The 144,179-nt window shown below is 37.3% G+C and overlaps 2 protein-coding genes and 2 long non-coding RNA genes across 11 annotated transcripts; 3 read left to right on the plus strand and 1 right to left on the minus strand.

Moving 5' to 3' along the window:
* Window positions 1–42,327: 42,327 nt before the first annotated feature.
* Window positions 42,328–73,425, plus strand: LOC143644626 (uncharacterized). Its single transcript, XR_013156792.1, has 3 exons — window positions 42,328–42,477; window positions 60,723–60,880; window positions 73,171–73,425. It is a non-coding gene; the product is annotated as an uncharacterized LOC143644626 (long non-coding RNA).
* On the minus strand, window positions 50,540–81,652 carry ZNF214 (zinc finger protein 214). Of its 7 annotated transcripts, XM_077113849.1 has the most exons (8): window positions 81,521–81,652; window positions 80,937–80,978; window positions 80,269–80,353; window positions 78,417–78,472; window positions 73,991–74,234; window positions 62,042–62,093; window positions 56,960–57,121; window positions 50,540–54,457 (listed from the first exon to the last, which is right to left on the minus strand). In XM_077113849.1, the coding sequence occupies exons 7-8, from the start codon at window positions 57,096–57,098 to the stop codon at window positions 52,785–52,787; spliced, it is 1,812 nt and encodes a 603-aa protein (XP_076969964.1). In that variant the 5' UTR covers window positions 57,099–57,121; window positions 62,042–62,093; window positions 73,991–74,234; window positions 78,417–78,472; window positions 80,269–80,353; window positions 80,937–80,978; window positions 81,521–81,652; the 3' UTR covers window positions 50,540–52,784. The 7 variants fall into 7 exon arrangements, with proteins under 7 accessions (XP_076969964.1, XP_076969968.1, XP_076969963.1 ...); XM_077113853.1 differs by lacking the exon at window positions 80,937–80,978; XM_077113848.1 differs by lacking the exon at window positions 78,417–78,472 and having other exon boundaries at window positions 74,035–74,234.
* Window positions 81,653–81,706: 54 nt separating this feature from the next.
* On the plus strand, window positions 81,707–109,045 carry LOC143644625 (uncharacterized). 2 transcript variants are annotated; one of them, XR_013156790.1, is made up of 4 exons: window positions 81,707–81,887; window positions 85,627–85,774; window positions 95,868–95,939; window positions 108,665–109,045. It is a non-coding gene; the product is annotated as an uncharacterized LOC143644625 (long non-coding RNA). The 2 variants fall into 2 exon arrangements; XR_013156791.1 differs by lacking the exon at window positions 108,665–109,045 and adding an exon at window positions 96,462–96,936.
* A 17,410-nt stretch (window positions 109,046–126,455) lies between these two features.
* RBMXL2 (RBMX like 2) lies at window positions 126,456–128,009 on the plus strand. The gene has a single exon (XM_077113855.1). It carries the CDS (start codon window positions 126,586–126,588, stop codon window positions 127,762–127,764), a length of 1,179 nt encoding a protein of 392 aa, XP_076969970.1. The 5' UTR covers window positions 126,456–126,585; the 3' UTR covers window positions 127,765–128,009.
* Window positions 128,010–144,179: the final 16,170 nt, after the last annotated feature.

Here is a 144,179-nt window from a genome sequence, read left to right on the forward strand (position 1 = left end):
TGTTCTGGCATCACAATCACTAAGACTCTTGCTTGTGACAGAATAAAATTTAGAAGAAAGGGGATGTGTTAGCATATGCAGTAGTACTAGCCCTTGAACTGTATGATAACAATCATGCTCATAAAGATGGTGGAATTGGCTAAATTTTAGTTAACTGCTTTAGAAATCAAAAGCCTTATAGAAAGAGAATGAGAGGCCTTTATCAGCCATCTATGAACCAATAAAATGCTGTAAAAGTCAGAAGGCCTCCATAGCAGTATTTGGAGAGATGCTCATATGTACAGCCCAGGATTTAGTTACAAGAGTGGCAGAACCACAAAAGAGACTAAGTGTGAGGCCACAACAGGTTTACTATGCTATTCAGGGCCATGATGGAAAAAGGGATCCTTAGACCTGAGTGGGGACATCTTGCATGGACAAGCCAAAGAATCTTTAATCTCAGTATTTCTCTGAATCCTTTAGATTGGTATGAGTCGCCACCTCAGGAGGAAAGCAGCCTCCTCATGCCTAGAGACCATGCAAATACCTCACCTGATACAATGCCTCAGAAGAGACTTGTCTTCCTCAAGAGGCCTTCCTGCTCCCATTCTTACCTTCAGACCAATTAACTATGGTCCTCAGCATAAGCTGAGTGGGAAAATATAGCCCATGATCTACGAGGAAAAAGATTACTCACCAAAATATGTTCAAGATCTAGCCATTATACACTGACAGAAATCAGGGGAAGATGTGTAGGAGTGGATTGTGAATATGTTGAATTGACAGGGATGACGAGAAAGGGGAGAACTTTCTAGTATGTAGGCATTCTGCTTTGTCTGGGGATTTAAAATCCTAGCAGGATGCCATTAATGCTGCTGGGACGGTTCCTTGATGATCACACATGATGTTGGGTATTAGTAAATCAGGCAATGATGCAACAGCTGCCTTGATTAAATATTGAATTAAGGGGTCAGAAAGCTCTGAGGTAGTGAGGGAAGAGGGAAGGTCATAATAGATTTATTATGTAAGACCAGACAACCTACCATCTTAATATATTCCCCGGGAGGGCCCAAAGGACATTATCTTCAATAAAGCAAAAAGGAATGCACTAGTAATTGGGTTGCTGCATCTTTGAGAAGCTCAGTGGTAGCTGTCCTCTGTAGGCCAGGGTTTATAGTTGGAGATGCTTCCTTACAACCCTACAGGGCTTCCTACTGTCATTGGTAATGACAGGATTCTAGAATAACAGAAGCCAAATAGCAGCACTTAACCATCAGAAGCTAAATGGACATTACTACCACAATGGGTGATGGACTTGAGGACAGCCAGAGTACCATGGCCTATAGGAGATCTATGCTTCTAGGGAAGAGATGGTAGGATGATGACTATAGTACTCTTTGACTTTTAAAACCAGAAAAAAAAAAAACTTGTGAGCAAAAGGCTGATGCCAGCCATTGCAATGAAAAATTGGGATCCCTTACCCAAGATCAAAGCCAGTTCTTAGATAAAGAGTCCATCTATTGACGGTCCATTTGCCCTAAGAAAGGACTTGCAGGTATATACAATAAATACTCACCCATTCCTTTCCCAAAGGGACCTTCAGCCATTTATCAAAGTAACTGTATACTGGGGAAAGGAATTACTCAGATCATTTGAGAGCTGTTGACACAGGGTCTGAGCTGACACTGATACAAGACCCAAAATATCATTACAGCCTCTGATAAAAGTGGTTGACTTTGCAACGAATTTCTGGCCCAAATACATCTCACAGAGGGTCATCACCCCATGATTACTTTCACAGTGTCATGGTCAGGTTCATGTGTCAACTTGGCCAAGTGTTGGTACGTGTTTATCTGGTTGGGCAAGTGCTGGCCTGTCTGTTGCAATGAGGACATTTCATAGAATTAAATCATGATCATGTCAGCTGCATCCCCATAGCTGATTCCATTTGTAATCGGCCAAAGGGAAGTGTCTTCTGCAATGAGTGATGCTTAATCTAATCACTGGAAGTTGTTTAAGGAGGATTCAGAAGAGACAGGCTCTCTTCCGGCTTTCGCTGGCGAGCCTCTCCTGTGGGGTTCATCCAGACCCTCCATCGGAATTGTCGGCTTCACAGCCTGCCCTGCGGATTTTGGACTCTGCGTTCCCACAGTCACATGAGACACTTTAATGAATTTTTTATTTGCGAGTGTTCCCTGTTGATTCTGTTTCTCTAGAGAATCCTAACTAATACACACAATCATTGAGTATATAATTGAGATGGATATACTTAATATCAGAGAGAACACTCACATTATCTTTCTTACCAGAGCAGTAAGATTCCTTGTGGTAAGAATGTCGAGTGCAAGTATCTGAAACTGCTCCCCACCCCCCCGCACCTCAGGAAACATGGAAAATCAGAAGCGTTACTGTACAGTGCACTTGCCTCAAAGGTAGATAATTCAGAGTTGGTGGGCCCCATTCACAACCCATTCAATTTTCTTGTAAAATGCAAGTGGATTGAGACAAATGATGATGGACTGTTGTAAACTTAACCAAGTGCTATCCCCAAATACAGCTGCTGTGCTGGAAGTGGTATTTTTACTGGAGCAGTTGACATTCTGGCACTTGGTATGTGGCTATTGATTTTACTAATGTGTTCATTTCAATCAGTAAATGGGAAAGACAGAAATTTTTCTCTGAACTATGTAAACTCCGCTGTCTTCTTTTGCAATATAATCAGAATATTTGACCATTTTGACAATCCACAGAACATCACACTAATCCATGATAACAAGATAACATCATGTTCACCAGACCAGATGAACATAAAGAACACTAGGATTCTGGGTCCCTTGTAATACACAGGGAGAAATACCAGAGAAAGAGATTAATCCTACAGATATTCTGGGCCCTACAATATCAGTGAAGTTTTCAGGGATCCAATTGTTCAAGGCATTCTGAGAAATCCCCACTAAGTAACTTGGATTAAACGGATATTTTTTTAAATGTACAACTTTCCAAATCTGACACAAGAAGAACAGGGAATCTTAATATAAATATAATATTTTTCATGTTTTTTTCTTAAAAAATTAAGTCTGTGATTAGAAATTTTCCTTATAAAGAAGTTCCATTATTAAATGCATACATATTTAACATTGTTTTGTTTCATGATGAGTGACACTTCCCTCATTCTGAAATATCCCTCTTTATTTCTGAAAACATTGCTTTATATTGAAGACTTTGTCTGATATCAGTACAGCCATTCCAACTTTCTTATGACTAGTGTTTCCATGAAATATCTTTTTCTATACTTTTACTTTTACCCAATGTGTTTCTATATTTAAAATATCTCTACCTTAAAGTATATAGCACTGGACCTCTTTATTAATAGTAGGGGATGCAAGATACAGCAGCTTGTGAAATTTCTCAGCATTCAATTATTAATATCCTCTTTTTATTTTTTAATTCTTTATAATATATGTTGAATCATTTCTCAACTATATAGTGAAGTCCCTTTTTTATTTCTGACATTGATCACTTGTTTTTTCAAGCAATATAAACTAGAAGAAATAGAGAGAATAAAGGTTAATATCATACATGGCTGAAGGAGATTCTGAATTCTCTCTCCAGGACTAACTGTCTTTTCCTTGTATCAATAAAAATGGTGACTATTTATATCCCAGTTCTCTTAGTACTTATCTTCAGGATATTTGCATTTAATAGTTCCAAATCTGTGATAAAGGTTATGGAAACACCACAGCTAATGTTATATTTAATAGTAAAATTTGAACACATTCCCTCTCCCTCTCAGATCATGAACAAAGCAGGATATTCACTATCACCACCTCTATACACCTCTATGTACTGTCTTGGAAAGTCTAGCCAGTACAATAAGATGGAGAAGAGAAATTAAAGGAATAAAGGTTTCAGACACGGAAGTAAAAGTGTCTTTATTTCCAAAATTACCTGACATGGGTACATGGACGAGCCAAAGGTTACTGGACACAAGGTCGGTACGCATAAGTCAGTTCCATTTTTCTATATTAGCAAAAATAATTAGTAAATAAAAAATGTATAAAGCTTACTATATAAAACAACTAAGACACTAAAAAATTAGAAATAGTTAATGAAAAATGTGTTCACTAAAAAACTCTAAAATATTGCTGGGAGAATTAAAGAAACTTAAATAAATGGAAATGAGTACCAGGTTCACAGGTTAAAAGAATCACTATTGACAAGATGCCACATCAATCCAAATCGATCTATAGATCCAATGCAATTTCAAAATAAAAATCATATAGAAAAGCAAATGATTGGGATGGCCAAGGAAATCTTGAGGAAGAGCAAATCCATTCAACATAAACTACCAGGTGTTCAGACTTCCCAAATATGTGCTGGAATTAATATTGTTGGCAGGATAGATAAAAAGACCATTTGAACCAACCAGAGACCATAGAAACAGAGCTACATATATACATGTCATTGGATTCAGTGGGGGGAAAGAATGATTTTGCTCAATAAATGGCTTTGGCGCAATTGGATAGCCATATGGGGAAAAATAACCCTTACTCATAAACCTTATCATTCACAAAAATCATTTCTAGATATGTATTTATCTAAATGAGAAAAGGTGGAATAGTAAAGCTTCCAGAAGAAAATATAGCAGCATATTTTCATGATCTTGGAATAGGCAAAGATTATACTACATTACAAAATCATTACAAAATAAAAGATTGGTAAGTTGGGCTTCATTAAAATATATATTTTTAAATTTATGAGAGCATAAAATTAAGTCACACTACTGAGCAGCTGCAAAAAAGAATGAAGTTGTGAGGCATGCAACTAGGTGAATGAACATTGAGGACAGTATGTTGAATGAAATGTCAGAAACAAAAAGATATTATCAGGGCAGGCGACAGTGGCTCAATGGTAGCATTCTTGCCTGCCATGCCAGGGACCTGGGTTCATTTCCTGGTGCCTGCCCATGTATTAAAAAAAAAAAAAGATGACGATATTATCAAGCCTCACTCATATGGACTAACTATTATATACAAACTCGGAGAACTGAAGTTGAGAGCGTGTGTTATCTGGTTGGGACCTATTTTAAAGGTTCCTAGATTGTAAACTCTTACAGCACTTACATCTATTTCAGAATAGTAATTGTTATTTCTAAAGTCTGATTTACTGAACTACTTGTGTATAACCTGGTCGTTCCCTGAAACTTTGGGTAATTATGTGACACCTGAGACTCAAGAGTTAGAGCTCTGAAGCTGAGAAAGTCAGCATTAACCCATACAACAACTATTTAAAAAGTTGAGAAAGGGATCAGACTTCAACTAGAGATATGAATGAAGCTGATCTGGATAGGACTAAGGTATATTAGAATATAGGGTAAAGGATGATATGGTCCATATTTTAAAACTTCAACTTCTGTGTGAAACCAAAGGGAGAGATTTATTTGGTACAAGATTTATATTTTGGGTAGCACATTATCTAATTTTAACTTGTATGATCAGTTTAGTTGAACACTATAAGTACATGGAATCTTGAATATGGCATGAGATCTTGTTGGTTTGTACAGGTTAGTGTGACGCCCTAATATATTCCAGAGTAATTTGAGAAGAGAATTTTAAAAATGGGGGACTGGGGGAAAAGGAGGAAATATTCAACTTCCCCATCTGGGGAATTCCTGATATTCTCACAAGCAGTAAGGTAACCAAATCAGTAGGCTGATCCCTCAGTCCTGGGGCTCACCCCTATGAAACTTATTCCTGCAGGGGAGAAGCTAAGCCTACTTATAATTATGCCAAGAGTCACCCCCAGAGAACCTCTTTTGTTACTCAGATGTTTTCTCTCTAAGCCAACTCAGCAGGTGAACTTACTGTCCTCCCCCCTACACAGGACATGACTCCCAGGGGTGTGAATTTCCCTGGCAACGTGGGACAGGACTCCTGGGATGAGCTAGGACCTGTCTCATGGAATTGAGAAAGTCTTGGGAGAGACAAATGAGAGAAAATAAACTTTCAGTGGCTGAGAGATTTCAAACAGAGTCGAGAAGTCATCCTAGACGTTATTCTTATATATATATAAATCCTTTTTTAGTTTATGGTATATTGAAGTACCTGAAACTGTTGAACTGTATTTCAGTAGCCTTGATTCTTGAAGAAGATTGTATATCTCTATAGCTTTTACAGTGTGACTGTGTGATTGTGAAAACCTTGTGTCTGATGCTACTTTTATGCAGGGTATGGAAAGATGAGCAAAAAAAATAAGGAAAATTAAAGATAAATAATAGGTGGGATAAGGGGTAAACAAAAATTGCGTAGCTTAAAACACTAGTGATCAATGAAAAGGAGAGGTAAGCAGTATAGGATGTATGAATTTTTTCTTTCTTTTCATTTCTGTTTCTGGAGTGATACAGATGTTCTAAAAATTATCATTGTGGGGGGGGTGGTGGTGCAAGGGTAGTTCAGTGGTAGAATTTTTGTCTGCCATGCAGGAGATTGGGGTTTGATTCCAAGTCCATGCACTACCCCCCACCCCCATCCCCCAAAAAACCAAGCAAAATAAACAAAAATTCAACAAACGGTGTTGCAATAATAGGATATTGTATTAGTTAGGGTTCTCTAGAGAAACAGAACCAACAGGGAACACTCACAAATATAAAATTTATAAAAGTCTCATGTGACCATGAAAACAGAGTGCAAAATCTGCAGGGCAGGCTGTGAAGCTGACGATTCCAAGGGAAGGTCTGGACGAACTCCACAGGAAAGGCTTGCCAGCCAAAGCAGGAAGACAACCTCTCTCTTCTGAATCCTCCTTAAAAGGCTTCCAGTGATTAGATTAAGCATCGCTCATTGCAGAGGACACTTTCCTTGGCTGATTACAAATGGAATCAGCTGTGGATGCAGCTGATGTGATCATAATCTAATTCTATGAAATGTCCTCATAGCAACAGAAAGGCCAGCACTTGCCCAACCAGACAAACAGGTACCAACACTTGGACAAGTTGACATATGAACCTGTTATCTACATGACAGTACACCCCTTGTCAACTTGGCAGCTATATATATCACCATAAACCATACCTAATTTCTAAATAAAAAACATTAAAACACACTTTTTTTTTCACCTAACAATACTCAACTGTCTTGCATATAACTGGAAACACATTAACTCTCTCCAGAATAGGGTGCAAGTCCTTGGGTAATATTCATTCCTAAACTTGATATCTTACAACTTAAATAGTATAACAGGGACAAATCAGCACCACAGTCCTTGTTTCTGTAACTGATCACATGGTCGTAGTTCATATTTATCACTACCTTCTTCCACTACCCATTCCATGTTCCCTTTATCCTCAGCAAGCACTTCAGCTGGTTGTGTTCCTTTGCCTGGTGAGGTGATCCAAACCTTCATTCCTGAAGTTTCAGACCCATTGGTAGTCCTGCCTGGATTGAGTTGTTGCAGTTTTCCATTGATTTTAATCACAGGGCATGGTAGTACTAAAAGATGCTTTAGGGGATTTCCTATACTCCAAGAAAGCTCTTCTTTACCTCCACTGTGTAGTTGCAGTCCTATTTCCCCCGGATAGTCAGGGTCAATCACCCCAGACAATAATGCAATCCTCTTCTTGGCTTGTTGATCCAGGGGCATGAGTAGCCCAAAGTGACCAGGTGGTAGTCTTAGATTCCAGTTCAGTGGAATCATTGTTGTTTCTCCTGGTGGAAGCACTTCCCCTTTTGGAACTAAAACCTGTAGACCAGCAGAGCTCAGGGTCACAAGGATAGGAAGCAAACATTTTCTTAGTGGATCACTAGGGGTAATAGTGAGTGGTGCCACTCCCATTTCCACCCCTTGGTTCCTGGACCCATGGATCCTGGCTATGGGAGAAACAGCACCATAGAGCAGATGCTGGTTCAGAGCATATACAGTTTCCTGGAAACATTACCCCAGGCTTTCAAGGTATTGCTACTTAGTTGGCACCATAATTGAGTTTTCAAAAGGCCATTCTACCATTCTAATAATACAGCAGCTTCTGGATGATGGGGAACATGGTAAGACCAGAGAATTCAATGAGCATGTGACCATTCCTGCAATTCATTTGCTGTGAAGTGTGTTCCTGGATCAGAAACAATTGTATGTGGAATACCATGACAATGGATAAGGTATTCTGTAAGTCCATGGATGGTAGTTTTGGCAGAAGCATTGCATGCAGGGAAAGCAAACCCATATCCAGAGTATGTATCTATTCCAGTTAGAACAAATTGCTGCCCCTTCCATGAAGGGAGTGGTCCAGTGTAATAACCTGCTACCATGTAGCTGGCTGGTCACCTCAAGGAATGGTGCCACATCGGGGGCTGAGTATGGGTCTCTGCTGCTGACAGATTGGGCACTCAGCAGTGTCTGTAACCAAGTCAGTCTTGGTGATTGGAAGTCCATGTTGCAGAGCCCATGCATAACCTCCATCCCTACCACCATGACCACTTTGTTCATGAGCCCATTGGCAATGACAGGAGTTTCTGGAGAAAGAGGCTGCTAGTATCCACAGAATGGGTCATCTTATCCACTTGACTATTAAAACCTTCCTCTGCTGAAGGTAGGAGGAAGAGAATGTTTGTTTACCCCAAATGGTTATTTTAAGTACAAAGGAAGAATACTGAAAGATAAGAACTTTATTCCCTCAGGAAATGCATGCATGCCTATTGTCATCCTGTGGTATATAACCAGGATCTGGTTAAGAATAAAATTGTCTGAAGTCTGTCTGAAGTAAACTCAAGCTTCAGACCCCCTGAGCCCATCTGTGTCTTTCTTTCTCTCCTTCTTCCTTTCTTTCTTTCTTTCTTTCTCATCATTCCTTAATATCCTTCAAGCTCCGTTCATACAGGAAGCAACATCTGGCGCCCAACGTGGGGCTCGAAGAAGAAGACTCCAAATCAATATTAAGGAACCAAGGAAAAGTTTCATTAGAGGCATGTATGTCCAGCTGATAGAAGAGGACTCGAGTCATATTGGTAAAGTAAGCATTTTCCTTGGATCATCAGGGTAACAGATAATCATAATAGGCGGTTGGAGGAGTATGTATGTATGTATGTTTGTATGTTTGTGTGTTGAAAACATCATTAGGGTGTCATTACTAAAATAAGGTTCTAATAAAGTTTGAGTTATTTGTATTTTAAAGGAAAAAAGACTTTGTGGATAAAGCAGAGAAGAGTCTAAAGCAGACTCCCCATAGTGAGATGGGAGACATTGAGGGAAAAGGAGTGAAGAAAGTTCTGAATTGAAAACAGTTTTCCATGACAATACAGTGAGGGCACATGGGGCAATAACAGAAGGGAGTTTAGAAAAAATAAAGAAACTGTGTTCTTGTTGTTAGGAAGAAAATAGTAAAGGGAAATAGTTAATAGCATAAAGATGACACAGCCAGGAAATAATAGCCAGGGACAAGGTAACTCTAGTTGGGAAAAAGAGGTTAAAAAAGCTTCTTCAAGAAAGAAGCTATTTCTTAAAAAAAAAAAAAATCTTCAAAATAGAAACACAGAAGTGTAAACCTGAGGCAAGGGAAAAGGAAAGCAAATAAATAACTTAAGATGGGATGCATAATTATAAAAATTTTACATCAATCTGAGCTGCCTTTATATAAAAATTCATATACACCTGAGCCAGAAAATATTCAATAGGAACAATGCCATGCTGAACAAAAGTCAGTACTAATTAATTGTTCCTGTAGAATTATAATAAATCGGTCCCCTAAGGGGTATGCAATTCAGGATTGTAGTTCTGACTCAAAGTGTTCTGTTAAGTTACCTTGGTTTAATCTAAATAATTATTCTACTGAAATTATACCTATGCTACAAATAAAACCTTGTGACCAAGAATGGGAATAGTAACCTCATCTCCTTTTACAAACAGCAATTTGGAAACTGGCCATGAGTTTAGCTCCTACTCATATTTTAAAAAGAAATATATTTTAAGAACTTTAAAATGAAAAATTCTTGTTAAAAACTATATATTGATAGTTAATGCATATTTGAAACATTAATTAAAGTATTTTAAGTATTTAACATTATTCTAACAAATTTAATTTTGATGGTAATTATATGTGGTAAAATATTTGTTCAAAGTAATGATTTAAGTATGAAAAATATGAAAGATGTATTTTTATCAATAGGAAAACAGAATAGTTTTATCCTAAAATGAATAACTGTTACTAAATGAGAAAAATATAGGACAAAGTCTAAACTAATATAATAAGTGCTGAGGGTTTGTAAAAATAGAAATTATGGTTAAAATCAAGAAAGATTTAATGAGTCTAAAATGACAATGTTTTCTTGGACTCTTAGCCTGTTCTAATGAAAAGATATAAAAAAATTTTTTTCTAAATACTTAGTTAAAAAGCAAAGAGTCTGCGTTTTATCAAAATAACTTATGTTAACTTTTATCATGTTGTTATCTGTATAAAAAATACTGATTTTCTCCTGGGTATCATTATACTGGCAAAAAGTGCTTCTTTTCTTGCCCTAAATCAGGTGGCTTAATCTATTAATCTAAATACTATTACTATAAATGAATCTATTACTGGATAAATCATATTCAAATCATATAAATACCTAAATTCCTTTAAGCCAAAATATCTTAAGGCTTTGTCCAATCTTCATATAAACTACATATGTATAAACTAAATTTATCCTAAAATAACCATGGCTTATTTTGGGAGCAGATCAGATTTGAGGGCTGAATGCACGGAAAAAATATACTTGTGGAGTCTTTTTGTTCATCTGATGTTGCCATTACATGCAACTGATGTTGCTATCACATGACCTTGGTAAGAAATAATTAAAATGTACACTCTAGCTGGGAGGACTGGCTATCCCCCCAGAAGGAGGTATACTTTAATAAAGATATCTAGGTCTCAGGAAGCTCCTCTTGGTCCCTAGCCAGTTCCCAGAGGACCCAACTGGGCCTGGTCATGTAAGCAAATCGAAATTTGGCCACTATTGTGAGAAAATACCATAAAAACTGCATGCAATAAATTTAAAATTAGCAAAAATGCACAACCAATTATAAAGAATCCACATTCCTGCATTCCTTTTAAATCAATCCAATGAATTCAATTTTAAAAATCTGGTCATTTACTCTGTTATGGAGTGCCCCCAATCTATTAAATGGACAATGGTCCTGCTTATACAGGAAAACAGTTTCATAAATTTTGTACTACTTCTAATATTACTCATATCACAGGAATTCCACATAATCCCTCAAGGCAAGGAATTATTACGTGACCAAACCAGACACTAAAGTCTATGCTCTTGAAACAAAAAGGGGGAGATGATGATCAGGGTGATGTTATGAAAATATGTACACCAAAAGATCAATTAACGAAACCACTGTTTACTTTAAATTTTTTAAACATTTATGATAATTTATCACAGACTCCTGCAGAACAATATTTTAGTAATTTGGGAAAGAAAAATGATACAACCCAAACAGAACTGCAGCTGTAGCCAATCTATTGGAAAGATGTTAAAGATGATTTATGGAAACCAGGAATGGTAAAGGTGAGGGGTAGGGGTTTTGCTCTTGTCATTGCAGTCGACGGAACCTCGGTTTGGATTCCCTCGAAGAGAATAAAACCCAGATATGTCAACCAGGACAAAAATAACTAAATAGGTAATGTATATCATAGGACATATAATTTTAATTGATGAAGGACAGGGACATATTTATACTTATTGGGTTTATCTGTGAGTCCTAACATGGGCCAATCCAACTTTACCAAAATAATCTGAATACAAGTTTAGGATTCCCAGATCCAGTAAGAAGAAAACTGGTGTCAAATTTAATTCTTCCATTTTTAGAAAGACCTGTATGTACAACTCTATGGATACAAAGGATACTTGCCTGATAGATGGGAAAGAAAGTTGGAATGGATGGCAGTCATGTCATATGGATCGAGCAGTTATCATAATTAATGATTCCTATGGAATTGTAAGATTCCCCTGTGGGGTTGAAGATAACTGAGACTATACGGATAGGCAAGTTAAACCAGAGTTATTACATAGAGGATGATTTGTGCCAAAATTTGGGATGATAAATACATTAGTCAGAGAAATTTATGGGAAATTTTTCTTAGGACTGGGACCAATCTTTACAGCATATTCTAGTAACTATAACGTCTCTCTAAATAGCCACCATAAACACTATACACATACAGGAAGTCAAACTTTTAATTATAAGAATTATTCTCTATTCACTTGTCTCCAAGCATTTTTTTTTTAAATTTTTTTATTAATCAAAAAAAAGAAAAGAAATTAACACAACATTTAGAAATCATTCCATTCTACACATGCACTCAGTAATTCTTAGTATCATCACATAGATGTATGATCATCATTTCTTAGTACATTTGCATCGATTTAGGAAAAGAACTAGCAAAACAGCAGAAAAAGATATAGAATGTTAATATAGAGAAGAGAATTAAAATAATAATACTAATAATATATATATATATAAAGGAAAAAGAAAAAAACAAAAACAAAAGATACAAACACACAAACAAACAAACAAAAAACCATATTTCAGGTGCAGCTTCATTCAGTGTTCCAACCTAGTTACATTACACTTAGGTATTATTGTGCTGTCCATTTTTGAGTTTTTGTATCTAGTCCTGTTGCACAGTCTGTATCCCTTCAGCTCCAATTACCCATTATCTTACCCTGTTTCTAACTCCTGCTGGTCTCTGTTACCAATGATATAGTCCAAGCTGATTCTCGAATGTCGGTTCACATCAGTGGGACCATACAGTATTTGTCCTTTAGTTTTTGGCTAGACTCACTCAGCATAATGTTCTCTAGGTCCATCTATGTTATTACATGCTTCATAAGTTTAGTCTGTCTTAAAGCTGCATAATATTCCATCGTAGGTATACGCCACAGTTTGTTTAGCCACTCGTCTGTTGATGGGCATTTTGGCTATTTCCATCTCTTTGAAGTTGTAGATAATGCTGCTATAAACACTGGTGTGCAAATGTCCGTCTGTGTCTTTGCCCTTAAGTCCTTTGAGTAGATACCTAGCAGTGGTATTGCTGGGTCGTAATCCATTCTGCCATTCTATGTCTTTTGATTGGGAAATTCAGTCCATTAACTTTTAGTGTTATTACTGTTTGGATAATATTTTCCTCTACCATTTTGGCTTTTGTATTATATATATCATATCTGATTTTCCTTCTTTCTACACTTTACTCCATACCTCTCTCTTCTGTCTTTTCGTATCTGACTCTAGTGCTCCCTTTAGTATCTCTTGCAGAGCTGGTCTCTTGGTCACAAATTCTCTCAGTGACTTTTTGTCTATAAATGTTTTAATTTCTCCTTCATTTTTGAAGGACAATTTTGCTGGATATAGGAGTCTTGGTTGGCAGTTTTTCTCTTTTAGTGATTTAAATATATCATCCCACTGTCTTCTAGCTTCCATGGTTTCTGCTGAGAAATCTACACATAGTCTTATTGGGTTTCCCTTGTATGTGACAGATTGTTTTTCTCTTGCTGCTTTCAAGATCCTCTCTTTCTCTTTGACCTCTGACATTCTAACTAGTAAATGTCTTGGAGAACGCCTATTTGGGTCTATTCTCTTTGGGGTGCGCTGCACTTCTTGGATCTGTATATTTAGGTCTTTCATAAGAGTTGGGAAATTTTCAGTGATAATTTCTTCCATTAGTTTTTCTCCTCCTTTTCCCTTCTCTTCTCCTTCTGGGACACCCACAACACGTATATTTGTGCGCTTCATATTGTCATTCAGTTCCCTGATTCCCTGCTCAAGTTTTTCCATTCTTTTCCCTATAGTTTCTGTTTCTTTTTGGAATTCAGTTGTTCCATCCTCCAGTTCACTAATTGTAGCTTCTGTCTCTTTAGATCTACCATTGTAGGTATCCATTGTTTTTTCCATTTTTTCTTCTTTGTCCTTCACTCCCACAAGTTCTGTGATTTGTTTTTTCAGATTTTCTATTTCTTCTTTTTGTTCAGCCCATATCTTCTTCATGTCCTCCCTCAATTTATTGATTTGGTTTTTGAAGAGTTTTTCCATTTCTGTTCGTATATTCAGCATTAGTTGTCTCAGCTCCTGTATCTCATTTGAACTATTGGTTTGTTCCTTTGATTGGGCCATATCTTCAATTTTCCGAGCGTCATCCATTATTTTCTGCTGGTGTCTGGGCATTTGATCAGATCTCCCTGGGTGTGGGACCCAGCTGGTTGAAAGGTTTTTCTGTGGAATCTCTGGGCTCTGTTTTTCTTTTCCTGCCCAGTAGGTGGCGCTCGTGGCGGTCGTTTGTCTGCGGGGCAGTCGGCCCGGGAAACCGCGCGTGGAGGCGGGGGTTGCTGGCCGTGGCTTGGGGGAGTGCCGGTCCAAATTGCCCAGCTGGCCCGAGACGCCAAGCGTGATGGGAGGGCCCCGCTATCCAATGTTCCCAGTCAGACCGGGGAGCCACGTGCATGGAGGGGACCCCAGACGCCAGCCACCCCAGCCGGGAAAACGTGCACCCCTCGGGTATCTCACAGCAGTGGATTCTCCCTACCCGTTCAGCCGTTCCAGAATGGGGTACGCTGTCTTTTTTGGTCTCTGTCGTGACTCCGGGAGCTGTTTCGTATTGTTTCTGTTTCTTTAGTTGCTTTTCTGGAGGAGGATCTAAGACCCGCGCGTCTTACTAAGCCGCCATCTTCTCCGGAAGTCCACAACTAAGTTTTTAAAATCCTATTCACTGTCGGTAGGAAAATGAGAGATGCATCCCCTTGGAGGGCAGTGTGGTGGTTCCACAGGAGGCTAGGGGTGGGGCTGCCATATGATCCTGAAACCCCATTGCTCAGTATATACCTGGAGGAACTGAATGTGGACACAAATGGACGTTGGCACACTGGTCGTCTCCAAGCATTTACATTGCAGAAAAATGAGATGATTTTAGCAGCAAGGAGAAGAAGAGGTATTTGGTTGCCAGTGCAGATGTCAAGATCTTTGCAATCCTCTCCAGAAACACATATACTGATCCATTTGGCAAAAGAATATCTAAAAAGAACTAAGAGACTAATTGGACTCATTATTGCAGCTGTCATTGGAATCATTGGAAGCATCACAGTGGCTGCAGTCGCTGGAACTGCATTGCAACAAACTATACAGATGCAGCATTGTTAGAAAAACACCAGTGAACTGTGACATAGACAATCTCATTGATGAGCAAATTAATAATAGACTAAATGATATAGAAATGATATTGGTTCATATTGGAGACCAAATGTATAATTTAATTTTTTTACAAAGTTTAAAGTGTAAAAGGAATGAGAGCAGTTTTTCTATTATCCTCTTTTAACATATGGCCTGTCTGAAATTGAATGGGAAAAGGGAAAAGGCATCTTTTAAGGCTTTCAGATCTAAGTCCTGATATCTTAGAATTACAAAAAAGGGGTATTAGAATTATCTCAGAATAATTTACATGTAGCCTAGGGAGGTGATATTACACAATCACTTACCCAAGAGCTTAGGTTTGGGGCTGTTTATACTTCGCTTCCTCAGCTGTGTTTAACAACAGATAATCAAAGTCAGAGAGCTTGACTGGCAGCCAATGACGGGTAAGACCCTTCAGAGCCTAAGGGCAACCTAAGACAGGCATGGTCACCTCTGCTTATAACCACCCTAACAATGTGATTCTTGTGAAAACTCTTGGCTCCCTCCTGAATCAAAGTCAGAGAGCTTGACTGGCAGCCAATGATGGGTAAGACCCTTCAGAGCCTAAGGGCAACCTAAGACAGGTGCGGTCACCTCGATTTATAAAATAATGGGGAAATGTAGGAGATAGGCTTAAGATAAGACCTGCGGAACTACTTGGGAGTAGATGGCATTAGGGTGGTGGTGGCAGTAAGCTGCTTTATGTTATCTGATTTATGTAAGACAGTTTAGGAGGAAGAGAATGTTTGTTTACTCCAAATGGTTATTTTAAGTACGAAGGAAGAACACTGAAAGATAAGACCTTTATTCCCTCAGGAAATGCATGCATGCCTATTGTCATCCTGTGGTATATAACCAGGATCTGGTTAAGAATAAAATTGTCTGAAGTCTGTCTGAAGTAAACTCAAGCTTCAGACCCCCTGAGCCCGTCTGTGTCTTTCTTTCTTTCTCTCCTTCCTTTCTTTCTTTCTTTCTTTCTTTCTCATCATTCCTTAATATCCTTCGAGCTCATTTCTACAGGAAGCAACACACCCTCTGGTAAGCATTCACATGGAACATAAATATATCCACGTTTTTAGCCCACTCAGAAAGGTCTATCCACATACCTCTTCCCCAGACCTCTTTGTCTCCAATTTTCCAATTATGGTCTTTCCAAGTCCCTGACCATCCAGCCAAACCATGAGCAAGAGCCCATGAGTCAGTATACAAACACACCTCTGCCAGTTTTCCTTCCAAGCAAAATGAACAACCAGGTGCATATTCGAAGTTCTGCCCCCCACTGGGAGGATTTCCCCTCACCACTGTCCTTCAAGAACACCCCAAAAAGGGGTTGTAGTGCTGCAGCTGTCCACTTTGAGGTGGTACCTGCATATCGTGCTGAACCATCTGTAATTTTCTCTTCCTCAGTCAATTCACTGTAAGGAACTCCACAAGATGCCATAGCCCTGATTAGGGAAAGAGAAGGTAATGTGGCAGGAGTGGACACAATGTGTTTGGGCCACTTCCTCATGTAATTTACTTGTGCCTTCAGGACCTGTTCTGGCCCTATCTCGTATATACCATTTCCACATTACAATAGAGTGCTCCTGCACACGTCCAACTTTATGGCTTGGTGGGTCAGACAACACCCAGCTCATGATAGGCCACTTAGGTCTCATGGTAACTTGGTGGCCCATGGTTAAGCGTTCAGTCTCTCCTAATGCCCAGTAGCAGGCCAAAAGTGGTTTCTTTCTCAAAAGGAGAATAGCTATCTGCAGCAGATGGTAAGGCTTTGCTCACAAATCCTAAGGGTCTGCATTGTGATTCTCCTATAGGAGCCTGCCAAAGGCTCCAGACAGCATCTCTATTTGCCACTGACACTTCCAGCACCATTAGATCTGCTGGATCATACAGCCCAAGTGGCAGAGCCGCTTGTACAGCAGCCTGGACCTGTCGCAGAGCCTCCTCTTGTTCAGGTCCCCACTCAAAATTAGCAGCTTTCCTGGCCACTCAATAAATGGGCTGGAGTAGCACACCCAAATGAGGAATATGTTGTCGCCCAAATCCAAAGAGACCAACTAGGCATTCTGCCTCTTATTCGGTTGTAGGAAGGGCCAAATGCAGTAACTTATCCTTCACCTTAGAAGGAATATCTCAACATGCCTCACACCACTGGACACCTAGAAATTTCACTGAGGTGGAAGGCCCCTGTATTTTTGTTGGATTTATCTCCCATCCTCTGAGACACAAATGCCCTACTAGTAAGTATAGAGTAGTTGCTACTTTTTGCTCACTAGGTCCAATCAACATGATATCATCAATATAATGGACTAGTGTGATGTCTTGTGGGTGGGAGAAATGATCAAGGTCCTTGCGGACAAGATTACGACATAGGGTTGGAGAGTTGATATACCCCTGAGGTAGGACAGTGAAAGTATATTGCTGACCTTGCCAGCTGAAAGCAAACCCTTTCTGGTGGTCCTTACTAATAGCTATTGAGAAAAAAGCATTTGCCAGATCAATAGCTGCATACCAAGTACCAGAGGATGTATTGATTTGCTGAAGCAATGATACCAGATCTGGAACAGCAGCTGCAATTGGAGTCACCACCTGCTTAAGCTTACGATAATCCACTGTCATCCTCCAAGACCCATCTGTTTTCTGCACAGGCCAAATAGGAAAGTTGAATGGGGGCGTGGTGGGAATCACCACCCCTACATCCTTCAAGTCCTTAAGAGTGGCAGTAATCTCTGCAATCCCTCCAGGAATCTGGTATTGCTTCTGATTTACCATTTTGCTAGGTAGGGGCAGTTCTAGTGGCTACCATTTGGCCTTTCCCACCATAATAGCCCTCACTGCACAAGTTAGAGAGCCATTGCGGGGATTCTGCAAGTTGTTCAGTATGTCTATACCAATTATACATTCTGGAACTGCGGAAATAACCACAGAATGGGTCCAGGGGCCCACTGGACCCACTGTGAGATGGACCTGAGCTAAACTCCACTGATCACCTGGCCTCCATAAGCCCCAACTCTGACTGGTGGACCACAGTGGCGTTTTGGGTCCCCTGGAATTAATGTCACTTCTGAACCAGGGTCTAATAATCCCCGATATATCTGCGTATTTCCTTTTTCCCAATGCACAGTTACCCTGGTAAAAGGCCGTCGGTCTCCTTGGGGAAGGCTTGGAGAAAGATTAACAGCATAAATTTGTGGCAGTGTAACAGGGTTCTCCCCCAAAGAGACCTGGCCTCTCCTTCATTCAAGGGGCTCTGGGTCTGTAAACTGTCTCAAGTCTGGAAATTGATTAAGGGGACGTGACTCTGTGTTTTTGTAATTCAGGTTAGACTTCTGTTCACTTGACCTAGAACTCTTTTTTTCACACAGCTCGAAAAAAAAGAATTTAGTAGACTACCCTTGTATTGTATTTCTAGGGGCTCCATGATTTCCTAGCCAATGCCACAAATCTCCGCGAGTCATATAGTTTTGACTGATGCTTTGAGTTTGCTGTCTATTATAATAGCCATGTCTACCCTGTCTCTGGCGATTAAGTGCTGCCACCTGGCTTTAGCCAACTCGGGATCCCATCATCCCCATAGTATTTAATGATTCCAGTTCAGTGACAGCAGTTCCCACAGTAATATCTGACCTATAGAGAAATGCAACTACAGAGCTCTTCAGGGATGATGGTGCTAGTCCCCTAAATTTATTTCTCTCTCATTGTTCTGGTAAAAGGTGCATCTTCTGGACATTCCTGGGGTGTAAGAGCAGGCTTTACATGATAAATCCACCATAATGTTCCAATCTTTCTAAGCTTCTGGATCCCTCATCTACATTATACCAGGGAAGTTCTGGCATTTCTCTCAGGTAATGTTGGCCACCTTTTGATCCATGTTTCAATCAACCATCCAAACAAACTGTTAATACTTTTTCTAACCCTCAAGCTATAATATTGAATGCAGAATCTCTGCTTAGTGGGCCCATATCAACAAATTCAGCCTGATCCAGCCTTGTATTCCTGCCACCATCATGCCACACCCTTAAAATCTGTTGCCACACATATTCCTCTGATTTCTGTCTATATAAATTGGAAAACTCAAACAGTTCTTTTGGAGTATAACGTACTTCCTCATGTGTGATACTTTGTACCTCACCTTTAGGGGCCTGTTGGGACTTTATTCTAGTTATAGTTCTGGAAGAAATGAGGGGTGGTGAGGGTGGGTCATGAAAAGAATTAGAAATATCTTCCAAGCCATTTACTTCAGGGCATTCATTTGCAGTTTCATCTGGTCAAACAGGATTAATCACTCTAGGGCTAATCCCTTCAAGTGGATATTGGGTGGCCAACTCCTCAAGGCAGGCTATAGGTGGGGTGGCTATGTCCTCAGGGCAGACTACTACAGGGTTATCTAGAGAAGACTCAGCATAACCTAGGGTTTCAACCTCATGCCCAACATCATTATCAATCCATATGTCACCATCCCATTTTTCAGGGTCCCACTCTTTCCAATCAGTGCCCTCATTTTAATGGTAGACACCATGCAAGATTGAGATTTCTGTTTACATTGTAAAGTTGCTACTCTAACAATAAGATTCTGAGTCTTATTTTCAGAGATCTCAAGACTACAGCTACAGGAAATAAGATTTTCCTTCAGGATACTCATAGAAACTTCTACATCTGTCAGACAGTGCTTAAGCTTCTCGTTTGAAGACTTAAGCCCATCCCTTTCACTCCTTAATGTAGCCAGTGTATATAACAACAACCAGCCAACATCTCTATTCATCTTATTTCCACAAAACTCTGTAAAGGTGTCAAAAACATTATTCCCAGAGCCTGGCTTCATACAAGCGAAACATTAGGAGAATCGAATAGTGATATTTTGACTATCTCTTTTGCCAACTCAATCCATGGATTGGGTTTGTCATTCTGATTATGGTAATCAGAGTCCTTAGTGCCTTTGAGTCCAATCAGAGTACAAAACCATTCATAAAAACACATTTTAAAGATTCTTTTCTTAAGAACCACTCCCGGTACCAAGATGTATTAGTTAGGGTTCTCTAGAGAAACAGAATCAAGAGAGAAACTCGCAAATATAAAATTTATAAAAGTGCCTCATATGAGCACGGGAATGCAGAGTCCAAAATCCACAGGGCAGGCTGTGAAGTCGACGATTCTGATGGAGAGTCTGGATGAACTCCACAGGAGAGGCTTGCCAGCCGAAGCAGGAAGAGAGCCTGTCTCTTCTGAATCCTCCTTAAAAGGCTTCCAGTGATTAGGTTGAGCATCACTCATTGCAGAAGACACTCCCCTTGGCTGATTATAAATGGAATCAACTGTGGATGCAGCTGATGTGATCATGATTTAATTCTATGAAATGTCCTCATTGCAACAGACAGGCCAGCACTTGCCCAACCAGACAAGCAGGTACCACCACTTGGCCAAGTTGACACATGAACCTAACCATGACAGATTTCACATGGAAAAATGATGAAATATGACCCCACCATACAGCATAGGAAAAAAATTATTATGGTGATGAACACACAATTATGTGATGATAATCGTGAGCCATTAATTGTATACTGTGGATGGTCTGTATGTGCGTCAAGATTTCTCAATAAAAACATTTAAAAAGAAAAAAAAAGTTAAGTCACAGCCTGGGAGAAGATACTTGCATAGTTACAAAGGATTCATATTTAGAGTACAGAAAGAACTCCTAGACATCAATAAGAAAAAGAGAAATAAACTAATTAAAAACACTAGGTAAAAAATCTTGAACTGGTACTTTACAACACATGTGAAAAGACACTCAAATATCAATACTCAATATCATATGAGTAATAATACTTTACTCATAATAGGAAATTGCCAACTAAAACTAAAATGAGATTCTGATCCACACACACTAGGTTGGTTAAAATGACAACGAATGGCAATATCAAGTGTTGGAGAGCTATAATACCTGAAATTTTCATTTTGTTGGAGAGAGTGCAAATTTATACAACCACTGTAGAAACTGTTTATCTGTATCTACTAAACCTATGATCAGCAATTCCATTTGCCTATATATTCAAGAGAAGTGAATCCTTTTGCCTACTTAATGTACAAGAATATTCTTAGCAGTAATTTTCATAATATCCCAAACCTGGAAATAACCTGTATGTCCACACTAATTAAATGCATAAATATACTGTGGTAAATTATATAAGGAAACACTACACAGTCATGTGAATGACATTGAAGTTTACTATATATAAAAGCCTTGGACTGGAGAGAAAGGGGGTTTGTTGAGTAGCCTTATAGTGATGAATGAAGCAGTTTGCTTGGACAGGTGCTCCAAGGGGCAAGTTGTAAGTTAAGCCAGCTTGTCAAAGGAAAATAGAACTTGGAGAAGTGTCAGATTCAGTAAACAAAGTGAATTATTGTATTAACTAATAAAATAGAGGACATCAGGGAGTGACTTTCTAAGGACAAAGCAGGGCTTTTAGAATTTGATTAGAATGGGAGAGGGAGATTAGAGGAGGAGAGGGAACATCCCATAATGACTATTTGGCTATACACATGATGTGAAAAGTAGTCACAAGGGAGTGGTCTCAGTCTCATCAGAGGAGCTGGCAAGAATTCGAGTGTGGTGTATTTGGGAATACTAACAGACATTAAGAAACAGGAGGTTTATGCTGAAGTTGTGGTGGGGAAGTTTATGAAGAGACTGTGCACTGCCCGAAGAAACAGTCTGTTGGGAAACTAATGTGTAAGAAGTTTCACAACCTAGCAGACTCATGTCTTTTTGGAGCCTACTCCAAAAAGCAGTAGCTGCTTGTGAAAAAAATATAACAGGACATAGGGATGCCTATGTACACAAGCAGTGTGGCTAATGTACAAAAGCTGGAATACCTGGAGGCATCCCCTGGTTTGGGAAGCAGTTACATGTCTCCTGGAAGAAGATTTTCCTGGGGCATTTGCAGGAGATGCATCACTGTTCTTACTTGGGATGACTTATTAGAGTTATTTTGCATTTAAGAACTGCACGATTACCAGGAAGTGCAGAGAACTCTTGGTGGTAACCAAACTTCACCCTAGGTTTTACCTACATGCAGAGCCTCCATTCTCTTCATCCTGGAAGAGGAGGACACAGTTGGAAACAACATGTCTTATCTCCCCTCCTAACCTCGCCATCAAAATAGGAACTATACTTGTTTCTAAAAGACCGAAGTGAAGAGAGATCACTGAGTTTGAAGTGGGTTTTGAGTTTTTAGCAAGGAAGAAGGGCGTGCAAGTTTGAAACTATTATGTACCTCTGAAAAGCCACCTTATAATCCTGTTCCAATCATGTGGGGCCGGACCTATTGTTTAGGGTGGATACATTTGATTTGGAGATGTGACACACCCAATTGAGGTTGTGACCTTTTGATTAGATGGAGATGTGATTCCACCCATTTAAGGTAGTATTGATTAGTTTACTGGAGTCCTTCAAAAAGGGAAACATTTTGGAGGAAGCTTAGATGCTTGAAGTGCCAAAAGAGAGCAGATGCACATGAATTCACACAAGACCCAGATGTTTAGAGATGCAGAAAGAAAATGCCCTCAGGGAAATTGTTTGAAACCAGATGCCAGCCACATGCCTTCCCAGCTGACAAAGGTGTTCTGGACCTACCAGCCTTTCTTGAGTCAAGTTTTCTTTACCTGGATGCCTTAGTTTGGATATTTTTATAGCCTTAGAACTGTAAACTTGTAACTTAACTAAATTCCCTTCTTAAAAGCCATTCCATTTCTGGTATATTGCATTCCAACAGCTAGAACAAACAAATACAAGGGCTTAAGTATTAGGGTCCTAAAATTCAAGAGAAGATGACTGGAAAAGACTTTCAGCAGATAAAAGCATAAGAGGTAGAGAAGACAATTTAGCTGGAATTAAAAGGCCTGACCACTTAGAGAAGTTGCTGTATTTAGATTATGGAGTGAATTGATTTATAAATCAAGGAAATGGGCTCAATTCCTACAGGAAATAGGGAAGCACTGAAAGATTTTTAGCAGAAAAGTAAAATATTCTCAGTGATACTTTAATGGGTAACAGCTGGGCCACTATATAAGCTCCATAAGTCAAAGAACATGTTTATCTTATTCATTATTGTATCTTTGGGGCCATCCAGGGCCAGGCATACATTGGTATTGTTGGGGCAAACATAGAAGTTTTTGAGTGCATGAATACAGAGAGAGAGAGAAAGCAGACAAATTATTTGTGAAGCCACTGCAGTGGTTTAGAAAAGATGAGAAGTTAAAAGGAGAGAATGGATACATGAGTTGACTTGCAGAATGAATTGAATGTTTTGCTGCTTGTGTGTTGATCTCATTCTTTCCTAGTAGAAAGCTTTCTGAAGGTAACTGGTGAATTATGAACATTAAGATCACAAGAAGTTTCATCTTACACTGTTCTAACTTATGACACTCTTCCAAGAATCCCCATCATTTTTTGAAACTTCTCATTGGCCCTACTTGGTCCACAAAAATAACACAAAAATTATGTAGTGTTCAGTATGTTCCTGACACCATTCTAAGCACTTCACATATAGTTACTAATTTATTCCTCCCCATTTTACAGATAAAAGAAATAGTAGTACCTATCTCATAGGTTTTTATCTATTGTCTCCATTTTATGAAGGAGAATAATGCTGGGACCTACTGCAGGTTCCTGAACCACAATAGCCAGATGGATAAAGTATTCTGATTGGTCAGGCCTGGGTCTTGTGCATGCCTGTGTGTGTGTGTGTGTGTGTGTGTGTGTGTGTTTCTGTGTTTTGTGTGTAGTCCTGACCCTTTGAACCATTTGGAATGAGTTCCTCACAGGAAATTGGGTTCTGTTAGGAGTTGAAGAAATAAGGGATGCTGAGCAGAAAAGAAATATCAACACAGATGGCCACATACTGGCTGTGTATTATTGGGAAACACTGTCTTTGGAGACTGGAGACTGATGCTCTGGTACTAGGCTGGTACTAGGCTTGTTGCTGGTTAACCAGAAACCCAAGAACATAGTATGAGGCAGCTGATTGCACATATAGCGTGAACATCATCAAGTAAAATTCTAGAAATTGTAGTTACACAGCCTCTTCAGCTAAGGCCAGCCATGACAGTCTGCCATCTGGCTGGGTTCCTGCCTTGTGGGTCTGCAGGGCAAGTTGCCTAGAGTGATGGGGACTTTCAGTTGGCCCCAGGAGGAAGCGCAGTCATCAGGAAGGCATCAGGGCAGAGCCAGGGAGGCCTGGGGCAGCGTAGCAAGCACTGGGGAGGTGAACCCCTCCACGGGACCAATCTCGCCCACACTTCCAGCCATCTGAGGGGGTCTCAGGATCATACCGGCTTTAAGTTGGAGCTGAGGATATAGCTTATCTCAGAGTTCACTGGGCTCTGCCCTGGTGTGATTCGTGCTGAAACCCAGAAAGGTTGTTAAAACCTAAGAACATTCAGCACCTTGTTAGAAGAACAATGTGCCTACTTTCTGGTGGCAGCTGTTATTCTCAAAAACATTAAAAACAGCAAAATGAGGCTCTGGTAAGTGAAGCCCAGGGTCACACAGCTTTTTCAATTCCATATCTTCAATCTCTACATGACAACAAACCTCTGATAAAAAAAATCTTTGGGTTTTCTGTTTGTGAGGACCCATTCACCAAAGTCCTTATGAACTTGATTACTTACATAACCCTTGTGCCACAGAGAGAAATGTTAAAATTCTTTCATTGAGTGACTAAGTGACTAAGACAAAAAGAAGTTCTGCAGAGGGTGTTATAGCATGTGGACACGAAGTTGCCTCCTTACCTGAAGATCTGAGCACAGCTGCCTGCAGCTATCCCAGGGGTGAGCAGGCTCCTACAGCTAGGCCAGCATAGCCTTTATCTCTCCAGGGTTCAGCCCCCTCTTTATGGGAATGGAGGGAGTTCACCTTATAATAATATATGCAGATTTCTGGCCTAGATGTTGCAGTCTTTCAGCAACCCCCGCGAAATAAGAAACACAAATGCAGACACTTCCTGCGGAATGAGTCACAGACACACAGAAGACAGACAAGATGAATGCAGCCCCAAAGAGCTTCAGCTGCTTTATTTTATATCTTTTCTCACAGCTCTTTTGCTGACCAAGCCTGCTTTTCAGTATATTACTCCCTGGCTCTCTTGTTACTTTCGATCTAGCCTCCCAGATATCTGGGTAGTAAAAAGAGAACATTCCATACTTCGTGTACGAAAGCAGAACAAAACAAGTCTGTTTGCAGAACATGTTCTTCCCCTTCATCCCCAGATAAGGCTCATGGCTGGGAGCTCGCTGTTTGCAGCAGACCTCCTCAAGGCCACTTTGAAGCCAGTCACTCCCAATAAATTCTGCAGGTTTTCTATTAACCCTTAGCTCCTACACTAGAGAGTTTCAGAGGTCAGAGGCAAAAATGAACTTCTTCATGGCTTCTTTCATCTTCCCTCTGCCTTTATATTTTCTTATAAAATATACTTAAGCAACAGGAAATCTCATTGTTGGTGGAATGCAAAATAGTACAGCCACTCTGGATGATAGTTTGGCAGTTTCCTATAAAGTTAAACATAACTTACATATACTTACTTCCTACATGGTCCAGCAATCCCACTTCTAGATATTTACCCAAAGGAGTAAAAAACGTATCCATACAAAAACCTGTATGAGAATGTTCACAGCAGTTTATTCATAATTGTCAAAAATTGGAAGCAATTGACATGCCCTTCAAGAGATGCATGAATAAACTGTGGTACATCCATGTAATGGAATATTATTCAGAGATAAAAAGAAATGCACTGGGGCGGGCCGCGGTGGCTCAGCGGGCAAAGTGCTTGCCTGCTATGCCGGAGGACCTCGGTTCGATTCCCGGCCCCAGCCCATGTAACAAAAACGGAGAAACAGAATACAATAAAACAAGAAAATGTTTAAAGATGTTTCCCTTTCTTCCTTCCTTCCTTCCTTCTCTCTGTCTTTCCTTTAAAAAAAAAAAAAAAAAAAAAAAAAAAAAAAAAAAAAAGAAATGCACTATCAAACCATGAAAAGACACAGATGAACCTCAAATGCTTACTGCTAAATGAAAGAAGCCAGTCTGAAAAGTCTACATATTATATGATTCCAACTACATGACATTTTGGAAAAGGTACAACTTTAGAGACAATAAAAAAATCAATGGTTGGCATGGGTTTAGGGGGAGAGGTGAGGGACATTTGATGGCAATGAAATTACTCTGTATGATACTCTAATGGTGGACACATGACTTATGCATTTCTCAGAACATATAGAACTGTACAACACAAAGAACAAAATTCTTATGGAAACTATAGACTTGGTTATTAATAATGTATCAATACTGGTTCATCAATTGTAACAAATATACCACAGTAATGCATGATGTTGATAGGAGGAAAAAATGCAGGTAGAGGGATATATGGGAATTCTTTGTACTTTCTGTACAGTATTTTATAAACCTTAACTTCTCTAACTTACAAATTAAAAGCATTTTAAAGGTATTTACTCTTAATAATTTTCAATAAAACAAGGTTAGCAATTAAATCATAGGATTTTCACAATTAGAAAATTTTATTTTAATAAAACAAGTTTAATCATTAAAATCAAAGGATATTCATAATTAGAGCTATGCCTGAAGTTTTTCCCACATTACTTACATTTATAAGGCTCCTCTCCTATATGAATTATCTTATGATAAGCTAAACCGAGAGGTTTCCCCCCCATTCAGTACATGTATGTGGTTTCTCACCAAAATGAATTCTCCACTGGCTAATAAGAGATGAGCCAGGGCTAAAGGCATTCCCATATTTGTTACATTACATTTATAGCACTCTTTCCCTTTGTAGTCCCTTAGAAGTATAATTACACCTGAATTCTGCATCAGAGTCTCATACTTAATGCATTTCTAGGTTTTCTTTATATCAAGGTTACTCTGTTTTGTTTTAAACATTGACTTTACACAAACTATCTTTTCAAATGCAATATATTCATAACCTCTCATTGCTGAGAGGATTTTTCACCCTTAGGGACTATGTTACTTGCTTTAAAGTACTTTCCTCTGTGTTCTGCATTTGTAACATTCCTTTACGTCTCCTATATTTTTCCATCTTTAGGTCCCAAGGACTATCCCCTATGAATCACTCCTTATGTGATTCTTCTTTCTGAATAACCTTCTTTATAGTTGTCTTCTTGGTTTCTGAAAGAACCTCCTGCTCTCATATATGAAAGCAAAATGTTAACTGCGGTGGAAGAAAACATAAGAAAAGAGAGGGTTGGCTTGAGAGAAGTGAAGGCTTAATTTTTCTCCTGAGACAGAAAGAAACTGTAAGTCTAGTTTTGTGAACAGTGAGGTAGGCTTTATCTTTCTCAAGGGGATTTTATGTGCCCTAGTGCCACTATTTCAAAGGTATTCTTTACTGACCAGCTGTACAGCTACTTACGTTCACTCCTATCTGTCTGGTGTTACAGTTTCTCACTTGAACAGTTCTGCCTTGTTGATTTTCTCTCCCTTCCACATGGCTCTTCATCTAGACCTAACAGAGATATCAATTTTGGTTTGGTAATGAAAAGTCCTGTATATATGGAAAGAAATATAAGTAATGTAAGAAATGTAAGTTGGACATTCCAAAACTTAAATCCTCCTCTCTGATATTTAAAGAAGACAAAGTCAGCAGGGAAGGTTCAGGGGGTAGTAGAAGGGACACTTTGCTGGCACTAATACTATTCTTAGCAAGTAGGGTATGATGGTCAAGAAGCTAAAATAAGCATATCATGCTTCAACTTTCTGGTAAAAGAATAAGAGTGATGCATCCTGACCTCGAGGAATATAGAATAGGAAAAGATGAAAGAAGTGCCCATTTTCACATTTACAATGTAGGGGTAGACAGGGATCAGAAATCCCTTAATCTAAGTCTCAAAAACTATTCAACTAAAAACATACCATGCAATTATATAGAGAAAGCTTGATGCTCCCAAATTCTACAAAGTGTGAATTACAGGAAACCCATCTTACTGAGTTAAACCAAGTTCTTACAGTTATCTCATCTCACATCCACATATAAGGTTTTTGTGTGGGACCCAGTGTTTCTACCTCTTTGGGTGAGGGTCACAGCTACATCCTTGAATTCACTGAGTCCTGTTAAAAAAATGTTACTCGGACTTCCGGAGAAGATGGCGGCATAGTAAGACGTGCGGGTCTTAGTTCCTCCTCCAGAACAGCTACTAAAGAAACAGAAACGGTACAGAACAGCTCCCAGAGCCATGACAGAGACCAAAAAGACAGTGTACCCCATTCTGGAATGGCAGAACCGGCTGGGAGAATCCGCTGCAGTGAGATCCCTGAGGGGCGCGTGCTTCCCAGGGCTGTGGCGGCTGGCGGCTGGAGCCCTTCCCTCCCTCCTTCCCAGGCCAGCTGGGAGATTTGGACAGGCGGTCCCCTCAAGCCACGGCGGCCGGTGCCCCCCCCCACGCGCGGATTCCAGGGCCGGCTGGGAGATTTGGAGCAGCACTCCCCCAAGCTGCTTCGGCTGGCAACCCTACCCCACAGCGAGAGTCTTCCAAAGTTAAAGGAGCCACAGCATCTTTTACTGGTGGGATCTGCAGACAGACGAGTGCCACATACTGGGCAGGATAAGAAAAACAGAGCCTAGAGATTTCACAGGAAAGTCTTTCAACCGGCTGGGTCCCACACTCAGGGAAATCTGATTAAATGCACAGACGCCAGCAAAAAATAATGGATCACGCCAGGAAAATTGAAGATATGGCTCAGTCAAAGGAACAAACCAATAGTTCAAATGAGATACAGGAGCTGAGACAACTAATTCTGAATATACGAACAGAAATGGAAAACCACTTCAAAAACCAAATCAATAAATTGAGGGAGGACATGAAGAAGACATGGGCTGAATAAAAAGAAGAAATAGAAAGTCTGAAAAAACAAATCACAGGACTTATGGGATTGAAGGACAAAGTAGAAAAGATGGAAAAAACAATGGATACCTACCATGGTAGATTTAAAGAGACAGAAGATAGAATTAGTGAACTGGAGGATGGAACATCTGAATTCCAAAAAGAAACAGAAACTATAGGGAAAAGAATGGAAAAATTTGAACAGGGGATCAGGGAACTGAATGATAATACGAAGCGCACAAATATACGTGTTGTGGGTGTCCCAGAAGGAGAAGAGAAGGGAAAAGGAGGAGAAAAACTAATGGAAGAAATTATCACTGAAAATTTCCCAACTCTTATGAAAGACCTAAAATTACAGATCCAAAAAGTTCAGCACACCCCAAAGAGAAGAGACCCAAATAGGCGTTCTCCAAGACACTTACTAGTTAGAATGTCAGAGGTCAAAGAGAAAGAGAGGATCTTGAAAGCAGCAAGAGAAAAACAATCTGTCACATACAAGGGAAACCCAATAAGACTATGTGTAGATTTCTCAGCAGAAACCATGGAAGCTAGAAGACAGTGGGATGATATATTTAAATTACTAAAAGAGAAAAACTGCCAACCAAGACTTCTATATCCACCAAAATTGTCCTTCAAAAATGAGGGAGAAATTAAAACATTTATAGACAAAAAGTCACTGAGAGAATTTGTGACCAAGAGACCAGCTCTGCAAGAAATACTAAAGGGAGCACTAGAGTCAGATACGAAAAGACAGAAGAGAGAGGTATGGAGAAGAGTGTAGAAAGAAGGAAAGTCAGATATGATATATATAATACAAAAGGCAAAATGGTAGAGGAAAATATTATCCAAACAGTAATAACACTAAATGTCAATGGACTGAATTCCCCAATCAAAAGACATAGACTGGCAGAATGGATTTAAAAACAGGATCCTTCTATACTCTGTCTACAGGAAACACATCTTAGACCCAAAGATAAACATAGGTTGAAAGTGAAAGGTTGGGAAAAGATATTTCATGCAAATAACAACCAGAAAAGAGCAGGAGTAGCTATACTAATATCCAACAAATTAGACTTCAAATGTAAAACAGTTAAAAGAGACAAAGAAGGACACTATCTACTAATAAAAGGAACAATTAAACAAGGAAGGAACAATTAAACAAGAAGACATAATCATAAATATTTACGCATCGAGCCAGAATGCCCCAAAATACGTGAGGAATACACTGCAATCACGGAAAAGGGAAATAGACACATCTACCATAATAGTTGGAGAATTCAATTCACCACTCTCATCAATGGACAGAATATCTAGACAGAGGATCAATAAAGAAATAGAGAATTTGAATATTAATATAAATGAGCTAGACTTAACAGACATTTATAGGACATTACATCCCAAAACAGCAGGATACACCTTTTTCTCAAGTGCTCATGGATCATTCTCAAAGATAGACCATATGCTGGGTCACAAAGCAAGTCTTAACAAATTCAAAAAGATTGAAATCATACACAACACTTTCTCGGATCATAAAGGAATGAAGTTGGAAATCAATAATAGGCGGAGTGCCAGAAAATTCACAAATACGTGGCGGCTCAACAACACACTCTTAAACAACAAGTGGGTCAAGGAAGAAATTGCAAGAGAAATTAGTAAATATCTTGAGGCGAATGAAAACGAAAACACAACATATCAAAACCTATGGGATGCAGCACAGGCAGTGCTAAGAGGGAAATTTATTGCCCTAAATGCCTATATCAGAAAAGAAGAAAAGGCAAAAATTCAGGAATTAACTGTCCACTTGGAAGAACTGGAGAAAGAACAGCAAACTAACCCCAAAGCAAGCGAAAGGAAAGAAATAACAAAGATTAGAGCAGAAATAAATGAAATTGAAAACATGAAAACAATAGAGAAAATCAATAAGACCAGAAGTTGGTTCTATGAGAAAATCAATAAGATTGATGGGCCCTTAGCAAGATTGACAAAAAGAAGAAGAGAAAGGACACAAATAAATAAGATCAGAAATGGAAGAGGAGACATAACTACTGACCTCACAGAAATAAAGGAGGTAATAACAGGATACTATGAACAACTTTACGCTAATAAATACAACAATTTAGATGAAATGGATGGGTTCCTGGAAGGGCATGAACAACCAACTTTGACTCAAGAAGAAATAGATGACCTCAACAAACCAATCACAAGTAAAGAAATTGAATCAGTCATTCAAAAGCTTCCCAAAAAGAAAAGTTCAGGACCAGACGGCTTCACCTGTGAATTCTACCAAACATTCCAGAAAGAATTAGTACCAACTCTCCTCAAACTCTTCAAAAAAATCGAAGTGTGGGAAAGCTACCTAATTCATTCTATGAAGCCAACATCACCCTCATACCAAAACCAGGCAAAGATATTACAAAAAAAGAAAACTACAGACCAATCTCTCTAATGAATATAGATGCAAAAATCCTCAACAAAATTCTAGCAAATCGAATCCAACAACACATTAAAAGAATTATACATCATGACCAAGTAGGATTCATCCCAGATATGCAAGGATGGTTCAACATAAGAAAATCAATTAATGTAATACACCATATCAACAAATCAAAGCAGAAAAATCACATGATCATCTCAATTGATGCAGAGAAGGCATTTGACAAGATTCAACATCCTTTCCTGTTGAAAACACTTCAAAAGATAGGAATACAAGGGAACTTCCTTAAAATGATAGAGGGAATATATGAAAAACCCACAGCTAATATCATCCTCAATGGGGAAAAATTGAAAACTTTCCTCCTAAGATCAGGAACAAGACAAGGATGTCCATTATCACCACTATTATTCAACATCGTGTTGGAGGTTCTAGCCAGAGCAATTAGACAAGAAAAAGAAATACAAGGCATCAAAATTGGAAAGGAAGAAGTGAAACTATCACTGTTTGCAGACGATATGATACTATACGTCAAAAACCCGGAAAAATCCACAACAAAACTACTAGAGCTAATAAATGAGTACAGCAAAGTAGCAGGTTACAAGATCAACATTCAAAAATCTGTAGCATTTCTATACACTAGCAATAAACAAGCTGAAGGGGAAATCAAGAAATGAATTCCATTTACAATTGCAACTAAAAGAATAAAATACCTAGGAATAAATTTAACTAAAGAGACAAAAAACCTATACAAAGAAAACTACAAAAAACTGTTAAAAGAAATCACAGAAGACCTAAATAGATGGAAGGGCATACCGTGTTCATGGATTGGAAGACTAAATATAGTTAAGATGTCAATCCTACCTAAATTGATTTACAGTTTCAATGCAATACCAATCAAAATCCCAACAACTTATTTTTCGGAATTAGAAAAACCAATAAGCAAATTTATCTGGAACGGCAGGGTGCCCCGAATTGCTAAAAGTATCTTGAGGAAAAAAAACCAAGCTGGAGGTCTCATGCTGCCAGACTTTAAGGCATATTATGAAGCCACAGTGGTCAAAACAGCATGGCATTGGCATAAAGATAGATATATCGACCAATGGAATCAAATAGAGTGCTCAGATATAGACCCTCTCATCTATGGACATTTGATCTTTGATAAGGCAGTCAAGCCAACTCACCTGGGTCAGAACAGTCTCTTCAATAAATGGTGCCTAGAGAACTGGATATCCATATGCAAAAGAATGAAAAAGCACCCGTATCTCACACCCTATACAAAAGTTAACTCAAAATGGATCAAAGGTCTAAACATTAGGTCTAAGACCATAAAACAGTTAGAGGAAAATGTAGGGAGATATCTTATGAATCTTACAATTGGCGGCGGTTTTATGGACCTTAAACCTAAAGCAAGAGCACTGAAGAAAGAAAGAAATAAATGGGAGCTCCTCAAAATTAAACACTTTTGTGCATCAAAGAACTTCATCAAGAAAGTAGAAAGACAGCCTACACAATGGGAGACAATATTTGGAAACGACATATCAGATAAAGGTCTAGTATCCAGAATTTATAAAGAGATTGTTCAACTCAACAACAAAAAGACAGCCAACCCAATTACAAAATGGGAAAAAGACTTGAACAGACACCTCTCAGAAGAGGAAATACAAATGGCCAAAAGGCACATGAAGAGATGCTCAATGTCCCTGGCCATTAGAGAAATGCAAATCAAAACCACAATGAGATATCATCTCACACCCACCAGAATGGCCATTATCAACAAAACAGAAAATGACAAGTGCTGGAGAAGATGCGGAGAAAGAGGCACACTTATCCACTGTTGGTGGGAATGTCAAATGGTGCAACCACTGTGGAAGGCAGTTTGGCGGTTCCTCAAAAAACTGAATATAGAATTGCCATATGACCCAGCAATACCATTGCTAGGTATCTACTCAGAGGACTTAAGGGCAAAGACACAAACGGACATTTGCACACCAATGTTTATAGCAGTGTTATTTACAATTGCAAAGAGATGGAAACAGCCAAAATGTCCATCAACAGACGAGTGGCTAAACAAACTGTGGTATATACATATGATGGAATATTATGCAGCTTTAAGACAGGATAAACTTATGAAGCATGTAATAACATGGATGGACCTAGAGAACATTATGCTGAGTGAGTCTAGCCAAAAACTAAAAGACAAATACTGATGTGAACCGACATTCGAGAATAAACTTGGAACATGTCATTGGTAACAGAGACCATCAGGAGTTAGAAACAGGGTAAGATAATGGGTAATTGGAGCTGAAGGGATACAGACTGTGCAACAGGACTAGATACAAAAACTCAAAAATGGACAGCACAATACTACCTAATTGTAATGTAATTATGTTAAAACACTGAATGAAGCTGCATCTGAGCTATAGTTTTTGTTTATTTGTTTGTTTTCTTTTTCCTTTTTTCTTTTTTATATATTTTTTCTATTTTTTATTTTTATTATTATTTTTATTTTTTCTCTATATTATCATTCTATATCTTTTTCTGTTGTTTTGCTAGTTCTTTTCCTAAATCGATGCAAATGTACTAAGAAATGATAATCATACATCTATGTGATGATATTAAGAATTATATTGATTGCATATGTAGAATGGAATGATTTCTAAATGTTGCGTTAATTTTTTTTAATTAATAAAAAAAAATGTTACTCATGGAGTTATCCAAACACATGATGCAGGAATAAAGAATTAAGTAGCACTGGGTTATGTAGGTAAGTTGATTAGGAATGCTACTCAAGGTGGATCAGTGCTAGTCTGCAACTTGTTTGTTACCAATTCAGAATGAGATGAGGACTTGTGCCAGAATGTATATCAGTTCTGACTTATGCCAGAATGTATATCAGCTGTGCCACTAAGCATGCTGTTTACTTCAACTGACTTTTTCTTTTCTTCGCTTAATTTTTTCTACAAGGAAGGACTGAATTGTATAGTGAAACTTCTGCTCTCACTTAAGGCTGGAAACAGCATGCAGAGAATCTATTTTGAGAAGCACTGGTTTAAAGAGTGCATAGGGATATTTTATAAAAATATAGAAATCAATGCAACAAAGATCTCATAGAAATATACTATGTGCAAAGAACTCTGGGGTACATCAAAAGAATATACTATATTACCACCCTGAAGCTTCACATTTAACTATTAAATTGAGTTATTCCTGGTATCTGGACCCCACATGTGCTTATTTCTGGTATCTAGAATGTTTTTGCTCATCTTTCCCCTTCTTTTTTAGTTTGCTACCTGCTGGAATACGATATACCAGAAATGGAATGGCTTTTTAAGAGGTGAATTTATTAAGTTGCAAGCTTACAGTTCTAAAGCTGTGAAAATGTTCAAATTAAAACAAGTCTATAGAAATGTCCAATCTAAGGCATCAACAAGAGGTTACCTTCATTCAAGAAAGGCTGATGAAATTCAGGGTTCTCTCTCAACTGGAAAGGCACATGGCAAACATGGCGGCATCTGCTAGCTTTCTGTCCAGGCTTCTTGTTTCATGAAGCTCCCCTGAGGATGTTTTCCTTCTTCCTCTCCAAAGGTCTCTGGCTGCATGGGGTCTCGTGGTTCCTGTGGCTCTCCTGTCATTCTGAAGCTTTCTCCAAAATGCTTCCTCTTTTAAAGGATTCCAGTAAACTAACGAAGACCTACCTGCAATGGGTAGAGTAACATGTTCCTCTAATCAAAGGTTAATACCCACAATTGGGTGAGTCACATTTCTGTGGAGATAATTTGATCAAGTTTCCAACTATAGTGCTGAATAGGGATTAAAAGAAATGGCTGCCTCCATGAGATGGATCTGGATTGAAACATGGCTTTTCTAGGGTACATAATCCTTTCAAACCAGCACACCTTTACATGGGAACTACTATTCATTCTTCAACATTTGCCTTTCCTGATGCTCCCAGGATGATTTTAGTGCTCCAAACCTCTGAGCTTCCAGATCACTTACTTACTGATAAAGAGAGGAAAACCATGTTGAACTGTAACTTCTTTCAGGTTCATCAACTAGATTGGGGATGGAGGTGGGTTCCCTACATTCTGAGCCTAAGCTAGGAGGCATTTACTGTTGAATTTGTGAATGAATAAAACATTCATTCCCATATTGTTCTGTGAAGTTTTCCTCTGTACTTACCTTCCTCTGTTCCTTTCCCCAAAATCCTTCTACTGTGCTCAGTGAGCCTTCCATATCACAGGAAATGCTCTACATATCTTCAATCACTTCATCTCTGCATCATAACTGAAACCTGGACTTTCCCTGAGAACACCATTCCTCTTGTATTCTTTGTCTTTCTTCCACACTCTACCTACCTCAGGGTCCAGGGGTATGGTCAGCATCCTCCCTTTCCAGTGCTGCTCACAAACTTACTTACTCTAACCTCTTAAAAAAGACTCATCTCCCTTGATGCTTACACCATGAAACTATACCACTTTCTCTCCAGGCTTTTTACTGAAACTCACAGACCTCCCTATCACCCTCCTTAATTCATCAAATAGTTTTATAAGTTGCTCAAAGTTTTCCTCGCCACCCTGCGTCCCAACATCTTCCTGGGTTATTTTAGTATCTATGATGATAATCTATCCATCAACCTAATTTCTAAGTTTCTCTATGTTCTTAACTCCAATAACCATTTTTTTCACTCTAGTTTAGCCTCCTGCCATCTCTTGAACTCCTATCTCTAACGGGTTGTTCTGTCTCCAAAATTTCAACATAAAATAAATCCATTTTCTGAAAAATGCCCATTTTTTTCTTTTTTCCTTTTTTTTTTCTTTTTTTTTGCATGGGCAGGCTCTGGGAATTGAACCCAGGTCTCCAGCATGGCAGGAGAGAATTCTTGCCACTGAGCCACTGTGTGCACTGCCCCTTAAAATGCCCATTTATACCCAGGATGCTGAGAACTGCAGGGCAAAAGCAGAGAACCATTACGTCAATGCCACCATAAATTCAAGGTCTCCAATATTTTCTGGGCATCAATGCTGGCAGCAATTCTTCTGTTTACCTAAACAGCAATCTCTGCCATTTCCCATAGTGCTATTTCATACCCTTTCTACTTTCCTCACATTTCTTAAATAACCACCCGAGCTCCGCAGATCAGTTTGCTCTTATCAGAAAAGGTAAGCACCCTCAGACAGAAACTATCTGACATTCTACTACTTCAACCTTCAGAATGCTATTTTTCTTGCCTAAAGTAACCATTGAAGGAATGCTCTTTCATCCCAATTCTCCGAATCCTATTCCTTTTGAACTTCTTTGGGACATCACTCCATTAGTTATCTCCTCTTTTAATCTTAAATTTTACTTTCTGTACCTGGTCTCTTGCTTTAAGATGCCTGTGTCCTCTGCCTTAAAAAGCAAACTAACGAGCAGAACAAAAACAAATAAAAACTTCTCAACTCCATTATAGATAGCAACTATACTTCTCTTTCATCTCCTTTCCGGCCAAACTTCTTGAAGCACCTATACTGGCTCACTGCCTACTCAATCCTCAACTCCTTACAATCTGACCATAGTTTCTCACTCCTCCATGAAATAACTCAAGACAAGGTCACCAACTGCCTCTTTGTTGGTAAACCTGATACTTTTCAGCCTTTATTTTCCATCATCTTATCTCCTGTGGTGTTTGATATTATTCACTGTCCCTCTTGTGGCAATTTCCTCTCTTGGCTTTTATGACACTAAAATATTCTGATTTTCCTCTTCCAACTTGGGCAACTCCTACTTAGTATCTGACCATCTGTCCATCCTTTATTTGATATTGTTCTTCAGGGTTCTTGTTTTCTCTTACTATCTCTTCACTGATGATCTCCAGCTCATATATCTTTCTTAAGTTCCAGCCCTATGAGGCATCTCCATTTGAATGGCTTATAGAGTCTTCCAATTAGTACAGTGAAGAGCACTATAATCCGCCAAACTGTCCAAACTAGAAAACCTGCCTTCTCTCCTCTGTACTCTATATTCCATCAGTTACTAAGGTATCCTGCTTATAGTTACCCAATATGCATTCACCCCATCTTCACTTATAGAATTGTAGCTGGGCATATGGCCACCTAACTTGAGATTATATTTCTCTTTGTTACTAAGTACTGGCCAATGGGATGGGAGTAGAAATAATGTACACCAAATCCTTTAGACTCTTCCCTCCTACCTTTCTCCACATATGTCCGTCCTTACAAGAACTCATATTTCTGATTATCATTGTCTCCCTTGGATTACTTCAACTAGTGTCTCTGCCTTGAACATATCTTTTAAAATTTAACCAGAGGGTCTTTCTGAAGTACCAATTTTGATTATTACATGCAAATGCTTATATTCTTCAGACTCCCCACAGGCTTTCAGGTAAAATCTAAACTCTGAAACATGACTTATGCTGCCTTTCATGTTCTAACCCCTGCTTTGTGTTCTTTTGCCACTGCCCCCCTGTGTCAGCCTTGCAAAAACTTCTAGCTCCCCAACCATCAACTATGCTTAGTCTTAGTTTTCCTATGCTATTCCTATTTATAATACATTCTTCCCAGTACTTTCTTCATCTAGGTAATTTTACTTCTTTAAATTCAGCCAAACCTGTTTCTTACTCTAGTAAGTCTCCTCTCACAAACGAAGAGTGGGTTAGAAGATCCTTTTATATATTAAGTTCCACACACCTTTTATTCCACTTATAATAATTATGTTATAATTATTTATTTGACGGTATCCCTTCAACATTTAGCATGTTTTTGAGGGTAAATACTGTGTATTATTTACTAACAATCTCTGACAACTGCAAAGTATCTGATATACAACAGGCACACGATAAATAGTATTGAATATATGGTTATAGTGTACATTATTAAATTTTAGTTTAATCATCCTTTTATATTGAAATTCCAGAGTCTCAAAGGGAAAATTTGTCAAAAGTTACATAATTTAGGATGGTGCAACTGTGGCTTAGTGGTAGAATTCTTTTTTTTTTTTAAGTTTTATTAATAAAACCAGTCAACATATAATATGAACATTTTTTACCACATAGTTGTGTATTCATCATCATGATAATTTCTTAGAACATTTGCATCAATTCAGAAAAAGAAATAAAAAAACAGAAAAAAAAATCATACATACCATACCCCTAACCCCGCCCTTTCATTGATCACTAGCATTTCAATCTACTAAATTTATTTTAACATTTGTTCCCCCTATTATTTATTTATTTTTAATCCATATGTTTTACTCATCTGTCCATAAGATAGTTAAAAGAAGCATCAGACACAAGGTTTTCACAATCATACAGTCACACTGCGAAAGCTGTATCATTATACAATCATCTTCAAGAAATATGGCTACTGGAACACAGCTCTACAGTTTCAGGCAGGTCCCTCCAGCCTCTCTGTTACACCTTATAATATGGGAGTAACACACTGGGAGTAAATAATGGGAGTCTAGACTATTTTAGTTGAAGCAGAGAATCTGGGAGAGTGATACATTCAGAGTGATGTTTTGGGAAGTCTGGGGGTGAGACCTGTTTGGGTCTCAGGCAGGAGATTAGATAAGAGGTAACAAAAGCCTGAGTCTGGGAAGAGAATCATCAAGTATAGATAATATGATAGGTTGAAAAAGAATATGGGACTACATATTCTTAACTAAACAGGTACATATCTATTTAATGAGTAAGAATAACCTCCAGGATAAACTCTCGACTCTGGAATCTCTCAGCCACTGACACTTTATTTTATCTTATTTCTCTCTTCCCCCTTTCAGTCGAGAAGGTTTTCTCAATCCCTTGGTGCTGAGTCCCAGTTCATTCTAGCATTTCTGTCCCACGTTGCCAGGAAGGTCCACACCCCTGGGAGTCATGTCAATGGCAGAATTCTTGTCTGCCATGCCAGAGACCTGGGTTTGATTCCCAGAGCCTGCCCATGCCAAAAAAGAGTCACATAATTTAATAGTTCATTTTCTCATTAAATGTTTGCTGAATTCCTTTGACGCACCAAAAAGCTAGAGAAAAAAATTCCCTGTTCTCAAAAAGCTCAGTAATGAAGGAAGACATAGATTTTGACTCTCAGGCTTGAATTTCTTTTTCCTTCGTTTGTTACTCCTTAAGAGAAAGATTTTTTATGGATTTAAGTAAGTACCATGATGGGGAAACTGGCAAGCACAGTGCTCAATCGTGAAGTAGAGGGAGGGGTGGGAGAGTAGGGATGAAATTGGGAGACCTGCCTGCTGTGGCTCCCAGTGTGGAGATGCAGCTTCTGATTTCCCCTTCATTCTCCTCAGTTTAGCTGTCAGCATTACATTAGAGGATCATCAGTGCTTCCTAACATGTCATATTCACATAATTTCAACTAAATCCTTACTATGAATTCCCTATTGTTTTGCTTTCTCTTCCTTGGATTCCCCTACCTCCTTCCCCAGTTGTCTGGTACCTGCCAACTTCTTTTCCATATTCAAGTAACTAAGTAACAGGTATTGCAGAGTGCACAGGGTTGGCTACAATGATTAAAAAAAAAAAGATTGCCCACTGTGTAGTTCCAAAAGATATGTTTCTGATGGTTGTAGAGTCTAAGAATTTCGAAGCCAGTCAAGAGAAAGATAAACCACTAGATCCACTAGATGGCAGTAACACACAAGTTCTTTATTGGGACAACACTGACAGGTTATAGGGGAGGGGAAATCTTCACAGCATGAGACATTTCAAAGGCTACAGCATAAAGCAGTCATCAGCGGGGACGAAGACAAGAAAATTCAAGTAAGCAAAGACAGGGGTCTCTGGATCAAAGAGCTCTGACGGACAGTAGATGTTGGTTCCTGTTTCACAGGGCATGCAAAACAGGTCCATTTAAACTGGCTAAAAATTGCTTATATGGGCTATTTTTAAAGCAATTTGATATGTAAGAATTTGAGTTTGGCACTGGCAGGCTTTTGGGGATAATGGGCCCTGGCTGCTGTGAAGAGGTAAATAATACAGTGGCCATCTTTGGCTCATTTATATAACAGTCTCCATAAGATCAAGTGGTCCATAAAGGCTTACTGATAAAGGAAAAATCTGACCTTTTTAGAAAAACAGTAAGGCATTCAACCCAAGGCAGGATGGAAAGGACATATAATCAAACAAGTAGAGTGAGAAAAACACATAAAATTTGGTGATGGGGTGGAAAATAATGGGAGTCTAGACTATTTTAGTTGAAGCAGAGAATCTGGGAGAGTGATATATTCAGAGTGATGTTTTGGGAAGTGTGGGGGTGAGACCTGTTTGGGTCTCAGGCAGGAGATTTGATAAGAGGTAATGAAAGCCTGAGTCTAAGAAGAGAATCATCAAGTATAGATAATATGATAGGTTGAAAAAGAATATGGGCCTACAACATATGAAATCTTGACAGATCTGCATTTATCACTTGGCTGCAATACATAGCCAATCACTTACTTTATTTTGTCCCTAGTTTCTCTACATGTAAAATAGGAAGTAGGTCAGGGCTGGAAACAATATGGGAATCAATCAAAATAAAATCACTAAATGAAATTACCATGGGATAAAGGCAAGAGTTTCCTAGTGTTGTATTAGTTTCCAAATGCTGCAGAAAATGGCTTTAAATAACAAAAATTTATTCTTACAGTTCTGGAAGTCAGAAGTGTGAAATGGATCTCATTGGGCTAAAATGAAGGTATCAGCAAGGCTGAATTCCTTTTGGAGATTCTAGAGGAGAATCTGTTTTATTGCCTTTTCCAGTTTCTAGAGGCTGTCTTCATTCCTTGGTTTGATGGCCCCCTTTCATTTTCAAAGCCAGAAAGGACTGGCGCAGTCTTTCTCATATCAGAACCTTCTGACAGAGTCTTTTATCTCCCTCTTTCACTTATAAGGACTCCTGGGATTACATTGGGCCCACCAGATAGTCCAGGATAAAATCTCCTCATCTCAGTTCCAGCTGATCAGCAATCTTAATTCCATCTGCAACCTTAATTCATGCTAATTTTAATATTCATCCCTTAAACTTCCTCAAATGTCAAAATCACCCTAGAAGCTGGAGACATTCCAGGAACTCATGATACATAAACATTCTGGGCATTTCTTTAACTGTACTAGCTAAAAACTCATTAGAGCGGTCTGATCACAGAGTCCAATAATATCCACAAGACATTTAGCCAGTTTAACAAAAAGGTGATGAACTATATGACAGACAGATCTGCATGTTATGGATCTGAAATACAATACTGGTTGGAGAAAATTGAAAAGTGGCCTATTGTTTTCCAGGATTTCAGAAAAGGAAATTTTTGTTATTTTGTTTTCTTACCAATCATAAAGTCAAAGGGACTCAGATTATCCTTTCTAAAGAATAACAGGGATTTGAAATTATGAGCATAATTCCATCTAAAGATAATCATATATATTTAGCTAAGAAGAAATTAAAGGCAAAAGCAGAAAATCTCAAAATAATTTAGATGGACTTTAATTACACGTGATACATAAACTGCCTTAGTAGGAGAAAGGCCTAAATCACATAAGTAAATGTAACTCATAACACAAAAATAAATTAAATTAATGAAATAACTGCTGATGACTCATTCACTAATGTGGTAGGCTGAATAATAGTCCCCAAATATGTCCAAATCTTCATCTTTGGAATCTGTAAATGCTATCTTCAAGGCAAAAAGGGATTAAGTTAAGGATCTTCAGATGGAGAGATTATCTGGAATATCTGGGTGGCCCCTAAATGTAATCACAAGTGCCCTTATAAGAGGGAGGCAGAAGATTTGACCACAGAAGAGGCATAATTATGATGTAAGCAGAGATTGGAGTGATGTGGGCATAGACCAAGGAATGCTGGCAGCCACCAGAAGTTGGAAGAGGCAAGGAACAGATTCTCTCCTCAGATCCTCTGAAAGGAACCAGCCCTGCAGACACGTTGACTTGAGCCTGGTGAAGCTGATTTCTGACTTCTGACCTCTCAACTGTAAGAGAATAAATTTGTGCTGTTTAAAGCTACTAAATTTGTTTACATCAGCAAAAGGAGGTTGACACTAAATAACCATGTTAATCAAAATTTAGAGGGACAGTATGAAACCAAATAAGAAGGGATGGATATAAGGTGTTTTTCTGGGTAGAAATGAGGTGGGCCCAGGAATAACTATAAAGATGTAAGGTTTATAGGCTTTGAATGGAGGAGAAATAAACGTCAACACTGTGAACAGATAAAGACTGCCAACTCCCAGTTTCACAGATGAGTATGAGTAAATTGGAAGACTGAGCATTATGTAACAAAATGGCATTAACAAAGACACACAAAGATCCCCTTTAAAATGGGATCTTTGTAAAGGTTTATGAGATGGAGACAATATCAGAGGAGATAAGCACCTCCATTTAGAGATTTTGAGGGTGTTTTGCAAATACACCAGCTGATTATAAAGACTAATTTTAGCTACCTAGGCAGGGGCCCTTTCCCCCTCACCATTTGTGCTGGTTTGAAACAGTCATGTACCCCAGAAAAGCCATGCTCTTTTAGTCCAATCTTGTGGGTGCAGACCTATTGTGGATCGGATCTTTTGATTTGATTATTTCTGTGGAGATATGACTCACCCATTCAAGGTATATCTTAAACAGTTTACTACAGTCCTTAAAAGAGGTCATGGAGAGACAGTGAGAGCTCAGAGAGCAGAGAGATGACAGATGCTTGGAGACAGAAAATGCCCTGAGGGATCCTAAGCTAAGAGATGAAATTCAGTGTCTGTCCCAGAGAAGTTGAGAGAAGACCCACATGCTCAGAGAAAGAAAATGCCCCAGGAGAAACCCAAAGGACCCACAGGAGCTGAGAGAGCCATTTTGAGACCAACCCAGGAGAGAAAGGTCAGCAGATGTTGTCATGTGCCTTCCCATGTGACAGAGAAAACTGGATGGAATCAAGACTCAAGTCAAGTTATTCTCTTGTTGATGCCTTAATTTGGACATTTTCATGGCTTAAGAACTATAAATTTGTAACCTAATAAATCCCCTTTGTTAAAGCCAATCCATTTCTGGTGTATTACATTACAGCAGCATTAGCAAACTGAAACACCATTCCACCTATCATAGAAAATGACTTTCTCAAGTAGAAAATCATTCTTCTATGGAAGATATCAGTAAGAAACATTCTCTTAAGAGAAAAAAGGAGAGCTTGTGATGCTGTTTTGTATGCAATCAAGAAGTTGAAACATGAACCGCATAATCTAAAGAATAGTAAAATCTCAAAACTACTTTTATACCCTTGAACAAATTTCTCCAAATTGAGTAGGTGTTTTTCTGTTTGACCACATATAAAACTATGAGATGCATGTGGTTCCTAACCTAACCAGATGAGCCAGGACTAACAGGTATTAGAGCTAGATCACTTTTTTTTTATGGCCTGGGACCAGGAATCGAATCTGGGTCTCTGGCATGGCAGCTGAGCCACCATGGCCCACCCAGAGCTAGATCACTTTTATATTCTCAAATTACCACCTAAATGCCCTTTGATCTTTGTCTTTTCTCCCTCTTTCCCTTCCTTCCTCTCTTACTTCTTTTCTAATAATGAAACTTTTTAAGGTCCTAAACGTGACCCAAGTACAACTTTGGGGTCAGTCGCCTCACCTCCAGCTTTGATATGCAATGTTTTTTTCAACATTTTCTGAACAATGTTATTGCATTTTTATTTCTTCCTTTGCTTAATATGTAATGATGATAAACAATGTGTACATAAATATGCATTTTCCTGAGGGATCATGCAGCTAGAACAAAAATTTTTTTTGGTCAAACTCTAATAATTATTCTTCTTAATTATATTTCTTGTGTTTAGAAACTGTGACATGCAGTTTTAACTTTGGGGTTTGAGATTTTCTCAGTGCTATATGATCAGATTCTTGAAATGTTCCATCAGCTCTTTAAACTAATATTTATCATCCATGCCGCAAGAATTTTGATTTATAGCTATAGTAGTTAGGCTCAGATGTCAACTTGGCCAGGTGATGGTGCCCATTGTTCTGTTGTGGTCAGATGCCTTAAAACATCAGCATTTGAAATTCATCTATGGCTGATTACATCTGCAGTTGGCTAAGGGGAATGTCTTCTGCAATGAGCGGTGTTTAATCTTATTAGCTGGGGGCTTAAAAAACAGAGGTCAGAAGAGAGCTCAGCAGCTCAGACTGAGATGTTTGGAAATGCACAAAGGACCTGCCCTGGGGAAAGCCCCTTGAACCCAGAAGTCAGGAGGGAAGGCCAGTGTCACCAGGTGCCTTCCCATGTGACAGAGGAACTCAGATGAAAGCTACCTGCCTTTCCTCCAAAGAACTGTAAATCTGTAACAAAATAAATCCCCTTTATAAAAGCAAGTCCATTTCTGGTGTACTGCATTCTGGCAACATTAGCTAACTAAAACAATACTTGACCATTTAAAATACTAATTCAAAGATGAATTGTTCAAAAAATCTATATCAGGGATTAGTAAACGGTGGTCTTGCAGGACCAATATGGCCTGCCACCAATTATTGTACAGGGTGTTTACATTTTTATGTGGTTGAAAAAAATCAAAAGCATAATATTTTATGAAAATTACATGAAATTCAAATTTCAGTATCTGTAAGTAAAGCTTTATTGGAAAAAACAATACTAATTATTCATTTACATATTTTCTACTGTTGTTGTCCTGCTACGACAGCAGAGTTGAGTAATTACAACACAGACCATAAGGACCATGAAAATGAAAAATATTATTTTACCCTTTCTAGAAAAATTGTTGACTCCTGGTCTAACTTTTCTATGACTTGATCTTTCCCAATCTCAACATGTATTTCCATTAATTATCTTTAATCTTATCATTCCTAACAGTTTTTATTAATGTATTTTGATATTACATTATTTAATAGTCAAGGTTTTATGTTTAACTTAGAACCTTAAATTTGCCCTTTCATTTGATACAAAATAACCTTTTTTGGCTTCTTTTAAATGAATTTTCCCTTAATTTTTGTGGCAATATTGTCACTATTTTTTGACAAGTTGGCCAGATTTTTCTTTACTATTTGTTTTTAAACTTTGTCTCTCATTTTAATTTTAGAGTGTCTCTGATAAGTAGTGTATCTTTGTATTTATTTATTTATTTCCATTATGGGCAGGCTCTAGGATTCGAACCCAGGTCTCTGGCATGGCAAGTGAGAATTCTGCCACTGAGCCACCGTTGCACTGCCATCTTTCTATTTTAATATATTAAATTTTAAAGAAATAGGGTATAAACTAATACATTCAACACAATATTAACTATGTAAAACATGTAAAGCAGAGACAGTAAGGAATTAGATCAAAGACAGGAAGGAATTAGATCTAAATGTTACAGATACATATCTCTGAGTCATGAGATTGAAATTGTTATTTTCTTAAATTTCTTTCCAAATTTACTCTGAATACACTAATAAAGGCAAAATTAATAGAAGAAACTGCCTTCTACTATCAAAACTCACTGACATTACATAACTGTCTCCTGAATAGTCCTGTGACATCCATTATTTATCATTATCTTCTTGCTTCACAACATTTCCATTCTCCAAACTACTGTTAAAGCATCATTTCAAAGGGAAAGCATCACTACTTCATTTAAGATTCTTTACTGGTCTCTATGACCAACAGAATTTCTTCTTTTTTTTTCAATTTGGCACAGCAGTTTCTTCATGATCTGGACACTCTGTAACCTCTCCTTTCACTTAACACTCTATACTGCAAAAATGCAAGACTATTTGTGGTCGACCGTATACATCATGTAATCCCATTATTCCACTTCTTTGCACAAATTATACCTTCTGCATTTTATTTTTTAACGCAATAATTCCAATGCAGAAAATTATTATAAAATTTACCTAAAATAATGGAAAGCTCCCTACATATTGACTTTCACAATAAAAAAATAAAGCCTAAATCCCTGATATTAGGGATAAGTAAATATTATGGTGCAACCACACAATGGAACATCATGCAACCACTGAGATTTTTTAAAAATTTGCATATAAAAATGATTTTTATTTTTTATGAAAGTAATACACTCCAATAAAAATGTAAAAAATATACAGAAAACTATTAAGAAAACAAACACAATCCATCTTATCAAAGAGACCCCACCAATAATATTTTTTTAAATATCTAATATTTTCCCCATGGAAATATACATTAAATAAATTAATATATATAATAGAATCTTACCCCATAAATAGTTCTGTATCTTGTACTTTTCACTTAACATCATAAGTATAGTCTTATCTTTATAATATTCTTGGGAAATATGTTTTAGTGACTGCATAATGTTCCATCATGTAGAGTATCGTAACTTTTTTATGAGTACTTTTTTGAGACTAGCTTAAGTAATACTGCAATAAATGTCTTGATGACTTAATTTATGTGTAGGTCTGAATGTAGTTCAGAATGCTTGGTTCAAACTCACAATTTCCTGGGAAAATCTAATTGAACTTCAAAGCTCAATATCTGCTGTACATATTATCACCAGAATGGATATATGGTACAAAACTAGCCAATCAAAAACCTTACCAGTAGCCTTTGGTTTAGCCTGGTCAGTGATAAAATTATAAGTGATTATAAGCTATGCCAAGCAGCTTGTCCCTATCAGAAATTTTAAGAGACCAGAGGTGGGTAACAAGTTAGTGGTAGGCAATGGATCTGAAAAAACAGATTCAGGGCTTTGGTGGCAATTAGAAGCCATACAGAGATTGAGTAAACCAGAGGACAACCTTTAGAGAGAAAAGAGGATACTCAGAGAGAAACAGAAATCATAAGTTATTGAAAGAGTAGCTTCATTGTCTAATGACCTTCTAGTGCAAGATCCCGTGTCGAAGTTTCCGTGAGATTTTTTGTGAGGCTTTACTCTGTAATGTTTTATATTATATTCTTTACATGAGATAACCTGAGAATTCTGTTCTTTGCAATTAAAAGTGCCCAATACTGTATAAATATGATTTCCATAGGATATATTCCTAAATATGGAATTATTATGGAAAAGAGTATCAAAAATTTTAAGGTTTATGAATGACAGCTGTAATGGTTAGGTTCATGTGCCAACTTGGCCAGGTAATGCTGCCCAGTTGTCTGATCAAGCAAGCGCTGGCCTATTGGTTGCTGAGAGGACATTTCATGGACTTATATCATCAGTCAATACATAGATTGCACCTACGGTGATAACATCTGCAGTCGGCTGAAGAGAGTTCTTCCACAATGAGAGATGTTTAATCTAATCAGCTGAAGGCTTTTAAGGGGGAAGTGATAGCTTCAGCAGTCAGGAGAGAGAACTTCTATCTCTTCTTCCCGAAATTCACAGATCTTCACTGGAGTGCCAGCTTGCAGCCTCTCCTATGGAATTTGGGCTCATGCATCCCCACAGTTGTGTGAGACAGTTTTATAAAACCTCATGCTATTTACAGATATCTCCTGTTGGTTCTGTTTCCTTAGAGAATCCTAATATAAGAACCAAAAAGTCTGTATCAATTTAACCTCAATATTAAGTATTGTAAGTACACATTACTCTGTACTCTCACTAGAAATTGCTTCTATCATTTTTGTTCATAATAAAATTGGTATTGCATTGCTTTAATCTGTTGGTGCCCCTTAGCCAATTTTTCTAATAGATGTCCATCTTACTGATTTATAAGTTTCATAACTGTCATAATTATAGCAAATGTTTTTCCTATGATTGTCTGACTTCCATATTTTGGACCTAGTTTTAAAATTTTTATGCAGATTTCTAGGTATTTTTCTGAGTTTCCATTTCATCTAATACTCAAAAACACGTGTGTAGGTTTTCAAACTTAAGAACCCACTCTAGTGAATTTTAAACACTTTATGTTTAAAGTGGTGGACACTTCTCTTTTGAAAATAATCTTATTCTTGAATATGAAATTTATAGAAGGGCTGTTTGTGGTTTTTCAAAGTACCAGCTTTCATGAGACCCTATGGAGGTTCACATCACACAACTTGAAAACTTGTGCTTTAGTCAATACATATTTTATTCTAATATGGTTCATAAGGATGAATGCCTAATTTCATTTTTCACCAAAAAGTCAGGTTAACTATGTCAGTACCATTTACTGTATAATCTTTCCCTTGTTCACAGATCTGGGATGCTAACTTTATTATATGTGAAGTATAAAAACATAATACTAAATGTTATATATACATATATAATCCATATACTCGTTTATTTCTAAGCTATTTGGTGACTTTGAGCATTCTGAAAAATTCTGCAAATACGCATTCACATTCCATATTATTATAGTTACTTGTACCATTTATTAGGTCAATCTCATTAATCTTTTTATAATTAAAAAAAGTCCATTTTTCTTGAAAAACTTTAAAATCTATTTATTTTTTGAGTTTCAAATATCATTGAGACTTTGATGAGATTTGAAATGAGTCTATAAATTAATTTAGGTATATTCCCTCTAGGAAAATTGTAAAACTTCTCTATTTAAGTCCTCTTTATGTTCCTCAATTAAATGTTTTTGTTTTTCATTATTTCATTCTGCATTTTTATTTGTTGTTCCCTCACCAAATGTTTTCGTGTTATCAAAAAACATTTTTTCCTTCCATTACATTTTCTGATTATTACAAGAGTTTAAGAAACTATCGGCTTTTGCTCTTTACCCACCTGTGCTGGTTTGAAACGGTTGTGTACTCCAGAAAAGTTATGTTCTTCTAATCCATTCTTGTGGGTGCAGACTTATTGTGGGTAAGACCTCTTGAATTGTGACCACGGAGATGTGACCCACCCAAGTGAAGGTAAGTCTTAATCCTTTTACCAGAGTCCTCCATAAACAGAATGAAAGGCAGAAAACATACAAAGAGCTCAGTGCCAATACAGAGAGTAGAAAGATGAAACCAAGACACAGATGTTTGGTGAGCCAGAAGGAAAATGCCCCAGTAGATATAAGAGAGCCATTTGAAACCAGAAGCTGGGAGAGAAGGACAGTAGACATTGCCATGTGCCTTCCCGGAAGACAGAGGAACTCGGATGCCAGCTGCCTTTCCTCTGAGAAGATATCCTCTTGTTGATGCCTTAATTTGAACATTTTTACAGCCTTAGAAATGTGAATTGTAGCTTAATAAATCCCCCTTATAAAAGCCAACCCATTGCTAGTATATTGCATTCCGGCAGTATGAGCAAACCAAAAATACCACCTTAATCTGTTTTGTTTTTAAATCAGCTTTAAAAAAAATATTGTAGGCACTCATCTATGTTTCTCTAATAAACCTTTGCCTATTTTATATTTAATTAGTATAACTTTGTTTCACATTTTAATTTTTAACAGCATACAATTAAAATTTAATCGATTATAGGTGTATTAGTCAGGGTTCTAGGGAAACAGAACCAACAGGAGATATCTGTAAATATGAGATTTTATAAGTGTCTCACACAACTGTGGGAATGCACAAGTCCAAATTCTGTAGGACTGGCTGAAGCAGAGAGACTTTCTCTTGTGACTTCTCCTTTAAAGATTTCAACTAATTAGATTAAATGTCACTAATTGCAGAAGACTCTCCTCTTGGCTGACTGCAGATGTCATCAGCCATGGATGCAATCAACTTGCTGATGATTTAATAAACCAGCCTTCTGTTTTATTAGAAATGTGCACAACTGAGCACCATCACCTGGCCAAGTTGAGACATGAACTTAATCATAAAATGAATTTTCAAAAAAAATTTAATGGGAGGTTTAAACTCTTTAGATAATATTGGCATTTTTTTCATCTTCTTCTATGTTTTTCAGGCCATCTTCTTGTGTTCTTTGCATTTTGTCTTTTGATATAGCAACTGGATGTTCTTTGCTTTTATCTTCTTTCATGGAAATCATATGCCCCACATAGAGGTGTATTAGTTATGATTTCTACATTTGCAAACAAAATATCTTAGACATTTATTTCCTTGAATTGTTAAATTCAAGAAGGAAATGTTATCACAAGTACCTGTTCTTTAAGTTCGTTAGCACTCTTTCTAATATTACTCCAAGGCTTGCCAGGATTACATATATAAATACAGAATGACCCAATTAAATTTGAATTTCAAATAATTTTTAGCATAGGTTCTATGCAATATTTAGGAGATACTTATACTAATAAATCATTCCTTGTTTATTTGAAATTCAATTTTATCTGGCAACCCTGACCTTTATATATAATTTGTTTTTATGTTCAGCATTTGTATATTAAAATATTTTCTAGCATGACCATTTATAATTTTTAAATTTTTGAAAGCAAATAAACAATTATAGAGACTTAACTGTATCTATGACTTACTTCAGGGCTCATCACCAGTCTTTTTATATCATGACTTCCACATTCTAGAACTCTAAGAAAAGAATATGTGTGGTATGCTTTGTTTCCTTGTTGATCTAAAATATGTGTTATTTACACATGTAAAAGACAACTTGGTTGAACAGAAACACTTATGTGATAGGACTTTTTAATCTCAGAATTCTGAAGGTGTCATTTCATTGCTTTCTGGCATTTACTGTTGCAGAATATTTTTTATCCATTCTTCCTTTTTGGCTTTATAGATAACCAGAATTTCTCTTACTATGTATTTCAATTGTTCTTTTTTTTCTAGGTATTTCTAAACATGGTTTTTATACTACTGATTTTGCTTAAAATCTAAAGAGCATTATTTCTAGCTAAAGAAAAATGTCTTAACTTATTTGATCGTGGATTCTATTTCCAATTGTTCTTTTATCTTCCTTAGAAACAACTATAATTCTTATACTGGATCCCCAGTCTCTGCTCTTCATATCTATTTTTTCTGTCACTGTTTCCATTTCTTAAACATTTATCCTTTTCTTATACATTTAAGATCTTTTCAAGTTTTTTTTATAGTTGATATTCTGCAGTGTCAATTCTGCTTCTTATTGCCTTTTACTTTGATACAGCATTTTAAATTTCTCTGCAGTCCTTCCTCATGTATCTCTTTTTCATCTTAGAGACTTTCTCTACTTATGGATTTCTATGGACTTATTGAGTTAAGGTTTTATGTTACTGAGGGCACCTGTTTGGTTTTGTTTTGCATTTCTTCTGGAGCCTGATATAGCTAATTCTGAGCCCTATAATTTTCTAAGCCTTCAGGATGATATTCCTTTTTTTTGATATTACAATTCCCTCTTGCTTCCCCAAACAGGTCCACTTATTTTTTTTTCCTCTTGGGATAAATTTAAACATAGTTCTATCTCAATAATCAGGATTTGTGTATTCCTACTCTATTTTTATATAGGAAAAATTCTTTTAAGGTTCATTGTTGCACATAATTCTGCATTGTTTTGTTCCTAGCAAGATATTCTTCTACTAAACTCTATTCAACTGAGGTTACTTCAAATTCTACTGCTTGGATTTCTGATTCTGAACCAATGAAGTATCTGCTATTTTTAGCATTCACTCTTACCAGTGTTCACTCAGCCTTTGTCTATACCTTTCATACTTTACTTAGGGAAAGTAAATCTTCAACTTCTTGTTACTTGGTGTCTGAACCTACGAATAATGTGGGAAACAGGAAGGGGAGGCATCAGAGTACATTCTGGCACCTCAAAGTGCAGCACTCCTTCAACAGAAGGATGGTTCCTGAGTTTTCTGGATGGCAGAGATAACATATCTAAGATACCCTATCTTGGATACAAAGTCATTCTTTTCCTATCATTTATCAGGTGGCCTGTGTTTAATGGGCAATTGAATTCTACTGGCCATATAGCCAAGTCTTCCATATTTGAACAAATTGCCAGTTTGAGTTTCAAGTTTTGTATGTTTTCATCTTTTTCTGTGGCTTCCTAGAGACTTTAAAGGGGAGTTAAGGGATGGTGTTTCAGAGATTACTAGCCAATATCAATACAAAATTTTAAGGAAATATTTTGAAGTCAGTGAAAATACAACGTTGAACATAGTGGTTTCAAGCACATGAAAATACACAGAAAATAAATGACTAGAATGAAACAGGATGAAAAGTTTTCCTCTTGAATCTCTTATAGAATGACTATGTATTATATTTATAGTAGAAAAAAGAAAATAACTTTATTATTTTTTTTTAGAAAATAACATTTTAATTTAAATATATAGGAATTCTCCTAAGGATCTCCTCTTGAAGCAAATGATTCTTAGTGGGATTTAGGAGCTACTGTAAATTTTGCTTGGGATTACTCATATTATTTATAGGATTTTCTTCCCACAGCACTTATTGGGTTTAAAATGTAACCTGTGTCTAAAAAAACAATTAATTAAATGAAGAAAATTATAAGGCTTCTCTTTTGTGATTATTGTGAAGATGGGAATCCTGATCAAATCCCTTATAATACTTATGGCATTTATGAGGTTTCTCTCCCATGTGGACTCTTTGATGAATTCGAAGAGCTGAGCTATGGCTGAAACCCTTACCACATTTAGTACATCGATAAGGTTTCTCTCCTGTATGGACCCTCTGATGAATGTGAAGATTTGAGCTGTGACTAAAACCCTTTCCACAGTTATCACATTTATAGGGTTTTTCTCCTGTGTGGACTCTCTGATGAATGAGAAGATGTGACCTCTGACTGAATCCCTTACCACACTCTTCACATTTGTAGGGTTTCTCTCCAGTATGTACTCTTTGATGAGTGTGAAGTTTTGAACTCTTGCTGAAGCCCTTACCACATTCATGACAAATATAGGGTTTCTCTCCTGTATGTACCCTCTGATGGATACGAAGATCTGAGCTGTGACTGAAGTCCTTTCCACAGTCATCACATTTATAAGGCTTCTCTCCTGTGTGTACTCTCTGATGAATTTGAAGATTTGAACGCTGAGTAAAACCTTTACCACAGTCATCACATTTATAGGACTTCTCTCCTGTGTGGACTAACTGATGAATTCGAAGATTTGAGCTCTGACTGAAGCCCTTACCACATTCATCACATTTATATGGTTTTTCTCCTGTGTGAACTCGCTGATGAACATGAAGTACTGAACTCCGACTAAAACTCTTGCCACACTGATCACACTTAAAAGGTTTCTCTATGTGAAGCCTCTGGTGAAAGTGAAATAATGAACTTTTCCTGAGGTCCTTATCACACTCAAGTTTATAGAGTTTCTCTGCTGTGTGGACTCGTTGATGATTATTTAGACTAGATATCTGACTGAAGCTCTTACCACACACATTACATACATAAGGTACCTCCCCTACATGGACTGTCTGATGAAAGTGAATACCTGAGCTCTGACTAAAGTTACTGTCAACCTCACCACATCCATACACATGCTTACCTATGTGGATTATTGGAGGTCTATATAAGTCTGATCTCTGAGAGAAACATGCTGTGCTGGTGGAGCATTTATAGAGCTTTTCTCCAAACTGATTTCTCTTGTGCAGAACACATTGCGAGTTCCAAAAATAAATTTCTTTACATTTACTACAGCCACAGAATTTCTCTTCCATAGACTCTTTGAGTAGGTCATTTTGACATATCTCACCACTGTATTCTGGAAGGGCTTCCTCTATTGGGGCATAAGAATGCTTAGTTATGAGCTTGTGTTCTTTCTCCATGGAGAGATTTTTCCACAATAAAGCAAGATGAGATCTGTTTCCTTGAAAAACGTGTGAATCACTTATGTAGATTTCTCTCCCATCATCTTGAGTGTTTTTTATTTCTAAGGACTGCCAAGGTATAAATTTTTCACATTTTAAGTTCCTGGAACTTTTGCCTTCAAACGTCAGTTCATAGTTCCCATATCCTGGTACTTGTGTAGAGAGTATTAACCATTTTTGACAGTGGGAAAGGTCTTGCTGTTTTAGGTTCTTAGAATTGACCTCTTGAACAGTTTCCACATAATTCTGATTCTCATTCCTCCAGCATTGCAGGTAGGAAAGATTTTCATGTTGTAAATATCTGAATCTTTCTTCTTGGGATTTGGAGCTTTCATTCCAGATTCCTAGGAGATTAAGAAGATAGTCCAGTGGTGAGGTGAAAGCTGTGTTTAAAAATTTCCAAATGTCTCAATGACTTTCAGGCTGATAGGAAGAATTTAACATTTTATTTATGTAAGGACATGATTTACATCATTTGTCCTTAGTGATTTGTAATTTTGCATGTCTAAGAGTTAAGAAAATTAACATTCAGGTAGCTACTGCAATAAAAGATTAATATCCAACTGTATCCTCTCCCAAATTCTTTCAATAGTTTCTCAAAAACAAAATAGACAGAAAATAATGGGAAATATCCCACAAAGTTTTGAGAGCTCCATGAAGATATGAGTAATATAATTTTCATCTTTGTATTGTCATATAAAAGACATCAACAGTGATTCTTGTTGAATGAGGGAATGTACACTAAAGAATAAAATTGGCAGTATGTCAGATTGTGATAAAAACAAACTGATTAAGAAGGATAAGAATATGTATATTGAATATATGTATGGGTGTAGGTGGGAAAGAAGGACCATGACTTTGGTTGTTCCATTAGGTCTAAAATATATTTATTTAGTTTGTTCATTCATTTATGAGTTTTGCATACATTCACTCATTCATTCATTCTACAAATATATCTTGAGCATTTACTTCTTACCAGACACTGTTCAGAAAGAAAAGAGTAAGGCTGACTGCTTCATAGTCTTAAAGACTTGAAGTTTAATTAGATTCCTTTATTCAGGGCATTATTATAAGAAATAAAATATTGTGTCTATTTTTCCTTTCTAGAATAGTGGAGTCAACTGTGTGTAAAAATGGCTGCATTGGCGTGGGATATGATTCCCAGGGATGAGTCCGGCCCTGGCACTGTGAGATCAACAATTCCATCCTGACCAAAAGGGGGAAAAGAAGTGCAACTAATTAAGTATCAGTGGCTGAAAGAGTTCAAATAGAGTTGAAAGACTACTCTACAGATTACTCTCATACAAGACAGACATTGCTATCTGTCATAACTTGCCAAACCCCAATCAAAACCATTCCAGTCAGTCCAAAAGAATACCTAGGGCAATATATAAGATTCTACAAAGCTTCCATGCACTAGGGTAACTTTCCAGAAACCTACAACTTTCAGATGGGTCCCTGGACAGATAAGTCCTGAAACCTAGAAGGCCCAGCCTCTCTAGAACATCAACTAGCTCCATCTCCCTACCCCATATTACTGACAGCCCCTTCCAACATGAAAAGGTTAGAATTAGCATAGCCCAAATACACCTAAAAAGTGGGATAGAAAGATCAAAGGTGATGGTGGAGTTATACAGAGAAGGGAGAGTTTAACAAACAAATATGATTGCTGAATCATTAAACTGATATTTTTTTTAGTCTCCATATCTTACAGCAGCTAGAAGTAAAAATGTAAAATTATGGAATTGCAACCCAAACCAAACTCTGAAATGTGTTCTACAACTAATGTTGTGCTGTGTTATATTGTTTTGTATATATGTGATTTTTCACAAAAAAGAAAAAAAAAGTTGATTGTGATAATAAAAAAATATTTATCCCTTCTAGTCTCCTATATTCTGGAGCAGCTAGAAGGAAAATCTGAGATGATGGTATGGTAGCCATGACAGACTCTGGGATCTGTTCTGTAACTACTTGTTGAAGAATGCTTTGAAAACTATTGCTTTTTTTCTATGCTTTGTATATATGTTATATTATACAATAAAAAAAGTTAAAAAAAAAAAAAAAAAGAGATCTCTCAGCCACTGGGGAGAGGTGGGAGAATGGCTGCATCTCTATCTTTATACCTTTGGGTACTTCCCTTCCACAAAGACCTGGGCTTGCCTATACAACTTGCTTTGGTCACTGGGACAATAGTAAAAGTGACACAAGCAGAGATTTGAAGAGTGCTTGCACACTGGGGTTTGCCTTTCTCTCACTGCTTTAGAAAATCCCGTGACCCATGTAAACAAGTCTGGGCTAGCCTGCTTGAAGAAGGACATATGACTAATACATCCCTGTCATCCCTACTGATATTATGCCAGCTGTCAGATATGTGGGTCGGCTATCCAGCCCCATCCTAGACCATCTAACTCAACCAAGTCACTCCATGATAGAAGAACCATCCAGCCAATTAGAATTATAAAAAATAAAGTTTTCTTTTGTTGTGTTTTTTAAACCAGTAAGTTTGGAATAGTTTGTTATACAGAAAAAGCTAACTCAAACAAATAGTATGAAGAGAGAACTTAGGGCCACATAAAAATGACTACGTAGGGAGATTTGTGCTTTAAGTGTAATCCAGAAAATGACTAAAAACAATAATCATAAATTTCTTTTAATTACATAGCCCAGATTTCTTAGAAGATGTTTTGCTTTGCTTATCTTCTTTTTGTCACTGATTGAAGACACATTTGTAAAAATACTTCTTCTACCACACTGAATACAACTCCCACATAAAGAATGAAAATATTCAACAGAACTGGTTCCAGAAGAAAACTAAGTCTCTTTCCTAAGAGTTAGGATAACTTTACCTACTGACATGACATTTGTGTAGTTCTCCCACATGACCTCCCTGTACAGCTTCTTTTGAGAAGAATCCAGGAAATTCCACTCCTCCCAAGTAAAAATAACAGTCACATCTTCAAATGTAATTGCCATCTGGTCCAACATCAGGCTTTACAGGAAGAAGAAATCTAAGTGAGAAGATGGACAGAGGAAAATAGTCTCAGCAGGTAATATAAGTGACAAACCAAACAGAAAAAAGAAAGAACCAGTAAGGGAGAAAAACAAGAAGGGTAAGGGCAGACATAATAATAGTAGTCAGACAGATGACTAATGTATCTAATCATTGAACATCACTGCCATCAAAGAAACATTTATACAGCATTTTTCTACTAAACATTGGGCTAAGTGTTTCACATATATTCCAATTAATCCTTACAGCAATCTTATATTGTAGGGACTATTATCATCCCCATTTAAACAAATTAGTAAACAGCGGTTGAAAGAGATTGAGTAAATTCCCCAAATCACAAAGCCAGAAAGCATCAGAGCCTGGGATATAGACCTAGGTCTGCATGCTTCAGAATAGAACCATTTGTCAACTTTAACAATATTACTCCAATCACTTCATAGTTGATCACAGACATTATCTATTTACTTCTTGCTGTGAGATGAAGAATTAGATCCTATCCCCCATACCTTCACTCATCTTTCTGATACAGTTTTATCCCTATTTTTTAGTTAAATCAAAAAGCACTGCTTATATAATTTTTTTTTTTGGTATGCTGTATGGTGGGGTCATATTTCATTATTTTTCCATGTGAGAATCCCATTACTGAAGCATCATTTGTTGAATTTTTGTTTGTTTGTTTTGCTGTTTTGTTTGATTTTTTTTATGGGGGGGGAGGAAGTACATGGACTGGGAATCAAATCCAGGTCTCAAACATGGCAGGTGAGAATTCTACCACTGAACTACCCTTGTACCCCCCTACTTATATAATCTTGACTATGATTATATCCAGTTTTTTTGGCAGGGCTGTCTGTTTGATTTTTATTTAATAAACTTGCTATCATATTCTTAATTATTTTGAAAGGCTCTATATAATCCATTTTATCAAATCTCTCACATCACCATCACTATCTTTTTTTGTATTTTGGAAATGTCCATCCTGCTCCAATCTGGGCTGACTACTCTTTTGTGCTCTATTTTCAAGATCATACAGTTCTTCCTCTTTTCTAATTTACACCCTTACTTTGGAAAAGCATACTCACGTAAGCTCAGTCAAACCTACAAATGGTTAAGCCCATGGACCTCTGAGAATTCCTCCCTTATTTTGGAAGAGTACACCCAAATAAATTAATCAAATCTATGACTGTTTAGCCCAAAGCCAATAGAAAAAAAAAATAGTGAGAAACAAGAAAGGTATTCTGCAAGACACACATTTGGTTTAAAGGAGAACCTCTAAGCATGGTTACCAGGAATAAATCCCAGAAATAATTTGAATTACTGTATACCTTAAGTCTTCGTAATTCCCTCACAATTGGCTGGGTATAGAATTCCAGAACAAAAATTTTTCTCAGAATAGCTCTTAACATTAGTCTCACTGCTAAGAAGTTTTGTTTTGATTTTTAATTCTAATTCTTTGTTTGTAACATTTTGTTTCCTCTCTGGAAGATTCTAGGATCATCTTTTTTTCCCAGATCCCTTGGTTTGTATCTGTTTTCATTAGGCATTCAATGAGCATTACAACCTGAAGACTTCTACTCAGCAGTTCTATCAAATTTCCTTATTATTTCTTTGAAAAGTTCCTTTTTTTTCTTCTGATGTCCCTCTTCCAGGACTCTCTACTTACATTTCACACCTATCAGTCATATATCATCCCCCTGGATGATCTCCTTATGCTTTCTCCATTTTCTCTTATTTGTGTCTTTGTCCCACCACCCGGGAGACTTTCTCAACTTGAGCTTCCAACATTTCCATTGAACTTTTTATTTTGGTAATGTTTTAATTTCTAAGAAATTAATCTTATTCTCTCATGGCTATTTTTCTTAGCATCCAAATCTAGTTTTATGAATATTTTAAAATCTTTCTGAGGATATTAATAAGGATTTTATGGCTATATCTTTCTTAATTACTTTGAGAATACTAACTAAAGTTTTATTAGGTTATCTTATATTCTCTGGCTAGTTTCATAAAAGTCATTACTCCACATTTACCCTAGTTTCCCTCTCTGAAGTTGGAGGTTTTACTCAACTATCTGATGATATTTGAGTGTTCATTCATATTTAAGAATGAGGGAATGAAAGGCTGATTGGAGCTGTGGAGGTTATTCAAATGCCAGAATTCTCTAAAGGTATTCAACTACTTCAGAAAAATAACTGTCTGATCTGTTTGTAGGGATAGGTGCCTGTCTGCTGCTGTTCTACATTTAGATTGAGATTAACCATTCCATAGACAGGTATTCAAGTTAATCCCTTTTTTTTTTCAACCTTACATCTCCGCCTGGACCACTGCTTCAATGGTACAAATGCATCCTCAGCCTGTAAGTTTTTATGGCCCATCAGTTCTTTTCTGATCTATATTTCCGTGTGAGTATTCTAAGAGGTAATATCCTCAGCCCTGAGGCTCTTAATACATTATTCCTTTTGTCTTCTAGAATTCTGTTGAAATTTCTCACTTGCTAATGGCTCTTCACTTCATCATAGCAGGTTCATAAATTTTCTAGTTTTTTTTAAAATTATCATCCGGTTTTAGGAGGGAGAAGAGATAAATATATACGTTCACACTGTTTAAAATTATTTCTTTTAGTAGAAAAAACATATAAGTTGCTCATGTGATGAATTAATTTTATTTCTTTGATAACATACTCTCAATTCTAAAATTCAAATGAAAGGTTTGGTAAAAATATTCAATGGATATTAAGAATAGGGAATTAGGTACTCTAATGAGTTTATCACAAAGTGGAAGGAAATTAAAGTGATATCCTCATCATAATCATAGCAGTAGTGAATATTATTGAGCATGTATTACCTGAACAGTACTGTATTATCTCATGAACACTCAAAACAATCTTATAAAATTATCAATACTGAAGGAGTGAGGAAACTAATATTCAGCAAAAAAAGCAGAGTAAAAACAAAACCCTTTCATTGGCTTTGATGGTTACCAGAATTTCTTTTAAAAACGTACTCATGAAATTTTAAAACAATACAACTGAAGTAATAGTTGTATTTTTACAATTTAGTAAAAATTGAAAGCCTCTCCTCCCCCAAACTACCAGTCTGAGAAATAACCACTATATAAAGTTTTCACATCGCCCTTTCTGATCTTTTTCTATGAATACACACAAACACATGCAATATCCCACTGATGTTCGTTCTTAACAAAGATGTAATTCTGCAATTTGCTTTTCTCATTTAATATATAGTATACAATTTCCCATTTCAGTGCATACAGACCTATCTTATTTGTGGTATTTTTAAGCTATGTCCACAAATTATTTGATATCCTCCCCTTTAAGAAATGAAACCTAATTCCTCACCCACTGAATATAGGCTTAGTGACTTGCTTAAGACAAGGAAATAAAAGCAGGAGGGCAGGTAATGGTGTACAATTTTGGAGACCAGATCATAAAACACACTGCAGCTTCCTCCTATGCTCTCTTTCTTGGATCACTGCTCTGGGGGAATCTATGTTCAGAGGACACTTAGGCAGCCCTGTGGAGAGGTCCACATGGAGAAGAATGGTGGCCTTCTGCCAAACAAACACAAAATGAAGCATCTTTTCAACAGGCATATGAAAGAGCCATCTTAGAAATTGATCCTTCAGCACCAGTGAAGGCTTCAGATCACTCTGTCCCGGCTGAAAGTTCGACTGTAATCTCAGGAGAGACGCTGAGCCAAAGCCATCCAGCTATGCTGCCCCCAGAATCCTGATCCTTAAATGTCAGGTAATAAACATTTATTGTTTTAATCCTGCTAAGGTTTGGGCTAATCTGTTTTGCAAAAATGTATAACTATTCTATTATTATTTGTAAAAGTTGCATAGTACTTCATTTTATGATGTGCCAAGATTTAACAGTTCCTATATTAATGGACAGGAAGATTGTTTCCAGTTTTTCGGCTGTCATGGTATAACACTGAACAAATCTCTTAAATACATCACTTGAGCACTCACTTATAATAATATTTCAGATAAGATACACTTCCAGAAGTGAAACTGCCAAGCATGTGCATTTCAATTTACTAAAAAATACTATGAAACTTCCCTCCAAAATACTTTTAAAAAATTAAAACCAGAACACATACATTAACAATTAGTAGTTACTAATTGTCTATACAGAAAAGTAAAAGTAAAGAACTACATAAAGTATAAAATAGATGACAAGTAATTCTATTAATAGAGAAAAGAATGCTAAAACTGAATTTTAAAATATACTTGCATACTGCCTATAATATATACATCCCAAAAGGCCTATTAAAATCATTCTCTATAAATCTGGAGCTTTGATTCCTTCTTGTAATTTTGAAAAGTTTTGCTTTATACAATTTGAAACATATTCTTGGGTATATACAAGATCATGATTAATATATCTCCTTGATGGATTTCTAACATTATGCAACCATTATATAGCCTTTTTATAACATTATTTTAGATATGTCTCTTAAAGCAGCATAAAGCAAGACTTTGTTTTTCACGCACTTTGTATGACTCAGTCTTTTTATAGCTAAGTCTTATACATTTTTTTTTTCTTTTGCAAGAGCAGGTACTGGGAATAGAACCCAGGTGTCTAGCATGGCAGGCGAGAACTCTGATTGCTGAGCCACCATGGCCTGCCCTTATCCATTTTTATTTATTATGATTACTGATACATTTGGACTTATTTTGTAAGATCTGATTTTTTTTTATTTTATTCTTTTTGGGTTTTTCTGAGATCTTTTTATTTTTAAAAAATGTCCTCTTATCCTTTCCTGTCTTCTCTTAGAGTGACAAAGTTGTATTTCATTTTTCCTTTCTATCTCTACTTTTCCCTCTATGATTTCAATTTCATGCATATTATTTCTGTGTTGTTAACAGTTAACCTAAATAGTTTTTAAACATGTACACTTACCTCTCTATTTTTTCTGTTAAATGAAATAAGAAAGAAACAAACCCAGGAAAGGCTGTAAGAGACATGATAAGGAGAGGTGATCAAATACTAGGTAAAGTTTACTGTTATCACAGACAAATAAAAAACCCAATAATACATGAAAAAGAGAAAGCATATCTGTACCTACTCTGAACTACAAATACTGACAATACAAACATGGATAAGGAGAAGCAGAGAAACAGTACATAAGAGTGAGCTAAATTACTTGTCTTATTAGGGAAATGACCTAAAGATAAATAATTTATTAAATGAATAGAGATAAATAAAAATCAAAGTGGGTTTCAAGTTAAGGGGAAGCACCATAAGAACCAAAATAGAATCAATAAAAACAAAATGAAAACAGAAGGCAATCTATTCCAAAAACAAGCAGAAGATGAGAGAAAGAAATAATGTCATAGCAAAAATAATATAACAGTAATTAAATGTAAATGGCTTAATCGTACCAATTAAAAGATAATTATTAAAAATAAGATTCAACAATATGTGGTCTATATGAAATACTTAAAAGAAAAATACATTGAAACTAAAAGGATGGATTAAATGTAAATGGCTTAATCATACCAATTAAAAGATAATTATTAAAAATAAGATTCAACAATATGTGGTCTATATGAAATACTTAAAAGAAAAATACATTGAAACTAAAAGGATGGAAAAAGATGTACCACCAAATAAGAACCAAAAGAAAGTTGGAGTAGCAAATTTCAGTTTGGATAAAATTTATGGTAAAACATTGTAATGGACAACAACGGTATTTTTTAAAATATACTAGTAAATGAATGATAAGACAAAAAATGCAAAATAAATTGCACCTATAAATAAAGTTCCAAAATGTATTGAGTAACAACTGTCACAAGTGCAAGGAGAAATAGACATACCGACACTTTTTAATTAGAAATATTTAATGGATCCATCTCATGAAATGATAGATCAAGCAAACCAAGAAAAAAGCAATATTATGAAGATTGAACAATACAATTAATAGATGAGTTATTTTCTCATTGTTGAATGCTATTCCCACAAAACACAAAGACACATTCTTTTCATGAACACATGTATGTTTACTAGATAGACTGTGTAATTGTCCAAAAAAGAAATCTCATTTAATTTCAAAGGGTCAAAATGATACACAGTACATTATCCAACTACAATGTAATAATATTGGAAACTAATAACAATAGAATAGATAAAATAACACTTCTGGAACCCAAGTAACATATTAAAGTAGTACTAATATTAAAAACAAAAACATAACAACAGTTAAGAAAAATTTAAACTGAATAATAATTATTCCACATTAAAATCTGGACACCAGATATAGAAAATTTTAAAGGAAAGTTCTTAAAGGAAATGAAAATGCCTAAAAATAACTAAACTAAGCATTCAAACCCCTCCCCAAAAAACAGCAAACCTCAAAAAAATAAGGATAAAATTGAGAGTTAAAGATGTAAGAAACAAATATATTTGATTGAGAAAAATACATGAAGCCAAAATATGTTCTTAAAAATTTGTAAGTCAGATACATGCAAAACTGATTTTGAAAAAGAGAGAAGATTTTAAACAGAATACAGGGCAAAATGGGGAAGTAACTACAGACTCAAGGTTTTAAAATAATACAAAGCTGTTATAAACTACATCCAAACACTGTTGAAAATCTATGTTAAGGGGACAAATTCCTAGTAAAGCATTGAATGTCAATATAAAATGCTGAAATAGATGAGAGAATAGAAAATGATATAGACCAATGATCATTAAAGAGACTGACATGATAGTTAAAGTTCTCCCTCCTACCCCAAGAATCTGACTCATTTTTATAGATGAGTTCTAGCAAACATTAAAATAACTGTTAATTAATACCCAATGACATTGTTTTAGAAAACAGGAAAAGAGTGAAAACTGCCAGCTCATTTTATATGGTTAGTGTAATCTTAATTCTAAAATCAGATAAGGACAATACAAAAAAATTAAATTACATATCCATTTTTAAATTTTATGAAAATGCAAAATTCCTCAATAAATAATTAGCTAACTGAATTCAATATTGTATTAAAAATATAGCTCATGATCAAGCACAGTTTATTCTAGGAATGCAAGGACAGTTCAATGAGATATCTATCAATATAATCCACTATATTAATAGACTAGAGAAGGAAAATAATAATTATCTCAACCAATGTAGAAAAAGCATGTGATAAAGTTTAACACCTATATATGATTAAAAAAATATTTAGCAAACTGGAAATAAAGGAAATCCTTAAACTAGTAAAGGTTATTACCTACCAGAAACATTAACCTTAATGGCAAACGTTTATATGTATTCCTGTTAAGATGGTAGGATAAGATGACTACCATAACAGCTACTTTCAAGTAAATACTGGAGGGCCTGGCCAAAACCATGAAGAAAGAAAGAATGAAAGAAAGAAAGAACAAACAAATGAAAGAACGAACGAACAAAAGAAAGAAAGAGAGAAAGAGAGAGAGAGAGAGGGAGGAGAGGGAGGGAGGGAGGGAGGGAGAGAGAGGGAGGGAGAGAGAGAGAAAGAGAGAAAGAAAGAAAGAGAGAGAGAAAGAAAAAGAAAGAAAGAAAGAGAGAGGAAGGAAGGAAGGAAGGAAGGAAGGAAGGAAGGAAGGAAGGAAGGAAGGAAGGAAGGAAGGAAGGAAGGAAGGAAGGAAGGAAGGAAGGAAGGAAGGAAGGAAGGAAGGAAGGAAGGAAGGAAGGAAGGAAGGAAGGAAGGAAGGAAGGAAGGAAGGAAGGAAGGAAGGAAGGAAGGAAGGAAGGAAGGAAGGAAGGAAGGAAGGAAGGAAGGAAGGAAGGAAGGAAGGAAGGAAGGAAGGAAGGAAGGAAGGAAGGAAGGAAGGAAGGAAGGAAGGAAGGAAGGAAGGAAGGAAGGAAGGAAGGAAGGAAGGAAGGAAGGAAGGAAGGAAGGACAAAGATTAAAAGAAAGAGCATAAAATGTCATTATTTGTATATAATATGGCTATTGAACAAGAAAAACCAAGAGTATAAGATCAACCATAAACTAATAAGAAAGTTCAACAAATTATCAAATATAGTAAAACAACAGTATAACTATATCAGGAATTAAATACTAGAAAATAAGATACCACCACAACAGCAAAAAAAGAAAAGAAAAAACTTTCTGTACCAAAAATACAAACACTCCTTTGAAGAAAACTTTCAAATTCCCATCAAGATGAAAGATTATCTGGATACCAGGAGAAATATGCTTCCATGTTCTTGGATGGGATGACTTAAATTCAATACATTTTCAGTCAAATTTCCGGCTGGATTCTTTTAAGGAATACAATGCACATTTTTTCTAAAACTTATTTGGAAGGAAAAAGGCCATAACTGCTTAAATAAACCAAGCAGCAAGACTTACCTTATCAGATGTTTAAATACCACTAAGCTACAGTAATAAAAAGTAATAAAAAGAGACAAATACCAATAGAACAGAAAAAAGAACTCAGAAAAATCAACCATGTGCTTGTTTATATACAGAAACTTATTAATAAGAAAGGTGGCTGTTTTGGTTTACTAGCTGCTGGAATGCAATATACCAGAAACGAAATGGCTTTTAAAAAGGGAAATTTAATAAGTTGCTAGTTTACAGGTCTAAGGCTGAGAAAATGTCCCAGTTAAAACAAGTCTATAGAAATGTCTAATCAAAGTCATCCAGGGAAAGATACCTTGGTTCAAGAAGGCCAATGAAATTCAAAGTTTCTCTCTCATCTGGAAGGGCACATGGTGAACACAGCGTTATCTGCTAGCTTTCTCTCCTGGCTTCCTGTTTCATAAAGCTCTCTGGGAGGCATTTTCCTTCTTCATCTCCAAAGGTCGTGGGCTCTCTGCTTCTCATGGCTATGTGGTTCTTCCCTGCTCTCTCTGAATCTCCTATTCTCCAAAATGTTTCCTCTTTTATAGGACTCCAGAAACTTACCAAGATCTACCCAAGTGGGTAGAGACCTGCCTCCAGGTAATCCAGCTTAACAACCACTCTTGATTGAATCACATCTCCAGGGAGATGATTTAATTACAGTTTCAAACATTCAATATTGAATAGGGATTAGAAGAAATGGCTGCCTTTTCAAAATGGGATTAGGATTAAAACATGGCTTTTCTAGGGTACATATATCATTTCAAACCAGCACAGTAGCACTGAAAATCAAAGAAGAAAAAATGAATTATTTACTAGTTTTGCAAAAAAAGGTTAACCATATTAGGAAAAATAAAACTCGCCCAGCTTAATATACCACCTGCAAAAAAGGACACTACATGGATTAAACACTCAAAAGTTAAAAGGAAAATGTTAAAAATTTAAAAAAAGAAAATTTTGGAATTGAAAAAAATATTTACCATTGTCAAATGAATCCAAGATACAGTTCTTTCAGGGAAAAATATTAACAATAAAATAGATAAATCCCCAGCCAACTAATCAAAGAAATAAGAAAAAAGGAATGAGTACAAATAAAAGAAGTTAGAAATGATACTGGGTAAATATCATAAAGAGAAAAATTTAAATGAATATCAGGTGAGCACTTTGCCTGATTCTTTAAAAAATAAGTTTGGGGAAAATGTGAATGGGAGAAATATATTTTCCTAGAAAATCATTCAAAATGGTCCTAAGAGAAGAGAAAAAGTATGAACAGACCATAAATTGTGAAAGAAATTAGTCAAATTATCAACAAACTGCCCTAGTTATTAGAGAAATGCCAATCAAAACCATAATGAGGAGAACTTCTGGGAAGATCAGCAAACAGAGCAGGTCGAGCTTAGCCCTGCTCCATGGAGGAGTTGGAGAGGGGACAGTAGAGCAACTGAGGAGTCAATTTGGGAGTGTGGCTGACCTGGGAAAGCCTTCTGCACCACATGCAGCAGCCCTGACTGCAGAGGCTAAGGAAGTGGGAAGCAGATGGCTGGAGCCTGGCGTGGAGGCACAGAACCCGCAGGAGTGCACAGACAGGAGCCCAGGACTAGGAAGTAAGCCAAGCTATGGGCACGCTACCCTCACCAGCGCAGCCCCATGACCACTCACGTCACACCCCATGCACCCAAACACCGTCATCTGTTCCCACGTCTGTGCTCCAGGTGCCCCCACCCCAAGTGCAGGCCAACCCACCTCTTCTGCACCCCTCCTGAGCACTGCCTCCCCCTCCCTGTTCCCTACAGGTGATTGCCAGTGCATAAAGACTGTAGGCAATAACCTCCATTCCTAGGCTGCCCCTGCTGAAGCCCCTCCAGCTATAGTCCATAGTGTTGCACAGCCTCACTCCACTCCACCTGAGCTCTGTGCATCCATTTATGGCACTCCCAGGCCCACACATGCACACGGGCCCCCAATCACATCATCCAGCTCTAGGAACGGCACTTTATAGCAGTCCTAGAACCAAGCATGCACATGGCCCTCAGCCATATTTCCCAGCTCTGAGAAAGTGCTGACCTGCACAGCTGGGTCACATTTGCCCCAAACCACAAAGGACTAACGCTGACCTGCTGTCACAGCTCTGTACATGCACACAAAGGGCACCGTGCCTTAGACCAGCACGCACCAGTGTTATGTGCTCCAGACATGTGTACTCGCACAATTACAACCTCTCTGGCCGCTGGGTGCCCAGGTTCACAAGCATCAGCGTAACATCCCCAACCTGTACTTATACCTGCCCTGTAATAAATCACCTTACTGAATACCGACCCCGTGCCCTGCTCCCTGCTGTACAACCATCCTGCAAACACAAGGCCTTAGACAACTGAAAGAAATCAACTCCCAAGTAAATTAATCAAGATATTTACATGCAACAAAGACAGCAGAAGATCACTAAGTATATCAAAATGCAGACAGAAATAGCCCTGCCTAATGATTAAATTAAAACACCAGAGGAGGCACAGACACTGGAACAACTAATCAAAGATGTCCATACAACTCTACTTAATAAAATAAGTGGGATAGCAAATGGTATAAAGGAGATCAAGAAGACAGTAGAAGAGCATAAAGAAGAATTTGAAAGAATAAATAGAAAAATAGTGGAAATCACAGAGATTAAAAACTCTGTTGACCAAATAAAAAACATACTAGAGGCACACAACACCAGATTTGAGGAGATAGAAGAAAAAATAAATGATATGGAGGACAGGATAATTGACTTCAAAGAGTCAACACAGCAAATAGCAACAGAGATGGAAAAAATTGAACGGGAATTCAGGGAAATGATAGACAAAACAAAGCACAAAAATATAGGAATCATTGGTGTCCCAGATGGAGAAGAGAGGAGTAAAAGGCAAGGAAGAATAGTTGAGGATATAATGGGGGAAAACGTCCATCCCTCATAAAGGACATAAAATATGCAAGTCAAAGAAGCTCAAAGAACTCCAAACAGAATAAATCCAAATAGGCTTTCTCCAACACACATATTGATCAGTCTGTCAAATGCTGAACAGAAGCAGAAAATCCTGAAAGTGGAAAGAGAAAAACAAACTACTACATACAAGGGAAACCAAATAAGACTAAGTTCAGACTACTCAACCAGCACCCTGGAGGCGAGAAGGCAGTAGTATGATAAATTCAAGATCCTGAAAGAGAAACACTTGTAGCCAAGAATTCTGTAGCCAGCCAAATTGTCCTTCAAAATTGAGGGAGAGATGGAAGCTTTCACAGAAAAAGAAGTCCTGAAGGAATTTGTCAACAAGAGACCAGCCCTACAAGAAATACTAAAAGGAGTTCTGTCAGCTGAAAAACAAATGACAGGAGAGGGAGGTCTGGAGGAGGGCACAGCATTGAATAGTATCACTAAAGGTAATTTAAAGAATATAAGACAAAGAGGGAAAAGAATATACAGATCTGACAAATAAAATAAAAAAAGATAAGATGGTGGAATCAAGAAACGCATTTTCACTCATAACTTTGAATGTTAACGGACTAACCTTACCAATTAAAAAATATGGATTTGCAGAATGGATTAAGAAACATAATCCAGCTATATGCTGCTTACAAGAGACTCATCTTAGATACAAGGATACAAATATATTGAAAGTGAAAGGATGGAAAAAGATTTTCCACGCAAGTTGTAACCAAAAGAAAGCAGGAATAGCTATACTAATATCAGACAAAATAGACTTTAAATATAAAGACATCATAAGAGACAAAGCAGGGCACTATATACTCATTAAAGGGTCAATTCACCAAGAAGATATAACATTAATTATAAATGTTTATGCTCCCAATTAAGAAGCTCTAAAGTACTTGAGACAGATATTGGCAAAACTGAAGGGAGTGATAGATGTTTCAACAGTAACAGGAGACTTCAATACACCACTCTTCTATAGATAAAACAAGACAGAAGATCAATAAGGAATTAGAGAAGTTAAATAACTTGATAAATGAATTAGACCTAACAGACATATATATGTCATTGCACACCAGAGCACAAGGATATACATTCTTCTCTCATGCGCATGGAATATTCTCCAGGATAGATCACATGCTGGAGCACAAAACAGGCCTTTATAAATTTAAAGATACTGAAATTATTTGAAGGACTTTCTCTGATCACAATGGGATGAAGCTGGATCTCAATAATCACCAAAGAATAAGAATATTCACAAATATATGGAGATTAAATAACATATTCTTAAACAATCAGTGAGTCAAAGAAATTGCTAGGGAAACCAGTAGTTATCTGGAGATGAATGAAAATGAGAATACAATTTATCAGAACTTATGGGATCCAGCGAAGGCTTTGCTGAGAGGGAAATTTACTGCCCCAAATGCCTATATTAAAAATCAGAGAAAGAGCAAAAATCAAGGACTTAACAGCAAACTTAGAGGAACGTGAGAAAGAACAGCAAACAAACCCCAAAGAAAATAGGAAAAGACAAAGATTAAAGCAGAGATAAATGAATGGGAGAACAAAAGAATAATAGAAAGAATCAATAAAATCAAAAGTTGGTCCTTTAAGAAAATCAATACAATTGATGGGTCACTAGTAAGACTGACAAAGAAAAAAAGAGAAAGGATGCAAATAAACAAAATCAGAAATGAGAAGAGATGCATTACCACAGACCCTGAAGAAATAAAAGAAATCCTAAGAGGATACTATGAACAACTATACACCAACAAACTACACAACTTAGATGAAATGGACAAATTCCTGAAGACAAACAAACAAGCTACACTGACTCAGGAAGAAATAGAAGATCTCAACAAACCAATCACAAGTAAAGACATTCAATCAGTCATCAAAAATCTTCCTATAAAGAAAAGCCCAGGGCCAGATGGCATCACAGAGGAATTTTATCAAACGTTCCAGAGAGCCTTAATGCCAATCCTGCTCAAACTTTTCTAAAAAATTGAGGAAAAAGGAACTCTACCTATTCATTTTATGAAGCTAATATCATTTTAATACAAAAAACTGGGTAAAGATGCTATAAAAAAGAAAATTACAGGCCAATCTCCCTAATGAACACAGATGCAAAAATTCTCAATAAAATATTAGCAAATCGAATCCAACAACACATTAAAGGAATTATACACCATGACCAAGTGGGGTTTATACCAGGAATGCAAGGATGGTTCAACACAAGAAAATCATTTAATGCAATATAGGACATTAACAAATTGAAAGAGAAAAGTCACATGATCATCTTGATTGATCCTGAAAAAGCATACGACAAAATTCAGCATCCTTTTCTGATGAAAACACTCCAAAAGATAGGAATCAAAGGCAACTAAAAGGGAACATATGAAAAACTGATAGCATCGTACACAATGGAGAGAAACAGAAAGCTTTTCCCCTAAGATCAGGAACAAGACAAGGATGCCCATTGTCACCATTATTGTTCAACACTGTGCTAGAAATTCTAGCTAGGGCAATCAGGCAGGCCAAAGAAATAAAAGGCATCCAAATTGCAAAGGAAGAAGTAAAACTCTCATTATTTGCAGACAGTATGATACTATATTCGGAAGATCCTAGAAATCTTCAGCAAAGTTACATGAGCTAATAAACAAATTCAGAAAGGTGGCAGGATATAAAATTAATGCGCAAAAATCAGTAACATTTCTACACACAAGCAATGACCTAGCTAAGGAATCAGTTAATGAAAAAATTCCATTCAAAATAGCAACTAAAAGAATCAAATACTTAGGAATGAACTTAATTAGGGATGTAAAGGACTTGTACATAGAAAACTACATAACATTGCTAAAAGAAATCAAAGGAGATCTAAATAGGTGGAAAGACATTCCCTGCTCATGGATAGGAAGGCTAAATATAGTTAAGATGTCAATTCTCCCCAAATTGATCTACAGATTCAACACAGTACCGATCAAAATTCCAACAACCTACTTTGAAGATTTGGAAAAGTTAACTACCAAATTCATCTGGAAGGGAAAGAGACCCCGAATAGCTAAAAGCATCCTAAAAGAGAAGAATGAAGTGGGAGGATTATACTCCCTGACTTTAAACTCTATTATAAAGCCACACCAGTCAAAACAGCAGGGTTCTGGCACAAAGACAGAGGCACTTACCGATAGAATAGAATCAACAGTGCAGAAATAGACCACCAAATCTACGGTCAACTGATTTTTGACAAGGCCCTCAAATCCTCTGAACTGGGACAAAATAGTCTTTTCAATAATTGGACATGGAAGATCTGGATATCAATAGCCAAGAGAATAAAAGAGGACCCCTATCTTACTCCCTACACAAAAATTAATTCAAAATAGATCAAATACCGAAATATAAGAACGAGCATAAAGCTTCTAGAAAAAAATGTAAGGAAACATCTTCAAGATCTATTAATAGGAGGTAGCTTCCTAAACTTTACACCCAAAGCACAAGCAACAAAAGAAAAAATAGATAAATGGGAACTCCTCAAAATCAAATGCTTCTGCACCTCAAAAGACTTTGTCAAAATGGTGAACAGACAGCCAAACTCAATGGGAGAAAATATTTGGAAATCACATATCTGACAAAGGATAGATTTCCGGTATATACAAAGAAATCATACAACTCAACAATAAAAGAACAAACAACCCAATCATAAAATGGGCTAAAGATATGAATAGGCATTTTGCTGAACAGCAAATACAGATGGTTCAAAAGCACATGAACAAATGCTCATTTTCACTGGCTATATGGGAAATGCAGATTAAGACTACAATGAGATACCACCTATAAGAATGGCTGCTATTAAACAAATAGGAAACTATAAATGTTGGAGAGAATGTGAAGAAACTGGGACACTTATGTACTGTTTGTAGGAATTTACAATGGTACAGCCACTATGGAAAACTATTTGGTGGTTTCTTAAGAAACTAAATATCTAGTTGTCCTATGACCCAGCAATAGCACTACTTGGTATATACCCAGAAGAGCTGAAAGCAACGATACAAACAGACATTTGCACACCGATGTTCATAGCAGCATTATTCACAATCACCAAAAGATGGAAACAAACCAAATGTCCAGCAACAAACAAGTGGATCAACAAAATGTGGTATATTCATACAATGGAATATTATGCAGTAGTAAGACAAAATGACGTCCTGAAGCACTTGACAAGATGGATGAGCCTTTAGGACATAATGCTGGATGAAATTAGCCAGATACAAAAGGATAGATAATGTATGATTCTACTTTCATGACCAGTATAAAGGTATTATCAGAGGCTTATATTACAGAATATAGGAGACTTAGAGATACACAGAAGCTGGAGATGGGTGAACCATTAGCTAATGAGGTTGAAGTACAATGTAAGGGAATAGATAGGAGCGAAGGTGATTCTACCATATTGAAGATGAACAAGATTGAAAGGGGGTACATAGACCTACATGTCCCACTGATTCATACTAATAGAAATATGAATTAGTTCTCAAAAGAATTACTTCAAAGATATGATTCTTGTATAAAGGGTGTTTAAGTCCAGGGCACAGGGGGAAAACTGCTATTGCATGCTATGAACTATGTTCAAAAGGAAACCAACAGCACAACCACAGCAACAGCAGAGGTAAATAATGCGGTGAGAGACTACAGTTAAGAGGAGGTTTAGATTTTCTATTTGGTGAGGGTGTGTTTACTGGTTTTCTTTCTCTTAGGAACAATGAAATTACCTAAAATTGAGATGTTGATGGACTGTAAACTTTCGGCCTTATACATGATGCTCAATGAATGCAGGAGGCTGAAGGATGCACTGATGGAGAAGCAGATTGGAGAACAATGGTGTATATTTATGAACGAAGGTTGTACTGCTAGAAAAAGGAAGAAAGTCGCAAAGCATGCAATGATGTGAATGAACATGTGGGACATTTGGTGAGATAAAATAAGCCTGAAGCAAAAGAACAGCAATGGTATGGTCACCTTTAGAAAATGTGTATAAGAAAACATGGGCCTAGACTGTAAGCTTTTAGAGCAGACACATTAAGTCTGGAATGGTGATTATTATTTCTGGATTTTGAGAGGCTGTATTATACATAGAACCTGATATTTAGAGATAAGATCGAAGCTAAAGAGGTTGGGGCTAAAGTAATTCAGAACATAGGGGTAAGGAAGACAGTGTCTATATTTTAGAACCACACATAGTCTTTGAGGCCAATGGAAAAAAGATTTATTTGGTCTATAACTGAAATTTTCTGTAGTGCATAATCTATTCAACCTATCTGTATAGTTCATTTAAACAACTGAAACACAGGAAGCACAGAATAAGAAAGAGGTCCTTTAATCCTGTATAGATTACTGTAATGCCTGGATATTTCCTAAACTATATTAAGCAGATAATCAAAAAGTACTGGCAATGTCCCCTGAGGGAGGGGAGAAAGAATATGGAGCTATTAAACCTCACCATCAGGGAATCCCCTGATACTGTGTCAAACTTTAGGGACACCCAAATCAATAGACCATGCCCTCAATCATGCTTACTTTTGTGAAGCTTATGTAGGTAGCAAGAAGCTTAGACTACCTACAGGCATGCCTAAGAGTTACTTCTGGAGGACCTCTGTTGTTGCTCAGATGCGGCCTCAGTCTCTCTAAGTCCAAGTGAAATAATTGCCCTCACCCCTATGTGGGTCATGACACCCAGGGGTGAAAGTCTTCCCCTGGTGACGTGGGAGATGACTGCCAGGGATGAATCCAGAGCTGGTACTGTGGGATCAACGATTCCATCCTGACCAAAAGGGAGAAAAGAAGTGTAATTAATAAAGCATCAGTGCCAGAGAGAGTTCAAATAAAGTTGAGAGGCTACTCTGTAGGTTGCTCTTATGCAAGCTTCAGGTAGACCTTGCTACCTATCATAACCTGCCAGCCCCCAACCAGGACTATTCCAGCCAATCCTAAAGAACACCTAAAGCAATATATAAGATTCCACAAGGGTTCCAGGTGCTAGAATAACTTTCCAGAAACCTACAACCTCCAGATGGGTCCCTGGTGCAGATAAGTCCTAAAACTTAGCCCAGCCTCTCCAGAATATCAGATAGTTCCATCTCCCTACCCCATATTAATGACGGACCCTTCCAATATCAAAAATTTAGAGTTGCCATTGCCCAAACACCCCTAAAGAGAGGGATGGAAAGATCAAAGGTGATGGTGGAGTTATACATAGAAGATAGGATTTAACAAATGAATATGAATGCTAAATCATTAAATTGATATCTTTTAGTCTTCAGTATTTTAGAGAAGTTAGAAGTAAAAACCTAAAATTGTGAAATTATAACCCATGTCAAAGTCTGAAATAGTGGTCTACAACTAACTGCGGTGCTGTGCTTTGAAATTTACAGCTGTTTTGTCTATATGTTATTTTTCTCAAAAAAAGGAAGGAAAAAAAGTCGATTGTGATGATAAAAAAATATTTAAGCCCTCTAGCCTCCTATATTCTGGAGCAGCTAGAAGGAAAAATGGGAGAGGATCATATGGTAGCTCATGACAAACTCTGGAATCTGTCCTGTAACTACTTGGTGAAGAGTGCTTTGAAAATTATTGCTTTTTTATTTCTTTGCTTTGTATATATGTTATACTATACAATAAAAAAATGTTTAAAAAAGTTAGTGAACATAATTGTGAATAATAGCACCAAATCATATGCTTGAATGTGTTTAGAAGGGGAAATTTTAGGTGGTATATATGTTACTAGATTAAAATTAAAAAAAAAAGAAAGCATAGGACTGCGCGACACAGTGAACCTTAATGTAAACTATGGACTACAATTAATAGTACAATTATAATAAGTCTCTCATCAGTTGTAACAAATGTATCACACAAATGCAATGGGGGGAGGGGGTAAATTGGAACTGTATTTTTTGCATGATTTTTCTGTAACCTGTAAGTTTCCGAGAAAAAATTTTTACTTAAAAATATAATAATGAGGTATCACTTCATACCTCCTGGGATGGCTACAGCAAAAACAAACAAACAAAAACAATGGAAAATAACAAGCATTGGCAAGGATGTATTGAAATTGGATGCCCCATATATGGTTTGTGAGAATGTAAAATAGTGCTACTATGGAAAACTTTTCAACAGTCTCTCAGGAAGTTAAGTATTGAATTACTATGGCTAATTGAAAGCAGAGACTCAAACACACAATGTTCATAGCAGCATTATTTACAATTGTCAAAAAGATGAAAGCAATCCATGAGTCCATCAATAAACAAATAAAGAAAATGCAATATAGCCATACAATGAAATATTACTCAGCCGTAAAATGTTCTGATACATGCTGCAACATGGATGAACCTTGAAAACATGTTAAGTAAATGAAGTCAGACACAAAAGGACAAATGTACAATTCCACTTAGGTGAAGTATCTAGAATAAGAAAATTCACAGAGAAAGGAGATTAGAGGCTACCAGGAACTGGGGGAGAGAGGAAATGACAAGTTATTGCTTCATGTGATGGTGTTCTAGTTTGCTAGCTGCCGAAATGCAATATACCAGAAATTGAATGGCTTTTAAAAAGGGGAATTTATTAAGTTACAAGTTTACAATTCTAAAGCCATGAAAACATCCCAATTAAAGCAAGTCTTTAGAAATGTCCAATCCAAGGCATCCAGGGAAAGATACCTAGGTTCAAGAAGGCTGATGATGTTCAGAGTTTCTTTCTCCGTTGGAAGGACACATGGTGAAGTCTGTTAGCTTTCTCTTCTGGCTTCTTGTTTCATGAAGCTCCCCTAGGGGCATTTTCCTTCTTCATCTCCAAAGGTCTCTGGTTATTGGACTCTGTGGATCTCTCATTATTCTGTCATGGTTCTGCTGCTCTCCCCTCATTTTCCAAAGGTCAATGGCTGGTGGACTCTGTGGTTCTCTTGGTCATGTGGCTCTGCTTGGTTCTGCTGTAGCTTTCTCATCGTTCTCATAAAGCATTCTCTCCAAAAACTATCTCCTCCTTTATAGGACCCAAGTAATCAAGACCCACCTGGAAAGGGTGCAGACACATGACCACCTAATCAAGTTTAATGCCCACACTTGACTAAGTCACATCTCCATGGAGATAATTTAATTACAGTTTGCAATATACAGTACTGAATAAGGATTAGAAGAATGGTTGTCTTTACAAAATGGGATTAGAATTAAAGAATACCTTTTCTATGGTACATAAATCCTTTAAAACCAGCACAGATTGGGTGATGAAAAAATTTTGGAAATAGTGGTGACAGTTGAAAGCACTATGGATGTAATTAATGCCACTGAATGTACACTTAAAAATGGTTAAAATGGAAATCTTATGTTACATATATGTATGACAAAAAATAATAATAACGGGACCAAAACTTTTTTCAAGGGAATTTTCAAATTTTCAAAGAACAGATTACTTGATGCTATTAAATTGTTTCAGGGCATATAGAAAAAAGAAAAACTATCAAAAATTTTTGAAAAGGGTAGAAAACACCAAGACAGCAAAAGTCAGAAAACCATAGACCTACTTTATTAATGGATATTGATGTTAACTTAAGAAAATAATAAAGTGAAACGTTATGAAATCCAACAACATACTTATATTTATAATTTATTGCTATATAGCTAATCCCTCCAAAGTTAATTATTTATTATCCTTCATGATTTCTCTGGGTCAGGATTATAGGAGTGCATTGACTCAGTGGTTGTAGCTCAGATCTCTCATGAGATAGCTGAAAATTGTCAATAAAGCTGCAGTCATCTAACAGCTTGATTGGATTCAAGGATTTACTTCCAGGGTAGCTGACTCACATGGCTGGCAAGGTGGTGCTGACTGCTGATGGGAAGTTTCAGTTACTTTCCATGTGATCCGTTTATGTAGGCCTGGGGTACCTCTCAACATGGTGGCAAGACTCCTGATAAGATGCAAGCAAAAGCTGCATCCTTTTTATGATATATTTGGAAATAACATAGCATTTTTCTGCTGTACTCCCCTAGTCAAGGCAATAAAACCCCAGAGAGATATGAGAGCAGGGGATTCAGACCCTACCTTTCAGGAGAGAAATGTCAGTCACATTGTAAGAAGGGTATGAAGGTTAGGATAAATTACAGATGTAGCTATCTTTGAAAAATTCAATCTGCTATAATACCAAAGCATATTGCCAAAGGTTCAAGAAGGTTCAAAATAGGAAATCTACTAAGTATAAGCTTCCTTATTAATGTCAAATAAGAAAAGCCTTAAAATTATTTTAGTTGATGCCAAAAATATTCTTCTTAAAATTCAACAGCAACAAGGCAATTTAACCAAACAATTCTAAAGACACCCCAATATATCTCAAATCCAAATGTAAAATATTAAAGGTGTTCACATTAAATGCCTTTTATGCATTGTCAATCTGCTATTTTTAAACCATTGACTTGAAAGCACTTGCTAATACAACTAGACAAAATTATGTATAGAAGTTATGACTGTCTATCTGGGAAACTCAAGAAAATAATTGAAAACTATTAGGAAATATGAATGTATTCAATATTCCAGCAGTTACAGTACTTGGTTTACAGCTTAGAGAAACTTACACACGTATAACGGGAGATATGTACACGTACATATAACGGAAGATATGTACAAGTACATAGTACTAGGAGTATAATTGCTGTAATAGCAAAAAAACTGGAAATAAACCGAACAGTAGTAGGATGGATAAATAAGTTGTTATAACATGAAACAGTTAACATCAGTGAAAAGAAATTACAACTAAATCAACATGGATGCACTGTAAAAATCTAACATCATGCAAAACAATCAAGTTACAGAAGATTATATACAATGATTCAATTAATATAATGCTCAGAAACAAGCAAACTAAACAATACTGTTAAGAGATGTACACATAGTCTAGACATAGCTAGGCAGAATTACAAAAGAAAAAAAGCAAATGTTTAATAAATGTAACACTTACGATAGGAAAGGGGAAGGAGTGGAAATTGTGGGAGTATTGGGGGCTCCTAAAAGTATCTGTTGGTGTAAATGGTAGGAGTTCATGTTACTATTGGATTTTAAATTATACATATATGTTTTCATAAATTCTTTCACATGAATGTAATATATCACAATAAAATTCAAATTAACATACAAAAGTCAATGAAATAATAGAGTTCAGATATATAAATAATCATTATTTTTAATGGTATTTGCAATAGAAAAATATACATAAATCCCCAGAAATAAACTTAACATTACTTAGAACCCTTATAACGGTAATTCTAAAATTGTTTGCTTATTTATCCTGTGTACCACTCAAAGATAACTTCGCATCAAACAGAGGTAACCATTGTTGGCATTTTGGCAAGTGAAGTATTTACTTATAATCTTATCTAATGGTTACCCTTAATAAAGACTAATAGAATTCAAATTAAGGCAAAATTTTCAAAATAATACTCAAAACCCCCAACAAGATAGATCATTCATGAAATGGTTGTAGGAGTTTAAGTTCTCATAATATTTCTCAAAATGAACTTGGAAACAATTTTCAAGAGGCTAAAAAGAATTTATAACCTTTGACCTTCATTCTATTTATCAGATTATTCTTGAGGAAATAAAGATACAGGTAATGAATGATGCATAAGATAATCATTAGAAATAAGTGTTTATTAGCAAAATATTAGAGAATGCTTAAATTTTTCCCAATAAAAGAAAATTTAAATAAAGCATGGTATTCATCTAGAATGGAACAGCATGTAGTCATTAAAACTTATGCTACCAAAAAATAAGCAGGAAAATGTTCTTCATGTTAAATTAAAAAAATGATACCCATAATAGCCTTTCATTCATTCACTGATTCAACGAATATTTACTGAGTGCTTACTATAAGTCAAACATGGCTGTACATACCTGGAACATTCCCTGCCCTCATGAAGTCTATCTGTCATGATTCTAACTTTTTTTTTTTTTTTGCATGGGCAGGCACAGGGAATCGAATTTGGGTCTCCAGCATGGCAGGCAAAAACTCTGCCTGCTGAGCCACCGTGGCCCGCCCAATTCTAACTTTGTATATATACTAATCTACATTTATCTTTAAGAAATCCATGCTCATCTATTTGTATTAGGTATTTATGTATACATATTAGTGTTCATATGAATTAGTGAGTAAGTATGTACATTAAATAAGACTACAAGTAAATACTTCACTTGCCAAAATCCCAACAATGGTTATCTCTGTTAGATGTGAAGGGGATTCTGAATAGTACACAAGGATAAATAAGCAACTGAACATTATAGCCCTCTACAAGATGGCCTCTCTTCATTCATTAAAAGAAACACTCTATCGCAATTAGCTCAGTTTTCCTTTTGTCCCCTCAAATTCTGCCTGAGTCTAAATAATGGTCTTCCTGTCTGGAATGACAGATCCTATCCATAATTAGTCATTCTGAGCTCCTGGTTCCTCTCTTCTAAGTGCCACTCATTCTGGCACTTCTTAATGTGCAATAATTCCAAAAATTATTATTGACCTCATGTGATTTATTGCCCCAATGTTTAAGAAAGACATTCTTTTCTATTTCTTTACCTCAGAGCACCAAGAACAGTACTAACTATATTGCAGACTTGAAAGGCAGGCTGAATAAATGAGTAAATGTCGAGAAAAGACACCAGGTAAGAAGTGTGGGTACAGCATAGGAGGCTTGCAAATCTCTCTGGCAAGTGAGGAACATTTTCTATACAGTTCAGCCCATCTATTTCCATTGCAACTTCCACTACCCCTCACTACCCATGGAGAATTCATTTTATAAACAAGAGAAGACAATCCTACTCACTTGTGATCAGACTATGACAAAAACCGTGAACATTCTTTCCTTCTCTGTGCTCCTCTTCTGGGAAAGGGTGGAGTGTTGCAATGAACTGAGGAAGAAGAAAGGAGGAATAAAATGCTGGGCATGGTGAAACTGCTAAATTCAATAAAATGTCCAAATAATAAGTGGACATGACCCCCAAATATCCTAGAAAGTGGTCAGAAAGAGCCCAAGAATATTTAAGGATCAGAAAGGAGAGCAATGGAAGCAATGGCACCTTGGATCTTATTTATGATGATCTAGAAACTCCAAAGGATACAACTCTAATTTGGGCAAGAGAATACAGAATTTGCTTCACAGTTTAGTCTCTGAAGGGATGTAGATGCTCTTTGTGTAATTCAACCTCTCTGAACCTCAAGGCTTCCTAGTTTACTATTAATAATAAGAACAACAAAAATAATAGAAATAATAGCAATACATTTAAATGGTGCGTTCAATTTTTAAAGTGTTTTTCTTAATTCCATTGCCCTCCCTTAGCTGTTGTGACACTAGAGTTTCTATCAGAGAGATACTGAAGTCTTAGAGAAGGATGCCAGATCTAGGGTTCCCAGGACCTGTTCAACCCTGCTACCAACCACTTGTAGGACTTTGAGGAAGATAATATAGACATCTCAGGGCCTCAGTTTCCTCACCTGTAAAATGGGGTCATGAATCTTTACCAGCCCGGGTCCTTCCTTGAAATCACAGATCCCGGAGGGAAATGATAAGCAATTAGTTAACAGTCCTCTTTCTCCAGAGAGAAAAACAATTCATTCAGGACCCAAGACAGGACAGGTTTGGCCTCCCACAACGCGCGCCACTGGCTGCCCTAGGTTACGCATCGCTGTAAGTCGTATAAATTGTTCTTATGGAGCGGGTTCTGCGCATCTCAGTGGCATGGATTTGCGCGGCCTCTGCCTCTGCAGCAAAGACGCCCGCGAACCTACGGTCGGCATCCAGACCCTGGGTTCGTGCGCCGCTGCAATACTTCCCAAACTCTAGTACCCCGGCTCTAGGGCCCAGGCTACCTCTGCCCTCCTCTCTCCTTCCCTTATTCAGTTTTAACGTGTGGAGGGCGACTGTGAAGAAAACATCTACACAGGCGTCTCCAGAATTTCTAAGACAGAGCCGCGTCTCGGCCCATGGCCCTCCCTTTTCTGTACTCTTCCTTCAGCCACAGCTCTTCCCCCCCTTATCCCCTTCGGGTTCGGTTCTCCCGAGAGTCCGCTTCACTTACGGAGCCTCTTAAGGAGGACGGACACCGGTCAAAAGACTCCGCTCATACAAACAATGGCCGCAACCCCTGTAGACCGAAACGGAAGTTCCAGGCCTTGGAATAGACACTCGGAGTGTTTCCATGGAGACGGGAGGAGCGGGGCAGGAGAGGAGCGCACAGGAGAACGTGGCTCCTGATTGGCCAGAGTTGGCCCGCCCTTAGCTGCCGGCGTTCCCGCTTGAGTGCCCTTAGAGAAGCGCCGAGAAGGGGGCCCAGACAACCTCAAGAGTAGCCCGCGCTTTTAGGGCGTTCGGGAAGAGACGTGGCTGAGTTTCAGGGAAATGTAGTGGCCGGCCTGGGAGAATTCTGGGACTCGCTCAACTCTCGAGTGCGTAAACCCCCAGTCGGAACCTGAAGAAACAGTTGCTGTCAGGTAGCCCAAAGGCAGTTTAGGGATTGCAGCGCCCGCCGTCCCGCGCCCTCGGCGTGGGGGGCACCGGGTGGCTCTGGCCCTAGCATCGCCCCTAAGCTCGAGGTTGGGGTCACGCAGCCGCAGAGAGGGCTTTTCAAATTCCATTTTATTATTGCCTGGAACCCGCTTGGCGTCTGCAGACAGGCTTGTTCGGATATTATAGTTTATATTTTCTATTTTATTATTTAGCATTTTAACAAAGTTAAGGGCTCAAAAATTAAAATTCATTGACAGTAATAGAGGAAAGGCAGAACAGAATTTTCTTTAATAATAATGAAATAAAAGGGAATAGTGTCCTTCCTCTTTGGGGTTACTTTTAGCAGGAGAGCTAAGTCAAAGGGAAAAAGAAACAAAAAAATGTATGATATCATTTAAGCACGCCCACGTATATGTAAACTAAATAAAAATGAAAACATTTCTAATTCATTTTTACTAAGGTACAGTTTTAGGACCCTCGACTTTAAAAATTTTTCTTTGTATCCTCAGTTTATTTTTCAGGAAATAAGTGTTTTATTTCATGATTTTATGGACACGTTCAAGATGGTTTTATTTTTTATTTATTTATTTATTTTTGCATGGGTAGGCACCAGGAATCTGGCATGGCAGGCGAGAACTCTGCCTGCTGAGCCACCGTGGCCAACCTGAGATGGTTCTAGAGCCAAAATACTATAACATTCACAGCTCTCTAACTATTCCTTCTACCCTTTACTGTAAGGGAATAAATATGGTTCTTTTCATGGTCTACCAAGTCAGTGAATTTATTTTAGATTCAGTTAAACTCTGTTTATTTACAAGAGGATCCCATATATTTATTTTGCTTCTCTGAAAAAGGTGGCCAGGGTCAAATAAAATAATCTGTGCATCTGAAGGGGTAAAACATAATATTCAACACATTACCTCAACGGCTATTATGTACCTGTTAATATAGTTGGTTGGTTCCAAACCAAGAATTTACCTTGTTTTCTCTCAGCCCCTCCCTCTTGGTATCCTTTTGAGTTCGTTTTAATATGAATCTTTTTAATCTGGGCCTTTGAATTCTGACTGTGATTGAGGTTGCTGAATCTAGATATCTGAGCTCTTAATATCAGTTGCCTAAGAATGTAAGGGTTGCTTAATGCCGATGAATACCGACTCCTACTTTGCCAATAAGGTTTGAAGCTACCTTAAATAAGGTGATGGACAACTCTAGAATCTCTCAAATTGTGCTCCTATTTGAATTGGAAAAGGTCTTTGGCATGGGTAATCCTGACATAAAAAGCTATCCAATTAATCCAAAATCCTTTTATCTGAGAGATTAGACAATTCCAATTCCTGAAGCTGCTGGATTTATTAGGATAAGCCCAATAGGGGGACTTGGATGAAACTGCATTATCCGTAAATCAACACAGAGACATGGTGACCATCATGGTTTATTTGACATAGATGTTTGCAGAATATAGAATATTATAAGGAGGACTACTGAGAGACGAGGAAAACATTCTAAGGGTGGAAAGGGAATGGTGTATTATAATCATTAATTATATGAGCTTTGGAAATAGGTATATTGACTTGGGTTCAAACACTATCATTTATTTTTTGTTTGGGGGTAAACTATCTTCTAACCATCAGTTTTCTCATCTGGAAAATAGGGATAGTAGTATCTTTTACTACTTTTACTACTACTCCCTATCAGGCACAGTTGAGGAAGTGGACATCATACTGAAAAGAGAGTAATCAAGCGAAACATCTGCGGAATGAAACCTAGTTTATATTTCGTAGATAGGAGGTTGGAAAATTCTTCTCAGAATCTAACCATCTCAACAACAGCTAAAGATACTAAACTCATGATTCCTCCTGGATAGATTCAGCCAGATCATAACAGTTTGGGGATGAATTAATGATAAGGTATAGAAAAACTAAACAAATAAAAAAATAAGCCAGTTATTTAATTGGTGGAGGAAGGTGCTCAAGTATGGAAAAGTAATAATATATCAAGTAACACCTCTGTGACTAGAGTTTATGGTGCAGAGAAATGCAAACAAAGCGAAGGAACTCCTGCTGCAGAAGCCATGGAATGTCTGTGATTCTCATCCTTCCCATAGCTTGTGTTTCTAGTTCTTCAATTATGTGAAAACACCAGGAACCTTCTGGTAAATTCCTTTAATTTTCAATTTAAAATTTGTATGATGCTCAGAATAACTCAGTTACTTTTCACAACAATAACAACTCTACTCCTAACTCATGTGTTTTGGTAAATGGATCAAGGAAATCTAGCCTATAAAGACACTCAGAACAATCAGTCTTTTGAGAAGAACCAGAATTTCATTAAGGAAAGAAGATGGACAGTTCATTAGTTTTTTAAAAGTTGAGCAAGTAAGAAAACATGAGTCCAGTCACTGCTGGACACTGGAGCACTGCAGCACCTTTGAAGGAAAATAATAAAAGATCGCTGACCCGAGCCTACAGAGAAGAGAGCAAGTCCTAACTTAGTTAACTCCTTCTGCCACATGAGTGAGCAAAAACAACTAGGCAGAACTTCAGCTGATTTCTGATTTGCCATTATTCAGGTAACTTCAGAGCAGAGGTTCACCAGATTGCCATTTCATTACTCCAGCTAATAGTTTTTCCAACTGTTTGCTTGACATCTCCCTTGGGTTGTCTAATACACATCTCGAAAATATGCTCAAAACGAAACTCCTGCTCTCCACCCCAACACCCAACCCTGATTTTCTCCTTAAACTTGCACCTTCAAAAGACTTTCGTATCTCAGAAAGTAGAATGCCAACCTCCCAACTACTGAGACCAAAAACCTTAGGTCATCTTTGAAAGATTTAGGAGGTGAAAGGGTGAGAAAGAAGGACGGTAGACCGGGAAATTTAAAGCGGGCGGGTTTATTTCTGGGCTCACGGAACCCAAGATGCAGGGCGGTGAGTCAGCGCCTGGGTGATGGCATGGATGGTTTTTAAGCAAGGGGGGGTCAGGTGACGTCTGGAAGGGGCGGTTCTCCCGAAGTCAGGTGGTAGGAAGGGGCAGTTCTCCAGAAGTCAGGTGGTCAGAAGGGGCAGTTCATCAGTTCTGGAAGTCAGGTATCCGGAAGGGGTGGTTCCAGAAGCCATGTTGGGAGGTGCAACACAGCCTCCACAGCTCCAGTTGCAGTGCCCTTCCCCGTTTCCCTGACCTAACAATCTTCATCTCCTTTTGTCTTACTTCTCACATCTAACTAATCAGCGTATTCCTCAGCTCTATCTTCTAAATACATCCAGAATTTCACTATTTCTTATCTCTTCAAGTGCACTATTTCCAAGTCATCATTTCTCCCCTGAAATATTGCGCTTGCTCCACCTCCTCGTTTATTTTCAACATAACCTCTAGAATTATCACTACCTCTCTGACCTCCTACTATTCTCCTACTGCTCTTCCCTTCCGTTTCTCTGTTCCAGCCACCTTGGCTCCTGGCTGTTCCTCAAATATGTCAAGTGGGCTCTTATGTGAGAGCCTCTGCACTTGCTATTTCCTTTTCCAAGAATCTCCCAGCTATCTGCATGGCTCACACCAGAACTTTCTGCAAATATCACTTTAAGACAGTATTTCCCTTTCCACCAAAACAGAATTAGGACCTTCCACCCCCAGCCCTACGTTCCTTATAGCATTTGTTTTCTGTTTTTGTTTTCCATAGCAATGATCATCATCATCAAGGATATACTACAGAATATCTGTATTCCTTCAACAGAATGTAAATTCCGTAGGGTTGCAGCGAGGGGAGGAGTTTAGATGCCTTGTTCACTGCTGTAACTCTAAGACTCAGAAAACTGCTTGGCAAACAGGTAGGTGCTCAATAGTTATTTGGATTAAGACGTTTGAATAAAGGGAAACTGCTTATTGGGAATCAACAAGACTGGGAAGCTAGGCCCGCCTCCCAGGGGCCCTCTTACCCATACATTATTGGTTATCCTGAAAGGAAGGATCCTGAGCGTCCCCAGGAGTACTGCACACTTAATCTATATTGAAAGTGTCTTCTAGTAGAAGCACAAGTTAGTTAGCACGAGTCGGAGGCGTAGGTGAAGCGGGGAAGAACCCGAGCAGCGCCACCTTGCTGGGCGAGCCAATGAGAAAAGAGTCGCCGCAGGTGGTGAAGATGCCACGCTGCCGCGCGGGTCCACGCAGCCCTTTCTCCGCGCGCGTTTGCTCCAGCTCCCTCAGGAGGAGAGTAAGGGCAAAGAGCTAAAGAGTGAGTTCCCCCTTTCTTATCGAGTAACAAGGACTTTTTGAGCCTTTCTTTTCTCTTTTTGATTCATGGCTTTCAGCGCTAGGATTTCTTTGCTACTGTGACCCAAAATATGGAATGATCCCCTTTTCGCCTGCGTAACCCTCTATAAAATAGGAATTTGGGTTCCGTTAGAGCCGTTCCAGTGCCCATATTCAGTGTTGAAGACAAGAAAGGGGGTGCAGGCCCGAGAGGAGCATCCCCGGGGTGGAGTGTGCAGCCAGCTCCCCTGCGGTGGACGCGGGCCATGGTGCAGTGCCAGAGGCGCCTTTGGTTGTGCGTTTCCCCGGCCACCTGGGGGCTAGAACCGGTAAAAGTTAGTTAGAACTTTTACTAACTTTTGTGCAGTCCCTGCTTCTTAACTTTCCTGAGTTAAAGTGGTATGAGTACACCCCCTTTGACCACTGGCCCGAGGGTATAGATGTCCTAACAATTCAGGAATGCTTCCCTGCGCTCTGCCCTGGAACAGGTGTTAGTCCTTCAGTCAGAGGCTGTTTCCTCCACCTGTGCCCAGCTGTGATTGGTCCACTCTGTATGCCCTCCGATCCCCACTCCCAATCTGAAAATGAAATAAGCCACCGAAAAATTTTCCAGACCCTGTGCTTCATGCTACAAGTTTCTCTCTCCCCACCTCTTCTAGCAGAGTTCTAGAAATAATAGATCATGTTTGCACACTGTGTTGGCCACCCTCTTACCCCTAGCAGGGAGGCTTTCTTCCCCAACAGTGACCTATCCTTGCTCCTTCTTGGAGGTTACTTGCTCCTTCTTGGAGGTTACCAGTGACTTCCTATATGCCAAATTCAAGTACAGTTGACATGCTTTCAAATTGGCATTTGACAAATTGTTACTGCCTTCCTATTCCCTTTTGTATTTTTCCATTTACAGTAATGTGTTATGATTTATTAAATTGTTATGATTAATTAATTGAATGTATTTTGATTTAGGATCATAAGTTGTCCTAAACTCAAAACACTACCATGGTTAATATTTTGACCTATTTTTGTTGTCTGTTTTTTTTTTTCTGCATAGGTTTTTTTAAATGCAACTTTATTGAGCTAAATTCATATATGATATACTTATCCAAAGTATATAATCAGTGGCTTACAGTATCATCATATAGTTATACATTCATCACCACCATCAATTTCAGAACATTTTCATTTCTCCAAAAAAAGAAAAAAGAACACCCCAAACATCCCATATCCCTTATCCTCCCCCATTATTTATTTATTTTTGTCTTTATTTTTTAACTCATCTTCTGCATAGATTTTAATTTCTTAGGTGTGATTCTTATGTCCCTGCCATCTGGTTATTGACCCTGCACTTGCTGCTGTACATTCTGCATGAATAGACCATCTTAAAGGCTGAAAAATTCAAGAGAATGTGCATTTATTGTATTAATCATAATTGAATTAAGCTGTTGACAATTAATTACTTTTCTAACTGAAAACCTTTATGCACAAAACTTTCTTTTCTATATTTGAGATTCTTTCAGTTGGACAATTTCCTAGAGAATAAGTTCCTGATTGAAAAATCAAGCATGTTTTTAAAGTTCTCTATGGTTGCAGCTTTCCGAAAGAGTGTGCCAATTAACATTTATACCGACAATATGTACTTCACTCCATTCTCATCATCATATAATATTTTTAAAGCTTACATTTGCCCTTTTAATAATTGAGAAGAAATATCTCCTGGTTTGTATTATTTTTTTATATCTGCTAAGTTTGGACTTTGTGAAATACTTGTTAAGCGTTTCCTTTTTCTTTCTATGAATAGGCTATTCACAAAATTTTGCTTCATTGCATTTCTGATCTATTTGCCTTATCTCTGGTGAGATGAACCTTCTTAAAACCATATTTTAGTGTAAAATATAACTCAAAAGAGTGCATTAAACATAAATTTGTAGCTTAATGAATGATTGTAAAGTGATCCCCAATGAAAATCATCACAAAGTTAAGGAATAGAGACTCCAGGTATACCTTCTTGTTGATATCTCCCTCCCTCCTGCCTGCAAAGGTAACACTAAACTGACTTTTATGATATTTACGTGCCCCACTCAGTATAGTTTCAGTTTTTCTATGTTGATCTTTTTATAAATGAAAGTAAACAGTGCATGTTCTTCTGGGTTTGGTTTCTTTCACTGAATATTTTGTAAGATTCATTCTTACAGCATGTAGCTGTAGATCATATTTTCATTGCTGTATAATATTTCATTGTATGAATTTGCCACAATTTATTTATTGATTGTATTATTGATGGACACTTTAGGCCTTTCCCAGTGTTTGGGAACGCTGCTGTAGCTATTCTTGTGTATGTCTCCTGGCGTACCTGCATACACATTTCTGCTGGGTATATTCTGAGGACTGTAACTGCTTGGCCAGAGGGTATTCATGTCTTCAATTTTTTTAAGTAAACTTTTAATTTTAGAATAGTTTTGTACTTACAGAGACAGAGTTCCTGTCTACCTCTCACCTCAATTTCCCCTATTGTTAACATCTTACATTATTACAGTACATTTGTCACAACTAAAACAACTAATGACTTGAGATTAGTAATCAAGTTCCATGCTTTATCCAGATTTCACTATTTTTCCTCACTCTCCTTTTTTTCTGTTCCTGGATCCCCTTCAGCATACCATATTACATTTTGCCATCATGTTTCCTGATCTTGTTTTTTATGATGTTGACAATTTTGAGGCATACGTAAGGTATTTTGTAGAATGTCCCACAATTTGGGTATCTCTGATGTTTCCTCATGGCTGGACTGGGATTTAGGCTTTGGAGAGGAAGATCATAGAGGTGAAGGGCCATTCTCATCACATCACATCACTGATGATGTAAACCTTGATCTGCTGGCTGAGGCTGTGTTTACAGATTTTCTCCATTGTAAAGTCATTACCCCTGCTTCCCATTAGAAGCAAGCCATTGATGCAGCCCGCACTTGGATGGGTACGGGAGGATTAGAATCCAGCACCTGTTGGCAGGAGGATCTACATAAATTGTTTAGAATTGCCCTGGAAAGTGTCTGTTCTCCCTTATTTTTTTGTTTTCAGTCATTTATCTATACCAATACAGAATCATGGATATTTTATGCTTTGGGTTATAATCCAAAACTGTGCTGTTTAAATGTTGCTCAAATTGCTCCAGCTTTGGCTGGTGGGAGTTCTTTTGGGTAGGCTCCTGAGTTCTTTTGCCATACCCCCATCCTTTTTTTCCTTTAGTACTTCCTGGCACTACAGAATGTTCCAGGCTCATCTTGTATATGGCTCCCCCAAGGAGCCCTAGTTTCTTTTATTGGAGAACTATATTGGAAATCAAAATCTGGGTGCTGGGTGCATATCTCCAACTTTAGTAATGAATACTACCAGTTTTCAGAGTGGTTTTACTAATTTATACATCAGTTCCTTATTTGCCAAATTTCCGGTAAACATTTTTGCTGTTTTTGTTTTACCTTTTATGTTTGAGTTTTCATGGACAAGAGGCTTTAATTTCAATATAGTTAAATATTTATTCTAATAGTTGCTCTTATTCTTGGTTGTTTTTCCTATTGTGTGCAATATTATATGCCCTTCTTCCTTCCTTCTCTAAAGTATGATGAATAGTCTGCTTTTTTTGGTTGGGTTGTTTTTCCCTGGTTTGAAGTATTAACTATTTACTGATTTATTATATCTAGATTTATTGTGTCAAACTACTAATTAATTTTTGTTTAAATTGCTTACAGTTATTCTTAAAAATGTCAATGAATGCTTCCCTTCCTAATTTGGTCTCCTAGCATATATTAAAATTTCACGTGAATGTCTTTTGTCTAGACTTTATCTCTGTTTCTTTGATCTATTTATTATGGTAGTATCATAGAGAAACACTGATGAGTTGTACACTCAGCAATAGAAGATAAGGCATAATAGGACAGTGGTTTTCAACCAGGGGCAGTTTTGCTCTACCTTCATCCCCCTTTCCCACCCCATGGGACATTTAGGCAAAGTCTGGGGATGTTCTTTTGCTTGTCACAACCGAGGAGATAGGAGAGGGATATACATCCAATGGGTAGAAGTAACAAATGATGCTAAACATTACACAATACACATACAGTAGCCCCCACAACAAAGAATTATCTGGCTTAAAATGTTAATAGTGCTGAGGTTGAGAAACCTGGCTCTAGGAAATTGCATTAGATCAACCAAGAAAGGCAATCAGGCTGGAATATATAAGAAAAGCAGGGCATATCCTTTTCCCTGGGTTACGTGTTTCTTCCTCAAGTCCTTCTCATCTCTTCCTATAGAAAACATTCCTTCCTTCCTTTTATTCTCCTAGCACTACTATAGCTCAGGAGATTACGTTTTTTTAGAGAATAATTTATTTTGAACAAATATGCTTTATTTTATGTGGCAAAAATTCCTGTCAACAAACTTGAAAATTGAAATAAAAAATCCTCTTAGAACACAGGTCCCCATGTTAGTTAAATTTTTTTTTTATAGTGAATAAAGGGCTTCATATAAAAGCAGCACCAAACAATTATGCGTTTCTCTATTCAAAAATATAAACCAAACAAAACCAGAAACCAAAAACAAATTTATTTAAGAACAGCATAAATTTTTGGAAAGGAGCCCAAAGTATAGTGTAACCTGTGCCATGATTGTATATACATATGGTAACAACCCAATAGGGTTCAGATTCACAAAGATCATGGCACAAGGACTAATTATTATCACTTACCAGCTCTGTGGCAAGATGTTTACCCTTTCTGAGTCCCAATTTCTCCATCCATAAAATGAGCTCATTATTTCTGAAAGGAGTAAGAGGAGGGAAGAAAAAAAAAGTACCTGTGGTTGAAAGTTGTGACAACAGACTGGAGAAATCCTCACAGTCATGAAGGGCATTTTATGCCACATTAAAGAATTTGATTTAATTGAATTGCTTTTTTTATGAGAATGATATATTTGTATTTTTAAAAAGTGTAGGTAGGTAAGAATAGAAAGAAGATGAACAGCTAGGATCTATGATGTTGATCCAGATAAGATGATTTTGGTAGGATATTGGCTAAGGGGGAGGGAGAGGGAAGACACAGAAGAAATAAACCAAAGCTTGGGAGTAAATACGTGTGTAGAGGAAAGCCGAGAAAAGGAGGGTGGATAGGGGAGAGAGGGGGTAAATACACACACCTGTGGCATATTACAAGGAATTCTTAAGAGAGATTGAAAGGATATGGGATTATAAGAGCCGAAGGAAGAGAGAATGTCAAAAAGGAGGGCCTGGTTAAAATAACATTATTATACATATGGCAACTGCATCCATGCTCCTTTAATTCTTACATCCTTAAGAGGTAGTTATTCCTTCTTTATGGATATGAAAATTGCATCCAAAGCTACCTATTTTCTTTTGCAAGAAGGTGGTGATTAGTGTGAGTTATTTCATAATTGTAGTGGCAAGAACTAGACCGCAGTGAATTGAATAAGAATGATAGGAGGGATGGTATAGAAAATTCTGAAGGTTGACTGTGAAGATGGAGGGGATGTAGAGCAAAGGGAAGATATTTGAAAGGTTGAAGTGGATTTGGGCATGTTAAAATGCTAATGGGAAGGTTTTAGAAGAGAAAAATTGAAGATAGAGAAGGAAGGAGAAATCACTAATGAATTAAATTCCTGTGGAAACAGTTGCTGAATGTAATCCAGATCAAAAGCCTGCAAATAGTGACATCTATCTGTAAATTTCTGGATAGGATGTTGAGGGAATTGTATGCTGCACCTCATTTTTCCTTACTTATATTCCATATGTCCTGAACAAATTTCAGTGTTTTTTTAAGTTTCCTCAAATCTATTCCATCTTGCCTGTTTTAAAAAATTACTACAGAACCTGGTTCTGTCACACCCTTATCTGTAAACTAGACTATTTCTTTAGTGTAGTTGAAAAACAACCTGAAACATCTGATAGCTCACCAATTCCCATAGAGTATAGTCCTATTTACCATGAAATTTTTTTAGGTAATTTACTTTCTCTTTGAGAGGCAATCTCTCCCTTTTGTACATGTTTATTTTCCATATCCCCATCTTTCCTTTCCAATCCCATTAACAAGCACAAGGGAGGGTGAAAGAGTGGAAAGGACAGAGGCTTTAGAGAAAGATTTAAATTGAGTCCCAACTGAATCATTTGGTGTCTGTCTTGTGAGACAAACCACTGAAGAGATGAGGAGAAGAGGGTAGTTTAAGTAATTGACTGACATGGATAAGAAATTGAGTCTCTTAAGATGGCTGATAAATAAGGGGAAAAAATGCAGGATTTGATGGGGTTTGAAACACTGTAGCAATGGGAGTGAAGGCAGTCTACTGAATGGATGGGATGGTATTATTAGAGAATTGGTTGAATTTGCAGTTTAAGAATTTTAGTAGTTGTTGTTGATAAAGTTTGAAATAAGAGCATCAGAGTGAAATTCTGGAGTGAAATAAGGTCTTGGGAGTTTTGGTCAGGAATATGAGACACTGCTGTTTTGGGTAGACTTTAAACTTGAACTCAACCAGAATAATTATAGTGTTGGGGAGTGGGTGTGAAAAGAACTTGGAACACAGACCCTCAATGACTACATAAAGATTTGTGATCAGAAACAACATGACAAAAAATAGAGGGTGACACATTCCTATTCATGTGCTTCAAAAGTAATATGCTGGCAGAGTTGGTAGAGCAGGAACAGGATGAGAGAAGTTACAATTATTTAGTAGGAACCTGTTCTGTGGCTGGTGATATATGAACTCTATTCCACACTACAGGTACCTAAGGTTGACTCTAGTATCCTTACTTTACCAAAGAGTAAACTGAGGTTCAGAGAGCAGAATTTATTTATTTATTTATTTATTTATTTATTTATTAGGTAGGTAGGTAGTTCTCATATGTTCTAGTTTGCTAGCTGCTGGAATGCAACGTAACAGAAATTCAATGGCTTTTAAAAAGGGAATTTATAAGTTGCTAGTTTACAGTTCCAAGGCTGAGAAAATGTCCCAATCAAAACAAGTCTATAGAAATGTTCAATTTAAGGTATCCAGGGAAGGATACCTTTGTTCAAGAATAATGAAGTTCAGGGTTTCTCTCCCAAGTGGAAAGGCACATGGTGAACCAGTCAGGGTTTCTCTCTCATATGGAAAGGCACATCTGCTAGCTTTCTCTCTTGGCTTCCTGTCATGAAGCTCCCCTGGAGGCATTTTCCTTCTTCATCTCTAAGCGTCACTGGCTGGTGAACTTTCTGCTTCTTGTGGCTATGTCATTCTGCTCTCTCCGAATCTCTCCCTTTCTCCATGATGTTTCCTCTTTTATAGGATTCCAGTAAACTAATCAAGACCCACCTGGAATGTGAGGAGACACATCTCCACCTAATCCAGTTTAACAACCACTCTTGATTGAGTCACATCTCCAGGGAGATAATCTAATTAAAGTTTCAAGCATACAGTACTGAATAGGGATTAGAAGAAACAGCTGCCTTTACAAAATGGGATTGGATTAAAACATGGCTTTTCTAGGGTACATACATCCTTTCAAACTGGCACATTCCACCCTCTGGACCTTAAAAAAGACATGTTTTTCCCATATACAAATATATTAATTCCATCACAATATAAGAAAACTTAAACAATTTCAGTAGCAATACAAATAAAATACAAAGTTAGAAACAGTACAAATTCCTATCAAAGTTAGTTAGAGGCATGGTCTGTTCTAAGGCAAAATTATCCTTTGGCTCCAGACCTGTGAAACTCAGAGCAAGTTATTTGCTGCCAACATACAAAGGAGGAACAGTCATAGGATACATATACTCATTTCCATAGGGAGAAATTGGAAGGAACATAGGGGTCACCCAATCCAAGCCATTTCGAAAACCTGCAGGGCAAAGTCCATTAGATTTCAAAGTCTGAGAGTCATTCATCTTCAGGGCTTTAGAAAGCAGTAGTCCCACCGTTTCCAAAGCCCTACACAGAAGTCTGCCTCTCTCCAAACGCAACCGTGAGGGGCATTGGGGAGACCACCTTTTTCTCAGCTCCACACTCTCCAAGCATTGGGGCTGCACCCAGGCTCTCTGCTATCTCCAGTGCTATGTTCATCCCTTCCATGTGGTGGCAACCAGCTCTCCCCAAACCCCAAGGAATGTGCTTCACCCTCTCCAAGCACAACTTTTCCACCGCATCGAGGTGGAAGACCCACCCTCAGCCTTCAGGGCAAACTCACCCTCTCCTTGTGCTTGAGTGGGTCCACTCTCCTCACACAAGGCTTCTTGACTTCAGAAGAAGCCTCCTTGGCTTTGCCTCTGAAGTTATTTTTCCTCATCATAACAGGGACATCATAACAGGGTTTAAGTCCTGGAACGGTGAAAGAAATATACAGTAGAGTTGTCTATATTAGAGAAATGTTTTATTATAGGAAATATAGAGGTCAGTGCTGAGCTTAAAATAGTTGGCTTCACCAAGTATTTGTTGAACAATTCAATATTTTATAGGATGTCATTTGCTAATCTTATCCTTCCACATGTCTCATTTATCTCATGTATTCCATGTTCTTAGGATTTTTACCAGTGATGCTTAAGTTCTTATCCTTGGGACAAAATTGCAGATTTGTTTTCTTCCTTCTTTTCTGATTTTGGGCTGCTGCTATATGTGGACGAGTTGGACAAAGAGGAATTCAAGTTACTCCTAAAGAATGAGAGCATGGAACCTGGGCACTGCCGGATACCCAGGACTGTAATTGAGGCCAGGAGGGAGGATATGGCTAATTTGATGAATAAGTGTTATCTAGCAGAGCAGGCCTGGGGTGTGGCTCTCAAAGTCTTTGGCATGATGAACTGAGGAATCTGTGTGACAGAACTAAACCAGACATGAGCTATGAGTGATGCCAGGGACAGATTTGGGGTAGGAAGGAGGAATCCATTGGAATAATGTTGCCATAAGAGAGACTTAAGGATTAAACCACTGTGGGATACAAATCCATAGTCATCACAGAAATTTTGGCCTTGGATGTTTTGAGTACTGTTATTCAGCCTGTCTCCTTAATTGGTGGGGGGCAATTCATCCATCTTGTTTCAATCAGAGCAAGTAAAGGAGTTGAGTGATAGGAATTGTCCCATCTAATGTGTCTTAGCCTACATTTGAGACAAAGTTACGTTAGACTAAGTATTGAAGAATCTGAAATATGATTAACTTAACTGAAATATGAGGTATGATCTATAAATAATTAAGGGATATAAGGCAAACCAGTATTTTGAGTCATTCCCTAATATGAAATTTTCTAGCCTCTGATCATATCTAAAATTCCTTACTCAAGTACAAGACTTACACCTGTGCAATGCAGATCCGTTATCTCCTCTGCGTCTCAGCATATTCTTGTGAAGTCAGTGTTGACAAGGAAAATGAGGCTTCCACTAGATCACTTACCCTAGAGTTATGGGATGGGGGCATAACAAGAGTCTTCCTACATCAGGGCTGTTTGTACCACATCACTCGTTTCCCCCGCTAAGCTGGCAGAGTATGAGACTGTTGGTCTAGTTTTCCTAGACCTACTTAGTCATAGAATTGAACCACTGAGATGAGGATATGGACTCATTCTGGCCATCACCAAAGCTCCTCCCCTTGTTCTTGGTAAACCCCATGATTCTATTTGGATGTACCTCTCCTTCCTATGTTGCAGGGTCAACCCAGACTTCAGGACTAGAGGACATCAAGGCTGGAGATGCACAGGAAGATCAGGATGCAGGGCTAGGTGAGTATATGGTTTTTCTGCCAGATTTGGAAAGAATTTGAGCTTTTGGAGCAAAGCAGACCTTTGTTTACCTCTTGTTAACAACTTTTAATATCTTACCTGTTCCCTGAACATCATTCAAAACAAGTCAACAAAACTGGCTCTTTGGCCATTCAGAATTAGGGCCATGTTAATTTGGGATCTCAAGCAAACAGTATTTGGAAATTCTCACACAAAAGTTGATAGCCTAATGAACAAAGGTGTATTCATGTCTGTATTTATGTACTAGAGTCCCTGAGCTAGCGAGCTAGCAGGGACCATTCGTTTTGTCACATATATCTCCTTCTGGTTGAGATGGTACACGTAGAAATTGCAAACTAAGCTATGACTTTTAACTTCCTTGTAGAGTAGTAAGTAATCTTCTTCAGTTAATTTTCTTAATATTGACTTCATAATTCTATTTAAAGATTATGTGTTTGAACCCACGGGTATTAGATATTTTGGCCTCTAGATTGCCAGATCTTCCCTTTACCTATGTTACAGGGTTATCTACTAACAGAGATGGCATTTCTGCTATTCAAGATCCCAAATGATGGAGAGTCTACCAGTATGTAGTGCCATTCATGAGAACCAATATTTTTAGAGTAGCCATTATGTTCCAGGCAACACATTGGACTTTTATGTCTTTTAATATAATAACAACTATCAATTGTTAACAATACTGACAATGTAAGGCATTTGCTGAGCATTTACTATAGATTATCTTAATCTTAAATAGATACTATTATCTTAATTTTTAAGAGGAAGAAGCTGAAACTCACATTGGTTAATAATGTTGCCAGAATCAGCTAGTTAATTGAATGGCAGAGCTGTGTTGGGACTCAGGACCATTCTGTTCTAGAAGTTGTGCTTATAACTACTAGGCAATCCTCTGTTTTATTCCTTATTGACCTTTATCTGTTTATAATGAGTCAATTGATAATATGCTTAATAATTATATGGCATTTAAAAGTTTACAAAGTGCTTTTGTATATCCACTAAAATTGATAATAGGGAGATTGTATTTCCATTTTATAGATAAAGAAAACTAGAGCTCATAGAACTGGTGTGACTTTTGAAAAATAATAGAGTAAGTTGCAGAACTGGGGCTGCAGCCTGTAGCTCTTAATCTACATCATACTCCCCTAATGTCTATCCACTAATCCTAATCTTACTCTTCGTGATCATACATTAATTTTCTTCTAGATATTGGCTCTTTAGGTATTTGGAGATTTCTCTCTTGTCCCTCCTCTCTTCCTCTGAAGTGAAGTCTGTTCTTTTTATAGTGTGTACGTGTTGAGGGGGTGGCTGGGGGGAATTATTGGGAAAATAAAGCTCTTGGAATGCCAAGAGGAAGGCTACCTAGTGGACTATGCCTGTGCCAAAGCTGCACTAGATGTTCTTGACATTTCCAAAGCACACTTACTTTTCACCCCAGTACCGTTCTTCTGAGAGTTGCTTGAACTGGAATAGATTCGTTGGACTTTCATTTTCCAATTATTTAGGCAAAGAGATGGTGACCATATTACTTAGTGCAAGATTGCTGTTCTGAGCTTGATAGAAACGAGCACTTGAGAGAAATGGACCTGTTATAGCAACCTTAGTGAATTAGTGATGAAGCTATTTTATTAAGAACTAAGGCACACAAACTGTAAACTACAAAAACTACTGTAAATCTGGTATAGAAAATTTAATGGAGTTATCCCAGTTTCTTTCTTTGACCCACCTCCCACTCCTGCTAATTATGGAAACTAATAGTAGTAAATAAATATTTTAAATACATTAAATACTCTAAGAACATGAACAGTGGAAACCCATGAGAACATGGGAGCATAACTAACTTATTCTGGGAAAGATTCCACAGAATCTAGGAGCTATTGACATGAGTTTTTGAGGTTTCATTAGGAATTTTCCAGATGAAGGACACAGAGCTAAAGCATCCTAGGCAGGTCAACAAAACATTTCAAACACATATTCTGGAACCTGACATGTTTGCTTCTGGCCCCAAATATTACTATTTATTTTTCTTCTTAAAATTTTGTTTGTCAAGATTTACAATTCTTAAAATTTTGGAGTAATAATTTACATTCAATAAAATACACAGTGTTGGGTTTGTTTTGTTTTGACAGCTGTATACATTTATGCAACTAGTACTCAAAATGAGATGGGACATTTTCTATCACCCCAGAAAGTTTCTTAATATCTTTTTCTCATCAAATTTCCCACCCAGGGGGTGCAAGGGTAGTTCAGTGGTAGAATTCTTGCCTGCCATGTGGGAGACCTGGGTTCAATTCCTGGCTCATACACTCCCTCCTCTCTCCCCCAAAAAAGTTCAACAAATGTTGCTGCAATAATGGGATACTCATATGCAAAAAGAATGAAATGTGACCCCCACCATTCAGCATACAAAAAAAAATTTCCCGCCCTATCCAGTCCTAAATCATTTTCTAACTTCTGTTTCCACACATTAGTTTTCTCTGTTCTTGGAAATTGTTTAGATTGATTTGTACAGTATACATTTTTTCTCTCTTTATTTTTGTTCAAGAAGATTAAAAAAATTATCCATGCCATTTCATGTTTCAGTAGTTTGTTCCTTTTTATTGCTGATTACCATCCCATTGTATGAATATGATACAATTTGTTTATTCATTCTCTTGTCAATAGACCCCTAGGCTATTTCTGCTTTGGACTATTATAAATAAGGCTGTTGTGAACATTCTTGTACAAGTTTTTAAATAGTTTTCAAACAGTTCTCCAAGGTAGCTGAACCATTCATACTGCCACTAGCAATAAATTAGAGTCCTCCTCATCCTTGCCATCATTTGCTGTCAGTCTTTTTGAACATTTCTCTTAATTTGGGTCTAGATACCTATCACTCTTTTACATTTGTTTGTTTACATGTTTCCCTCTCGTCTATAGTTCTAATAGAAGCTGGAACCGATCCTGCTTTCCTCAGTATCCTGTACCCAGAATTGTGTCCAAATAATTGCTCAGTAGTATGTACTGAATGCTAAACAAATGATGGACACTTATTTCCATTAACACTGAAGACAAATATTCTTTTCTCTTTTTTTTTTTGTCTTTTTGGCAGACTTTCCATCATATCTTTTCCTAAGAATCTCAGTGTTCTCAGTGAGTTCTGACCTTAGATTTCAAGCAGGTAGTATGGGACTAGACTGGTCTTGCATATAGATGTGGTAGGTAATAACAAGATATATTGTGATTATTTCCTGGAAGTGCTTCCTGCTGGTCCCCAAACACCTTCCCCACATTGTACCTTTAATGAATCTCACCCATTCATATCCTAACAATAGCAAATCTTCTTTTGGGTTAAATTTATTCCTCTTTTAAAATCGAAGGGTTCCTTGGGAGATGACACTATGAAGTCTGCTGTCAGCATTACACACCTTAGTGTGGCCTTATTTATCCAGGTCTTTTTCCCCTAACAAGTGAGATTATCCTTTCAGTTTATATTTAGTGAGTACGTGAGGCACTTTTACTAGGTCATGATGGATCCTTCTCTAAATGGGTAAAGGTTTATTTTCTTGTATATGCTTGGCTAGGGGGTGTGAGTGTTTAGAGGGTGGGCAGTGAACAAAGGGGGAGGAATTGGTATTACAAAGGGAAGTTTTTGATTGGTACATCTAACAAAGTCCACACAATCAGAAGGCATATTTTGCAATAATGTATTTTGTTAATGATGTATATATCAAATACCTGATATCAACTGTGAACTCACTTTGGACCATCAAAAGGATTAAAATAGTGTGAATTAATATTGTGACTGTAGTATTTGGAATGGCTTCAGTTATTTTTGGTAATTGTTCCTGGGACTAAGAGTTAAAAGGCTCCTCTTCTGTTTTTCCTGGTATCATCACCTTCTTCTTCCTTTCAAGGTCATAAAAAGTTGGGAATATCACTTGTCAGGATATAAGCAATATCCTGAAACTTGGATTTATGACCTGACCTAAACTGTGAGAAACTCAGATTAAGATAAGAGATACCAGAAACACTCAGATAATATCTGAGAGTTACATTTGAAAAGACAGGGGTGCTTTAATCAGTGTGTGGTGATTTGAAGCTGGATGTTCTCTAGAAAAACATGTTCTTAAGTTTAATCCATTCCTGTGGGTATGAATCTATTGTAAGTAAAACATTTGATGAGGTTACTTCAGTTAAGGTGTGAACCACTTCAATCGGAATGGGTCTTAATCCTATTACTAGTGTCCTTTATAAAAGAATGAAATTCAGTCAGAGAAGAAGAACGCCACAGAATCCAGAAGCTGAAATCAGTGAAACCAGGAAGAGAAGGGAGAAAACAGCATATGCCACCATGTGCCTTGCCATATATGACAGGAGCCAAGGATTCCCAGCAGCCCTCTTCGGGAAGAAAGCATCATCTTGATGATGCCTTGATTTGAACATTTCCCAGCCTCAAAACTGTAAGCAAAGAAATTCCCTTTGTTTAACCTGACTCATTTTCATGGTATTTGGTTTGAGCAGCCTAGGAACTAAAACACGGGGAAAGTGGAGAAATAATTTTGTAATCCTTCTGCATATTCTTTCTTCTGAAGAATGAGATTTGTTAACTTCCCTAGCAGTCATCAGGATCTCTCTAGTTCTTTGCCTTTCAACTAGAATCTGATACATATGGACCTTAAAGGAAGTAAGGTGGGGGATAATGGAGTAAGGTCATTATGTGAAGCCTTAAAGCACCCAGAATGGAAATTACAGAATCTTCGGTAAGTCTTGAGTTTTTAAACTATAATTGAGATTTTCCCTAACCAAATAGTCTTTCAGCTTGCCTCACAGTTCATAGGAATAGTTTAAATTTATTTTATTATGGAATAGCAGGGATCAGGATATCATGCTGATTTCCTTCTGCTAGGATTTCTTACACCTCCCATCACTCCCCCAGCCCCCACTGAAGACACCTCATTGTACAGTTCCCTGTGTATTCACATTCTAAATCTGAAAAAAAAATTGAGAGCAGTTCCAGCATTTATACCAGTTCACTGGTTTCTATATCTAATAAAAGAACAAAATTAGCAGCAGAAAGTGTTAAAGGGAGGGAATGAAATCTTTATAGTGGGAGCAATGGATCCAAGACAAAAAGCCTTGGTCAATGACAGATGAGCTAGATATCTTGATATGATCCTTTTCAGTTGAGGTTGAATAATATCTTCCACTGATAAACCTTGATGTGGACCCAATAACTAGGGTTTTAAGTAGGAAACCATCTGTTTGGTTCAACTGTAGTGCTTCTTGTGTCAGTGAAGGAATGCTTTGGCATAAGTCATTAGAGCTTTGTAATACTCTAACACCACATTGTTTAGTACTGGATGATCTCCCAATGTGGGTGGCCACTGGAGAGTGACCAACAGTCTTGTAGGCCTTCTATTTAACTTCTTTTCATATGGGAAAAGTTCTAGTCTTCTGTTTGCTTTAGACCTCTAACTTTTTAGATTTTCATTTTGATGTTTTACTCTCCCTACTGATTCTAGATGATATGAGAAGTGACAGTATTGATAAATTAGTGTTTTTCCAGTCTCCCCTGCCAAGTAAGATCTCCAAGTACTGTAAGGACTTTGAAAATTTAGAAATAAAGTAATTTAGAAAACTTTACATTGCTAAGGGTCTTGTGTTAACTCTTGTACCTAGATAGCCTGAAAGGGCATACATGATCACTAATTTTCTTGTGAAAGTTTTACTATTAAATTAACTACAGGTTTTCCTCCAGGAAAGACATATCTGCTTTCCTCGTCTTAATAGCTTTTTTCCACATTGTGGGCCCTTAATAGGGCAGCTCTTAAAATATGTTGAGCAAATAGAGAAAGAAACTTGGGAACTATGAGGCATGCCCAATTGTGCCCAGATTTCCTTCTAAGTTTGAATATGCTCTGCTATTGAGGATTTATAAGTAAGTTGAGGAAGCAATTTTTGATTCCACCAAACAGCTACCCAGGGAATGCTAAGATGGTCCAAGTACAAAACACAAACTTCTTCAAATGTTTTGAATTATAAAAACTAATATTCTGGAATGGGAACATCTAACATAGTTGCCAGAAGAAACTGATTAGTTGATGAAGATATGAAGAAGGTGCTTGAGGAAGAGATATCCAAAGCCTTGGCTGCCTTTAATAATGAGAGGAAAATATTTTCACCAGGTAGATAGCATATGGATCAGTAGAAATTTCAGCTTTTCCAGGAGTGTATAACCCTTGTGGTTTATTACAATTGTTTACAATCACAAAGTGTTCAGAAGTATAAGTCATCATAAACATGAGCAAACTTTGGAAGAGGAAGAGTTCACATTTCATAACAGAAGTTCTAGGCAGGCCACGGTGGCTCAGCAGGCAGAGTTCTCGCCTGCCATGCCAGAGACCCGGGTTTGATTCCAGGTGCCTGCCCAAGTGAAAAAAAAAACAACAAATAAACATAACAGAAGTTCTGCTACCTGGAAAGGATACCCAGCCAGCAGAGACTTGAGTTTAAGACTGACCTACCAATCCTCTCTTCTTTGTTACAAAAATTTTTCTTTTATTTATTAATTTTAATAAACGTTTATGTGTATAACAGTTTCATAGTCACACCAAACAAAATTTAAATGGATTATGATTTAAAGGTTTAAAACTAAATTTTAAAATATGAACATGAACAAATATTAGGATATGTTGATTTTGTGATCTTAATTTGAGCAGTATGAAGAACAAATGAGTTTTATGTGGTTACAATATCATTTATTTTCTTTTTTGAAGTTTAACTTCTTTAGAAGTCTTTAGGTAAACAAATTACTAAATGATTTTTTAGAATATTTTGCTAGTCCAAGTTTCCAACATCATTTAAAAGTTTGAAAACTATAATTAACATTAAGTATATTACTGTTTTTAATAATTTCAAATATAATATAGGAGAGCTATCAAAACTTGAGCCAGTTAGCCTAATATTTGCAATATTCTATGATTCCAAATTTTACAAGATTCTAATTTATAAAGATATTTTGGTTGTTTATATAATTCTTTCATTTTAAGCCCATGGTTTTATTCATATGCTCGTCAATATTAATATAAGTAATAATTATATAACTTACAAGGTAAGTGTAAAAAATTTTGGAAATTTGTTAATTGACTTATTAAGAAAATATAAAGCCTTATGTGATCTAAAATGCCATATTTGCATTTTTATTTCTCATTATAAGAAAGCCAGGGAAAAGGAATAAAGCTATCTTTAAAATCTCAAATTACAGAACAAATTAATTTATCAAAGAATTCACCTTGATTTAGAAAAGGCCCATGAAGCCCATCCTCTTAATCCAAGTACTCCTTCTCTTAGAAGCACTGCTCTTTCATTCCCTGTGATATTTTCATACTGGTTTTGGGGGGAACAGACAGCTTCTGCAACCATATTGCTTCAGCACCAATTCCTTTCTACTATCTCTCATTTATAATGTATATCAGAAAGGTAATTTCAGCCTCAATAACAGAAAAAATCATGAAATTCTTGGGTAACCTGGCAATTACCCAGCAGACATGCAGAAAAGAAAAATCCACACACACAGCAGTGCTAGGCTCCTGGAGAGGAGAGCTCAGAGCAACAGTTCTTCCTTGCTGAGGATGAGAGCTTTCTCAGGTGATACCTTCTGGGTCTCAGTTCTCTGATCCCAGACTGCAAGAAAAACAGTAGAGCTCACTTTGCTGGCCCTCAACTCTTAAAGAAATTCCAGTATCTTGCTTAAACCAAGAGATGTTTATTCTGGGTAGATAGAATGCAGATTCCTTCCCCTGAGTCAACTGCCCGGGACCCTTCTTCAGTAAGGACCGCCTTATGGACACATACCCTGATGGCTGGTCAGAGCCAGAGACAGCAATCAATAAGAGCAACAAAAAAATCAAAATCATAATTTCCTTACTTTTAAGGGACTTTGGAATATTTCAACAAAGAGCCTCATTTTAATAGTACTACTAAGAGTTAGTTAGGCAGGCCATTTTGCTGATTCATATTTAAAATCAGAATGGAAACACCATCCTCTGCTCTCAGATCCCCTTTGATTTAATCAATGGTGAATGGTGCTATGTATGAATATAAATGAGATGAGACCTTGAAACTCTAGAAAACAGGGAAACAGAGTTGTATATTTGTATTATCTCATATATGTCAGAGGAGAAAGGAGTACCAATAATCTTTTCTGATTTGACAAAAATCTTCTCATTATTTATAACATTTAGGAATTCAGAGATGTCAATATAAATATTTTAAGGCTAAACTATGTTATACGGATTTATGTAGCCCAGAAAAACACGTTCTTAATCTTATTCCCAGTCCTTTGGGTGTGAACTCCTTGTAAGTAGGACCTCTTGAAGATGTTATTCTGGTTGAAGTGTGGCCCAACAGATTGAGTTTGGGCCTTAATCTGATTACTGGAGTCCTTTATAAGTAGAAGAAATTCAGACATAGAGAAAGCCACAGGTAGGAGCCAGAAGTTAACTGGAACTTGGAAGAAAAGGGAGAAGACATTGCCATGTGAAGGGAAAGCCAAGCATCCCCCAAACTGCCAGCTGGTCAGAATGCTACCAACCCCAGGAGCAAACAAGCCTCTGAAACTGAGACCATAAATTCACATTGTTTAAGTCAACCCAAAGGAACTTGGAAAGTAAGACAGTAATATCATTAAGTAGCAGTTAACTGTTTTTTCACAAAACATAGCAACCATTTCTACAGTCCAAGCATCCTAGTTTATGACGTAAGAAAAAAATAAAACAAAACAAACAAAAAAACATTCTTACAAAATATTTTCTAACTTGTAATACTATCTGCTTTTCTTTGCAGCTGCAGGGATAGAGGGAACATTCTTTATATGAGGCTAAGCTTGCTTTCACCAAGAGTTAAGAGGTCCCATAGCTGAAATCTTAATTAGCCTGGAGAAAAAAAGATGAACACTTGAGAAGCTCAAACTTGTACAAAGGAAAAGAGCACTGTGGGACATGGAATAATTATATCTACAGTAATGTTTTCAGTGCTGTTTCAATTTTATCCTTCTGAAATGGACTACATTTTAATTTATGTACACATGAATTCAGAAATTTGCAAGTAATATTGCATGTTTTTAATTTAGTTGGTGATTATTATTACCCTTCACGTTTTTTTCCACAAAATATGTTTTGAATGGTCAAATTCAATTTGGATCAAACATTTAAAATACAATAACTTAGTTACTTAATTTAATTTATTATAAGGCAATAAATTTAGGCCTGTTGAAAGATACCTTGTATGATATGCCTAACATATGATTTCCAATGTATTAATTTGGGATTATAGGAGCTTGATATTTCACAATTCTGAACTCTTTCATAACTTTTCTCACTTTTTATCATGGCATATGTATACAAAAACTATTTAAACTTAGTTCTACATATTTGATTTTTATTAATTCTTTTTTTTTGAACTCACTTTTCTCACTATCTAAATCGTAATTTTGACTCACTGCATTACTGGCTGGTATAATTTTAACTTTCCCAAGAAATGTATGTAAACAATGTATTTTACCACTTCTTCATATCCTTAAGTTGTCTTAATACCTCAACTTTTTTCTGAAAACTTTGACTTTGCTATATTATTTTTTAGTACTTAGTGTTATAAAGAGAAATCTGAGAATAGCCAGACTCTTCACCCCCTTAACTCCCTCTCCTCTTTCCTCAGTTTGTAGGCAGTTTTTTCTCATAAGGGTTGGCAGGGTATTTTTCATTAATTTTGTTTCACAACCTTTTAAGTCCTTTCTGCTCAGAAAAAAATTACTTTAAATTGTTTTTTTAACAAACAGTTTCAGTTCCTTCTCTCTCAAAATAATCTAAAACTCATTTGTTACATTTTTTCCCTATATAACACCTACTTTGGGGGATCAATTTTTACTTTTCTTCTTTATTCTTAGGAAATTTCTCATTTTCCTCACAGATTTGATTTTTTTTCTTTATTGCTTCAAATGCAGAGTTCAGTTTTCTCTTAACTTAAATTTTATTGCACTCTTTTAACTTAAACCTGCTCCATTTTTCTTTCAATCTGATCTCCATGTATGACTTGCTATTCTTGTTTCATGGTCTAAATCTTCTTGAACGTTTAAAATGTAAAGCAGATTCTTTCTAAACATTTTCTTCTGTTTCCTAGCATTTTGTTTTTCATAGATATACTCATTTCCTGCATTTGGGGGTAATTTTCTCTTTCTGACAAACTTTAATATTTTAGCCACAAGTCCTATAATACTGGAATTTTTTCTATTTAGATGAGCTCTATCCAACCAATGTATATGATTTCCCTAGCTACGTGCTTGGCTGCTGATAGAATAGCCTTTTAAGGGAAAATTGAGTTTTTTTAGCCCTTAGACTGTCTTCTAGGTTATTAATTGAGCTCTAATTCTGGACTGAGGAGACAGCATCTCCTATTCCATCTTCCATATACCCAGATTATGATGTCGGGAACCAATTCCTGAATGACTCAATATGATAAGTTCTTTTGTCATCTTGAATCCTTCCTTATCAGAAAGATTCCTTCCTTACCAGAAGGAATCACTAGAACAACTCCAAATATCAGGAACACTCCTGCCTGGCTCTTACAGATCACTGGTATTGCTCTTAGCCTTGTACAAAGCACAATTTGTCTCTAAATAGGAGAATCTAAAAATATAGCCTCTGCATGCACTTCTTCTTTGCTTTCTTTACTGCCCTTCCTCCTTATCTTTGTTTTTAGATATTTTTTTTCCTTTCTGATTTGGCTCTTATTTTCACTCTCAAGGACTGGGTATCTCAGAAAATAGCTCCCTTACTGTAGAGGGCTAACATCTATGAATAAATGAGCTCCTGGAAGACAGTGGTGGGAGCCACAGCTTTACTCCTGACCTTATCCATTTCTCTTCTTTCTTCACCCTGCAGCCCATCTTCTTTCATATTCTAGTTAGTGGAAATTCCACCCAGATGCAAAAAGGTTATCATTTACAAATATTTTCGAATGCTTTTATATATATTTTTATTTAACAAGCCTTCTCCTCCCCTCCTTAAATCTCTTCAGAGCATGTGTAACAAGGAAATATTCCATCTGTGCTTTACTTAAATAACTCTGATACTATGTAGGGAAGTTAGATTTTCTGAAAAGGACCCATATCTTGGAAGATCACCATGCTGTGGTTGGCAGGGTGGTGGCTGTAATTCTTTGAAGAGTAGTCATTTCTGTCTTTTTACATTGTTTTCCAGGTTGGAATTGTGTAGCCTAACTACAGCCTGTTGCCTAAATATCTTTCTGGCTCTCATTAAAATCCAGAGCCTGATATTTCTAAATCTGCCACCCAATAATCTGATGATAGAGTGAAACTGTTGTATGAGGCCTTAAGGCATCAAAATATTACCTATCCAGTCTTCCTATTTTTAATATAGAGTCCTTTTAATTAGTCCTGTATATAGCTTAATTATGAATTCAGTGGAGAAACTGCATGGGTCTTTACGTTTTGTTTTGTTTTAGGAATTGTATCTATTTTTGATCACTCATTTAATCTTCTTGAAATTAACCTTAGAAATTTTTTTGTGTTTTTCTATGTAGTATTTCTACATAAAATACATCACCTATTCTTTAGTTTCCCCCAAATAATATATTCACATGATTTTAAAAATTGAGTAGTAAACACTGGCCCTCAAGAAGCCACTTGATTATAAATCCATCCCTATCCCCCCACGATGGCTCCTGCTTTGGGTTCTCTGAGACAACTACTTTTAACTCTTTTCTGTTTCTTAAGTCATAGGGTTATTTTTGCAGAAATGCAAAAATGATGACAAATGAGACTTGTGGTTTCAGTTCTCATACTAAAAGAGGTTGGAGATCATCACTTCCAACCTTACAATAAGAAGACGCTATACAGACTGAATTGATAGCTATTTTTAGACCCATAGGGAACAGAAGTTGCAGGACAAACCACTACCCAGAAAATTTGAGAGATTTGGTTACCTGAAACAAAAGATCCTGGAGTTGTAAACTAAACTCATAGGAACACTTAAGCAGTAAATTTGCTGAATTGCTTGAGGCTGAGTGTGAACTAACATAAGAATGATAAAATCCAGGGGCCTCAGTCTTCGGGAGTTCCCACACATTTGTGGACTTTACCTCCAGGAAAATATTTTCTTATAGTATTACATGTTATGGCTGAATCAGTATGATTATTTTGTCCATTTCTGTCAGATAATTGTCTAGACATGGAATTGATGCACCAAAGTTTTTGTTTTGTCAAATATGGTTAAGTTACTTTCCAGTAAAGTTTACTTACCCACCAGTAATCTGAGGGCCTGTATTTTAATACCCTCACTGGATAGCCAAAATCTTTTTTATCAGTATTAATTTTATAGTTGAATACTAAATTTTAAAATGATGTTGAACATCTTTTCACATGTTTTAGCCACTTATATTCTAGTAATTGCCTCTTCATAGCCTCATTTTTCTACTGGATGCTTTTTTCTGCTGATTTGAAAGGTCGCATTATATATTATTGTATTATTACATACACATTATTAATATTGTTAACATATTACAAATAAATTTCCTAGCTTGCTGCATGATTTCTAACTTTTCTTTATGACCATTTTTTAGGATATAGAAGTTTTAAACTTTTGGAAAACCAAATTATCCCCACTACATTCAGAATATAAAATATTATTCCCCTTTTTACATATGTGCAGATTGGGACTCAGAGCATTTCAGATCCATTTCTACAGTTACAGAGCTGGTATGTATAGAATTACAGAGACAGGTTCTCTTCCTGCTTCAGCCGGCGAGCCTCTCTTGTGGAGTTCGTCCAGACCCTCCATCAGAATCGTCAGTTTCACGGCTTGCCCTACAGATTTTGGATTCTATGTTCCCATGGTTACATGAGACACTTTTATAAATTTTATATTTATGAATATTTCCTGTTGATTCTGTTTCTCTTGAGAACCCTAACTAATCCACATGGGTAGGCACCATGAGTTAAACCCTGTACTGGTGTTTTGTATTTACATTTTAATTTACATAATTGGCATGATTCTAGAGACCTCATTATACACCTTGTTGTTAAAAAATTCAATGCCATGTTTCTAAAAATCTACTTATGTTGCAATGTGCTCATCTAGCCCATTGATTTAACGGCTCCATAGTATCCTTCTTCCATATTTTATTTATTCCTTGAACTGTAATTATAAATTGGAAATTCATGATTTACTAAGTGATATTTTCATCCTATAAATATATAATGATAATGAATATCATAAGTACTTCTATTTCTTGCATTAAGTACTTCTATTTCTTGAATTTACCATAATTGTGGTTATTTCGTTTAAGCTTCTGGAGTTATCCTGCATTCCAAGATCACAGATTTCTCGTTTGCTTGATCTGTCCTGGGATAAGATAATTTTTACATTTTGTCACTCTTCTGTACAGATCAGAATACTGTTTTTTTAAACATAACAACAAACACAAACATTCTTACCATATGATCATTAACCTTTCTCTGTTGTCCAAATCTCTCCTCTCCTCTTAGCAACAACTAAATACTAATAAAAATAAACCTGACTTGGCATACTTTAGGCTGTGAAGGGATTAAGAAGTTGTATGAAGGCTTACGGTTTCCTGAATGCAAAGTACAACTTCTCGGATAAGTCTTCATTTGTTTCTCATTTCCTGTAGCAATGGTTTTTGGGAGCCACCTATTTATTGCAGGCCTTAGGGTCAAGCTGACCTCATCTATTAGGAGAGTGTGGATTCTTGCGTATTTTCTAGGCCCTTATTTTTTTTCTCCCATAGAATTTGGGTTGGTTTGTTTATTTGAGAAGTTGTGGGTTTATAGAACAGTCATGCATAAAATACAGGATCTCTTGAACCACCCTATTATTAACACCTTGCATTGGTGTGGTACATTTGTAACAATTGATAAAAGCACATTTTTATAACTGTATTACTAACTATAGTTCTTGGTTTACATTAAGGTTCAATGTTTGTATAGTACAATTCCATGAATTTTTTCTTTATAATTTTTATCCTCTCACCATATATATAACCTAAACATTTCCCTTTAACCACATCCAAATATGTATTTCAGTGCTGTTAAGTACATTCATAATGTGCTTCCAGCACACCATCCATTAACGAAACATTTCCATCATTCCAAATAGGAACTCTTTACATTGTAAGCTTTTACTCCCTATTCCTTATGCCCATCCTAACCCCTGGTTCATATATTCTGATTTCTGACACTATGATTTTACTTATTCTAATTATTTCTTATTAGTGTGATCGTATAATATTTGTCCTTTTGTAGCTGGCTTATTTCACTCAATATGATGTCTTCGAGGTTCATCCACTTATCAGACTTCATTCTTTTTTACAGATAAGTAGTATTTCATTTTATATGTATACAACATTTTCTTTACCCATGGGGCTGATGGACACTGGGGTTGCTTCCATCTTTTGGAATTGTGAGTAATGCCATTATGAACAGTGGTGTGAAAATACTTGTTTGAATCTCTGCTTTCGATTCTTTCGAGTATAGTCATAGCAGTGGGATTGCCTGGTCATGAGGTAATTCGATTCTTAGCTTTCAGAGCTGCCAAACTGTCAGAACTTGACAGCAGTGTAGTTGATAGTTAAGAGCCAAGAACTCTGGAGCCAGACTACCTGAGTTTGAATTCTGGCCCTGCCACTTACTAAATGATTAAACTTTGGCTAGTCTCCTAATCTCTCTTTGTTTTGTTCCTTATTTTTAAAATGTGTGAAATGTTGATTGTGCCAGTTTGAATCTGTTGTGTACCCCAGAAAAGCCAAGTTCTTTAATCCTCATTCAGAATTGCTGGGTGGAATCTTTTTTATTGTTTCCATGAAGATATGACCCACCCAATTATGGGTGGTAACTTTTGATTAGATAGTTTCCATGGAGATATGTCTCTACCCACTCAAGGTGGGGTTGCTTACTGGAGCCCTTTAAGAGGGTACAATTTTGGAAAAAGCTTTCGCGCCACCAGAACCACTAGAACCAACAGGATGGACAGAACCCTGGGGAAGCCACTGAAGATTCCTGGAGAGAAAGCTAGCAGATGTGGCCATGTGCCTTTCCAGTTGAGAAAGAAACCCCACACATCATCGGCCTTCTTGAACCAAGGTATCTTTCCCTGGATACCTTAATTTTGGACACTCTTATAGCCTTGCCTGAATTTGGACATTTTTGTGGCCTTAGAATTGTAAACTTGCAACTTAATAAATTTTCCTTTTAAAAAGCTGTTCTGTTTCAGATATATCACATTCCGGCAGCTTGCAAACAAGAACAATGAAATTTACCCATAATGTTACTGCGAAGATTGGCCAACTGAGTCAATATGGGCCAAGTACTTAGAACAATGGCTAGTATATGATAAACACTGTATTGCTATTTCATTATATCATTAATTAGTAGTAATATTTTGCTGCATAGGAAAAAGGCTCTTATAAGATTCTTATTTTAATCTATTGTTCTCTTTCTCTTCTATATTCCATTTTCTTCCGACTATGTCTCCTTCACTGTAGTCCCCACAGCTCCCTTCCCTACTTTCTAGTCATATTAATATTCCCTCTCTATTTTAACAGAGCAGTTTTTTACCCCCTGAAATAAATTCTCTGCACAGAAAATGTAAGGCTGTGGAAAAACTGAGTTCCAGAAAATAGATGTTCCCTTGTTTTATAAAACAGGCATTTGACAAGGAAGCCCAGAAACTACTGGAGCATCTGGAAGTTAGCTAGTCCACACCTAATCATTAAGCACAACTATAATGATCATAATAAAGAAGATGGCTCCTGGTGGTATTTCTGATTTGAATAACTGGACAACCTTTTAAAAAAAATGCCATAGAGTGACAAGGACTTATCTTAAAATCCTGATTCCTGAGCCACATACCAGACATACTGAATCATGATCTCTAGGTAGGTACTAGGAACTGACATTTAAAATAATTTCCCATGCAATTCTTTGTTTCATTAATATTTGAGAATCACTATTCTCAGTAGAAATTGGAGTCCAATTCTTCAATGAACATTTTCTGTAGCTTATGAAGGGAAAGCAGGCTTAATTTTCTTTTAGGGGTTATATAAGATTATTGAGATTAGAGGTAAAATCAAATTCCTCCATTTAGCAGAAATATGACAAAATTTTCTGTAAGAGACTATTTTGGTTATTTATTGTTGTGTTACAAACTATCCCAAAACTTAGTGGGTTAAAACAATAAGCACTTTGTTATATCTCTCAATTTGGTAATTGCTATATAGGATGGAGTCCCATTTCTTATGCTCCGCAGGGCATCAGTTGGGATCCTCTGGTGGTATTCAGTTGCAGTCAGCAGGCCCCAAGTAGACTTCAATGTCTAGCACCTTTATATGGAAAATTAGGGTTAGTCTGGGGCTCTCTTACCTCCAGTCTAAGGGCCTCTCCACGTAGTGTCTCCATCAGGAAAGATGGATCTCTTTGGTGGAGGCTCAGGGCTTGAAGAGACTAAATAGAAGGTGCCAGTTCTCTTAAAAAGTTAGGTCTAGAACGGCATAAAATCACTTCCATCATACTTCATTGGTCAAAAAAGTCACAAGTTAGTCCAGATTCAAGGGCAATCATTTTTTGATGGAGTATTATCAAAGGATTCATAGCCTTCTTTAACCTACCACAAAGTCTATCAAATCAAATCTCCTTCCTGTCTACAGAGATTGAGAAAGTCCTTGGGTCTTTGTGGCAGGGTTTGAGATAAAGGTGGACCATGGTAGTCAGAAGGGGGCAATTGCAATCAATGTAATGTACAGATAATGTTGCTGGAGCTGATATCATAGAGCAGTGTTATCATTGACATTTGACATAAATGATACATAGAAACATTAATTCCCAGTAATGACAATCATGCAAGTTAGAGAAAGCTAACTGTTGGGCTGTCATAACAAACAGAAGAAAGTATGCAGCACAGCAGTGACAATTCTATCACATTGCAGCCTTGGGCTGTAGTGAACATCTTATCTTTCACAGATAACAGTACTTCCAAGCTGCCCTAGTAAAACTCCAACAAAGGTAAATGCTTCTTACCAGGGCGATTTCTACCAAACTTTCAAATAAAGGAAAATTCTTATATTTTTTTGCAAGAATTTCAGAGCATCATAGAGAAAAGTAACTTTCACAATTCATTTTATAAAGCTAATAAAACTTTGATGATAGAACCTAACAAAGGTAGCACTATAGAGAACTTTACAAATGACTGTAACAAAAACAGATGCAAAGACCCAAATTCAAAACAATGGAAAATTTCAACATTTGAATAAAATATACCATAGCTTTGATGATTGATAACAGATATACATGGGAGGACTAGTGTTAGGAGAAATATTATAATTTATCACAATGGTTGATGTGAAGAAAACCAAATAATCATCTCAATATATGTTAAATAGGTATTTGATATAATTCAGTTGTCTTTGTCAGGTACGTCCATAACATAAGGAATGTTCATCTTGAACTAAAATCAATACACTGGAAGCATTACCACTTACATTTTTACGCATGCTTACTATCACTGTTATAAAATAATCTGTGGGCTAGTATTAGGGCAAGGCAACTGAGGCAGTCCCTCTCAAGCTCATGCAAGTGCAGGGTTCAATCCTATCTTTATTTAAAATTTTGATATTTTATTCATCATGTTTATTTTTACATTAATTTTGATTTTTAAAAATATTCCATTGAAATACTATTTTGAGTACTAAGTTTGGCATCCCCTTAGATTTTGAGCTTGAGGCAAGAGTTCACTCCCCTCACTATAAATCCAGCCCTAGGGATAAAAGGGTGTGTAATTTTAAATAGAGTGATTAAGGAGTCAGATATGATAGTCAAATATTAAAATAGAGTGGTCAAAACAAACTTTAGCTTTGTTGATTCTCTCCATTTTATCATTGCATTCTTTTGTATTTATTTTGTCAACTTTCACTAAATTCTTTATCTTTGGAATTGTTCTGCTAGTATTCTAACTTCTTAAATTGAATTATTACCTTACTGAATTTCCAGCCTTCTCTCTCAATATAAGCTTTGAGGCTATAAATTACCCTATTTACATCTTAGCTGAATCTCCATGCTTGTATATGTAGTATTTTCATTAACATTCCTATCTAGATATTTTCTGATTTCCACTTGAACTGTTTTCTGTGACTCATATGTCACATAGATGTAGATTTTAAATTTCCATACTTAAGAGTTTTTAAAGTTTATTATTATTGATTTTCAACCTAAATTGATTTGTGGTCAGATAATGTGTTCAGTATGTGTATTAGCTAGGGTTCTCTAGAGAAACAGAATCAGCAGGAGATATCTGTACATATAAAATCTATAAAAGTGTCTCAGTAACAATGGGAATGTAGAGTCCAAGGCTGTAGGGAGGCTGGCCGTATGCTGGCCTTCATCTCCAATGAAGTTTCTCAGCGAACTCTCAGGAGAGACTGGCTGGACAAACTGTGGGGATGGAAGAGTCCAAATCCGTAGAGCAGTTTGTGAAGCTGGTGACTCCAATGAAGGGTCTGGACAAACTCCATAGGAGAGACTCACCAGCTGAAGCAGGAAGAGTGACTGTCTTCCGAATCCTCCTTAAAAGCCTGCAGGTGATTAGATTAAGCATCATTCATTGCAGAAGACACTCCTCTTAGCTGATTGCAAATGCAGTCAGCTGAGGATACAGCTGGCATAATCATATTTAAGTTCATGAAATGTTCTCAAAGCAACAGACAGGCCAGCACTTGCCTGGCCAGACAACCGGGCACCACCACCTGGCCAAGCTGACACATGTACCTGACCATGACAGTATGAGAATAATTTTTTGAAATTAATTGAAATGGACTTTATGGCCTAGTATGTAACTAATTTTTGTGTGTGTTCTCAAAAAACATATTTTTATATAACTGGGTTCTGGTCTATATGTATCTATTAGAGCAAGCTCTTTAATTATGCAGTTCAAATTTTCTTGTGCTCCTTTTTGCTGCTTAATCTTTTACTGAGAACATTTACTTTAAATCCTCTACTATGTGGAAACTTGTATATTTTCTATGTTGCCCTTTAAACTTTTGCTTTAAATATTTTGAGTCTGTGGTGCTGGGTAATCGTGGTAGAAATATGTCACAGGCAGTTCTGAACTTGCATGATTTCAGCTTAGCAACCAAGCAGAAATAACATCTTTTCTTTCCCTGCATTATAATATCTTCCCAGGACTTTTCATTGTTGGAGTGTGGGCCCAATGAAGCAATTAAAGAATCATTTTTAAGGATTTTAAAATATGGCTGTATGTACAGCTATAGAATGAAGATTTGTCAAAGATTTATTATTAATTCATTATTAAGGGAACCAGTAAGATGGTAAAGTTAGTTTAAAAAACATTTGAGGAACAAGGGTTTATGTATTCCATTGGAAAATGCATTTTTTTAAATGTCAAAATAACATTGCTAGGTCAATACAAAACTGATTAATGTCCTACATGGCAATAAATGATAATCTTTGGAATTATCTTTTCTATCGGAAATATTTTGTCCAGGTAGCTCACAAGAATTATTTGTATTACCATCATTTTCTACAACTTATAATTTCCAACCTTACAGAGTTGTAAATATCCTAAGCAAAAGCAAATTGAGTCAAAGATACACACCCCTAGCAAATTAGATAATTTCCAGCTTGATAGACAATGCTTAGCACTACAACAGAAGAACACTTGATAACCCCTTTAGCTATTTTTCACATTTTGGATAATTTTTCTTAACAATGCTCACATCTTAAATCAGTGGTTTTGGCCACCCAGGAGCCATTTTGGTTGTCACAACTAGAGGTTGCTACTGGCATCTGGTAGGTAGAGGCCAAGAATGCTGCTAAACATCCTACAATGCACAGGACAGCCACCCCTACCTCCCTGCAGTAAAGAAGTATGTAGGCCCAAATCTCAAGGTTGAAAAACCTTGTCTTAAACTAATCACATGGCCAAATAATTGAGGTTTTTATGATCATTCGAACTTGTGGGGAGAGGTTACAAGCACATAGCCCTAGCCACAGCCCACATTGCAGGGGTAGAGATGTAAACTGTCTAGTCCGGTAAGGTAAAAAAATAAAGGACTATGAAAGGAATTACAGAAATAAATCTGATTATGGAATTTAAAGTTTTGAGATTTAGTCCTATTACTACCAGTATAAGTTCTATGATAATGAAAAATATATTTTGTATTTTCCTATCTCAGTTATCTATCTAATGGAACTTAAAAAATCATAATTTGTCTCAGTAACGCCCCTTCATTCTTAGTCTGAAAGAAAATGTACCTTAGGGTTAAAAGAAGAGAGAAAACAGGGCAACAGAAGGTTCTTTTGCTGTTGAAGTTGTCTATACACTTCTTTAGAGTGAAACAGCAAATTATAAGGGGAAAACTAGATTGAAAAAATTTCTTCTTTCCAGTCTCCTTGTCACAGCTTTTTTAGGACATCATTTCCTGCCTGGGCTCCTGATTTCCCTCTAACTGCATTCTAATTTATCCTGCATACCATTTTTAAAGTAGTTTTTAAAAATCAGAAAACTATATTCAAATCTGTGTTTCCTTCATGCATCACTGTTGCTTACATCCAGCCTTATCTCTTGATCCCTACCACGATGATGTAGACCACTTGACAACACTAGTTTCAGATCAAATAACTGTTCGGCTCCCCATTTTGCCAGTTTTCCTTTGCACATGTTGTTCCCTCTATAATAGTTCTCTCTCTCTTCCTTTTTCATTCCTGTATTTTGTAGATTCTTATAGATTCTTTCCCTGCAAATAAGTATCCTTCAGAAGCAGAGTAAAGGGAGAAACTAGCAGATTTCTTTATAACACAGGAAAAGGAAGACTAAACAGCATCCCCACTCCATTTGTCATCTTTACTTTAGAACTCCAGGATCTCCTACAGTGCTTGCCATATGGTAGATGCTTAATAAATATTTGTTGAATGAGTGAAAGAGTAAGTAAATGACGTTAGAGTTGGACCAAATTCTCCTTATTTAAAAGTTTGTTTAATTAGGTTCAGCTTCCCAATATCATATTATGTCACTTTCCCCTCTCATTAAACAACAGCAATACTTTCTTCTCCATTCCCTGAATGTTCCATTTTTTGCTACTGAAACTTTGGCATAGCTGATCTTTCTGCTTCTCTTCCCATTCTTTGCAGAGCTGACTTGCAACTATCCTTTAGACTGCAGTTTAAATATCCCCATCTCGGACATAATGCTCAGCGAAATTAGCAAGACACAAAAGAATAGATACTACATGATTTCACTAATATGAACTCCCTCAAAAATGTAAACTCAGAGTCTTAAAATGTATAAAATCCTAGAGATAGGAGCTGGAGAAGGGAGAATGGTTACCTAATATGTACAGACTAGTTGACAAGATTGAACTTAAAAGTATGGGAATGGACAGAAGTGATGCTAGTTCATTAGTGGGTTAATAATGCCATATTGAAGGTGAATATGATTTGGAAGGGGTTGTTTTAGAGTCATGTACCTCACTGATTAGCACTACAAATATAAATAAGTTATTGCACGAGCTACTTCAAAAGTATGACACATACAAAGAGTTAATAATAGAAGGGTATATGGGAAAAACTACTTAATTGCATGCTCTGATCTGTATTTAGCAGGAATACATCACTAGTACTGCAACAATACAAGGGCTAATATAATTGGAGGGGGCAAGAGTTAAGGGGAGTTTTGGATTTTCTCTTTGGTGTGGGTATGCCTGTTATTTTTCTTTTTGGAGCAATGCAAATTGTCTAAAAGTGGGAGTGATGATGATTGTCCAACTAAGTGAGAATACTGTGAAACACTGATGATTTATTTTGGACAGAAGATATGCCATATGAACATGTCTCAATAAAATCTTCAGATTCAAAATAAATAAATAAACTTGGGCAGTCTTTTTTTTTTTAGTGTAAGAGAATTTATCTAGCTTTGTAAGCCTTTAGTTACACAATAATAACATACTCTTGGCACAGCAAGACCTTATTAAAGTTTCATATATTGCTTCAATAAGGTAAATTTTTAGGTTGATTTTATGAGGCTTTCAGACATTAAGTTTGAGAAAGTTACTGGGTCATCAAAATTTGCATATGTGATCACAATTAAAACAGCAAAATAAACCAAAGAACACGACATTTTAACACTCACCAAAACGTAACTGCAATTTCTAGTCAAACGCTTATTCCTTTAATGAGTATTTGATAATAAAAAGCGTTTTCCATTTTATACTCTTTCATATTTTTTTCTGAATATACATTACAAATAATAATCTTTTGCCTTATCTCCCCAGTCTCAATATCACAAGGTCACCTGTTTCACCTTGGCTGTATTCTTATCCTTCAGAATACTATAAGCTTATTAAGCCAGATATATTCAAGTAACCTTATCAATGTAAAAACATTAAAGAATTAAGAACAAATAATGGAGTCATTATTTCACTGATCCTGATCAGCAGCAATTCTGCCTGATAATTTCCTTCCATCTTCAAACAGCACCTGAAAGAAAAGTGAAATTAGGGGAAACCTTTGTTATTTTACCAAACATCATGTGCTTTTAATAATTCAAGAGTGGTATGCATACATTAGCAGACTAGCATTTAAAATTATATACTTTAATAATTATAAAGCTTATAAATACTTCGGTACACTTGTGGAGAAGGTGACCAAGATATGTAAATTGAGAGTTTCCATCTAAATTTTCTTTTACTTTTTACAGAATATTTTATTAAAGTTGTTTAATGTACAATAGCTCCTTTGTCATTTGGAAATGACAATAGATAATTCTTTTGTCTGATGATAAACAGCCCTGTCAGTGATTATTCTGCACCTCCACTTTGGATAAATTTGACTTCTTCTTGATACATGGATTTCCTTCTGTATTTGAGGTAATGATTTTATTATTTCTGCAGTATCTGAGGACCCTGATACATCAGCAAATCTGATGATTTATTTTCCATAGAAGCTGTGAAACTGCATTAGAGTGATTTGGTATTCCTGCTAATCTCAAAGCTTCTGATACCCTGCTTTTAGGGTTGTCTTTTCTGTAGGGAACCTTATTAATGGAGGATGTGTCTTGACTAACTGAAGGACCCTGCTGCCCATCATGACCCCGACTAAGCTGCAGCTTCTAGGCATGGCAGAGCCTGGCGATGAGCACTCTATCTTGAGCATCTTCTTTGTTTCTTTCCTACTGGTATCACAAAGATTTATTTTATTCCCTTATTCCTTCACCACACTGGAAGTATAGTGGGTGCCAGGATCATGGCTTTTTTGTTCACTGTATTTCTCAGCCCACAGCAGTGTTTTATACATTGTGGGTGCTCATTAAATGGGTGGTGAATGAGTGAATGAATGAATGCATGAATGGAGGGAAGCAAAAATAAGACACACCTTCTGAGAACAGCTGTATTACTTTCCAACTTCCTAGCAATTCGGCGAAGTTAGAGTTTGTTATCCTGGGGAAAACCGCGAACTCTTGCAGTCCTAGTATATCCTAATCTCTTGAGAATTCTGGAATTACAGCCTCCATAGTCGGCGTCAGTACGGATTCTATTCCAGGGGCGCGTGCGGCGCATTTCTAGTTGGCTTTTGAGAATTACCTTAATTATGTGTGGCGAATTGGCCCAGTGTGCTCTGACATTGCCAGGAAGGGAAGCCCGGGTCAGGAATGTCGTTCAGGGGCGTCGGCAGTTTTGACGCGAAAGAAAGGAAAGAAAACGAACTCTGCCGCCTCCGGCGGCCTGAGATGAGGCACCAGGAACGGGTGGGTGCTGGGTATTCAGAGCCACTAGCCGCCTGGCTTTCCGCGGTGGGAGGTCCGGGTACCGCAGACTGGAAAGCGGACAACCCGGACCAGCCTGCGGGGAGCGAGGGCCCCGGTGCTTTGCTCCCAAGCACCCGCAGCGCAGCAGATGGGGCCAGGGCCCGACTTTTCGCTCCTGGAATTCGAGTCTCTGTGCCAGGCCCCTGGTAGGGAGGTGGGCGTGGGCGTGGCTGGAAAGGAGGCAACTCCAACCCTGGTCTCCTCAACCACAGAAAGCAGGACCCTGGAGAGCGCTTAAAGGCCGAGCGCGCCGGCATTCTTTTCCTTCTCGTGTTCTTTGCGGGCTCAGGCACTTCTATGAGGCAACTTTACCAAAGACCAGCAGAAATGTATTTCCCAGAAGTGAACGCGTGTAGTATAAATGTGCGAATTAAAGAGAATGTTAAAAGACAGTCTTTTGTTTCATATTGTTTGAATAAATGAGATGCTGCCTCCTCATTGTCGGGGAGCTTGTGACATAGTATTATAGTCATGAAATCATTCCACCATGTCCAGAAGCATGGACCAGAACTCAGTCCCTATAAGACTCAGGGAACAGAGTCAGTATCCCAGATCACAGGCACTAGTGCTGGTTCCAGAGGAAATCCACTGAACTACTCAACTGATTTAGGGAATTCTACCCTGAGAAAACAGGGACCTGCAAGACAATTTCTTGAGCTCCCCAACTCTTCCATATCAGGACACAGCCGTCCACAAAGATATTTTTTCCTGAATGGAGGAGAGTACTTTTTATCTTGTTTTTGAAATGTAATTTCTATTCCCTGATGGTAGGGAGCTACTTTGCCTCCCAAATCCCCATCTATATGGTTCCATGTCCCGTATACGTCCATGTTGGAAAGGATGGGCTCAGAAGTGGATGGGGGATGACATTTTAAGGAAAGTGAACATGAAAAGCAGAGATTCTTGAGTAGATTTTAGTGCATGGCTGGAGTGAAAGATCTATGTCAAGGTCAAAGAGAGAAAAGATGAGTAGAGTAGGCCAGAGCCTGGAGGGTCTTGAATGCTTTATCCTGGCATATTGTGATCTACTAAATATCTTAAGGAGAAGGTTTTCAGAAGTGATGCTAGGGAGTAGGGATAAAAGTGAAGTGCCAATGTCTTCTTGGTTTCTACCAATTAAAGATAGACATGGCTAAGTGACTATGACTATATCCATGACAGCAATAGCAATGGTGGTTAAATGTATCATCTGGAATCAGATAAATCTGGGTTTCAGTCCTGGTTATTAGTTGTGTGACACTGTATAATATTTTACTTCTATAAGCCTTTGTTTCCTTGCCTTTAAAACAAAAGTATTATACAACTGTGTGATGGTAGCACAATATTGTAAGTATAATGAACAAAGCCAATTGTGAGTATGGTTGAAAGTGGAAGGCTAAGGACATGATACCAAAGGAAAGATAGAGGATAAAAACTGGGACTGTATAACTTGGCAAAACCTAGAGTGGACAATGATGCTGATTAAATGTACAAATTTCAGAATTTTTTTTACATGAGGGAGAATAAATGAATGTCAGTATTGAAAAATTTTTAAAGGGATGGTATATGGAAAAATACAATTAATACAATCTATGGTCTATAGTTTACAGTAACATTGTAATATTCTTTCATTAATTGTAACAAAGCTAAATGTCAATAAGGGGGATATAAGGAAAAGGGTATGGGATTCTTGGTTTTGTTTCTTTTTTTCCCTCTTTTTGTCTTTGCAGAAGAAATGAAAATGTTCTCACATAGATTATGGTGGTGAATGCATAACTATGTGATTAAATCGGAAGCCACTGACTTTACACTTAGGATGGATCTATGGTGTGTAAATCAAACTGTTTTTTAAACAAACAAAAATATACATGTGTTGGAGAAAATGTGAAGACAGAGATACACCTATTTACTGCTGATAGGGAAACAGAATGTTGCAGCCCTCTAGAGGGCAGGGTGACTCCACAGGAGGCTTAGTATAGGGTTGTCATGTGATCCTGCAACCCCATTATTACCTATATACTTGGAAGAACTGAAGGCAGGGACATGAATAGATATTTGCACACTGGCGTTTCTGGTGGCAGTATTCACAATTTACAATGGATGGAAGTGGCCTAAGGATACATGTACTGATGAACAGAAGGATGAACTGTCGTGTATACAAAATGATGGAATAATGAATGGCTGCAGGAAGGAATGAAGTCATAAGGCATGCAACTAGGTGAATGAAACTTGAGGACATTATGTTGAGTGAAATAAGACAAATGCAAGGGCAAATATTGTATGGTCCCACTAATATAAACTAACTATAATGAACAAATTTTGAGAGTAGAATTCAAATGTATATGTTATCAGGGGATAGAAAGTGGGCAGAGATTTGTCAATCAATGATTACAGAGGACAGAATGTTCAAGAAGCCTTGTTTCGGTTTGCTAAAAGCTGCCAGGATGAGATATATCAGAAATGGAACAGTTTTTATAAAGGGAATTTATTAAGTAACAAGTACAATTCTAAGGCCATAAAAATATCCAAACTAAGGTATCCATGGAAAGATACCTTGACTCAAGAAAGGCTAAGGGATCCAGAACACCTCTGTCAGCTGGAAAGGCACATGGCTGGTATCTGCTGGTCCTTTGGCTTCTGGTTTCAGACAGCTTTCCCAGGGCATTTTCTTTCTGTGGCTCCAGACGTCTGGATCTCATCTTGGCTCTGTTAGCTCTGAGCTCTTTCCCTTTCCATGAGCTCTCTTATAGACTACAGTAAATTAATTAAGACCTACCTTGAATGGTCAGAGTCACACCTCCTTCTAATCAGAAGGTCACATCCACAATTGGGTGTGTTACATCTCCATAGAAATAATCTAATCAAGAGTTTCCACCCCACAATATTGAATCAGGATTAAAAGAAACATGGCTGTCGCACAAGAGTGGATCAGGAAAAAGGACATGGCATTTCTTGGGTACATAACAGCTTCAGACAGGCATAAGCCTCATTGTAAGCATTCCTAGGTTGTAGACTTTTACAGCAGTCATTCTATTCCTGAGTTGTAACTGTTATTTCTAAATTCTGAAATAGTGTGCTCTTTGTATATAACCTAATACTTCACTGGAACTTTGGGTATCTGTGTGACACCTGAGACTCAAGTTACAGTTCTGAAGATCTGAAAGTCAGCATTGCTCCATAGAGCAACCGTTAAAGAAGGTGAAAAAAGAGATCAGATTTCAATATGAATGAAACAGACTTCGTTAGGACTAAAGGAAATTGGAGTCCAAGGTAAAAAATAATTTGAATGTATTTTAAAACTTCAACTTCTGTGTGAGACCAAAGGAAGAGATATTTATTTGGTCTAAAATTTAAATTTTCTGTAGCAAACTATCTAATTTAATTATAAATTTAATTATAATTATAAATTTAATTTAATTATAAATTAATCTTGGAGAAACATATCTTTCTGAGAGTAATTTTTCACATCCAAGAAGTTTCATACCTTTCCATTTATGCAACTTTTTTTTTGTATGCTATATGGTGGGGATTACATTTCATTCTTCTTCCATGTGACTATCCCGCTATTGCAGCACCATTTGTTGAATTTGGGGGGTGGGGGAGATTGGGGGAAGTGTGTGGGCCGGAAATTGAACCTGGGTCTCCCACATGGCAGGCAAGAATTCTACCAATGAACTACCTTTACACCCCATGCAAGTTTTTAATACATAATATTTTATACTTTTCTCTATAAAAGTCTGGCAAAACTTTAATTACATTAATTCATCAGTTAATTCAACAAAGTAAATAAACACCTTCAGAATTATTATGAAGCACTGCAAAGTTTCATTCAGGAAATTATATTTGCGCTTATAGAGGAATATATATTTTTAAGGTCATACAAATAGGGGGGGAAAGGAAATGGAGGCAGCATGTCCCAGGCAGAGGAAATAGCAACTGCAGATGCCATACAAGGCACAAACAAGCTTGGCATTTTGGAGGAACCTAAATAGGGAGAGTGTAGAAAGAAATGGGAACTGGCGTAAGGGCCTTGAAGATCATGAAAAGGAGTTGGATGTTATAAATTAATAGGAATCTTTCAGCAAGCTTTAAGAAAGAGAGTTACATAATCTGAGTTATTAAAAAATGCACTCTGGCTGTTCCAAGGAAAATGAATTGTTCAGAGACATGAGAAGAAACAAGGAAGCCAACTGGGAGGCTACTGAAGTATGGAGGCAAGAGCCTGATACACTGTGATAGTTTGAGTGAAGGTGGGAGCAGTGCAAAAGTAGAGAAGTTGATGGAATCATGCAAGGCCAAAAGGACTTGCTGAATGATTGTACAGGTGGGGATGAGGGTGGAGTAGGCAATGGGAGGGCACTGTAAGAACTGGAGGAAATAAGAAGCACCCCCAAATTGGAAACAACAAATATGTTGACCAATAGGAAAATGGAAAAAATAAATTATGGTACAGTCATAGTATGAATGCTACACAAATCAAATGAGCAAAAAAGATAATTAGTGGTACTTGCAATGCATGAATGAATCTCAAATACATCTCTTCTGTTATGAGTAAAAGTCATAACAGAAGAGATCACTCTATAGGATTCCAGTTTATATAAAGTTTAAAGTCAGCCAGACCTATTTATGGTAATAAAAGTTAGAAAAGTAACCACTTCCTCTAGGAAGGAAGTATTATTCTGAAAGGAGCACCAGGGACCCTCTGGGGTGATTTTTATTATATGGATACATGGAGTTCTAGTTTGCTAGCTGCCAGAATGCAATATACCAGAAACGGAATGGCTTTTAAAAAGAGGAATTTAATGAGTTGCTAGTTTACAGTTCTAAGGCTGAGAAAATGTTCCAAACTAATACAAGTCTATAGACATGTCCAATCAAAAGCATCCAGGGAAAGATGCCTTAGTTCAAGAAGGCCGGTGAAGTTCAGGGTTTCTCTCTCATCCAAGAAGGCACAAGGTGAACACAGTCATGGTTTCTCCCTCAGCTGGAAGAGCACATGGCGAGCACAGTGTCAGCTGCTAGCTTTCTCTCCTGGCTTCCTGTTTCATGAAACTCCCCGGGAGGAGTTTTCATCTCCAAAGCACTAGCTGATGGGCTTGCTTTGTGGTGCTAAAGCATTCTCTGCTCTCTCCAAATCTCCTTCATTCTCCAAAATGTTTCCTCTTTAATAAGACTTCAAAAACTAATCAAGGGCGGGCCGCGGTGGCTCAGCGGGCAAAGTGCTTGCCTGCTATGCCGGAGGACCTCGGTTCGATTCCCGGCCCCAGCCCATGTAACAAAAACGGAGAAACAGAATACAATAAAACAAGAAAATGTTTAAAAATGTTTCCCTTTCTTCCTTCCTTCCTTCCTTCTATCCTTCCTTCCTTCTCTCTGTCTTTCCTTTAAAAAAAAAAAAAAAAAAAACTAATCAAGACCCACTCTTGATTAGATGGGTGGAGACATGTCGTCACCTAATCCAGCTTAATAACCACTCTCGATTACATCACATCTCCAGGGAAATGATCTAATTACAGTTTCAAACATACAATGCTGAATAGGGATTAGAAGAAATGGCTGCCTTTATAAAATGGAATTAGGATTAAAACATGGCCCCTAGAAGGGGACATACATCCTTTCAAACCAGCACACATGGCTATGTACATCTGTAAAAATTAATCATGCAATTAACGTAAGGTTTTGCATTTTAGTGTCTATAAGTTAATTCTCAATAAAAATATTAAAAACAATCATTCTAAGAGTAGAAATATAAGGCATAACATCCAAATTAGTAGAGGAAAAAGAAAGGAATAAAGACAATTTGATAGCAGAATAGAAAAGAAATACAGATAAAAAGAGAGAAAAGAAAGGCATGATTAATGGAAAGCACACAATAAGCTAGTAGAAATAAATCTGAAATATGCTGAGATATATAAATATTGGACAAAACAGAGTTAAGGCCAAAAATGTTATTATGAATAAAGAAGACAATTATATAAAAAGTATTCCTAAGAATACAAATCACCAGGGATATAATTCTCCATTTTTTTATACCTAACAATATAGACTTAAATTACATGAAGTAAAAACTGACATAAAAAGAAAGAGAAATAGAAAAATCCACAATTATGGGAATTTTTAGCACAGTTTTCAGTGACTGATACTTATATCAGATAAAAAATAAGTTAGGATATGAAAGATTGAGCATCACAATGTAAGTACAGAACTCTACTCACATTTTGGGCATACGTTTACTTCTTAAACACACATGAAACATTACAAAAACCAAACACATTAGGTAGCAACAAAAACCAAAGAATGGCTATTATATAGAGCATGTTTAAAATATAACCAATAATGTCTATATATTTGAAAATTTAAAAACATTTCTATGTAATTCATGTGTCAAAGAAGAAATAATGGAAATGAAAAAAATAACAGGAACTGAGTAAGCCGTTAAGCGAGGGATGGGTTTATGGTCGAAGACAAAAAGCCGGAAAGAAAAAGCGGCAAAACTGACTCCAGTCCTAGACGGCGGGATAGCCCTTCCGAGACAACTAGCCAATCACACCAGTAAGCGCCCCGGTAGGTTGCGGGAAGAGGACCCAAGAGCACAAACCCGAGGCTTCCGCCTGCGCAGCAGGGGCCGCCGCGACTGCGTTTCCGGGGACTCGGCAACGACGCGCCGCCCGACCGGTAGGAGCCGCCCTCAGCGTGCGGACTCGGCGCACGCGACGGACACTTCCTCTTCGCCTCCCTCCGCGACGTACACCCGACACGCCGACATGGTTGAAGCAGATCGCCCAGGAAAGCTTTTCATCGGTGGGCTCAATCTCGAAACCGACGAGAAAGCCCTCGAGGCCGCGTTTGGCAAGTATGGCCGCATCATCGAGGTACTCTTGATGAAAGACCGAGAAACCACCAAGTCGAGGGGCTTCGCGTTCGTCACCTTCGAAAGTCCCGCAGACGCCAAGGCCGCCGTCCGAGATATGAACGGCAAGTCCCTGGATGGTAAGGCCATCAAGGTGGCCCAAGCCACCAAACCGGCATTTGATAGCGGCCGGCGGGGCCCGCCGCCGCCCCGCAGCCGCGGCCGCCTGAGGGGGCTACGGGGGGTCCGGGGAGGCGGCGGCGGTCCGCGGAGACCCCCTTCCCGGGGCGGGCCGGCAGACGACGGCGGCTACACGGGGGATTTCGACCTGAGGCCCTCCCGGGCCCCGATGCCCATGAAGCGCGGGCCGCCGCCGCGCAGGGCGGGGCCGCCGCCCAAGAGGGCCGCGCCGTCGGGCCCGGCTCGCAGCGGCGGCGGTGGAATGCGCGGGCGGCCTCCGGCCGCACGTGGGAGAGATGGCTATGCTGGCCCGCCGCGCCGAGAGCCGCCGCCCCCTCGCCGGGACCCCTACCTGTGCCCCCGGGAGGAGGGCTACTCGCCCAGAGACGGCTACTCGAACCGAGACTACCCAAGCGCCCGCGACCTCAGGGACTTCGCGCCCTCGCCTAGAGAGTACACCTACCGCGACTACGGCCACTCCAGTGCCCGAGACGACTGTCCGTCGAGAGGCTACGGCGATCGAGATGGCTACGGGGCCCGGGACCGCGACTATACTGATCATCCGAGCGGAGGTTACCGAGACCCTTTCGACAGCTACGGGGAGCCGCGCAGCGCCGCCCCCACCCGGGGGCCGCCGCCATCTTACGGCGGGAGCGGCCGCTATGAAGAGTACCGGGGCTGCTCGCCAGACGCCTACGGCGGCGTCCGCGACAGTTATGCGAGCGGCAGGAGCGACCGCTACTCCAGGGCCCGCGACCGGGTAGGCAGACCAGATCGCGGGCTCCCCCCGTCCATGGAAAGAGGGTGCCCTCCCCCGCGTGATTCCTACAACCGGTCAGGCCGAAGAGTGCCCAGGGGTGGAGGCCGCCTAGGAAGTCGCTCGGAGAGAGGGGGAGGCCGGAGCAGATACTGAACATTAACAGACTTGGGACCAAAATCCGTTTTCAAAGAAGTTAGCGAAAATAGCCTGTTCTGTCTTAACTACCCAAGGACTAGTACAAGGAAGAGTTGTTTTTGCCTTTTAAGAATTTACTGTTTAAGTTCCTCTCAGTTTTTATGCTTTTGGGAGGAAAAAGTTAAAACTCGTTTAATTTCGTTTTGAAATTGTTAACATTTCTTTCAACAAGCTCATGTTAAAAGTATAAGACTTGAACCTGCGTACTAGTGTTGTTATATTTCCAAGTAGAAACTCTCCTAAAGGCTTCTTCCCTTCTAAATTTGCCTGATAAATGAGGCAAGCCGTTCTAAGATCTTTCACAAACATCTGCCCACCTAAAATGGAAAGATGGATCATTCTGACCATTCAAACCAACTAGTTATAGTGGGAGAGAGTGGGGAGGATTGGTGTATACTACTCTTAAGATTTCGGGGTGTCATCTTTCAAACTGAATCTCAGTATTAATAATCAAACAACCAACAGCAAAAACAACCAAAAGCTCGTAGAGCAGATGCTTATGTTAGGAAAGTTCTCAGTAAAAAAGCATATGGATAATGCTGGCCATGTTTTGCTATTTTGCCATTTCTTTGGGAATCTGCAGAGTATCCTGTCCCCTCTCCCCCAGTACCATTCATATATGTTGAAAAAAGATGCAGTATTAAATTAAAGATTTGGCCAACCAACCACAAAGCTACCAAAAAAAAAAAAAAATCAATCAATAGCATTCATTTTCACCACCAAAAAATTACTAAGAAAAAAATAGGAAATACACTAATGATGGATTTGGGGATTATGATGATTTTCATTCCAAACTCCAAGCTACTTGCCCTTGGCTCTCAAGCCAAGCACTGGCTGCTGTGGAAAGAATTGGGCTTCTTCCTCTAGGTGTGGAGGAATCAAAAGTGAGCAGCATCAGAGCTCAGAACAAAAGTCAGGGGTCAGAGAATCCCTGAAAGAGCTTGGTATTTCAACACCTGAGGATCTCAACCTGGTATGAGGGGGGCTGGGTTTTCCTACACTGAAAAGGCAAGGGAATGGGTTGAGTGTTCCATACTCTTGAATTGGGAAGAAGGGTTAGAGCAGAGAAAACCAGAGAGGCTTCTTCAGGGTGCCTCAGGAAAGATAAAATGATCTCTTCACCTGCAGCTTAGGGCAAGAAAGACCTTTTCCATTCAGCACCTGTGGAAATAACCCAGAATTATTAACTCTCTCAGACCTTCACTTATCTTAGGGAAAAATAACTGCAGCCAAGGGACTTTAGCAGCCAGAGAAAGACTCAGGCCAAAGTTTCAGGAGCCATGTTCAGTGTAATATGTTGCTGGAGGAAACAGATGAACACCTGAACCACAACCAAAAAGATCTGAACTCAGCACACACACAACTCTTTAAAAATATAATTTTCAGCCAAATAATAAATTAGGTGAATTAAAGGAAAGGTCATATTATTGGCCCAGAAGATCAAGCTCAAGAAATAGCTCAATAAAAGATCCAGGAATTAATGCAGTGAAAATTTAAGACCTTTAAGGAAAAAAGTTGTTAATCTTTACTAAAAGGCATAGAAAAAACTAAATACATGGAGACTCATGTTCATGGTTGGGAAGGCTTTTTATCATAACTATTCCCAACCTCACAAAATTAATTTGGAAAATCAGTACAACTTCAAATGAAGTAATGTGATTTTTTTTTCCTCAGAGCTCTCCTCCCCTCATTACCAATAATTTATTTTTGTTAATCAGCGATGGAATACTAAATAAAGGATTTGGCCAACCAGTCACAAAACTAAAACAAAACATAAATAATAGCATACATTTTACCACCAACAAATTATTAAGAAACAAATAGAAAAGACACTGAATGGGAAATTTAGCTTATCCTAAAACTCATACAGTGCTGTGGAATAAAGAACAAGAAAAAGCTGAAGCAATTTTGAGAAACTAATTAGGAAGGACTTACCTGACAACACCAAGATTTATTATAAACTTCTAGTAACTTAAGCTGTGTGATATTCAACAGACAAGGACAGACAGATCAATAGAACAAAATAGGCCAGAAACAGGCCCACTTGTATATGAAAACATGACAGAGGTAGCTTTAAAAGTTATTGGTGAAAGGATGGACTTAAAAAATGGTTCTCTTTTTGCAAAAATGACATTCCTACCACCCCACAGCATACACAAAAATATATTCTAGATGATTTGGAGACATAAATATGAAGAGGACATTTTTTAAACACTTAGAAGAAATTAAAGAAGAAACATATTAAGAATACTGGGGTAGAAAATTCCTTTTTAAGACCAAAAGCACAAACCTAGATGGAAATCATTGATAAAATTATTAAATATATTTTGTGATAAAACATGGAAGTGAAGTGTTGAACTATAGATTTGAACAATATATTGAAATAATTTCCAAAAGAATGCCTAGAAATTAATAATAAAAAAAACAAGAAAAAAATGGGCAAAAGAACTCATACCTTTCTGGTAGATGTATAAATTCATAGAATTACTTTGGAAATACTTTTGGCAATGCCTAGTAAAATTGAAGGGTACATACCTTATGACCGAGAAATTCTCATTTCATTGAAAGGACCTAGAGAAAGTTTTACATATACACAAGGAGATATGCACGAGATTGGTTATCACAGTACTTTGAATATCAAAAAAGTAGAAACAATCTACCTGGAGTGGATCATCCGAAGTTTTATTTTTGTGATGAAATTCTGTGTAGAAGCTAACGGAATCTTCCAGATCCATGTATATCAACATGGGTGAATATCAAAATGTTTGGTGAAAAAGGTTTGTATAACATTGGAAGGGTACACAGAAAAATCAGGTTAATATTTATCCTAAGCCGAAAAAGGAAAGAAGTTTGGGGAGACAGCATTAGCTGAAATCTGTAATGTTTTTTTTTCTTTAAAGCAGACAGAGGCTAAGCAAAAATGACAGAATGTTAACATATGTTACATTTTTATGTACACCATTATCTCTTATTCTTTAAGTTCAGAATATTCCATAAGATAAAGTTAATATGGAAAATATAGCTAAGCACGACATCTAGCATATAAAGAGTACTCAAAAAATGTTAACTATTATTGATCAGAAACTGTCTTTCAGATTTAACATTCTTTCTTCCCTACTAATAGACTGGTTTATCTTGACAGTGATTCTCTCTCCAGGCATTGTTCTCATCAGTATGGGTGATACCTTATTTTGACTCAGCCTATGAACCTTCCTATCCTAGGCTTTGCTCACACCTAGCTTACCAAAACCTTAAGGGTAGGAACTGCCTGTCTGAGAACCAACTCAGAGTGAGATGTCATCTTCCCTTTGTTATCCCTTTTGAAGCATAATAATGATAAAGAATATTTCCTTATTAGCAGAAAAGCGAATTACTCTGAAGAGTAATATCCTAGATATCATAACTATTAATAACTTTTTTAAAAGATCTAGGTATAAACGGAATTAAAGTCTTATTTCTGGAGCTGTACTGAGAGATCACAGATGCACAAAGTCTGCATGTTAAAAAAAAAAAACTTACTAGAAAAGTTGTGTTTACAGAAAAATCATGCATAAAATACAGAACTCCCAAACACCACCCCACTACCAACATCTTGCATTGGTATGGAACATTTGTTACAATTAATGATAGCATATTTTTGTAACTGTACCTTTTTTAAAAAAATAGTATCAGCTAGCATTTATTGAAAGATTCTCTGTTCTAGGCACTGCATGAGGCAATTTGCATGGATTATCTCATTTAGAACACCCAATACACAAGCCTGTGAAATATGTCCTATTTAAAAATAATTTTGGGGGGCAGTTCAACGGTGGCTCAGTGGAAAGAATTCTCGCCTGCCGAGCTGGAGACCCAGGTTTGATTCCCGGAGCCTGCCCATGCAAAAATAATAATAATAATATATTTTTTTAAGTTAGAGAAGTAGGCTCACTGAAAAATCTTGTAAAAAATGTATAGCTTTCCCATATATCCCCCTGTCGTTGCCATTGCATTGGTGTGGTACCTTAGTTAAAATTGATGAAAGATAATTAAAATAGTACTATTAACTATCATCTGTAGTTTACATCAGGTATATTTCTCCCACATAGCATTCTATTATTAACACCTTGTGTTAGTGTCATACATTAGTTATAATCCATGAAAGAGCCATTCTTATACTTGTATTTTAAAGATAGTCCATCATCCTCAGTAGGGTTTATTGTGTTATACAGTCCTGTGTTTTATCCTTTTAATTTTTATTTCAGTAGCATGTATGCCCTAAAGTTTTAATCATATATATATATATAATTCAGTACTGTTAATTACACTTAAAATAATGTGCTACCATCACCACTATCCATTTCCAAACCTTTACAATCAACCTAAATAGAAATTCTGTACAAATTAAGTATCAGATCCTCATTCTCTACCCGCAGTCTATCCTCTGGTAAGCTATATTCTAGATTCTAACTCTATGAATTTGCTTCTTATCATTAGTTCACATGAGTGGGATTATTCAATATTTGTCCCTTCATATCTGGCTTATTTCACTTAGCATAATGTCCTCAAGGTTCATCCATGTTGCCACATGCATCACGATTTCATGCATCACGATCCTTTTTACTGCTGAATAGTAGTCTGTTATATGTATAGACCACCTTTTATTTATCCATTCATCAACTGATGGGACACTTGGGTTGCTACCATCTTCTGTTGGAGTGCATGTTTTCAGTTCTTCTCGGTATATACCCTATAGTGAGATTGCTGAATTGTATGGTAATTCTACATCTAACTTCCTTAGGAACTACCAAACTCTCTTCCACAGTGGCCACACCATTTAGCTTCCCACTGTCAAAGAATGAGTGTTCCTGTTTCTCCGCATCCTCTCCAACACTTGTAGTTGTTTTTTTTATTTAAATAGTAGTCATTTGAGTGGTATGAAATGATAGCTCACTATTTGATATGCATTTCCCTAATAGCTAGTATTGTTAAACATCTTTTCATGTGCTTTTTAGCCATTTGTATATCTCTTTGGAGAAATGTCTTTTACCCATTTCTTAATTGGATTGTCTTTTTAATTATTGAGTTGCAGGATTTCTTTATATATTCAGAATATTTAAACCTTATTAGATATGTGATTTCTAAATATTTTCTCCCTTTGAGTTGGTTGAGTTTTCAGTTTCATAACAAAGTCCTTTGAAACACAAATGTTTTTAATTTTGAGGAGATTCCATTTATGTACTTTTTCTTTTGTTGCTTGTACTTTGGGTGTAAAGTCTGAAAAACCATTGCCTACCATAAGATCTGAAAATGTTTCCCTACATTTTTTTCTAGGAGTTTGATAGTCCTGTATCTTATATTTAGATCTTAGTTCCTTTTTGCATTAATTTTTGTATATATAATGTGAGATAGAGTTCCTCTTTCTTTCTTTCTTTTTTTTTTTTTTGATTATGGACATCCAATTCTCTTAGCACCATTTGTTGAAGAGACTATTCTTTTCCAATTGAGTGGACTTGGCAGCCTCATCAAAAATCAGTTAGTCATCAGTGTGAGGGTCTAGTTCTGAACTCTCTATTCAATTCCATTGGTCAACATATCTGTCCTGCGCCAGTACTGTGCTGTTTTGACCATTGTAGCTTTGTAATATGTTTTAAGTCATATAAAGTCTGGGAGTGTGATGTGAATCCTCCTAATTTGTTCTTTTTCAAGATGTTTTTGGTTATTTGGGACCCCTTACGCTTCTAGGTAAACTTGATAATGGAGCTTCCATTTTCCCAAAGTAGGATGTTGGAGTTCTCATTGGTATTGTTTTGAATCTTTAAATCATTTTGGGTAGAATTGACATCTTAAAGATATTTAGTCTTCCAATCCATGAACATGGAGTCTTTCCATGTATTTAGGTCTTCTTTGACGTCTTTTAGTAATGTTTTGTTGTTCTTTGAGTCCAAGTCCCTTACATCCTTAATTAAATTAGTCCTTAGATATATGATTCTTTTACTTGATATTGTAAATGGAATTTTTTTCTTCATCCTTAGATTTTTCATTACTAATGTATAGAAATATTACTGAGTTTTGCATGTTGATTTTGTACCCCACTGCTTTGCTGAATTTGTTCATTGTATTTTTTGGGGGGGTCCTATGTATATAAGATCATGTCATCTGCAAACAGTGCAAGTTTTATTCTTCCTTTCCATTTGGATGCCTTTTATTTCTTTTTCTGGCCTAATTACTCTAGCTAGAATTTCCAGTACAATGTTGAATACAATGGTGATAATGAGCATCCTTATCTTGTTTATGATCTTAGAAGGAAAGCTTTAAGCCTTTCACAATTGTGTATGATATTAGCTGTGGGTTTTTCATACATGCTCTTTATCATGTTTGGGAAGTTTCCTTCTATTCCTAGTTTTTCAAAGTGTTTTTATCAGGAAAGGATGCTAGGTTTTTTCAGTTGCCTTTTCTGTGTCAATTGAGATGTTCATGTGGATATTTCCCTTCACTTTGTTAATGTGGCGTACTACATTAATTGATTTTCTTGTGTTGAAACCCTTGCATACCTGGGATAACACCCACTTGATCATGTTGTATAATTCTTTTAACGTGCTATTAAATTTGATTTGCAGGTATTTTGCTGAGTATTTTTCCACCTATATTCATTTGAAAAATTGGTCAATAATTTTCTTTTCTTGCAGTATTTTTATCTGACTTGGGTATTAAAATGAGTTAGGTAGTGTTCCCTCCTCTTCAATTTCTTGGAAAAGTTTGAACAGCTTTGGTGTTAATTCTTCTTAGACTTATTAGTAGAATTCACTTGTGAAGCCATCTGTCCTGGGTTTTCTTTGTTGGGAGGTTTTTAATGACTGATTCAGTCTCTTTCATTATAATTGATCTTTTAAGGTCTTCTATGTCTTCTTGAGTCAGTGTAGTTTTTTGTTGTACTAAAAATTTATTCACTTAGGTTGTCTAATTTGTTGTCATACAGTTGTTTATAGTATCCTTTCATGATCGTTTTTATTTCTGTGGGGTCAATAGTAATTTCCCCACTCTCATTTACAATTTTATTTGTTTCTTCTCTCTTTTTTAATTTGTAGTATAACTGAGGGTTTGTCAATTTTGTTGATCTTTTCAAAGAACCAACTTTTGGGGTTTTTTTTATTCTATTGTTTTTTATTCTCAATTTCATTTATTTTGGCTCTTATCTTTGTTCTTTCCTTCTTGCTTTGGGATTAGTTTGCTGCCATTCCTCCAGGTGTGAAGTCAGTCTTATTATCTCATTCTTCTTTTTGGGGGGGGGGGGGTGCGGGGGGGTGCACAGTCTGGGAATCAAACCTAGGTCTCCCGCATGCAAGGTGAGCATTCAACCACTGAATTACCCGTGCACCCTCACTCTTCTTTTTTAATGTAAGCGTTTAGAACTATAAATTTCCTTCTCAGTATTATTGCCTTTACTGCATCCCATGAGTTTTGAAATCTTGTATTCTCGCTTTCGTTCATCTCAAGATATTTACTGATTTTTTTTCAGTTTCTTCTTTGACTCACTGATTGTTTAAAGAATGTTAACTCCCATATATTTTTGCATTTTCCAGTTCTATGCCTGTTATTGATTTTCATTTCCAACCCATTATGATCTGAGAAGATGCTTTGTATAATTTCAGACATTTAAATTTTGTTTTATTTTGTTTTGTGACCCAACATGTGGTGTCTCCTGGAGAATAAGCCATGAGTACTTTTGTATCTGAAAACTCCGACTGTTATTGTAGAGGTGTCTATTTCTTCTTTCAGTTTTGCCAGTGTTTGCCTCATGTATTTTGTGGTACCATGGTTAGGTGCATAAATATTTATGATTGTCATTTCTTCTTGGTGGATTGCCCCTTTAATTAATATATAGTGTCCTTTGTCTTTTATAGCAGCTTTCAACTTAAAGTCTGTTTTGTCCAATATTAGTATAACTACCCCAGTTCCTTTTTGGTAACTGTTTGTATGGAATATCTTTTTCCAACTTTCATTTTCAACCTATTTGTGTCTTTGGGTCTAAAGTGAGTCTGTTGTAAACAACATATAGTTAGTTGGATAATGCTTATTTATCCATTCTGACTATCCATGTATTTTGATTGGGTAGTTTAATCCATTAACGTTGTGTTATTACTGTAAAGACAGTACTTTGCCATTTTGTCCTTTGGTTCTTATATGTCATATCTTTTTTTTAATTTTTGCCTTTGTTTCCTTTATTAAATCCTCCTTCTTTGTATAATTGATCATTTGTGATATATCTGACTGATCCATTCCTCATTTCTGTTTGTGTGTATAATTTTTTTTTTTTTTTTTGCATGGGCAGATACCAGGAATCGAACCTGGGTCTCTAGCATGGCAGGCAAGAACCCTGCCACTGAGCCACCATCACATTGCCCTCTATATATTTTTTAAATACTTTCTTTGTATTTACCCTGGGGGTTATATAACACATCTATAATTTAGTAATTTGAAAAGATACCATCTTAGCTTCAATGGCGTTTGCATCTCTGCTCCCATATTTTACCTTCTTCATTTTGTTTTTGTCCCATTTTACCACTTTATATTTTGCATGCACATTATCAGGAAATATGCATTTTTCTTGTTCAATTGTGTTTTGAATTAAGAAGTGGAATTGTATATTGAGGATAGAGTACTGTTGTGTTTTGCGCTTACCCTTTTAGTTATCCTTACTGATACTCTTCATTTCTTCACACTGCTCCAAGTCACTCTCTCTTCTCCTTTCAACCTGCAGAACTTCCTTTAGTTATTCTTATAGGGCAGGGTTTTTTGTTGATGATCTCTTTCAGTTTCTGTTTACATGTGAATATTTTAAACTCTCCCTCATTTTTGAAGGCCACTTTTGCCAAATGAAGAATTTTTGGCTTGCAGTTTTGCTCTTTCAGTTTCTTCTCAACATCATGATTTCTGATGAGAAATTGGCACTTCATGTTATTGTGAATCTCATATATGTGATGAATTGTTTTTCCTTCTCAGAATTCTTTCTTTATCTTTGGCATTTGACATTCTGATTAGTATGTGTCTCAGAGTAGGTCTATTAAAATTTATTCTGTTTGGAGTATGTTGTACTTCTTGGATATGTATATTTGTGTCTTTCATAAGAGTTGGGAAATTTTTGGCCATGATTTCCTCAAATATTCTTTCTGCCCCTTTTCCCTTCTCTTCTTTTGGATGCCCTTGACACATATGTTTGTGTACTTTGTGCTGCCATTCAAATTCTTGTTACCTTGCTCAATTTTTTCTGTTCTTTTCTCTATTTCTTCTTCTGATTGTATGTTTTGATTGTCCTGCCTTCTAGTTTGCTGATTCTTTCTTCTGCCTGTTCAAATCTGCTGTTGTGAGCATCTAGTTCATTTTTAATTTCTACTTTCCATAATTTCTATTATGTTTCTTTTTATACTCTCAAATTCTTATACTTATACATTGTCTTTTTAATGTGCTTTATCTTATTTATCTATCTTTTCCTTCATCTCCGTGAATTGACTTAGAATATTTGTTTGAACTTTGATTAGTTGTTCCTAATTCTTTGTGTTCTCTGAAGGTTTGATTTGTTCCCTTGACTGAGCCATATTTTTCTGTTTCTTAATGTAGCTTGTAATTTTATCTGATGTCTAGGCATCTGATCATCTTGATGAGTTAACTCTAAAGGTCATTTTCTCCCTCTTCTCTGGGGTTTTATTGTTGAATGACTTTGTGTAAGGCTCTTCCAACTAATTCCAAACCTTTAGAATAGTTTGTATTTTCCTGATCAGGTTTTCTCAGCTCTTGTACATCTTATTCTTTCCCTGGGTATGTGGTACAGTTTTTAAGATTGCACTTTTTGTGCAACTGTTTCACCTGCAAAAGAAAGGTTCTTTCCTCTGTTCTTTCTCTGGAAATTTTGATATGTTCTATTTTGTGCGTGTGTGTGCAGAATTTTCTCCCTAACTCTTATGATAATTTAAAAAATATTCTCCCTCACTCAGTGCTTCATTTTTCTTACTTTTCAATTCTAGAAACCCCCTGTCTTACAGCAGTTCAGCTTAATCCCCACCACCCTTTTTTTATTGTTCCTCTGTGAGGCTTTTCTGCCTCCAGTTTCTTCCACCTTAGGGTATCCTGCTGTGGAGATGTGTTCAATCCAGAAAGGGGGGTCACTCCAGGTGAGTCCGTTTTGCCTTTAGAACACTTGCCAGCTGTTCTACCACTTTGTCTCTCTCTCTCTCTCTCTCTTTTTTCCTCACAGGTTGGGGAGCCCTTTTGTATGTAGCACTTACCAGCTTGTGCTCCACCCTGGGTCTCTGCAGACTTGGGTCCATCTGTCTGGATGTTCTTGGGGTTCTAACTCACTGATGTGATTCTATATCTGTTTCCATGGTGGGAGGGACCCAGGTCGCTGCCTCTGAGGGACACCCAAGCAGTGGGGGACTGTGGGGGATGGGAGATGAACTGATGGGTCTGGGACAGAAATTTCCTACCTGATATTTTTCTTTTTCTTTTATTTAGCATTTGTGGGGTCCTTCTCTAGTATCTACTATCCTCCAGAGTTCTAGGCAAGTGGGATTTGTCCTTTTTTCACGGAATCTTTGGGGAGATTTTAGTCTGTTGATTTGCCATGAACATATATAACAGAAAAATCCAGATAATTTCTGTCTTGAAAATTAATATATTAAAGATATTTTTGTAAGAATATGTGCACGAGCTCTATTCAATTGATGACTCTTATTTTATAATAGTCTTCATAATGATGAGACTGCACATCAGATGTTTCCTAGGCTCAGCACTAAGTAAAATAAGGAGTTTGCATCACATAATCAAACCTTTAAATTCTCAATCTTAAGCATTTCTCAGCCTTCACCTGAGACCCCATAAGCTCCATGCTCCTTCTCTTAAAATGGTGCCAGGAACACCCAATGTGTATGTCATAACTGACAACGTTACTTTATATTTCCCTTGTAAATGAGGCCTGAACATCTTGGTCTCTGCTCACCACATCATGTCTCTCTGATCCTACTGTGGCCACTGGGATTATTTTAAAGAGTGCTGGAGGAAGAATTTATCTTGTGTTCTTACAGGGCAATGACTTCTGTTTTTTCCCCGTATCTCAGGCCAGGTGAAATACTTTTCTGCCTGTATTCTTCCCATCTGGGTCCTTTCCTACTCTTCTCAGCCTTTAAATTATGTGTGGTCCAGCCTGCCACCCTTTAACGGTGCCGTGATTTTTCTTCTCTTTCTCCACAGAAATTCCCTCTTTGGGGACTATTATTATATTTGTATAAATGTTTCCTTTTTGGGCATTTTTCAGGAACTCACCAGGCAGATCAGACGATATTGCTTTTACTAGGCACATGTGGAAACCAATTGAGGTGGAAATTGTTTCTGAAGGTAATTCCATTTATAATGTGGCACAGCTAAGAACTCTTTAAAAATGGCTGTGAGGGTGGGCCATGGTGACTCAGCAGGCAGAGTTCTCACCTGAGATATGGGAGACCTAGGTTTGATTCCCGGTGCCTGCCCATGTTAAAAAAAAAAAAAAGACAGTCTAAATATTTTATTGGTGACATTGAAACTATTTGGGTATGATGTGCAAAAAATGGATTAGCTGTGAAAGCATTACAGAACAATAATGCCCCTATGAAAGGCATCCCATTAGTATAACTACTAAAAAATGCTCAAGAAGAATGAAAAAATATGTTAGGGAAAACATTTACAAGGAAATATCTGATCTTCTCACAATGTGTGGAAGCTGCTTGTTATACTAGAGAGAGAATGAATCTTTTGGTCATATGTATGAGTTCTGCTAGGTATTATTTGTGTGGCTTGGGAAATTTTCTTAAAGATTTTGATCTTCACTTTTTTTTTTCATGTGCAAAATTGGAATGATAATACCATTTGTAAACACTTTGAAAGCTTTAGATAAGATAATGCATGTGAAGCACTCAGCACAGTGCTTGGAATGCAGCGTGGGGTCATTCGGTGTTAGTACTACCGAATGCATTAGCATTCTACAGACAGCAGTAGTGTAGACATTCCTTTGGAATTTATTATTTCCACTCTTAGTAAAATGGCTTCTATACTAGAAGTTTTCAGAAAAGTTCAACTTGAAAATTTTATTATGCTTATTGAAGCTGTACTCACCAGGCTTAAAATCTTGGAGACATATTTTTTGTAGCCCCCGCTTATATTCTGCTGCCTCTGGATCAGCCCTTGACAGCTAGGGTGACCAAAAATTTCCCAGCAGGCTCAGTGTCCCATTCCTACCCAGTTTGTAGTAAAGTGGATAGAGATTATTATCAAGACTTCAAATCCAATTGGGCTTAGAATTATTACTGCCTCACATAATCAGCTTAAACTCTACCCCAGCCCATAAATAGTATAGTGCCTGGCTATTAAAAAATTGTGACTATTATTGTTTCTATTGTTATTTGCAGTTGACCAGGACCTGGGGCACCTTGAGAAGTTCCTGAGCTGCAGCAGAATGTAGTGATTTAGAATAAGTACTATGGAATCTGGCAGACCTGAATTTAAATCATATATATATATATAATTTTGTAGCTTTGTAATCTTGATCAGTTTAATTAATAATTCTCTACCTTGTCTCTCATACCTACAAAATAGAGACAAGAATGCTTATCTCATGTGATTGTCCATTTATCCATGCACCCATAAAGCCAATCCTTTGAAAAAATATTTATGTAGTGCCCACAATATGGCAGGCACTATGCTAAGATCATGCCAACAAAGCAAATAAAGCAACATACATACCTGGCTGCTGGATTTGGGTTTGTTAGGGAAGATTCACAGAGACAGAACCGTATCAGTTGGTATTTTCCCAGATGCATTCTACAGGAATTTACAGAAATCTAGCAAGATTAAACATCAACTTTAGGAGAGGAAGCTCTACATGTGGGCTGTGGGAATTTTGAGCTATATCATACAGGAAATGCCATCCCCTCATCCTAGCATGATCAGGGTGTAGGGTACAATAGCAATATATCATGGTAGAACCTTAGCCCTAACCATCCTGTTACTCATTGCTTATGGATGGGGACATTTGAAGGAGCTGAGGCCTTGATAATAACATCTGTCTGCCTTACTTCAGACTGGTAATGGAACACTGAGCCTCCTAGTGGAGGTTTTTAGTCAGTTCAACTGTCAAGCTGGAGAAGGCAGAGGCAGCAAAATATAAGTGGGGACAGCAAGATGTTATTGTGACTAACTCCTTTTCTAAGGTATTGGGGGGATGGGGTCAAAGTTTTGCTGCAGTTCAAGCTGTATAACGTAATAAACTAGTGTCAGAGTTTGCTACATGAGCATTCGTAATTGGGAAAGGACTGGCCCTTTTCTAACATGATGGGTGTGGGGCAACTGTACTCCAATCCTTGCAACTGATTGCCTTAAAAATGGGTCATAACGATTTTCCACTGAGTTTTGAAAAATGCCAGTCTTATTTCTGAGAGACCAATCTGTTGGGAGTTAATTTTGGATAAGATAATATGTGTCCCTTAGCTGAGCAATGGAGATCCAGTGTTGAAGAAAGTACTAATTGTCAATCTTCAAGGGGGTTATTGGTCAAAAGGGACTATTTCCATACAAAAATATAAACTTTTAACTATGATAAACACTGTTAAAGAGAGAATGATATGAGATATTGGTTTGATGTAGTATAGGTCATTAGAAAATGTGTCTGTTAAAGAAGTGATGATGGAAATAAAATGTGAAGGATGAGTAGGAGCTAGATTGCTGTGAGAATTAAATGAGATTATTTATAAAAACATGTAACACATAGGATGCTCTCAATAAATGGAGGATATGGTTTTCTTATTGCTATTCTCTTTTGACATCAAGATATATTTTTCTGGGAGTTGATACATAGATAAAAGTGAAAGAACACAGATGAAAGGCTAGCAGATAGTAATTTAAGAGGATATATTTGAGGCTTATGATGGGAGGACAGAAATTAGGAACACCAAAATGAGAATCAGCAAATAATAAAAGCAGAGAATATGAGATCAGTTTGAAATCTTATCAATAAGAAAAAATGAACAGGTGAAATAGAGAAGCTGGAATATAGGCATGACTTGTCTGGATTAATACCCTGGAATGAACTATGTGTGTATTAATACCCCTCTAAATTCTCAGAACCCCTGTCACAGAGAAAGTCACTCTTAAAATGCCAGAGTTATTTGAATCTGAACAGGTAAAATAAAAAAGCTGGGATATAGGCATGGCTTGTCTGGATTAATGCCAGACAATTTAGCTGTAAGGTACTCTCAGTATGTTCAAACTTTGCACCAAACTGTCAGGAATACAAGGCAGAGAGAGACAAGTGCTATGGGTTATGTATGGGATATGTGCTGAGGGAAGGAAAGAGAAAGAAGTTAATTCTGGTTAGGGGAAGACTTTCTACAGCTTTTGAATTTTGAGGTTTCCCCTAAAATATGAGAATATTTCAATTATTTGAGAATAAGGAGAAGGCTGCTAAATTGAGAATCAGGGAAGTTACGAGATGTGATCTCATCTCTGCTAACTTACATGTACTTAATTCTATTCTCAGTTGGAAGCCATTAAAACTTCTGAAGTGAGGAAGTGTGATATGAACTCACTGTGCTATTTTATCTTTGATTCCTAAAAGACAGACCTAGAAGAAAGGTTGGAGGCAGAGGCTCATCCTTTAACTTAAAATTACCCTAGTGGATTAAGAAGCTAGGTGAAATGAAGTGTATTTCCTTGACACTGAACAGGTTACTCAGTGAAGACAATCCACTAGATGTCGCCACAAGCTTAAGAATTAGGGCTTCATATTTCCTTCCTTGTACCTCCCTCCTGGGAATTGGGCTTCATTGCCTGGGCTTTATGACTGGTTGGTATGGTGGTTCTTTATGCCTGCCTTCTAGATAACAAGAGAATGAAATATAGATAAAATCTTACCAGATACTGAACTGTGTGTATACTTAGACGTATAAACAAGTAAGTGAACACACACATATTCAAACTGGCAGGGAAAGATAGGTAATTCATTAAGTGATGATTCAATTCGCTAACTAGTTTGAAAAACATTACACACACATTCATGCTCATATATATATTTTCACTCTTACCTTTACACCCTAAAATAGGTGGATTAGTTTAAGTTAGGTAAACTAATTAAATTAATTAAACTAATTAAAACAGGTGAATTAGTTTTTAAATTAAAAAATAGTACCTACACAAAGCTTAGAAGATATAAGTAGATTTTTATGTAATCTTGATTTGGAGACCATTTTTCTAAGCCCAACAGCAAAGCCAGTATCAGGGTTATATAGTGTTAGATTTGAGTGCATATATTAAAATTTACCGAACAAGTCTCACATTTATTAAGTGATAATTATGGTGATTTGAAGCTGTTCTGTATCCCAGAAAAGGCCTTGATCTTTTAACCATTCCTGTAGGTGCAACCTATTATAGCTGGGATCTTTTGATTAGATTATTTCAATTGAGGAGTTGCCCTAAGGTGGGTCTTAATCCTTTTATTGGAGCCCTTTATAAGAGATGACTTTAAAGAGAAGCTCACAGAGAAAAGCCCCAAAGAAGCTAGGAGAGAACCCACAGAAGCTCAGACAGGAAGCTACTGAGCCAGCTGTAGAAATGAAACCCAGGAGAGAAGTACCAGCTGATGCTGGTCCTTTCCATGTGACAAAAGTGTCCTAGATGCCAGCAGCCTTTTTTTCAGAGAAGGTATCATCCTGTTGATGCCTTAATTTGGACATTTTCATGACTTTAGAATTGTAAACTCATAAACTAATAAATCTCCATTATAAAAGCCAACTCATTTCTGGTATATTGCATTCTGACAGCATTAGCAAATTGGAACAAATCATGTGTATTTATTACTGTTGTAGTTGCTTTACAAATATTAACTCTTGTAATCTTCATAATAACACTAACCCTGTGAGATAGATACTATTATTGTCCCTATTTTAAGTGAGAAAACTGAAACACAGTGTAATGAACTTGTCCAAGTTTACTTTTGACCCCGAAATCCCACTTCTAGGATTTACTCTGAAGATGCACTACTAAAAGTAAGATAATTCATAAGTATGAGGTCATTCTTTACATCTTTGTAATTATGAGCTATTAATTCAAATACTCGGTATAGGAAATTGGTTGAATAAACTTTATTATATCCATACAAAGGAGTATTTTGAATATATAAAAAAGAAGGAAGAATATCATAATGAGCAGATGTGATTTGCACAATATATTCTAAGCAAAAAGCAAAATATGAGTGTGTAGTATTCTTTTATGAGAGAGAGAGAAAGAAAGAACAAAAGAAAGAAAAAGAAAACGCATATAAACCACTTGTTTTTGTAAAAATAAACACAGGAAGGATAGATAACAAACTAATAAGG

This window comes from Tamandua tetradactyla, chromosome 8 (genome assembly GCF_023851605.1).
Source record: "Tamandua tetradactyla isolate mTamTet1 chromosome 8, mTamTet1.pri, whole genome shotgun sequence".
Lineage (NCBI taxonomy): Eukaryota > Metazoa > Chordata > Mammalia > Pilosa > Myrmecophagidae > Tamandua > Tamandua tetradactyla.

Coding starts and splice junctions, on each gene's coding strand:
- ZNF214 (XM_077113854.1), bottom strand. CDS start 57,098: ATGTTGGACCAGATGGCAATTACATTTGAAGATGTGACTGTTATTTTT. Junction 54,458..56,959: donor CACAAATGTCATGTCAGTAG/GTAAAGTTATCC, acceptor TTAATCTCCTAG/GAATCTGGAATGAAAGCTCC.
- RBMXL2 (XM_077113855.1), top strand. CDS start 126,586: ATGGTTGAAGCAGATCGCCCAGGAAAGCTTTTCATCGGTGGGCTCAAT.